Source organism: Ursus maritimus, unplaced genomic scaffold (genome assembly GCF_017311325.1).
Source record: "Ursus maritimus isolate PB19 unplaced genomic scaffold, ASM1731132v1 scaffold_10, whole genome shotgun sequence".
Taxonomy (NCBI): Eukaryota; Metazoa; Chordata; class Mammalia; order Carnivora; family Ursidae; genus Ursus; species Ursus maritimus.
In genome coordinates, this window is record NW_024423344.1 from 2,999,376 (window position 1) to 3,118,838 (window position 119,463).

At 37.7% G+C, this 119,463-nt stretch overlaps 2 protein-coding genes and 1 pseudogene across 5 annotated transcripts in view; 1 reads left to right on the plus strand and 2 right to left on the minus strand.

Moving 5' to 3' along the window:
• Positions 1-22,447: 22,447 nt before the first annotated feature.
• LOC103664289 lies at positions 22,448-23,292 on the plus strand (annotated as a pseudogene).
• A 4,458-nt stretch (positions 23,293-27,750) lies between these two features.
• ZDHHC20 (zinc finger DHHC-type palmitoyltransferase 20) lies at positions 27,751-98,056 on the minus strand. Of its 3 annotated transcripts, none has more exons than XR_005832198.1 (13): positions 97,810-98,056; positions 73,611-73,637; positions 69,197-69,300; positions 63,027-63,147; positions 53,878-53,947; positions 52,089-52,121; positions 51,357-51,477; positions 42,887-43,019; positions 39,038-39,164; positions 35,328-35,417; positions 34,252-34,296; positions 33,789-33,904; positions 27,751-31,260 (listed from the first exon to the last, which is right to left on the minus strand). XR_005832198.1 is itself a non-coding variant. In XM_040621361.1 (13 exons), the coding sequence occupies exons 1-12, from the start codon at positions 97,925-97,927 to the stop codon at positions 32,750-32,752; spliced, it is 1,098 nt and encodes a 365-aa protein (XP_040477295.1). In that variant the 5' UTR covers positions 97,928-98,056; the 3' UTR covers positions 27,751-31,260; positions 32,710-32,749. The 3 variants fall into 3 exon arrangements, 2 of the variants coding, with proteins under 2 accessions (XP_040477295.1, XP_040477302.1); XM_040621361.1 differs by lacking the exon at positions 34,252-34,296 and adding an exon at positions 32,710-32,787; XM_040621368.1 differs by lacking the exon at positions 34,252-34,296.
• An 18,388-nt stretch (positions 98,057-116,444) lies between these two features.
• The window catches only part of MICU2 (mitochondrial calcium uptake 2), a 212,795-nt gene continuing 209,776 nt past the window's right edge, over positions 116,445-119,463 (minus strand). For both annotated transcript variants that reach the window (XM_008692135.2, XM_040621386.1), the window contains exon 12: positions 116,445-117,081. In XM_008692135.2, the coding sequence (XP_008690357.2) occupies positions 116,977-117,081 (105 nt within the window). In that variant the 3' untranslated portion in view covers positions 116,445-116,976. The remainder of the gene's footprint in view (positions 117,082-119,463) is intronic.

The window sequence follows — 119,463 nt, forward strand, 5'->3', positions numbered from 1 at the left end:
CACCTGGGGCTTTTTACATGTGAGGAAATATTTAAGAAACTTTTCCAAAATCATATCTAATAATGAATGACCTGGATTTCAGTTTCTGTATAATCTAGAAATTGTAACTGCTATGTATATATTTAATAGAATATTTTCAAATCACCTAGAAGAAAAATAATTCAATCCCATTACCCAGAGATGAAACATGTATTGAGTCTATATGGGTAAACAGAATTTAGAGCTAAAAACTCTTAACACGGGGCGCGTGGGTGGCGCAGTCGTTAAGCGTCTGCCTTGGGCCCAGGGTGTGATCCCAGTGTTCTGGGATCGAGCCCCACATCAGGCTTCTCTGCTAGGAGCCTGCTCCTTCCTCTCCCACTCCCCCTGCTTGTGTTCCCTCTCTTGCTGGCTGTCTCTCTCTGTCAAAATAAATTAAAAAAACAAACAAAAAACACCTCTTAACGCTTGAAGATTGTAATGCATATTGCCAGTGGCTTTCCAGAAAGATTGTAAAACGGCAAGATCAATGTATGAGAGTGCCAGTCTCATTTGTCAACATTGACTGTTATCTTCCTTCAGAAATGATTCGTGATTTACATTTAAATATCTGCCATTGGGATGTATAGGCTTTGGTGCACATACTAATTTTTTTTTTGATTCATTGCACCTAAAAAGTACCCGCCACATGATAGTGGAATGCTTAACCAAGCTGAACTGTTATTAGTGTGTCATATTCTTGATGGTGTGTAAATACTTGAATGCTTTTTATAGTTTACAGAACTGTCTCTGATTCATATGAGCAATTTAATACCTCTGACCTTTTATTCTCATACCTGGAACGGGTGACAGCTGATGCTGTTTAGGAGAAAGGTGAAGTGGGGCTCCTGGGTGGCTCAGTCCTTAAGCATCTGCCTTTGGCTCAGGGCGTGATCCCAGGGTCCTGGGATCAAGCCCCACATCAGGCTCCCTGCTCTGCTGAGAAGCCTGCTTCTTCCTCTCCCACTCTCCCTGCTTGTGTTCCCTCTCTCGCTGGCTGTCTCTTTCTCTTTGTCAAATAAATAAATAAAATCTTTAAAAAAAAAAAAAAAGAAAGAAAGGTGAAGGAAGGGGACCTGCTTAAAACCATGACCATGTTGCTTTGACCTTCATGTAACTCAGAAACTTCCTTTGACTTTGGAGTTTGAAAAATTAATGGTTAACTTGAATCTTAGAGAAGGAAAAAGATGCTAAAATCTTGAGTCTGAATGTACAGAAGGCAGTTCATGAGAAGAGAGGTATTTATCCCCACTATGCAGGTGGAAAGAAGCTCAGAAATGACAGCAACATTCCCATGTTCACACAGCTAGCAAACAAGAAAGGTAGAATTCAGGACTAGGTTTATCTAAAGACCATTTTCATTTTAATATAGTACACTAGCTGCTATAAATCAAAGATCGTAGCTTTGTTTTAATCACTTCTTCGCCAAAGCAATACTGTTGAAACAGTTGACTTTTCTCCTTGAAACTCCACAACTGTTACAACCATAGCCATCATAAAGTTCATCTTTTTTATCAACAGAGTTCTTTGCTGATTGTAATTACATTGTAATAAAATATATCTGTGCCAATCTGTGCATTATGAACAGTCACTCCTTTCTATCTATAATACAACCCCCACAGCTCTGTGTGTCATCTAATTGTTCACTTTGCAAGTATTTGTGGAAGATCTATCATGACTCGTCCTGGTGCTATTGATCATTAAGCTCAAGGAGTTTATCTCACTGGATAAAATGTGCAGTGTAAGTAATACAGCATGATGATTGACTTCATGGCTGTAAGTATAAGGTATAATAAGAATTTAGGGAAAGGGCCATTTGTCAACCTTACCTGAAGAGTCAGGAAAAACTTCAGAAGAGGTGATCTTTGGGGGGCGCCTGGGTGGTACAGTCATTAAGTGTCTGCCTTAGGCTCAGGGCGTGATCCTGGCATTCTGGAATCGAGCCCCACATCAGGCTTCTTTGCTAGGAGCCTGCTTCTTCCTCTCTCACTCCCTCTGCTTGTGTTCCCTCTCTTGCTGGCTGTCTCTGTCAAATAAATAAAAAAAAATCTTAAAAAAAAAACAACAGGTGATCTTTGAACAAATTCTTAGTTTTCCTGGCAGAAACTAAAGGCAGAAGTAACAGTCTAATGATTAGTCATGGAAATGCCAGTAGTTTAGTTGCAATATAGGGTATTTGTGAGTAGGGAAGAGAAGTGATAGACAATGAGGCTAAAGATGTAAGCAGGGACCAGAACATGAAAGTTCTTGCATGACACTTCAAGTAGTTTGGCTTTTATTCTGTAAGTAATGGGGAGCCATCAAAAGCGTTTAGTTAAATAATGGCAAGCACTGTGGAGAGTAGCTTGAAAGAAGAAATGACTAGGAATAGAAAGACCTGGTGGCTATTAATCCAGTTACGTATTGGAATTTGGATGGTGAAGGTGGAAAGAGGTTAAGAGAATTAACAGAAGTTTGTGACCATTTGTACAACCCCTAATTTGCTGCCTTGGGTCCGTAAGTGGAGGGTACTTTATTATTTAATTAGGATAATCCATACCCCTTCAGTGTCTTTGCCTCGCCAGTGTATTCCCTGGAGAATCCCCCGGATGAACCCGACCATTTGCCTTTGTTGGGAACCCACTTAACTGCTGAATATAGCAGGAGAAAATCACTTAATTAGGATTATTAGTTTCTCTTTATAAAACTCTCTAAGTTCTGTTTGAATGACCACAAACCCCGTACTGGAACCCAACACTGCCCAGCAACCTTACCACGTGTATTAGTTTGTTAGAGCTGCCAGAACAAAATTCACAGTGGCTTGAACATTAATTTTTTCACAGTACTTGGAAGCTGGATGTCTGAGATCAAGGTGTTGGCAAGTTGGTTTTCTCTGAGGCCATCGGAAGGATCTGTTTCAGCCCTCTTTCCTTTGCTTGCAAATGGCTGCCTCGCTGTGTCTTCACATTTGTCATGCTGTGCTTACATGTGTCTGGTATCAGCCTGTGTGTCTAAATTTCCTCTTCATATAAGGACACAGCCGTATTAGATTAGGGCCCCCCTTCATAGCCTCATTTTAATCACCTGTTTAAAGACCTCATCTCCAAATATGATAACATTCTGAGGTACTTGGGGTTAGGACTCCAACATTTGTATTTGGGGGTCACAGATAAGCCTGTAACATGTTTCTCTGTTTGCTGTAATTCCTACTCAGTGTGATAACTTTTCTTCTCTTCAAAAGCCTTCTACCTACAGGCCTTCCTCCATCATCACTCTCTGCTGGGGACCTAGGCTCATATTTTACTGATAAATCTAAAGCCCATGGATGTGAATCCCTTCATCTTCACAACACTAAATCGACTATATATACTAATTTTCTCTCCTTTATTAAAATCAAGGATATATCCCTTGTTTCAAATGGAGTGCCAGGGTTCCAATTTTATGATGATTAATTAAACACATAGGTCTCTCTCTTCTCTCCCCAAACCTTGGTGAGGTGACAGTAAAGACATTTTTAAAATTATTAACCCTTGAGAAAAAAGGGAGAGAAAACAATAGACAAGCTATTTCAATGAATATTTTGGAAGAAATAAGAAGGATGTCTGGGATGTTGACATAACAAAGGGAAAAAAGTTGTAATTTAAACATCTGTAGAAGAGAGACAAAGAGCCTCCCAAGAAGCTCAAGTGGGAGGCAGCTGGATGATGAACTCCAGCAAAACTAGAGAGTAAAACAAGAATGAAAAAGGCATGGAATTGAACAGGAGAGACGGGAGGGAAAGTACCAACATAACTGCTTTGAAGTTGTCTAGAAGTCAATAGGTCCAGATTGGAGCAGGAGTTTGGAAGATTCAGGAAGGGTAGTCTCCAGGAAAGTACAAGAAATGATGTATTTGACTTTATGGAGAATATCATTGATAGACAAGTGGCAGAAATAATAGAGCTTTTAGGGAAAAAAATTCTTAGATACATGGGAAACCAGGCTAATGAAAGTGAAAGGCAATTAACAGAAGGAAAAACACTGTGTAATAAAGAAATGGTGATTATAATACACTATTTTGTAGCATTTAACAATACTTGCATGGTCATAAATAGTGTAAATGGTATTCATTTCATTTTTAAAATTGTGGTTATGTTGAGATAAAGAAGGGTAAGTAAAGGGAGTGGCTGTATGGGAGCATTCACTGTGGTGTAAGATTCATAAATAAGGTTTGAAATAGCCAAATCAGGAAATAGTATCATACATAGTAAAAGAAATGAAAAAAAATTGATATTCCATTTCTGAAATTGTGACAATTCCTACTTACTGAAAACAACTAAAAATCTATTGATTTTTTAAATCAACCTTTTTTATTGACCTATAATTTATATGTCATCAGATCCACTTATAATATTGTAGTTTAATGATATTATATGTAACCACTACCACAGTCCAAGTATAGAATATATCCACTACTTAAGAAGGTTCCTTTTTCCTTTTTCTTAGTCAATCTCTCCCCAACCTCACCATTCCACTCTTGAAAAATACACACACACACACACACACACACACACGCACACACACACACACACACACACACACACACAACCCTTGGTCTTGGTCCTAAACAACCATTGATTTGCCTTCTGGCACTATACATTACCAAGTAGTCATTTTTGGATTTTCATATAAATTGGATAATAAGATGTATGTATTTTTGTATCTGGCTTCTCTCAGTATAGTATTTTTGAGATTCACCCACCTTCTATGTAATAGTAGTTATTTTTTTTAAATTTTTCCCAAGATGTCATCCAATGTACGGGTAAGCCACAATCTCTCTAACAATGTCCTATTGATGGACATTTGGATTGCTTTCACTTTTTTGTTATTATGAATAAAGCATTCAGTTTTTTGTTTTGTTTTGTTTTGTTTCTGGTAAAAGCCCAGGAATTCAAATTCTGGGTTGTAAAGTAAATGGATATTTGACTTTTTAAGAAATTGTCAAACTGTTTTCCAAAGAAGTATGATCCTTTTTGCATTCCCACCAAAAATGTATCCAGAATATATAAAGAATTTCAATCCTCTCCAATACTTATATTTTGTCAGTCTGTTGCCTGAATATGAGCCATTCAAAAGATTGTGTTATATTATTTGATTGTGGTTTTAATTTGCATTTCCCTGATAACTATCGATGTTGAGCATGTTTTCAGATGTTTATTCTCCATTTCTGTATTTTTTCTCAAGTGTCAGAGTCTTTTACCCACTCTATATTTGATCATTTGTCTTTTTGTTGTTGAGTGATAAAAGTTCTTTATATGTTATGGCTACAAGTCTTTTGTCAAATATATGTTGAACGCTTATAAATGAAAATGGTAATGTGTGAGATGAAAAATACACTACATGAAATCAATAGAAGAAAAGATTAGTGAACTTGAAGACACAGGATCAGAAACTAACCAAAATGAAAAGTGAAACAATGAAAAAAAGACTAGAAAATTAATAAAGTGAATGAGTGATCTGTGGGACAATTTCAAGTGGCCTATTATACATTTAATTGGAGACCTCAGAGGAAGAGAGAAAAAGGAGGGTACACAAAAAATATTTGGAGAAATAATGGTAATAAAAAATAAAAATGTAATGAATTCTATAAAACTACACATACAACAAACTCAAGAAACATGAAGAAAACTAACACATCATTAATCGAATTGGTTAAAATCAATCACAAAGAGGAAATCTGAAAAGGATCCAGAAAAAAGGAAAATGTATGGAGAATTAAAGAATACAGCAGACATGGGCAGACAGCTTCTCCTCTGCTGTTCTGCCTGCTGGTCCTTTGCAAGGCATTCAATAAACTTCTATCTCCTTAAAAAAAAAAAAAAAAAAGAATACAGCAGATTTCTCATTGGAAGCAATGCAATCTAGAAAACAGGGAAATGTCACTTTTAATGTACTGAAAGTTAAAAAATAAAAAGCTGTCAGCCCTAAAGTAAGCAAAAACCAATGATATAGAAAACAAAAACAATGGAGAATATGGATCTTTTATAAAAATCAATAAAATTGACAAAACTCTGTCCGGACTGATCAGGAAAAAAGAGAGAAAACACAAATTACTATCATCAGAAATTAGTAAGATGACATCAGTAGAGTTTCTACAGATTTTAAAAAGAGAATAAGGAAATAATTATGAACAACTTTAAGCCAACAAACTGGGCTAATAGATGAATGTACAAATCTTTAAAAGATGCAAACTATCAAGCTCACTTACAAAGAAAGAGATAACATCAATGGCCTTATATCTGTTAGATAATTGAATTTGTAGGTAAAAACCTTCCCACAAAGAAATATCCAGACCCAGATAATTTCATTGGTAAATTTTACCAAACATCTCTGGAAGAAATAACAATTCTACACAAACTTGTAAAGAAATTGCAAAAGAGGGAATACTTCTTGACTCACTGTATGAAGCCAGTATTACCCTGATATCAAAACCATAAAGACTTTATAAGTTAAGAAATCAACAGAAATATCCCCTACGTACACAGATTTAAAAAAAAAAAAACCCTCCAAACAAAATTTTAATAAATCTAACCCTATGGGTGTGAAAACATTAATACATTATGATGAAGTGAAGTTAGCTCTTGAATGTGAGATTGGTTTAGCATTTGCAAATAACTCAAATTTATCATATTCATATTAACATACACACATTATCATGTTTATATATAGACAAAAGCGTTTGACAAAATCAACATCCAATCCTGATAAAAACTCTCAGAAAATTATGATTAGAAGGAAACTTCCTTAACCTAACAAAGGATTTCTAAAAATGTATAGAAAACTTATTGCTAACATCACACTTACTTGTGAATGAATTAATTGTTTCCCCCTAAGATCAGGAACAATGTTAGGATGACTCTTCTCACCAGTTCTACTCAGTATTGTACTGGATGATACACTCAGTGTAATAAAGCACTAAGAAGAAATAAAACCCATCCAGATTGAAAGTAAGAAATAAAACAGTCCTTAACAAATGACAAGTTTGTCTATATAGAAAATGACAAAAATGCTACCAGAACCAAGTGAATTTGGTAAGGTTGAAGGAGAGAGATCAATACTCAAAAATCAACTGTATTTTTATATACTATCAATGAACAAATTAAAAATTTAAATACCATTTCCAGGGGTGCCTGGATGGTGCAGTGAGTTAAGTGTCTGACTCTTAGTTTTGGCTCAGGTCGTGATTTCAGGGTCATGAGATGGAGCCTTGCATCGGGCTCCCACTCATGATCGCTCCCTCTCTCTCTAAAATAAATGTATAAATCTTTAAAATGCCATTTCCACAAAAATTGACAAGGCAGGAAACAACAAATGTTGGAGAGGATGTGGAGAAAGGGGATCCCTCTTACACTGTTGATGGGAATGCAAGTTGGTACAGCCACTTTGGAAAACAGTGTGGAGGTCCCTTAAAAATTAAAAAATCGAGCTACCCTATGATCCAGCCATTGCACTACTGGGTATTTTACCCCAAAGATATAGACGTAGTGAAGAGAAGGGCCATATGCACCCCAATGTTCATAGCAGCATTGTCCACAATAGCTAAATTGTGGAAGGAGCCAAGATGCCCTTCAACAGATGACTGGATTAAGAAGATGTGGTCCATATATACAATGGAATATTACTCAGCCATCAGAAAGAATGATTACCCAACATTTGCAGAAACATGGATGGGACTGGAGGAGATCATGCTAAGTGAAATAAGTCAAGCAGAGAAAGACAATCATCATGTGGTTTCACTCATTTATGGAACATAAGGAATAGCAGGAAGATCGGTAGGAGAAGAAAGGGAAGAATGAAGGGGGGGGTAATCAGAAGGGGGAATGAACCATGAGAGACTATAGACTCTGGGAAACAAACTGAGGGCTTCAGAGGGGAGGGGGGTGGGGGATTGGGATAGGCTGGTGATGGGTACTAAGGAGGGCACGTATTGCATGGTGCGCTGGGTGTTATACGCAAATAATGAATCATGGAACACTATGTCAAAAACTAAGGATATACTATATGGTGACTAACATGACATAATAAAACATTATTTAAAAAAAATAAAGTAAAATATGGGGCGCCTGGGTGGCTCAGTCGTTAAGTGTCTGCCTTCGGCTCAGGGCATGATCCCAGAGTCCTGGGATCGAGCCCCACATCAGGCTCCTATGCTGGGAGCCTGCTTCTTCCTCTCCCACTCCCCCTGCTTGTGTTCCCTCTCTTGCTGGCTGTGTCTCTCTCTGTCAAATAAATAAATAAAATCTTAAAAAAAAAAAGTAAAATAAAATGCCATTTCCAGTAGTACTAAAAATGTGAAATACTTGAGGGGTGCCTGGCTGGCTCAGTCGTGTGACTCTTGGTCTCAGGGTTGGCAATTCAAACCCTATGTTGGGTGTAGAGACTTCTTTAAAATATATGAAATGCTGGGCACCTGGGTGGCTCAGTTGGTGAAGCGTCTGCCATAGGGCTCCCTGCTCAGCAGGCAGCCTGCTTCTCTCTCTCCCTCTGCCCCTTCCCCTGCTCATGGTCTCTTTCTTCTCTCTCTCAAATAAATAAATAAAATCTTTTTTTAAAAGATTTTATTTATTTATTTGACAGAGATAGAGACAGCCAGTGAGAGAGGGAACACAAGCAGGGGGAGTGGGAGAGGAAGAAGCAGGCTCATAGCGGAAGAGCCTGATGTGGGGCTCGATCCCACAACGCCGGGATCATGCCCCGAGCCCAAGGCAGACGCTTAACCGCTGACCCAGGCGCCCCAATAAATAAAATCTTTAAACAATATATGAAATATTTAGAGTAAGTCTGAAAAAAATGTACAACCCATACAGTGAAAATAATAAAGTGTTTGAGGGAAATCAAAGAAATGAAGAGAGATTCTTTGCACCTTGGTCAGAAAAAAGCCAATAAGGTAACTATGCCTATTTTACCAAAACTGTAGTATCAATACAATCCCATTTCAAGTCCCAATAGGATTTTTTTCTTATTTTTAGAAGTCGACTAGCTAATTCTAAAATTCATATGGAAATTCAAAGGACCTAGAATAGCCAAAACAATTTTGAAATAGAAAAACAAAGTTGGAGGACTTACTACTGCCTGATTTCAAGTCTTAATGTAGAGCTTCAGTAATTAAGAGAGCGTGGTGTTGACATAAAGATAAACAAATAGGGGCACCTGGGTGGCTCAGTTGGTTAAGCATCTGACTCTGATCTCAGCTCAGGTCTTGATCTCAGGGTTGTGAGTTCAAGCCCCCATATTGGGTTCCATGCTGGGTGTGGAGCCTACTTAAAAAAAAAAAGTACAAATAGATAAATAAAATGGAAGGTCCATAAAGAGACCACATGTATATAGTCTATTAATTTTTAACAGATACACACAGGAAACTCAGTGAAGAAAGGGTGATCTTTTCCAAAACATGGCGCTGGAACAAATGAATATTCATATGCAAAAAATGTCTCTCCATTTGAGTTTCATGCCACATCCAAAAATTACTTCAAAATGGATCATGGACTAAATATAAAACCTAAAATTTGTATAAAATTTCCCACAGAAAACATAGGGGAAAACTCTTCGTGAACTTGGGTTAAGCAAAGATTTCTTAAAAGTGTATGAAGATCATGATTTATAAAATCCAAAACTGATAAATTAGAATTCATCAAAATTAAGAACTGTTCTTTGAAAGACTCTGTTAAAAGAATGAAAGGAAAAGCCGAAGACTGGAAGAAAAATATCTGATGAAGGACTCCGATCCAGAATATGTAAATCATTCTTAGAATTCAATAACAAGAAAACAACCTAATTTTCTGAATGGGCAAAATATTTGGACAAACACTTCATCAAAGAAAATAAATGGATTGCAGAACAAAAACAAAAACCCATGAGTAAATGCTCAATATCTCTAGTCATTAGGGAAATGGAAATTAAAACCACCACGATACACCACTACATATCGATTAGAATGTGTAAAATTAAAGGACTGACAATACCAAGTGTCATGAAGGGTATGGAGCACCTGGAATGCTTATATACCAGTAAGAATGTAAAATGTTGCAGCCAATTTGGAAACAGTTTGGAAGTTTCTTAAAATTTAAACATACAATTATCATGATTCAGCCACTCTACTCCTGGGTATTTACCTAAGACAAATGAAAGCATGTGTCCATAGAAAGGCCTGTACCTAAATGTTCGTATCAGCTCTATTGTTTTAATAAAAAACTAGAAACAAGTCAAGTAACTTTCAATTGATGAATGGATAAACAGTTTGTGGTATATCCTCGTACAATTGAATACAAATGAATGATCTGATAAACACAATACTATGAGTGAATCTTTAAATAATTAGGCTGAGTGAAAAAAGCTAGATGACCCCATAAAGTACATTCCATTTATATGAAATTCTAGAAAATGCAAGCTAGGCTATAGTGACGGATCAGTGTTTGCCTGGGTTTAGAGATGGGTAGGCAGGGAGAGGCAGGAGGAAGAGACTGCAAACTGGCATAAGGAACTTTTGTACGTGGTGGATATTTTTATCTTGATTGTGGTGATGATTTCATGGCTGTATATATGTAAAATCTTATCAAAATGCACATTCTATGTATGTGCACTTTATTCTATGTTAATTATCCCTTAAAAAGCTGTTTTAAAAATTGTCAGATATTTCCCAAAGTGGTTTTAGAGCAGGTTACATTCCTACCTGCAATGTATCAGAGTGGTTTTAATTTGTACTTGTCTGATGACTAATAATGTTTGGCATATTTTAACATACATCTTGGCTATCTGTGTAGCTTCTTTTCTGAAGACCCTATTCAAGTCTTTTGCACTTGTTTAGATTTTTATTAATGAATTGTAGTTGTTTTTTTAATATATATTCTGGATACAAGTCCTGTGTCAGAAAGGTTTTGTGAATATTTCTTCACGGTCTGAGACCTGTCTAATTCATTTTCTTAACAGTTTTTCAGTTAGAATTTGTCAGTTTTGTCAAAGTTTAATTTATCAATTTTTTGGTTACTGCTTTGGGGTTTTTTGTTTTGTTTTGTTTTCAAGTAAGCTCTACAGCCAATGTGGGGCTTGAACTCATGACCCTGAGATCAAGAGTCACGTGCTCTACCGCTCTACTGACTGAGCCAACCAGGCACCCCTTGGGTTCTAAATCTTTACCTGTGCCCCAATACTGAAAATTTTCTTCTATTTTGCCCTCTAAAAGCTTTTTGGTTTTACCTCGTATATTTAACTGGATGCTCTATCTCTCCTATTCTTTTGTGTATGTTATCAGATAGGAATCAATGTTCACTTTTGTTTTACGTTTGGATACTCTGTTGGTTCAGTATTGTTTGTTCAAAAATACTTCCCCATTAAATTCGTATTGCATCTTTACTGAAAATGCATCAACTATATGAATGTGCATATATTTCTGGACTCGACTCTGTTCCATCATTTGTTTTGTAACTATGCCCATATCACACTGTCTCAATTGTTTTTGCTTCAGGGTAAATTTTGAAGTGTAACTCCTACAATTTTGTTCTTCTTTTTCAAAGCTATTTTTGTTCTTTTAGGTCTTTGTGTTTCCATATACATTTTAGAATCAGCTTCTCAGTTTCTTAAACATAAAAAAAGCCTGCTATGATCAGAGTTAGGATTGTATTGAATCTACAAATAAATCTGGAGGAGAACTGACATCTTGAAAATATTGAGTCTTCCACTCCATGAATGTGTTCTCTCTCTCCATTTATTTAATCTTGTTTGTCTCAGCAATGTTCTGCAGTTTTCAGTGTAGAAAACTTTCATTTCCTTTAATTTATTATAACTATTATATGCCTCTGATATTCATATATAGGAATAAAATTGATTTTTGATATTGATATTGTATCCTGAGCTCTTGCTAATCTTATTTGTTATAGCAGTTTTTTTCATAGTTACTGATTCCTTGGAATTTTTAAAGGAATTTTCATCCCCAAATAGGGATAGTTTTGCTTATTTTCTGTTCCTTCTGCATTTCATTTGTTCTTCTTGCCTTACCAAATGGGACAGGACCTCCAGAGTGGGATAGGAACCACCAGTATTACAGTGAGTAGAAGTGATGAGAGTGGACATTTTGCCTTGTTCCCTTGTATTCCTGGTTTCCTGAGCATTTTTACCATTAATGATACTGAATTTTGTAAAATGCTTTTCCTGCATCCACTGGTATAATCATTTGGTTTTTCTCTATTATTCAGGTAATATGTTAGGTTATATTGATTGATTTTAAGATGTTTAACCAATCTTGTGTTTCTGAGATAAAACCCACTTGGTCGTGATATATATTATTTTTTATATATATTGCTGGATTTGCTTTGCTTTGTTTGGTTAAGGATTATTTTGCCTATGTTTATGTGGGAACTTAATTATTTTTTGTAATGTCTTTGTTAGTTTCAGTATTGGGTTATGCCATATCTAAAATAAGTTGAGAGCTTTCTCCTTTATCTTCTGAAAGATTTATGTAAAAATGGTATTATTACTTTAGATGTTTGATAGAATTCTCCAATGAAACAATCAGAATTTGGTGTTTTCTTTGTGGTGAAGGTTTTTTTTTTTCCATCTTGCTATTCATCATTATTTATTTATTCCTTCTATTAATTGCTTTCCAGAACATATTTTTTTCCCCCTGCGAACAAGTCTCTGACTTTCTTCCAGGAAATTATCCCTCCTTTTTCAGTCGTTTGCTTCAGGTGGGGCTCTTCCTGCATCTCAAGAATGGAGCCAGTGAGCACAGCACGCACCTGCACTTGTGGTTGGTTCAGGGAATGTTCTGTGATCCACTGAGAGTCCTTGGGGTGCAATGATGCTTTTTCTTGAAGGGCTGGGATAAAGATCCTTCATATTCCTATTGGATACAAACCTTCCAAGTTTAGCAGTTATGGCCGCTGCAGCCAGTTTTTCATCACATGTAGCATGGAGCCAACTCTAAATTGTTGCTCCTTCCATCTTTCTTTCTGATGTTGCAAGAATCCTTATTTCATCATTTCTTTTCTGTTTAGGCATTCTTTCAGAGTAGGTTTGCTGGCAATGAATTCACATACTGTTTTAAAATTGAAGTGTAGTTGACACACAATGTTACATTAGTTTCAGGTGTACAACACCGTGATTCAATGTCTAGTCTGTACCTTACGCTGTGCTCACAAGTGCAGCTATGATCTGTCACCACGAATTCACTTCATTTTCATTTGTCTGAGAAAGTCTTGATTTCTCTTTTATTTCTGAACAATATTTTCACCAGATAAAGAATTCTGCATTGATGGCTCTTTCTTCCAGTACTTGAAAAATGTGTCACTTCCTTCTTGCTTCTTGTTTTCAGACGAGAAATCCAAATCCACTGCCATTCAACTTGTTTCCCCCTGTGGGTAAGATGTCATTTCTCTCACTGCTTTCAAGAATTGTTTCCTTTGTCTTTAGTTTTCAGAAATTTGATTACGATGGGTGTTGGCTTGGATTTGGGGTTCACTCAACTTCTTAAATCTGTAGATTTATGTATTTTGTCAAATTGGGGGAATTTTCAATCATACTTCTACAAATACTTTTTCAGCCCCACACTCTTTCTCCTCTTCTTCTTGAACTCCAATAAAGGGAATGTTAGATTTTTTGTCATAGTCCCACAGGTCCTTGAGGCACTGTACTCACCTCCCTCCCCTGACCCTGAGTTCATTTTCTGTTGTTCAGATTGAGTAATTTCTATTATTCTATTTTCAACTTCACTAAATCTTCTGTTCCCTCCATTCTACTGTTGATCCATCCATTATGTTTTTTAGTTCGATTATTGTATTTTTCAGTTCTATAACTTCCATTTGTTTCTTCTTTATATCTTCTATTTCTTTGCTGAGACTTTCTATTTTTCATTTGTTTCAGTAGTATTTATAATTGTTCACTGGAACATTTTTATGATGACTGCTTTAAAATTCTTGTCAGATAACTCCAACATCTCAGTGTCTGTGCCTGTTGTATTTTCTCCAAGTTGAGGTTTTTCTGGTTCTTGGTGTGATTGACTTTTTATTGTATCTTGGATAATTTAGGTATTATGTGACCTTGGGTCTTACTTAAATCTTCTGTTTTAGCTGGCCTCCTCTGACACTGTCCCTCCAAGGAAATAGGTACTGTCTCATTTCTGCCAAATGGGTGTGAAAGTCCAGGTTTTCCATTTGACACTCTACTGGGGAGAAGGAGTACCTCATTATTGTTGGGTAGAGGTGGTACTTTGGGATCCCCAGTAGGCTTTCACTGACAACAAGTCCGGTTATTGAAGAGGTGCCTCATTATTGCTCCCCTCCCCATTTGTAGTCTCTAATGTTACTGTGGAAGAGATGAGGTTTCATTATTATTGGATTGTGGTGAAAGTTCCAGTTCTCCACCTGGTTTTTTCTTATACCACCCCACCAGGAAAGGGGGGGCACCTCATTACAGCTGATTGAGATAGAAATCTAGGTTCTTCACTGGGCTTTGCTGATAGGATAAGGGTAAGGCTGCATTTGTTTTCTGTGTGTAAGTGTGCTGTTTGACTCAGTAACGTAGTTACTGTCTAAATGTTTTGTGTTGGGGGTGCCTGCGTGGCTCAGTTGGTTAAGCATCTGCCTTCGGCTAGGGTCATGATCCGGGGCTGGGATTGAATCCCGCATTGGGCTGCCTGCTCAGTGGGGAGTCTGCTTCTCCCACTCCCTCTCCCCCTGCTCATGCTCTCTCTCTCAAATAAATAAATAAAATCTTTATAAATAAATAAATAAATAAATAAAGAGTTTTGTCTTGGTAGGTTGCTCCTTTCTTGGTCTTTTGGCTAGAGATCAGGCTTTTTGTGTCTGCTCCCATTGGTGTTTTCACGCTGCCAGCTTCCCCAACACCCAGTATTAGATATATGAGGCAAAAAGAAAACCTAGGGAACTGTCATGTTGTTTCTTGGGTCCCGAGGTTCCTAAATGGTCTTCCTTCTCTTCACTTTTCAGACACTACTTATGTTTGCTTTCTACTTCTACATAATACCCAGAAATTTTAGTTGAACTTAGTGGGAGTAATACCTTTATTCATTCTTGTTCTGAAACTGGAAGTTGTGGAGAAGTTTTTGATCACATATTCACTCTTTGCTACTCAGATTTTGTTTCATCTTGTCAGTTTTTTAAAAAAATTTTTTTAAAGATTTTATTTATTTATTTGAGAGAGAGAGAGAGAGAAAGCACAAGCAGGAAGAGGGTCAGAGGGAGAAGCCGGCTCCCCGCTGAGCAGGGAGCAGGAAGGACTGATGACAGCAGGACCTCGGGATCACGATTTGAGCCGAAGCAGAGGCTTAACCGAGTGAGCCAGCCAGGTGCCCCTCATCTTGTCAGTTTTGATAGTAAGTTGTGTTCCTTTAGGGATTTATCTGTTTTATCCAAGTTATCAAATTCGTTGGCATAATGTTCATAATATTCTCTTTCTATTCTCTTGACATCAGTAGGACCTGTAGTGAGTACCCTCTTCATTACTGATATTAGTAATTTGTGTATTGATCCAGACCTTACTGATCAACTTTGGTAGCTCTTCCAGAGAACTTCTGGTTCTGTTAGTTTTGTATTTTTGTCTGTATTCTACATCATTATTCTCTGCTCCTTATTTTTACCTTCTTTTCATTTGAGTTTAATTTGCTTTTCTTTTCTGGCCTCTTAATTTAGACAGATCCACTTCGAAGTCTCTCTTTTAAACATAAGCATTTAAATCTGTAAATTTCCTGTATGCACTGCCTGAGCTGCACAAGACAGATTTTGATATTTTGTATTTTCATTATCATTCAGTTCACAATATTTTCTAATTTCCTTTGTGATTTCTTTCTTCACCCATTGGTATATTTATGGGCTATGAAAAGACAAATCCTTCCTGAATTTTTTCAATATTCCTGCAAACTCTTGACCTCCTGAGCTATAAAATTGATTTTAAGATGCTTACTTTTAATTACCCCAGAAATATTTTCACATATTACTTTGCAGTCATTTTTGCCTGAAAGGTAGAACTACTTGTTGCCACCCAAAAGATAATAAATCTCTGATCTTTTTGGGAGCCAAATGGTTATATTCTAGAGTAGGGGTTGAGGCTCATGGAAAGGGTGACTGAATCACCCAGATCTCAGAAGTCTCAGGAGTGATGTCGAACTTTATCTTCCTATTAGTCTCCCCTCCAGGGAAATACATTCCAAGGGGTAAGGACCCAGGATCCTGTCTTCTCTCTTAGGAGCACAGAAATTTGATGTAAGTGGAGAAATTCCTATTTCAGGATTCCTGTCTGACAGTACAGTTTTCCCACCACATATGTAGGTTTATACCATCTGACCTGCATTGTCTGCAAGGTGTTAGGCACGGGGCGGGGGAGCTAATACTGTAATGTTATTCTGGATGTCCTTGATGTGAATTAGTCTGACCTCTGGCCAAGATGACTGGTGTTTCTGCTAGTATCTATATAAATATGTAACCATGCAAGAAGGGTAACAAGTTTTTAGATGTTTTGTTGCTATTAATTTCTAATTTTATTCTGTCACGGTAATAAGACATTGAAAAATATTTCAGTCTTTCCAAAATTTTTGAAAATTTTTTATGGCTCACCATGTGGTCTTAGTGAACATCCATGTGTTAATGAAGACTGTACTGTTCTGTAAATGTCAGTTAGGTCAGGGTGGGTAAGTGTCATTCAACTCTTTATATTCTTTATATTCTGACTTTAGGTATAGGCATTTTATTAATTATAAAGAAAGGCAAAGTATTGCAACCATGTCTCTAGGTTTGTCTTTAGTTGTTTTTACTTCATGTATTTTGAAGCTTTGTAATTAGGCACATGTAAATCTGTAAGTATTACGCCTTCTTGAAGTATTGATCTTTTATCATTATGAAAGTACATCTTAGTTGATGACTGATGTTTGCATGACTTATAGTATTTTCATCCTTTTTCTTTGAAGTTTTTCTTTGTGTTTTAAATACATTTCTTAGAGACAGCATATAATCATATAATAGGGTCTTGGTTTTTTTTTTTTTTTTTTTAAGAGAGAGAGGGAGAGAGTGTGTGTGCGAGTGCAGGGCAAGGGGCGGAGGGAGAGGGAGAGAGAATCCTAAGCAGGTTCCATGCTCAGCACGGAGCCTGTTGCAGGACTGGATCTCATGACCCTGAGATCATGACCTGAGCTGAAATCAAGAGTCAAACGCCCAACTGACTGAGCCACCCAGGTGCCCCTAGGGTCTTGCTTTTATTCTTTTAAATCCAATTTGACAATTAATATCTTTGCATTGTAGTATTTAGTATGTTTACGTTTAAGTTATGATTAAGGTCTGCTTTTTGCTATTTGTTTTCTATTAGTCTTATTTGGTTTTGTGTCTCAGTTCCTCCCTTGACTTCTTTTGGGTTAACATTTCTTATTATTCCATTTTGGCTCCTCTGTTCACTTTTAGGCTATACCACTCAGCAGTATTTTTTAGTGGTTTCTCCAGAAATTATGAAATCTGTCTTTATCAGTCTACTTACAGTTAATATTATACTACTTTCATTACGACTGTATAGTTTCATTTACCAACCCATTTTTTGTGCTTTTAATGTTACAAATCTCACAATATAGCATTATAATTTTTTTGTTTTAAACAAGCACAGCTTTTAGAGAAATTAAGATAAAATAGAATTTTACATACTTATCTACACATTTGCCATTACTGGTGATCATTTCCAGTCTATAGATCTGATGCACAGAATTTTTAATATCTCTTATAAGCTCCAGATTGGAACATCCAATTATTTGACATCTTTACCTGCATGTTATCTCAAAGTTAAGATGTTCAAAACCAAACTCTCTATTCCACCTCAAAGCATCTACTTTCTCGCTAACCTTCTCTATAATGGAAACTCACATTTTCTCATACCAGAAGCCAGAAACTTCAAAGCTTTGATTCCTCATATTATTTTTCTTACTTGCTGCCCTTTTTGCTTTTTTTTTTTTTTTTAAGATTTTGTATTTATTAACTTGAGAGAAACAACCAGTGAGAGAGGGAACACAAGCAGGGGGAGTGGGAGAGGAAGAAGCAGGCTCCCAGCATAGGAACCCGATGTGGGGCTCGATCCCAGAACGCCGGGATCACGCCCTGAGCCGAAGGCAGACGCTTAACGACTGAGCCACCCAGGCGCCCCCCTTTTTGCTTTTCTTTAAAAAGGGTGTTGTTAAAAAGAAAGACTTCCTATTCCATCCATTTTTCTTCCTTCCTTATATTTTAACTTGAACATGAATAATCTGCCCATGTGAGTAATCTGTATGAGCAGCACAATAAAGATCATATATATTATTGTTTCACATTAACTTTATTTCTAGCCACAATCCTAAATTCCTCTTATACTATGTTCAATAAATTGTCCCTACCTGAAGTCAAGAGCATTATTTGTGGTGTCAGTGCAGATCCTGAAAGCCTTAGGGCTTAGAGTCTGATTCTAGCCAGGTAGCTTTATCTCCACAGTCAAGGATGTTTCTGTTGATTGTGCTCCTTGTTTATGTTGACAACTAAGGTTTGTTGAAGTTTCTAAGAAGCAGATGTTACTTTGTATTTATTTTGATGCCACAGAAATTTTATTGAGCTGATACCTATGATGTTTAGATTTCATTATTTAAAAAGGGAGGTGACAATTTCTTGGCCATTCTTACAGCCTGTATTCCTCCTGTTTTAAAAGCACCACTCACAAAATTTCTTATCGGTTACTAAAAGTATAAAAGTCCATTGAGAAAGAAGTCTAAACAGTGTGCAAACATGTGGAGGAAGCAGTGAAAGTCTTCCTGCTGTGTCAGCCCGCTCCCACTTGCCTCCTTGTCCCCAGGGCTAAGTAGTAGGAACAATTTGCTGTCTACCCTTAGGTGTTTTCCTATGAATATAAAACTTACAGACATACAAACACATGCGCATGTGTGTGTATAATGTACTTCTAAAAAAATAGATTTATTTAGTTCGAGAGAGAGAGAGCAAGCTGGCAGGAGCAGAGGGAGAGCAGATCCTCAAGCAGACTCCCCACTGAGCCTGGAGCCTGACACAGGGCTCGATCCCACGACCCGGAGATCATGACCCGAGTTGAAGTCAAGAGTTGGCTGCTTAAACGACTGAGCCACCCATAGCATACTTAAAAAAAAAAAAAAAAAAAGGAACCATACTATACACTTTATTCTGCAACTTGCTTTTTCCAACTTTTTTCCAACTTATTTGGAATTAGGGCTTCACAGAAGGTTGAAAAAAAAAAAGTACTGAGGGTCCCTGTGTATCCTTCACCGTGTTCCCCCCCGTGGTGGTATCCTACACAACCATAGTACAACACCAAGCCAGGAAAGCGACTTCGGTACAACCTAGCGCTTACTCCAATTTCACAGTTTTACATGCATTCACTTGTTAGTGTGTATAGTTTCCCATGTAGTTTTGTCACGTGTGGAATTGTGTAACCACCACAATCAAGGTACAGAACGGTGCCATCACCACAGGGCTCTCTCAGGCTCTCCATTTATAACTCCATTCTCCACTTCCCAAGCCCTGACTCATCTATTCTTCACTTCTATACGCTTGTTATTTCAAGAGCGTTATATAAATGGAATTTTGTTGCTTGTTTCACTCAGTGTGGTTCCTTGAGATCCACTGGAGTTGTTGCCTGTCTGAACTTGCTTTTTTTCACTTGACAATGTATCATGGACCTTCCCTGTCGGTCTATATAGATACTTCTTTTTACTTAAAAAAATGCACAGTATTGCAGAGAATGGATATATCCAGTAAGTATTTAATATCTTTTATTATGGATAATTAGTTGTTTCTAATTTTTTCCAATCAAGATGATGCTGCCACATGTATCTGCGTACAGACATACCCACACAGCTGCGTTATTTCGCAGGCACAGGTACCACCAAGTGGGACTCCTGCATCTGTGCCTGGCACTGGTGCTGGAAAATAACCTTCCAGTCAGACTCCCGACTCTGCCACCACAGTCACATTCTCAGAGAAGATACTTCTGAACTTTTTTTTCCTGGTTACAAAAGTAATATCCTCCCAGATCTCTATGTCTGCACAATTATTATTTTCTATGTTGGGAATGACACTGTTCACTCAAACTACTGAGTGCCTACTCTGTGACTGACACTATTTTTAGGCACTGGCGGTATAATGGTAAATAAGATAGTGTTATAAATTTTTCTCACAAAAACCTTTTTTTCTTTTTAAGATTTTTTAAAAATTTATTTGACAGAGAGAAAGAGAGAGAGAGCACAAGCAGGGGGAGCAGCAGAGGGAGAAGCAGGCTCCCCGCTGAGCAGGGAGCCCCATGCGGGGCTTGATCCCAGGGATAACCTGAGCCAAAGGCAGACGCTCAACCAACTGAGCCACCCAGGCACACCACAAAAACCTTTTTTTTCACTTTCTCATTTGGTTTTAACATATATACATCGAAAGATTCATGGAGGGATGCCTGGGTGGCTCAGTCAGTTCAGCATCTGACTCTTGATTTTGGCTTAAGTCATCCTCTAAGGGTCATGGGATCGAGCCCCATGTTGGCCTCCATGCTCAGTGGGGAGTCTGCTTGGGATTCTCTCTCTCCCTCTCTCCCTCTGTCTCTAAAATAAATATTTAAAAAAGAAAGATTCATGTAGTATATAACATACAAAGAAAGCAAAACATGGAAGATTGCCTCACCAGTGACCTGCTGACTCCTCCCCCTTTCCCAACTGTTTTGGTGCTTACTTCCAGTCTCCCTCTATGCCTTTATATATGTTTTTCTCCACAAATTTAAAAGCAATATGAGCTCATCAAAGAAAACTGAAAAATAATTAGATAATAAAACAAATTCACTTATTTTTTTTTAAGATTTATTTATTTTTTTTAGAGAGAGAGGGAGAGTGCGTGAGCAAGGGGCAGGGCAGAGGGAGAATCTTCAAGCAGATCCCGGAGCCTGACTCTGGACTCGATCCCACCATCCATGAGATCATGACCTGAGCTGAAACCAAGAGTCGGATGCTCAACTGACTGAACCACCAAGGGGTCCCAAAACAAATTCACTTATAGCCACAATATCAGAGCAAGGTATCCAGGCATATCCATTTTTTACATGACTGAGGTCCATACACATGGCTTTGTACCTCACTTTTTCATTTGTCATGAATAATGTCCTATGTCAAAGTTTGGAAGCACTAGTATTTTTCTTTTTATGATTTTTTATTATATTATGTTAGTCACCATACAGTACATCCCCGGTTTCCGATGTAAGGCTCGATGATTCATTAGTTGTATATAACACCCAGTTGGAAGCACTAGTATTTTTATCACTATGAGTGAACATCACCAACTCGGTTAATAAAGAAAGGCAGTCTAGTCTTTGGTAGGAGAATAAAATGTTTCACCTTAGAAGCAGGAAAGAACATCAGGCCCCTGTAAATATTTCAATTAGAAGAGTCCCTTCAGTATGAAATAGGACATTAAGCAATAAAGCAGAGAATATATAATTGAATGCTTCTAAGACTAACCATTACTTGCTATATTACTGGAGTGTTAGCAAGAAAGCATGTTTTCCATTTAACTGTTTAAAAATGTATCTAAAAAGTACAGCTGTATAAAATGCTGACTGAGACAGACCAATGTGCAGTTTATTACCGGCATAGAAACACATCTGTAGAACCTCGACCTTGTACTTAGCTTTTTCTCTCACTCACAAACTGATGAACGAGTACTGAATATGTACTTCTCAAAGTGGTTTAACAATTCTACCTGTAGGGGCGCCTGGGTGGCACAGCGGTTAAGCGTCTGCCTTCGGCTCAGGGCGTGATCCCGGCGTTATGGGATCGAGCCCCACATCAGGCTCCTCCGCTATGAGCCTGCTTCTTCCTCTCCCACTCCCCCTGCTTGTGTTCCCTCTCTCGCTGGCTGTCTCTATCTCTGTCGAATAAATAAATAAAATATTAAAAAAAAAAACCAACAATTCTACCTGTAAAATAGTTCTCCAATTTTACATAAAATTAAACAAAGATATTTATAAAATGTTATTCCGCTAGCTCTTTACCATGTGTCATCACCCAAGACATCTAGGGTGTTTCAAAACAAGACATTTTTGTTTTTTAAAGATCTTATTCATTTGACAGAGAGACAGCGAGAGAGGGAACACAAGCAGGGGGAGTGGGTGAGGGAGAAGCAGGCTTCCTGCTGAGCGGGGAGCCTGATGCTGGGCTTGATCCCAGAACCCCAGGATCATGACCTGAGCAGAAGGCAGACGCTTAATGACTGAGCCACCCAGGCATCCCTGTTTCTTTTCCTTTTCTTTTCTTTTTTTTAAGATTTTATTTATTTATTTGAGAGAGAGCGAGAGAGCACAAGCAGGGGGAGGGGCAGAGGCAGAGGGAGAAGCAGCCTCTCCGCTGAGCAGGGAGCCCAATGTGGGGCTCAATCCCAGGAACCTGAGACCATGACCTGAGCCGAAGGCAGACACCTCGTCGACTGAGCCACCATGCGCCCCAAGAAACTTGATTTCATCCACTACAAACACATATGGACCTTTTGGTTTTTGGCTCCAAGGAGGCCAAGGTCCACTCCCTTCGGTCGTCCTGAATCTGAGTTCATCCAAGCTAGCCACCTCCGCCACAACCCCGAAGTTCGACCCCAGTGAGGTCAAGCTCATGTACCTGAGGTGCACTGGTGGGGAAGCTGGTGCCACAGCTGCCCTGGCTCCTGAGACCAGCCCCCTGGGTCTGTCTCCCAAAAAGCACTGGTGATGACATCATCAAGGCAACTGGTGATTGGAAGGGTCTAAGGATGACTGTGAGATTGACCATTTAGAACAGACAGGCCCAGACTGAAGGAGTACCTTCTGCTTCCGCCCTGATTATCAAAGCCCTCAAGGAACTGCCAAGAGACAGAAAGAAGCAGGAAAATATTAAGCACAGTGGAAATATCATTTTTGATGAGATTGTCAGCAATGCCGGACAGATGTGGCACCAATCTTTAGCCAGAGAACTGTCTGGAACCATTAAAGAGATCCTGGGGACTGCCCAGTCTATGGGCTGCGATGTTGATGGCCGCCACCCTCCTGACATCACAGAGGACACCAGTGGTGGTGCAACGGAATGCCTGGCTAGTTAAGAACTACAAAGAAAAACATTTCAATAAAGGATTATTTAACAACCAAAACCAAACCAAAACAAAACCCCCCAAATCCCCACATATACGGGATGAAGTATAATTTGGAGTGTTTTCTAAAAATGAGCAGATGGCATAGGACCTTTCCTTTCATACATTCTTTTGTAACTTTTTCAGCAAAGAGTTCATACATGTGATACAGCTCAAAAGACAGATTAACAACATCATCCAAAAGACAGTCTTTTTTTTTTTTTTAATAAACTCCATCACAGGACATTAGGGTTTGAATTTAATAACCAAAGGAAAAAAAAGTATAAAAAACACATTTTTTACTATTTGTAACAAACATCTTTACTTCAAAGTGTCTAGAAAGACTAGATGTTAAAATATGGACCTACGATGTTCACTCTGTGCATAGCTGTTTGGAATAACATGCACATGGGGAGGAATGGTTATAATCTGGAAGTGTCTCCAAAATATGACATTTTGGCAAAATCTTTCCTTACTTTTTTGTCTTCCCAGCCTAACTGAAAGACAAAATACGGTATGTTGTACTCCACAGGTAGATTAAGAATTTCACTTCTAAAAGTATTGTTTTAAAGTCTTTCTTGTGAATTTAACCAAGAAAGTACACAAAATATTTATCAACCCTCCATCTGTCATATGAAATCAGAGTCTCCTCCATCTACTCGGTGAAAAGTATAAATTATTTTTCAGAGTGGTTCAGTGTTTCTATTAGAAAGACAATCTAAGAAGAGCGAAATATTAACCCTTTCTATATCTACTGTTAAATATGATGAGCACATCTAAACATCTAGGAAAGCTACATACGTTAATTAAGGACTGAAGTTTAATCACTATATACACTACGTACACAAGTGCTGTTGACAACGCACATCTGGAAAATGGCTCCCACACGTTCTGGGGAAACCCTTCCCCACCTCTCATTGTCTCTCTCCTTCCCTCCAACTCTGGACACAAATGTGGACGTGAATTCAAAACGTGATGTAGAGACTGCATTTCCAAAAGTCACTTCCAGATGATGTGTCTCTTGAGTGAATTTTAACAAAAAGATGATCACAAAACAAGTCATTTCTCTAACTGTACTTCTAGCATACGTTGACAGCTTCTCTGCATCTAGAAAGGCCACGTGTTGTCAACAAGGCCTTCAACTTTAAAAGGCTGAGGGAAAGCCTTACAGCAGCTTATCCACACTATATGCACAGGCTTGTAGTTGGTAAATCTTCCAAAAGGTGGTCATTACTTCTGAGCAGCCCAACGAGGCACCTCAGAAGCTGGCATGATGTCCTGGGACCTCGCTCTGCCTGCCTGGGCCCCGGCAGATTCAGAACTGGGAGCTTCCCTTACCATCTCAGTGTGGAGGGCCCGGGTGCCCATATCCCCCAGCAGCCAGAAGGGTAGGGGCAGCTGCCACCCACCTGCCCCCAAGTCAGTCCTGGGAGGCAGGGTGGGCTGTGGCTCTGCGTTCCCTCCGGTCCCAGCACTCACCCATCCTCTGGAGCACGTGCTCAGCATAGAGGCTGGGTTTGAACACACAGGTTCACAACATGTACTTTGAAAGCTCTAGGTGGGGTCATACTATATATGCAGAGTAATGTCGTCAAGATCTTTCCCATGGAGATACTTCAATTTTTATGTATATAGCTACACAAAACCTTCTTTAAATGGCTTCATTGTAGTCTCTGGAAAAGAGTAACATAAATTTAGCTGATTCCCCTATAAATGAACATGTGTTACTTTTCCAAAAGCCTCTCAAACACCCAGCTTTCTGTGCATATCTCTATATAAGTTCCTAAGAGTACAGTGACCAGTACCAAGATTATGCACAGTGAAACTTGGACATATATTGCCAAATTACTTTTATAGTTAAGCCGTTTTACATTCCTACGAAAATGCTTCTTTGCCCATATCCTCAGCAACACTGGCTATTGCCTATCTAAGGCAAAAATGATCTTATTGGGGTTTTCACTTGTATTTCCTTAATTAATGAAGCCAAACATCTTTTTATACGTGATTATTGATCCATATTTCTTTTGTGAATTTCTTCTTGTTCTACCTCCATCTTTTCCTATTAGTGCTGGTTTTCCTCTTAAATTTCCATGTACTCAAATCTGTGTTTCTTCATGACCACCAGTATTGTGCCCACTTAGAAATACCTGTCCTAGCCCACCATAGAATTTGTTACCCATGCTTTTTCTGCGGTATTTTTCGTTTTCTAACGTTTAATTAAGTTCATGAGCCAACTGGAATTTGTTCTGATGTAAGATGTGGAGGATAGAGCAATTTCATTTTTTCCTAAATGGCTGGCACGTTGGTCCAGCATCACATCTCAAACAACCTATTTTTCCCTCACTGATCTATAGAATAACCCAGGGCACCTGGGTGGCTCAGTTGGTTAGGCAACTGCCTTTGGCTCAGGTCATGATCCTGGAGTCCTGGGATCGAGCCCTGTATTAGGCTCCCTGCTCAGCGGGGATTCTGCTGCTCCCTCTGACCCGCCCCCGTCTCATGCGCTCTCTCAAATAAATAAAATCCTTAAAAAAAAAAGCCTACCCATTTTTCTTTTTTAAAAGTAACATGTGAATACCGGGGATGTACTGTATGGTGACTAACATAATAAACAATCATTATAAAAAAAAATAAATAAAATAAAAGTAACATGTGCACACAATGTAAAAATAAAATATGAAAGGGCAAACAGTGAAATGTAACCTATTCCTGACCTGTTTCCTCTGGCGGCAACCCTACTAATACTTCATCGTGTATCTTTCAGATATTCTCTTGCGCTCTGCGCCTATAAATGGCGTTGGGACATGCTGTTTCCAGTCTTCGGTTGTTTCAAACAGCTCTGCAACTGATATCCTTATGTACAGCCCACAATGCAGAAGTAAATCTACAGAATTCCCCAAAGTAGAACTGAGAGGTCAGAGAATATGGGCATTTGAAAACTTGAATATTGCCAAACTGCTCTCCAATGATGCTGCACCATAAATTTATACTTCCACTAAAATGTGTCAAAGATTGTTTGACAAATCTTTTTTCAAGTTTGGGATAATTTTATAGGCTATGATGAACAGAGTAATGAACATGAAATTCCCTATAATTCTTTTCTGAACTTCAGTGTTCATTTTGTGTGTGGTTCGTACCAAAAAAAAGGTCATCAAGAAGTTATAATCTAGCAGAGAAAGACAATTATCATATTGTTTCACTTATATGGAACATAAGAAGTAGGAAGATCTATAGGAGAAGAAAGGGAAGAATGAAGGGGGGGTAATCAGAAGGGGGAATGAACCATGAGAGACTATGGACTCTGGGAAACAAACTGAGGGCTTCAGAGGGGAGGGGGTGGGGGAATGGGATAGGCTGGTGATGGGCATTAAGGAGGGCACGTATTTCATGGTGCACTGGGTGTTATACGCAAGTAATGCATCATGGAACTTTACATCAAAAACTAGGGATGTGCTGTATGGTGACTAACATAATAAAAAAAAAGAATTTATAATCTAGGGAATTGACTTGGAAGTATGTGTGACCAATATATAGCTAAATTAAATTAGTAGCAGTGGTGTGGTCCTTCGGACAGCACAGAGCCCTACCTTGGTTTGAAGTGGTGGGGAAGTGTGATGGAAGCATGCTACTGGACTGGAAATCCTGGATGAAAAGAATTACCTTACTGGAGAATGGGCTGAGAGATGACATTCTTGATTGAAGAACAACAGGGGGTAAATTAAGGAGTGGAAACAGCACTTAAATCCTCTATATCAGATGGAAGGCACTGATATGGAGGGGTTAAAGAAAATGAGGTTAAACATCCATAAAAACCTGTTACACAGAAGAAACTAAATGTTAGTTCTCATCCCTCTAGATTCTGGGGTGCATGAGTATAAGACAGGTAAAAGAGGCCAACATCACTCAACTTTTCCAGAATGGTTCCAAAAAGTGAGCTTATGAGAAGTGAGAAAAGTAAAGCCAAGAAAAGTAAAGCCAACGTGATGTCATTAATGCTTTGGGTGTCAAAATGTCATTTTGGCCAGTTAGTGGTCTATCTTCCTTCCCACCCCAAACACAGTGCTCTAAATTACCCTCCGCTTCCCAAAAAACAAAACATAAAGGTTGCTTCATCTCCACTGGCCTCTACTGGTTCCTATGAATGTTTTGAAATTTTGCTAGTCTAAAACTGGGAATCACAGTTCTCAGAGCCTTCCTGTTATTCAGCAGCCTCAAATATCGAAACTTTGTTGATTTGGAAGGGAATTAGAACACAAATGTTGAAAAGAATTCTACACAAGATAAAACCCATTATTCAGCATTTTGACAACCACAATTCAACTTTTAACAGCGTTTCAAAGGTACTTACAATCCTAAAGTAACTTTTGAATTGAAATTCAACTTATGTTCAGTAAAAGCAAATTTAAAACGCTTTGAATAAAGCAATTTATACCTTGCACCTATGTAAACTAAAACATTGCTGCACTCAGATAGTACCTGTCTTAGATGTGGTTCCCCCCCATTACTGGCTAATTCTCTAAACGTTATTTTACCAAATTTTCAAGATGACCAAAATAATAGTTATTCTCTCACTTGGTAAAATACCACTTTATAACAACAACACAAAAAATTGTTCTTTCAGGACTTTATTTTGTTTATTAATAAAGTAAATCATTATTATGACTTTTGAAAAAAAGTTTAAAAATGTTCAGCCTTCATGTTAATGTAGGTTAGGCCATCCAAAGACAAAGCAAAGAGTTAACATTAAGTCATGGTCCAGGATTATACTTATGAGAAACAAATACAGGACTTACAGTACTTGATAAGTAAAGACAACCAAAATAAACTGTATTTCAAATTTTGTTTCTATAAAAACATATTAAAGATCACTTAAAAATAGTGTCCATCTTGTCTTTTAAATGGGCATAGCAGACTCATCTGCAATCATGTACAAATATAATAACCTTGACTAATAGCTTTCTTTATCTTTTAATACAAATACAATTCCTTGCCTCTTTACGCAACCCAACAAAATAATATAAAGTGAAGTCATTAGAAAAATATGGACCTTTCTGAATCTATATTGCATTTTTAATTTAGGTTGGAAAATACAGTTCAGATCATATGAAACACATGGATTTCAGGCTTACATATTACCTATGTCTTACAAATTATCAGATATGGTTCTTTATTTTGGCTAAAATGCAAAAATATGATTACTTTCTTAATAACAGATTAATTACTTTAAAAATAGTTTCCATTGATAGCAGTGCTAGTCCTAGAACAAAATGCAAGCAAAACATATTTGTAAGTCACTGTCTATTCGGTGCCCCAAATACACAGATCCTAACACTCAGCCCTTAATATACATTTGCTTTAAAGATTACTGAATGGACATCTCATGTGTCTGATAATCTTTAATTTGAACAATCCTGTAAACATAGTCAAAATCTTTCTAAAAGAAATAAAATTCAAGTAAACATTGCATATTTGATTTAAACTAACCTTACAGTTAAATTCACCTATGACACATTGGATCAAAACCATTCAATATGTAAAAAGGTTTTTAAAAATCATCCACATGTAAAGTTGGAACTAAACTCTGTAAACGTGTTCATGTTTAAGAACTACTGTACTGCAGCTGCTCTTTGGTTTGGCAAAGTGATACTGGTCAGATGCCTCAGGTACTGAGTATTCAAGTAAATCTGTACTCAGGTAAAACCAAGACTCCTGTCGACTGTCTTTAAAGGCAATGGCAAGACCTGAAATTCAACTTTATTTTCCTTAAATATCACGTCACAACTATTCAAAGTGTTTGACGGACCAAAGCTAGTACTAATACATTTTGAAGGCCTTCATTTTGACCTTTCCCCTGCCAAGAGTTGATAGAACTCATCAATAACAGTTGACATACCAAAGAGGCAGCCTTGCCCTGACTCCCATGCAGCTTATAGGCCCTTGCTGAATGACCATTAATACGTATGAATAAATCAGCCAAGCATTTAGAATGTGGCAAAATGTTGACCATAAATTAAAGCAAAGGTAACTAAAGCAAAAGGCTTTAAGTGAAAATCTCTGAAAAAGTGTTTCCTATGCTATTAAAGAGGATGGTGAAATACAACTTAAAAGAGAAAAATATACCACCACAAAAGTGCCTGGACAGGTTAAAGGGGAAATTTATGTTCTTCAACTGTTAGTCAGGTGCATGCAAATCCTTTGATCTAAATGTAGAAATACAGAAAGTACGAGGAGAACAATTCTGAAAGTAGTCAAGTAGGTTTAAACATTCACAATTTCCTTATAATACACAAAATGCCAAAATGAAGTGGTATTTTGTTATCCCTTAACTCTCAGTTTTCTAGAGTCAAGATTATTAGGACTACAAAGTTGAAATAAAGATAGAAGAATCATAATAGTAGTATTCCAAACTATATTTTCAAAGCTAACTCATTCCTTTGGTTCAAAGGGGAAAAAACCCATAACTTCCTTTTAAAACCTAATATTAGTATAGCCAACAGAATTAGACAAATCCTATGAACTGAAGATCTGGAATAGCTGACTATTAAATTTATGCTACATTAGGAAATTATGGAGCTATCCCTAGCATATGTTTGGCATACAGAAAGTACTCCAAAAATACTTGTTGGATGAGTGAAACGTAAGGTTAATTTTGCAAAATTAGGAATCAAAGAACGTGAGCAGTCATTCAGTCCAACTCATGCATATCACCCCTTCCCCCCAATTCCATTTTACAGATAGGGAAACTGTAACGGTTGCTATTTCAATCATTTTGGTGTGTGTGTGTGTATTTGACTAAACAGGATAAGTGAGGAGTAACATTTCTACCTTGTTTCTCCTTTACAGGATACAGGATTTTCTCTTAGAATTAACGCAACAATTCCTGTCCCTTAGATTGCATTTCAAAAGGAAAAGGAGATCTAGGTCTACCAGGCTGAAAGGGGCTGGTGTTTAGGAAGTCAGATTTAAAATTTTGTGTGTAAGAGTGGAATCCACTGCTCACAGACTGGAAGTCTTAAATGACTACTTAGGTTAGAATTTCTTTCCAGAAAGCAGAATTACACTAGGCGGTTTTACCCTAGTTCAAACTGCCTTTCAAGTCACTGTTTAAGCTGTTAAAGGAATACAGTAAAAAGTTTCAAAGTCCTTTCTAGTAATTGCCTAAATTGACATTTAAAAGTCAACAGCATGTTGCATTTAAATACCTTGGGACAAAAAATAATTTTTAACAGCTTAAGATACCTGCCTATCTTCCTCTTTACTTTTCTTCTAGCCACTGCCACTATTCTGACTATGTCCAATATTTCTAGAGCACATGTGCCTTTCTGTTTCCCTGCCCATAAAAATACCCATGAAAATACAATAAAAAAGTAATTTAAAAGCAGAAAGAACCAAAAATATTTCCTAGACTGCCAAGTTTCCTTTAAGCCTCGGGCACAACACTACATTACGTGGTTGTATTAATGTAGAACTAAGCCATCAATGAATTATACAAATGTGCTCCATGTTTTAAATAATTATATTTAGATATCTGAATCTTTCTGAGTGTTATTTTATAGCCAACAATAAAAAACTTTATTATAAATGTTGAAAAGTATAAAACAGTAATTATAAATTAGCAAACACCCAATAAAAAAAAGTTATTTTCTTTTCCTTACCCAGTACAAGCAACAGTAAATGGATATTATTATTCACCTTCAGCCACCATACTGCCCTACATATACTTCACTTAACACAACTTTTCAGCTTGTTTCGGGGCGAAACTTTATATGGATACTAAGAAACAACTCTAATTATGTAACTCAGGTTTCAAAAAAATACATATGCCATGTTAACATGTGACTTGACAGCTACTGTAGCATCTCATAACAGGTAAGTGTTATTTCCAAAGTAAAATTAAGTCACTTTTGTAGCAGTATCAGTTGATGTAGCACAAATGGGTGTATTTAAGATTAAGGCATCTTTCTGCTCTGGAGTAGTGCTTCTGTGGATCCGGCGATCTGTTACAAAGGCTTCCTTTTTAAAAAATAGATCTTCTGTTATACTTCAATTATTTCATTCCATTGATCATTTTCTTGCAAATAAAACTGAAAATATCAGTCCATAATATGTTTTTATAAACCTACAAAACCAGAAACAATTGAGTTATTGGTTAAAACTTGATTTTATATATCTGAAAATAAAGATTTATTAAATGGTTCTCTGGACTAAGGTATAAAGCTGCTAAAATAACAAGACAGGGATTAAATTTTAATACTACTAATATTGTAATAATAACACAGATTTTTATAAACAGTAAATAAGTGATATCTCTGACTTTCTTCCTCTGAAGCAATCAAGAGAGCATTTTAAAAGAGGTAGATTCTTACAGTTCTCCCTTACTGTTAACTTGGACATAATCCGAGGAGACATCTTATCTACCTCTTCGTAAGACTGCTATAGGATGTGGGGAAATACCACGGCAACACTTATAGGTTGTTGAGATTTTCAACAACCACATTAGACATTATCCCGCCCACATTAAGAATCCAAAAACCAGGGCTATACCACAGCCATATAGTTCTGGCTGACATGATCACCACATGATACAATCACCACTCCTCTGTGGAGTCCAGCCTGACACAAGCCCCCAATAAGAGTGCTGTTCTGACTCGGTCTAGGTCTTAGGCTCTGGCTTTTACTTTGGACATGGGCTCTGGGTCCTCTGTAGGGAACTGAATGCTAATGAAAAATACTGAGCAAGGAAGCAGACACTCCCCTACTTGAGACTCCAGATGAGAACTCTTTGGAAAAAAAAAAAAAGAACTCCTGACACAGAGAAACTGAGAAAATAAATGGATGTTGCCTTAGGTTGCTAAGTTTGTGGTAATTTGTTATGGAGCAAAAGATAATCAATATAATATACATTATAAGGAAGACTTCAAAAATTCTAATAGCTGCCTAAGATGCTACTGAGTCACTGACCTAGCTCCTAACTTAGACAGCAGTCTTTGTTTTGAAGCATTAGGAGAGACAGAGAATTCACTACATCCCTCAAAGTTCAACTTAGTTATGTTATTCTCACTGCTGATACTACAGTTTATGTTTAATCTGTCTGGAACGTCCTCGATTGCTATTAAATTAATTTCCTCTGGCTACTGTCTGGGGGCTAGCCAGATCGAAAACAGCTGATCAGTGTGGCTGGCTACAGTAAACTGCTCTTTCATTGTATCTTTTCCAACTAAGTCACATCAGTGAACCTCTTCAGTCTTTTCTGCAGCCTAATTAGTCACTCTTCTTTCTTAAACTAATTAACAAGACACTGTTTACTGGAAGGATTAGCTGTCCACATATCAACCCACACTTGTTTTTAGTTTCTTCATTAATCTACCAATACGTATTTACAAAGATTGCACTAGGAGTGGTTAAGAAAAATGGGATTTAAGCAGCTGCTACCTCTCAATCTCTTCTGAACTACCTGATTTTGCTGATATAATTAAAAGAGTACAAACAATTGACTTGCAAATTGTGAGATTACAAAATATGCAAATAACTGCATTTGTTCAAGGAAATTACCTTTATACTGTCTTACCTTGTTCTTATTCAAATGGTTAGTTATGAACAAGTGGTACTCAATTTTCTATTGCCACTGTAACATGGTTATTTGTCCCTGTAAGCACATAATTATATATGACAGGACAAAAAAAAGAAGTATTAAGTTTCTAGCTAATTGGTAAAATTGATGATTACAGTAAAAGCAACTCTTACGTAAGCACTAAATAAGCTTATGGTGTCAACCATTTATCCTCTTGGAGAACCCAGAAGTAAAGCAATGCTAAGAGCTAAAAGTCGGGTTTTATGCTTATATTTGTAAAAATGTCCATTGGCTTTTAAAGATGTTCAGCAGCAGTAATTATGAAGCCCATGAAATGAATTTTTCCCTTGACCTACGTGGCGTCGAATGATCCTAATGAAGATCCTAATGATACCAATTCAAGAGAATAACTGCTGCTAAAAGCCAAAAAGAAAAAAAAAAAAGTCAGAAATTCTTACAGTAAGTTTCCAAGTTTTAGGGTATTTCCTCGAGTTGGTACCAACTGATCTGAATGTCCAAACCATTTTCTCACAGTGCAAGATGATGACAATGTTATTACTAGTGCTGTTGAAAACCGCCATGATATATTTTAGGCTATAATGTTTGTTAGGTGGCCAGGCTATGTTATAAACCCGATCTAATTTGAAAGACCATCTCTGTCTTATCAACTGTTCTATAATGCATCCACAATTCATGAAATGATTGAGTCATCAAGAAAGCGAAAGTTAAGACCCTAAAGAATAACCTTGTTTAAATGTTATTCAGAATAGTGAATGCCAAAAGAACTTTCTATATCTGAGGTAACGACATATGTGGCTGGGTAACAAAAGAAAATCCCAGCTCTGAACAGAACAAAACACAGCAGTAGCCACTATACTTCCACACTCAAACCTCTTTCTCCATAAAAGCCACCAATAATAAACACTGACACCCTATTTGTAAGATATTTTATTAAAAAGTCTCACATATCTTAGTATTTTAAAATATCATGTTGTTTTGATTTTTATACATTTGTTAAATCCGATTGATCTTCATTTTAACCAGAAAAAGCACTGTTTTCAAATGACAAGTATTACCTGATCTGACAGTGCCTTCTTCAGATCCATTCTCTATCCACTGAGATTCACTGTCCAACAATCGGTTTTTTGATTCACTAAGCGGTTTGATAGGAAAGGGTTGATTTGAGCCAATACTGAAAAGAGGAAGAAGTAATTTAGCAAATAGTTTAATGCTCAATTAAGGATACTTAATTAATAAGCAGCAAATTAGTATTCCTTCTCCTAAATATGTGAGGGCAACTCATGAGATCTCAGCACTCTAAAAAAACCTCTATATTCAAAAGAAAATTATGCCCCCGACCCCCAACTGAATGGCTCTCTAAACCCAAGAGTCTATATTCCAACAGTGCCAAAGAAAACAATTAGACAAAAGAAAAAAGCTTCAGAGGCTGGTGTGAAACTTTTAAAACATATGTTAATCAAGAGCTGTAAGGTAGCACGAGGTGAGGGTCTATGTCTTTGGCCAGGACAGAAAAATTACCTGTCATTTCCCAAGTTTTCTGCTTTCTACCTCTGCAGTTTAGATCTAAGGGGAAAAAATGATTTAGTGATTTAGCGTAGACTTACTTTTCTTGCTAAGAGATCCAGGGAGGGAGGGAATGGAGGAACAGAAGAAGGAAAAGGGAACTAGTATTTCTTGTGTACTAACTATGGGCCAGACACTGTGCTAGGTGCTTTATACACATTATGTCAACTTTCACAATAACCCTTGGAGGTAAGGTATGGTTATCCTCATTTTATAGAGCTGGAAACTGAGTCTCACACAGTTTAAGTGACTTGTTCAGATTCACAATAAATGTCAGACTTCTAAGGTCCTAAGACTGTAGGTTTGAAGGTCTATGTTCTGATATTAATAGGCTGGCTTGGAATTTATAACCCCTCCTCCTCCACAATTAGAAATAAATTGTGTCCCAAATAAATTTTGACTATTTCACTTTGACAGAAGTATCTCTATCTTCTTTAAAATTTCATTTAAAATGAACTATTTCTTTGAATTTATGAATCAGTTTGCTTGCCATGCAAATACTGAAAAAGTATCTTCTAAGATGAATGAGAAGAAATTTTACATTTGTATTTTTGAAATCCTCATTAATATTATTTTTACACTGCAGTTTAAATGTTTATCAAAATATATTGGTGGATAGTATGACTAATTTCTTTGAAAAAAAATATAGCTGATATAAACCAAGAATCAAATCTTGAAAGAATGTCTTAGTTTCTAGAAAGATGTAGCATATTTAGGATAGCCATATTTCCTAGTTTGTTCAGATACTTCCAGTTATATGTGATTGTCCTGGTTCAACTATTAAAAGCAAGCATTCTCTTTCTTATTCTCCAGGTGTTCTGGTTTGGATGATAAAAAATATGGTTATCCTAAGCATATTAGGTACATACACATATTAGCTCTCAGTTAAAAAAATTTACATAAAATTTCTCTTTCCCTATCTATGTTGACTTACAAATTATTACTGTATTTATCAGATATGTATGTATAACACACACACACACAGTTTGCTTTATAATGAATAATGAAAAACTTAATGTTAAGAAGCATACCTTCTAGCATATTCATTTTGATTTGTAACAGAAGCTTGTTCTGGATCCATCCCCACAAGGCGAGTTGGAAAACTGCAACCATCACCCAAGCTGCATAATGAAAAATATCAGTAATAATTTAAATCATATTAACTTAAATAAGGTTGTCAAATTCAACCACCATTCTTCAAAAGCACAGTATAAAGAAATTATCGTAACTTGTCGTTTCAGAAAATAATTCTTAAAATTTTCTAATTTAGAGGGTTACTAGCCTCATTGAAGAAATAAGCCGTCTTCTCTTATAATTTACATATATTTGAAAACAGTATCCTTCAGGATTATTAAGATTATAATGCCTAGGGCACCTGGGTGGCTCAGTCAGTTAATTGTCTGCCTTTGGCTCAGGTCATGATCCAGGGTCCTGGGATTGAGCCCTGCATCAGGCTCCCTACTCAGTGGGGAGCATGCTTTTCCCACTCCCTCTGCTATGCCCCCTGTGTGTGCTCTCTCACTTGTTCTCTCTCTCTCTGAATTAATGAATAAATGGCTCCCTCTGCCATGCCCTCTGTGTGTGCTCTCTCATTTGTTTTCTCTCTCTCCATGAATAAAAACCTTAAAAAAAAAAAATTTATAATGCCTATTAAGGTTATGATACCTCAAACATTAAATAGTTGGGTATTGAGATTATAATGCTTATTAAGATTATGATGCCTATGAAGATTATATCTCAAACGTAGGTAATCAAATATTTGGGTAACCGACCTGCTCATCACAATCATTTAAAACATCATAAAGGCTCAAATTGAAACTCAAGATGTAAGTTCCAAATATTTATTCATTTCACAAATACTTACTAAATGCCTATGATGCCCTGGGTGCTATTATTAGGACTAGGGATATAGCAGTGAACAAAAGAGAAAAAAACCCTCTGCCTTCAAGAAGTTTACAATCTATAAAAAAGTACAGAATTCCTTAATTTCACATTTTATTTTATTTTTTTAAAGATTTTATTTATTTATTTGACAGAGATAGAGACAGCCAGCGAGAGAGGGACACAAGCAGGGGGAGTGGGAGAGGAAGAAACAGGCTCATAGCGGAGGAGCCTGATGTGGGGCTCGATCCCGTAACGCTGGGATCACGCCCTGAGCCAAAGGCAGACGCCTTAACCGCTGTGCCACCCAGGCACCCCATAATTTCACATTTTAAAAATACCAAAATTATGTAAAACAGGGACTTTCATTTCCAGCCAAGATGGATTAATGGATAAATGTGACCTTTTGTCATGAACAACCAGAAAATCGAACAGTATATACAATAACTGTTTTCCAAACAGGCAACATAGAACTGTGGTCTCTGAAAAAAGAGAAACCAACCAAGCGAGTCCCAGGTTTCTGCCAGGACCTGAGCACCACCAGGGGAAAAAAGTAGAGCAAGGTAGTCCCACTGAGTTGAGGTGCCAGAGATGGGTGTTTCAAGAAGTTGAGGTCGCTTGAATCTACTGGGCAGAGGTGAGGAAGAGGGAGACGTACAAAGAAAGGGCTACAACAATGCGCACAGCATTTTACTGGAGTCTTTTGGTGAATGCTAAGCTACACATGTGACTCTAGGCTTACAACAGCCTCAAAAGGACCAAGCTAAAACACAAGTAACTGCAAAAGGGAGAGAGCAAAATTTAATACACAGAATTCAAAGTGTCTACCATCTAATAAAAAATTACTAGCATAAAAAGTATCAGGAAAATGTGATCCACAACTAAGAAAAAAATGGTTAACAGAAAAGAATTAGAAATGACTATGAAAATTTGAAGCAAATACTTTAAAATAGTGACATATAAATATGTCTGTGAATTAACAGGAAAAAAATGGATATGAGAAGAGAAATGTAAGATATATAAAAAAAGAACCAAACTGAACCTCTAGAGCTAAAAAATACGATATCTGAAATGAAAATTCACTGAATGAGCTTAACAGCAGAGCAGACATCATAGAAGAAAAGATCAGTGAACTTACAGACATAGCAACAGAAACTATCCAAAGGTTAGCAGATGGAGAAAAAAGATGGGCCCTGGGGAGCAAAGAAGAGCAATGACCTGAGGGTCACAATCAAGCAATTTAACATATGTATATTTAGGAGCGCCCAAAAAACCAGTGGACATGGGGAGACATGACGAAAATTATTCAAATGTGATGAAAACTATAAATTCACAGATCCAAGAAGTCTAATGAACCCCAGAGAGGATAAACACAAAGAAACCATACCAAAAAACATCATCATCAAACAGCTTAAAATCAGTGATAAAGATAAAATCTTAAAAGTAGCCAAAGAGCAAAAAAAGACCCAGTAATTTACAGACAGTGGAATAAAGATAAGAGTGAGGCTGATTTCTTCTCAAAAACAATGCAAGCCAGAAGTTAATGGAGCATCTTTAAAGAAAGAGGGGGAAAAAGCCAAAACCATACCAGTCAACACTGAAACCCCTGTTTAGAGAAAATAATCTTAAAAAATACTAGTCTAATATAAAAAAATAAATATTATTTAAAAAAATACTAGTCTGTGTTCTATCCAGTCAGAGTGGAAAAACCTTGCAATACAGGAGATAATAAAGTACAAAGAAGAGATTGATGCACTTAAAGGTACAGCAATAGGATCTATCAAATGAAACACAGAAAAAAGACTGAACAAAAAATGGACAGTGGATCTGGGAGCTGTGGTAGAACTTCGAGTGTACTAATATACATGTAACTGGAGTCTCTACAGTAATGGGGAAAGGGGGTGGGGATGACAGAATAAATATTTAAAGAAATAATGGTTAAAATACTTTCCAAATTTGATGAAAGTTATAAAATCACAGTTCCAAGGAGCTCAACAAATTCCAAACACAAGAAACATGAATTAAATTATATACCAAGGCACATCATAATCAAACTGCATGAAACTAATGCTAAAAAGCGTATCTTAAAAACACCCAGTGAAAAAAAAGACACATTACCTATACAGTAAAAAAAAAGAATGACTGCAAACTTCTTGTCAGAAGAAATGTAACCCAGAAGACAGTGAAGCAATATCTAGAATTATATGCCAAACAAAAATGTCTTTCAAAAGTGAAAGCAAATGTTATTTTCAGACAAAAATATAAGAAATACAGCTAAACAAGGGGAAAAAACCCTGTAACATTTATAAATATATTACCTGAATTTCAAATATTTTTTACTTTTCTGTAATGACTTTGGTATATAGATGGCCTAAGATGGCTGGGAATTTGGGAAAAAAGGAAACTATGAATCATCTCAAGCATATACCTTCATTTAAATTTTCATTTAAATCTGAAGTTAAAAACTGCATTATGTGTTGGGTCTTCTTTTAAGACACAACAGAATACATAATCTGTGATAAATCTTTGAAGATATAGCTAATAAGTATAAATTCTTACGATTCTCTACTTCAAACAACTTATTTTCATCTTGAAGGAAAAAGAGTGATTGCTATTTTTACGCATCATCTTTTTTTTCCCTACTTTCCATTCAAATATATGCCCAAACTCTCTTTTGGGAGAGTTTAATAAAAAACATGAAAAATAAAGTATTTTATATAATCAAGATGTTCTGAGTTTTCATTCTCAAGGCTCAGAACGATGTCATTATATACTGTATTCTCTGAGTCTTAAGATATAAGCCAAAGAGACAGACTATCACAGATTGTGTAACTTCTGAGACCTGCATTTTATACATTACCTTGAAAATATTGGAAGTAGCCAGTATTTCTTTTCATCGCCAAAGACTTGTCTCCAATTTTTACTGCATCCAAGAGAAAATCCATTTCCATCAGGTCCATATGAAAATGTGGGTGAGCGGAATGATTCTGTTATATGTACATATACGAAAAAAGAGTTAATCTATTTAAAAATTATAAATAAATGTTCAAAATTTAAAATAAATGTAATAATTAAAAGATAAATTTCTGAAACTTATTTTGGAAAAAGCAATACCACCTCTGAGTATTTCATCACCTTTATAAAATGAAAATGTGAAAATTATCTAATTTTACTAAAAATCTACTGAAGTGTGTTCACTGTATCTCACCTTTTTAAAAAGATATGCTAACTCTTGCAACTTCACTCATTTATTACTTATGAAATTCTTACTATGTGTCTAATGGCACAGTACCAGGTGTTTGAAATCCAAAGGTAAATCAGATGGAATTCTTAACAAAGAACACACAGTCTAACAAAGTCTAAAACAACTGCATTGTGATATACATGTATGAATGGGTGGTGGTATGTGAGCATGATCTTGTACAACAAATAACAGATAAAGCAGCAGATGGTGATCAGAGATCATTATTTTAAGTTTGGCTGTTAAGTGATGTAGAGTGGGGCTAGAGAAAGATACACATTATACAAGAAAAAGGTTTTTTTCTTTATTTAAAAATACAATTTATTTTAGCATGTTTTATAAGCTAAGGATAAGAAACCAGGGAGAGAGGAACTGGGAAAGGTTGATGATATAGAAAAGTAAAGTAAAAATTGATGGAAGAAAATTCTAGAAGAAATAAGACAGCCTCTAGAGGAGTTCTAAAGATTAACCTTAGATACCAGAAAAGACATCTGTCCTCAGAAGTTAGAGGCAGAGTGACAGTGATGGGTTTGAAAGGAGAAATGTCAGTTCGAGGTTATAAAGGAGAGAAGATAAGAATTTACTCATGACAACTTCTAATTTTTTCAGAAACCCATGACATGACTGCCAAAGAGAGTGGAGGACCCAAGTGAGCACTGAGACTTTAAATGTGTAGGTGCACCAATCACTGTGGGAGTGAGACTGTCTTCCCCAGCTTTCTACAGCCCCAAAGTACTTGTGGATAAAGTGGAGAGCTAGAATAATCCAGGTGTCATGGATCAGCAACTGAATTACAGGAGAAAGCCAGGACAGGTGTAGCGTAAGAGTGCTGTCAAGAGTTGTTAAAGTCATTTGTTACAGGATCTAGAATCGAAAATATGAGAAATGAGACCAGAAGGGAAAGGGATGCTTGGGAGAATGCCGGCAGTGTAAAAGAGGAAATACAGCTGGAGTAGAGAAAAGGAGAGCTGCAAGGATGAAGAGTGCCAGAGAATGGAAAGTTCAAGTTGACAATTTCAGGGGCTCTTCAGTTCTAAGGGATTAAAAGGTTCAGTGTTTTGTTTATGGGAATGATTAGCCATGAGAATCTAAGGGACCAGCTTGCCTGTTCGGGATGATTGCATTTGTTTGAATACTTTTTAAATTGGGGAAATGGTCTCAAGGTAAGGTGGATAGGTGACAGTTGTGGAGAAGGGTAGAGGTGATACCTCAAAGGACAGAAGAACAGAACTCTGGAAGGAACAGTGGAGAACCAGCCCAGGATCAGGGGTGTGGAAGGTGAGCTGTAAAGGAAGTGGTGTACCAGGGTAGTTTTTTCAAAGTAAGGGTTAAAACACCTTAGTAAGTGTTTTTTACTTTTTTTTTGTGACCAGCATTTCTTTTTAATGAACTAGAATAGAAAATATTAGAATATATCACACACAGTAGAATATTAATGATGTTTTGTAAAATTTTTGCTTATTTTATTTATATAATTTTATTTATAAAATTATGCACTAGGTCACAATACAAATGATGCCTTTCTTACTGTAGTCACTGGCAAAAAAGATTGAAGAATATTGTTTAAAGAGAACAATGGGTTTCCCATGAAGCACTCCTCTCTCATAACTATGGGGCTGGGCAGGAAACGAAGGAGGATTGGAACTGTGGCAAATTAAAGTGTCAGGCTCCCATCTAAAGCAGTTGGCTACTACTCAGTTCCAACTGAAGGATGCCAGATAGGAAAATGGGCCTACTGTTACCAGATTTATCAATTTTTGAAAAGAAATCTACTTTTCTTTTTTTTTTTTTAAAGATTTTATTTATTAATTTGACAGAGAGAGACAGCCAGCGAGAGAGGGAACACAAGCAGGGGGAGTGGGAGAGGAAGAAGCAGGCTCCCAGCGGAGGAGCCTGATGTGGGGCTCGATCCCAGAACGCTGGGATCACACCCTGAGCCAAAGGCAGACGCTTGACGACTGAGCCACCCAGGCGCCCCAGAAATCTACTTTTCTATGTGAAATCTCTACCTTTTTAATTGGGGTTGTTCATAAGGGCTAGACTTTGCATGTAAGCTACCTTTTGTCATTGATGATTAAAGGTAAGGAGATGGCAGGGTACTCTGTAAAAAGGATAACAAATTAATTACTAGATACAAGAAAGTTTATTTACACAGAAAAGGGATGAAGGCAGGATGGAATTGGAGAAGAGCTCCACAATGGAGAGTGAGCTGGGGAAGAAAGGGAATAGAAATCCTTGCCCTGGACCCATCATGCCTTTACATGACTCAGTAAGACACAAAGTTAAAATAATCCAAATATAAACATATCTAAAAGTCTCCCTAAAATATCTTCATCTTTTTGTATTATAATCTATTTGCCTCCTATTCCCCTGGCAGACACATGGCTTTAGATGGAAAGGAGTCTCTGACTTTCCTATGAAACAATGTGACAAATCCCTCTTTTGTATCTTGGTACATTAGCCAACGCCTAAATGTTTCAATTATAGCACAGTGGCTGCTTATAGGCTAATAGCTTAGTTTGAGCCAATGCCATACCACCCTTATTTAGGAAAAATTTGTCCAATTATTTTAATACCTTACTGAATTCTTCCCCTATATTTCACTTTAAAAAATGAGCAAAATAGGGAAATAAATACTGATATTAGTAATATAATTGACACAAAGATGGAAATGATTAACATGTCAAAAACACTACTTCTTAGCCTCAATCACGGAACACGCCAGTCAGTGTGTTGTCAAAGGTGGGGAAAAAAGTAAAGAACACGTTTTAGCTAAAAGATAAGCTGTAGGGACACCTGGGTGACTCAGTCGGTTGAGCTTCTAACTCTTGATTTCAGCTCAGGTCATGATCTCAGGGTCGTGAGATTCAGCCCCACAACAGGCTGCGTGCTCTGCAGGGAGTCTGCTTCTTTCCCTTTCCCTCTCCCTCTGTCCCCCCAACCCCCGCTAGCTCATTTTCTCTCTCTAAAATAAATAAATAAATTCTTATTTATTTATTTTTTTAAAAGATTTTATTTATTTATGTGACAGAGAGACAGCCAGCGAGAGGGGGAACACAGCAGGGGGAGTGGGAGGGAAAGAAGCAGGCTCCCAGCAGAGGAGCCCGATGTGGGACTCGATCCCTGAACGCCGGGGGATCACGCCCTGAGCCGAAGGCAGACACTTAACGACTGCGCCACCCAGGCGCCCCTAAAATAAATAAATAAATCTTAAAAAAAAAATAAAATTTATAGAGTTCTTTTATATACAATGCACTACTGAAAATACATATAAATGCCAATCTCACATCAACATTCAAAATATAGAAACTTTACATTTATTATATACCCATTGTTTTTATCCAGTCATAGTTAACCTTAATACACAATTGTTTTACACTTCTTTATCATCTGACTATTGTCCTCATGATTTCATAGTCATTTATGGTCATTTTCCTAAATAATTATGATTTCTTTTCACCCACTCACCTATTGTTGTTCTGTTTTTTCCAACTAGCCAGCAGTGGTAGCTGAAAAGTGATAGGACGCTGATGAAGAACATTGTAGACACAAAGAAAAGGAAAAGTACGTGGAACTTTGCACGTGTATCAGAGAGTTCATTCTGAGGAAGGAAGAAAGAAGAGTTAACCCCTAAAGAAAGAAGAAAGAAGAGTCAGCCCCTAAAATATATTATTTGATTCTTCCTAAAGACTTTTGAAACTACCAAAAATCTTGCCAGATATGAAGAGTATAAAATAAATTCAGATAATAAATCCAAAAGCAACATCTCCCAAAACAGAAAATCGGCATTATCAAAGGAGCTTGCTTATGTAAGGGTCATGTAAAAAATTACTCTTAAACAGTTAAAAATTTTAGTAATATTTTCAGTAATAAAATAAAAAGATGCACTTTTTTACTCAACATTTTTCTTTTGTACTTTATGCATATATTCATAAGCTTTCCCTGATATCCAGGATATGCAAGGATTTTTCCTTATCTCTGCTAAAATATTTGCTTATTTTAATTGTACATCCTGCTAACCAGACACTAATTGTGATAAATTTGTGTACTTCTTTAATTTCTATTTTTGGAACACCTCAGCATATATCCCCACGCCCTCAGCTGTTCAATTCCTACCTTTTTTATCTTCACTCAGTTCCTACACAGTTTTTTTTAGGTAATTAGCAGTTTTGGTAAATACATTTACCACAAGGTATTACTGAATGAAAACAGCTTTGTTGTTACCCATTCTTATGGCTATATTCATTATAACAGAAGCAAAATCTTAACCTAGAAGAAATCAGTATCTATTAATAGGAGAAAGGAAGCCTTTAACTGTTAGCTCTTAAAATAAAACCTTACATGGGCAAATCAGAGACTCCACTAGAACATGAGGTGGTCCTGGCTTGATTTAAACATTGTTTACAGGATAAAGATGAAAGCTTTTAGCATTAGATTATTCTGACATTTATTTTTTACTCTTCTTTCCCAGAGTAAACACAGTACCTTTTAAATATATCAAGCAATTCTTTTAACTTCCCATCTTGTGAAGCAAATGAGTATTATACATATTTACTATAAATGTCACAAGAATGGCATGGCAATAATGTTATTTTACCTTTGGACAACTCTCTGTAGATTTCCTGTGGCAAAGCTTGTACAAATAGAGATAATGTATTAAGAAACCAAATTTTATACAAAATTATCCTGAACGCTAGTTTTATAAATCTTTTGTTTTGAAGGAACACTAAGATGTTGTTCCCTAAAGGTCATTGACAACATCTTCTCCAAAAACACAAAAGAGAAAACAGACAAGAATATTTAGCTCCTCAAGCACATTCAAGGTACACTTCATAAACTTCCCCACTGTTTTGAAAGAGATTTATATCTAGGAAAGAATAAAATTAATTTTTTTAGCAAATAGCTTTTATTAAAAAACTTCTGATTAGTTTCTAAAAACGGTATCTGAGAATTTCTTACCACCTTCACTCACTACTACTGCAAAAGCCTTCTAAGAGGTGCTGTCACTCGACCTCCGGTCTAGTTTCAGCCCCGCAATCAGAGTGATCCATTAAAATAAGACCATGTTACTCCTCTGCTCCTGTTTCACTCGTTATGAAAGACACAGTCCTTCAACATTCTCCAAGCCCCACTGTCTGGACTTTTCATTAGTCCCATTCTCGCTCATTCTACTCCAGCCACACTAGCTTCCTTGCTGTTACACAAACATGGTGGGGATGCTCCTACTTTTGGGCCTTTGCTCTAAAGTCCAGATGTTTCTTCAAAAATGTTCTTCTCTCAAATGTCCACTAACTCCCTTCAAGTCTTTGCTCAAATCTTACCTTCTGAACTACCCTGATCACACTTTTTTAAAAAAAATTGAGATATAATTAACATATAACAGTCTATTAGTTTCAGGTGTAAAATATGACTCAGTATATGTACACATTGCAAAATGATCACCACAGTAAGTCTAGTTAACATCTGTTCCACAGTTACAAAATTTTTTTCTAGTGATGAGATCTTTTAAGATACTACCTTTACGACTTTCAAATATACTTAACTATAGTCACCATGTTGTGCATTACATACCCAGGACTTCTTAATATTATTTTGAGCACCTTCACCCACATTACCCATCCCCCACCCACTGCCTTGACAATCACCAATCTGTTCCGTATCTATGAGTCCAAAAAAAATTTTTTTAGATTCTACATATAAGTGACAAAAACAGTATTTGTCTTTCTCTGACTTGTTTTACCTAGTATAATGTCTTCCAGGCCCATCCATGTGGTCACAAATGGCAGGGTTTCCTAAGTTTTTATGGCCGAGTAATATTCCATTGTGCGCGCGTGCACACGCGCGCGCGCACACACACACACACACACACACACACACACACAGTTTTCTTCATCCATTCATCCACTGATGGGATACACAGGATGTTTAGTGTTGGCTATTATAAATAAGCTGCAATGCACACGGGGTTACACATTATCTTTTCAAGTTAGTGTTTTTGTTTCTTTTGGATAAATATCCAGAAGAATTGCTGATCATATGGTAGTTCTAATTTTTTGAGGAATCTTCATACTGTTTCCATAATGGCTAAACCAATCTACATACCCACCAAGAGTACATGGGTTCCCTTTTCTCCACATCCTCGCCAACACTAGTTACTTCTTATCTTTTGATAACACCCGTTCTAACAGGTATGAGTTGATATCTCACTGTGGTTTTGATTTGTATTTCCCTGATTAGTGACTTGAGCACTTTTTCACGTACCTGCTGGCCATCCATATGTCTTTGGAAAAATGTCTATTCAGATTCTCTGCCCATTTTTTTGAAAAAAAAAATTTTTTTTTGGCTATAGAGTTGTAGTTCTTTATATATTTTGTCTATTAAGCCCTTATCAGATATATGGTTTTTGGGTTTTTTTTTTTGACAGAGAGACAGCCAGCGAGAGAGGGAACACAGGCAGGGGGAGTGGGAGAGGAAGAAGCAGGCTCCCAGCAGAGGAGCCTGATGTGGGGCTCGATCCCAGGACTCTGGGATCCCTGAGCCGAAGGCAGACGCTTAACGACTGAGCCACCCAGGCGACCCCCCTTATCAGATATATGATTTGCAAATATCTTCTCCCATTCAGTAAACTGTCTTTTTGTTTTGTTGATGGTTTCCTTTGCTATATAGAAGCTTCTTAATCTGATGTAGTCCCACTTGTTTATTCTCGCTTTTGGTGTCAAATCTAAAAAATCATCACCAGGACCAATGTGAAGGAGCTTACTGCCAAAGTTTTCATTTAGGAGATTTATGATTTCCAGTCATACGTTCAAGTCTTTAACCCATTTGGAACTGATTTTTGAAGATAGGTATCTTCACTTTCCTCAACATTATTTATTACAGAGACTGTCCTTTACCCACTGTATACTCTCTTGGCTCCTTTGTTGTAAATTAACTGACCAAAGATTCATGGATTTATTTCCGGCCTATCTATTTTGTTCCATTGATCTAGGTGTCTGTTTTCACACCAATACTGTACTGTTCTGATTACTATAGCTTTGTAATATGGTTTGATATCAGGAAGTGTGATACTTCCAGCTTTGTTCTTCTTTTTCAAGACTGCCTTGGCTATTTGGGGTCTTTGTGGTTCCACACAAATTTTAGAACTGTTTGTTCTATTTCTGTGAAAAATGTCATTGGAACTTAGAATCAGAACACTGATTCTGTAGATCACTTTTGGTAGTATGGATATTTTAACAATATTAATTCTTCCAGTCAGTGAGTACAGATTAACTTTCCATTAATTTGTGCCTTCAGCTGCTTTCATCAGTCTCTTAAAGTTCTCAATGTACAGTTCCCTCGCCTCCTTGGTTAAAGTTATTCCCTAAGTATTTTGACCTTTTTATGCAAGTATAAATGGGGCTGTTTTCTTAATTTCTCTTTCGATAGTTTGTTACTAGAGTATAGAAATGCAACTGATTTTGAACCCTGCAACTTTTCTGAATTAGTTTCTTAGTTCTAACAGTTTTTGGTGGAGTCTTTAGAGTATTCTAAATATAACATTATGTGTTAGGCAAATAGAGACAGCTTTACTTCTTTCCTATTTGAATTCCTTTTCTTTTTCTTGCCTAATTTCTGTGGCTAGGACTTCCAATACATATTGTGCTGAATAAATAGCCAAAGTGGGAATCCTGGTCTTATTCTTCTTAATCTTAGGGGGAAAGCTTTAAACTTTTCATCACTAAATGTGATGTTAGCTGTGGGATTGTCATATATGGCCTTTATTGTATTGAGATATGTTCCCTCTACACCTACTTTAAGAATTTTTACCAAAAATGGATGTTGAGTTTTATCAAATGATTTTTCTGTATCTATTGAGATAATCATGATTTTTTTCCTTCATTTTCTTAATGTGGTACGTCATGCAGATTGATTTAAAGATGCTGAACCATACCTGCATCCCTGGAATAAATCCCACATGATCATAGTGTATGATTCTTTAAATGTGTTGCTGAATTCAGCTTGCTAATATTTTTAAAAATATTTTTACACCTTTGTTCAACAAGGATATTGGCCTGTAATCTTCTTTTCTTATGGGGCCCTTGTCCATTTTTGGTATCAGGGAAATACTGGCCCCATAAAATGAATTTGGAAAGGTTCCTCCTTCTATTTTCTTGGAAGATTTTGAGGACTGGCATTAGTTCTTTAAATGTGTGGTAGACTTCACTACCAAAGCATCCGGTCCTGGACTTTAGTTTATTGGAAAGTTATTGATTACTGATCTAATCTCCTTACTAGCAATTAATCTCTTCAGATTTTCATTTCATCATGATTCAGTCTTTGGTAGGTTGTATTTTCTAGGAAAGTATCCATTTCTGCTAAGTTGTCCAATTTGCTGGTGTATTACTGTTCACAATAGTCTCTTAGAATCCTTTGTATTTCTGTGGTGTCAGATATGTTTTCTCTTTCATTTCTTATTTTATTTGAGTCCTCTTTCTTTCTTGGTGAAGGTTTGACTATTTTGTTTATCTTAAAAAAAAAACAAACCCAGCTCTTTTACTGATCTTTTCTATTGTCTTTTTAGTCTCTATTTATTTCCACTCTGATTTGTTATTTCTCTCCTTCTACTAACTTTGGCTTGTATGTTCTTTCTCTAGTTCCTTGAGAGGTGAAGTTAGGTATTTCAGAGCATTCTTATTTGTGAGTTTTCCAGTTTTCTTTTTTGTAACTGATTTCTAGTTTTCTACCATTGTGTTTTCTGTTTCTTTTGGATGGAGTGTTCTGTATCTCTGGTAAGTCCACCTGGTCTAATGTGTCATTTTAATGCCAATCTTCCTTATTGATTTTCTGTCTGCATGACCTATCCATTGATGAAAGTGGGGTATTAAGGTCCCTACTATTATTGCATTGCTCCCTATTTCTCTCTTTAGGTCTGTTAATATCTGCTCTCTGTATCTAGGTGCTCCCATGTGTCCACTAACTTCCTTCAAGTCTTTGTTCAAATCTGATCATCTTACTGAGCAGGTCTACCCTGATCACTCTCTTTAACACTTCTATCTGCCCCTGTCATACTCACCCCCATACACTTGCCACATCCCTTACTCTGCTCTTTTACTTTTTTTCATAGTATTTACTTTCTAATGTAAAACAGGATTTACTTATTTACTATGCTTATATGCTATCCTCTTCTCAAAAGTAAGTTCTATAAAAATAGGACTTTGTTTTGTTCACTGATACATCCAAAGTGCCTAGAACACTGCCTGGCACATAGTAGATACTACAAATGAAGAAAAAGATAGATTTAAGTTTACTAGTCTTTCCTTACAATAAATCTGAAAAAAGTTTTAAAAATATTTACTCTTTTTTTTTTAGAGAGAGAGACAGAGAGAGCATGCACATGAGTGGGCGAGGGGAAGAGGGAGAGGAAAAGAGACTCCCAAGCAGATTCCAGACATGCTCAGCGTGGAGCCCAACTCAGGGCTCAATCTCATGATCCTGAGATCATGACCTGAGCCAAAATCAACAGTCAGATGCTTAACTGACTAAGCCACCCAGTCACCCCCCAAAATATTTATTCTTTAATTAATAAATCATTATATGCAAACACTACTGAAGTTTCTGATAAAGAAATGTGAAATTCTATCCTTTAGATTTCATTCATCTGGCACTGAATCCTCTTCATTAAAGAGGGCCACTGAGTAGGGTTAAGTAGGTTGTAAACTGAACAAAGATACTTAAAACTAGGGGAACAACAGAACCCAAAATTCACTGGGCTGAGACCACACAGAACTGGGGTGCTCTTTTCTAGTATGCACAAAGGCACTGTAAATACTAGCATACCCTGGGTTTTAAATACCCAAAGTTTAAAAATTCAACAATGTTTTAGTGAAGGTCCTTCTAAAATGCATTAGATATTTCTTCGAAAAGTAATTGTGCCTGATGACTTGAGGCTTTAATTATGTAATTCCCAAGTATGATTATGAATAACAATTCACAGTGAAAAGTAGTTGGATGTTGAAATAGAGATATCAATGCTCAAATTCTGGCTAGTTTCCTAACTCCTCTAACCACAGTTTTCAACTTTGAAAATTGGAATAATAATAGCTCCTTCTGCATTAACTATATTTTCTTATTTTTTGTATTCTTTTTTATTTTTATTTTTGAGAGAGAGTGAGTGAGTATGGGGCAGGGTGGCAAGAGCCACAGGGAGAGGGAGAAAGAGAATCTTAAACAGACTCTATGCCCAGTGTGGAGCCCAACATGGGGCTCGATCTCACAACCCTGAGATCATGACCTGAGCCAAAATCAAAAGTCGGATGCCTAACTGCTTGAGCCACACAGGCCCCCCCTTATTTTTTGTATCCTTGATGCTCTAGCATCTGAGGCCTTGCTGACTGAAGAGAGACCGTGTCTCCCACAGCTATCCAGTTCTTAAGTGATAGCAAGGAATAAACCTCTCATACACAAACGAACCAATCCAGAGTTCATAGTCCAAATCACCTCCTCTATCTGACTGTTACACTCCAGGAGGCAAAATTTCCCTGCCCTAACCACTCCAAGGATACACTAAAACAACCAGGGACAACTCTTATGCCCAGGGACCACAGATATTATGCAAACTGCCTAACCTAAACCTGGTTACCCTGCTTGGTGCTTCCCTGTGTAGCCCTGCATGGCATGGTGTGCCTCTTCCCTCAGAAACTATGAGTGACAAACTATCTTTTCAGTAGTAATCATCTCCTGATCTGCTGGCTTCACCATACCTGAACAGTTCAATCATAAAACCTACATTTTAAAACTTCCTAACAGGATTTTTAGGAAGAGTAAATACAAAGTACTTTTTGACCACAATAATGTCTTCTTCAAAATCAAAGATTTAAATGTGAAAACAAAAACAACTAAAATGTCAAAGGAAGAAAACCTGGGTGAATATTGTGTAAATATACAGTGAATAGACTGAAGCCAGAAATCATAAAGTAAAAGTACTGTTTTTATTTTTTTTTTTTAAAGATTTTATTTATTGAGAGAGTGCAGAGTGAGAGAGAGAGAGAGTGTGTGTGCACATCAGGGAACGAGGGGTTGAGGAAGAGGGAGAAGCAAGCTCCCCACTGAGCAGGGAGCCTGATGCAGGGCTTGATCCCAGGACCCTGGGATCATGACCTGAGCCAAAGGCAGATATTTAACCGACTGAGCCACCCAGGTACCCCTAGGTTTTCTGATTATTTATTTAAAAGCAGTACTTTAGGGGCGCCTAGGTGGCTCAGTTGGTTGAGCATCTGGCTCCTGATTTCAGCTGGGGTCATGATCTTAGGGTCCCAGGGTCATGACATTGAGCCTTCTGTAGGGCTCAAGCTCAGCACAGAGTCTGCTTGTCCCTTTCCCTCCCCGTCTGCCCACACCCCGGCTTGTATGCATGCAACGCATGTACTCTCTCTCTACAATAAATAAACAAAACCTTTAAAAAAATCATAAAAATACTGCTTTAAAAATATAAAACTTTGATCTGATAAAAATGAAAGAAAACAGGGTTATAAGATATAAATTGAAAATGTGGAAAAAAACATTTATAACTTATGACAGAAAAAGGATTAATATCTATAGAGGCAGGAACCAGATTAGTGGTTATTTGGCATGTTGGCAATTTCACTTTTATTACTGTAAAACTGCAGCAAGTCTCTTCAACTAAAGTAAAAGCAATTATTTCCAGAAAATTGATAGTTCTATTGTTAGAATATTGCTGAAAATAATTTGGCTCACTAAAAAAAAGCTCACTATATCCAATTTAATCTCCATTTATTTACAAATAAACATGAAGGTAAATTGTGATCCCATCTGCCTTCTGATCCATCATAAATTCTACCTAGTAAAACTGAAATAAAGTACATCTACTTGTATTAAAGAACGAAGGAATTCTTTATGAATACAGCACCTTAAAAAGTTTTAAGATAGAAAAAAGACTTACCGTCCAAAATTTTATAAAGTACTGTAAAACTGTTGCGGCCACGAAAAGGCAATATAACAAGGAATACAATAAAAACAGCAGGAAGAATTTGTAATTAGAAAATCCCACACAGTTATTCACCCTAGAAGAATAAAGAAAGTCACACTGTAAAAATAAGACAAATCACAAACTCTTAAAAACAAAAAACAGAATGGTGCTTGCCAGGGGCTGGGGGGGCAGTGATGGGTATAGAATTTAGTTTTGCAAGATGAAAAAGTTCTAAAGATTGGTTACACAATGTTAACATACTTAATACTACTGAACTGTACACTTAGAAATGGTTAAGATGGTAAGTTTTAATGTTATTTTTTAACTATAATAAACAAAAACAATAATACATATGACAGATAAAAAAACTTAATCATTATTACTTGGAAATGGGCCACTTGGGAAGTAGAGAGCAGTATCTTAATTGTGGATGTGTGTTTTTAATAAATTCTATGAGGAATCTGGAATTTTAATGTTAATTCTTAATATATACCTACTTGGGTTAATAACATCAGAGTATAAAGGAATACATTTAATATAAACATGTACATACATATATATGCATATAAATAGGACTAGATCAATCTTGAGTAATCAAGTAATTGAACTGACCTTCAAAATTTAGGAAATGCCGAGGTAAATTACTCTCAACTCTCCTTCCCACCTCTCCACCCCCAATATGATTTCCTCTTTTTTTATACATACCAAGGACAGTGATGATCCATCTTAAGAATACATCTAAAAAACAAATAAACATAAGAAAATCCTTGCATAAAAATTCCCCTAATACTAATTTCTGATAGTTTTCCCTTTCTTTGGCTTAAGTTTTTACCTTTACAAATAGTATCTTAGAAAAACCAACCCAGGGGTGCTGGGTCGCTCAGTGGGTTAAGCGTCTGACTCTTGATTTCAGTTCAGGTAGTGATCTCAGGGTTGTAAGACTGAGCCCCCGTATCCGGCTCCATGCTGGGTGTGGAGCCTGCTTAAGATTCTCTCTCTCCTTCTCCCTCTGCCTCTCTCTCTCTCCCCCACTCCCTCTCTAAAAAAATAAAGAAAAACTAACCCAGTAAACATTAGGTTAGAGAAAAGTTCTGGTATTTCCAAAAGGCCTTTTATAGTTAAGAGATGATTTTTAATACTGGGAATTCAGCTGAGCACAGCCAAATGCCATGAACCACACCAAATGACATTTTAATATGATATCGTACATATAGCACTAGGTAAATTAGATAGGTACAGCTTACAAATTAGCTGAGGGAGATAAAATGAAATACAGAAATTCCTATGCTATTTTAACCACATGCAACACATAAAAATAAAACTTTAAGAGCAAATACGTTAAAATACTAACAAAGATAGGCTTACAGATGGTTATTTTTTCCACACAATTTACAAAATTGTATTCCATGGATAAACACTACTGTACTTTTATAATAAGAAAACCCTCCAAATTTGCCTCTTCACCAATACACATAATCTAGATTTGTATAAAGTTAGACCACAGAACATCTCAAATACAGCAGTCCCCCTGGTCTAGTTGCTTCCCCTGGTTTCAGCTAACCACAGTCACCCATGGTCTAGAAGCAGATGACCTTCCTTCTGACGTACTTTAGAAGATCAACCACAGCCTAATGCTGCGCCACAGTTCACATCATTCTCCTCCCTTTAACTCATCACAATAAGGGTGAGTAAAGAAGGCATGTTGAGAGAGAGACCACATTCACATAACTTTTATTACAGTATATTGCTGTAATTGTTCTATTTTATTATTATTGTTGTTAATTTCTTACTGTGCCTAATTTACTGTGCCTAACCTCATATAGGTATATATGTATAGTATATGTAGGGTTTAGTATTATCCAGTTTTGGGCATCCACTGGGGGTCTTCGAACAGATCCCCAGGCGGATATGAGGCAACTGCTGCAATATAGGAAATGAATAAACTAATGCCCAGAATGTTAAATAGCCTGTCTAACTAAAGTTCAAGGACTAGTAGAGATTCCTAAACTATGGCTCTTTCCTTCAACACACTACCTTCTCGGGGGTGCGTGCGCGCACGCACACACACACACACACACAGATTAAATTTTTCTGGAAACAATGTCATAGACAGTAACTGAAAACAATACTTTTGTGGTTTGTTAGGTTTCAGTACCAGCAATGAAAATAAGAAAATTGTGACAGTCTTTTTTTCCCTGTGATAATAGTTACCTTTCTCAAGGGGGTTATTACTTACTTGCTCATCAATACTGAATTAAGCATAAGCATATGAGGTATATGCTATCAACTAGTATAGGAACCATTAACCAAGATTACTTCAAAATATATTCTAGCTTATATAAATATTTTGTTAGCCCAACATACATAGCAAATAAAGGGAGAGGACAGTGTTCTTATTAAGTATAAAGCATATAAAATATTCCTTCCCCTTCCATTCTCCTGTCACCAATTTCCAGTGCTAGGGTGAAAATAAAAACGAACAAGTAATACTTACATGTCACATGCTGAGCAGTGATGTGCCCGATCAGGTTTAATCAACTGACATCTTTCACAATATCTGATGGCTACATTTAAGAATTAAAAGGAAATTGTTGAAGGATGTACAAGCTTAGTTAATTTGACTATAAAATTTCATTTCTTTTACAAATAATTCTGCAAAATTGATAATAATTTTAAAATCATACCAAAATGCATTAGAGAACTCCTGAAATTAAAATGTCAAGTGGTAGAAGGGAACCTCAGAAATAGAACAGCGTTTTCAGATGAAGAAGGAGATCTATAGTAAGTAAGTGACTTGCACAAAGTCAAACACCTAGTTAGGTAGCATAACTCAGATTTACAAAGTCCCGATTCAAGTTTTTCCTACTATAACACAGTGTCTAATGTAAAATATCAAAATGCATGTGTCTAAATTTTTTAAGGCACCCTGTGGGATTTTAAATTATAAAATAGCTTTTTCAAGAAAAATAAAAACATAACCTTTTATCTCCCATCCCTATCCCAAGTAGCAAAACAGACCACTTTTTTTAAAACAAATAACCCCGAACTTCTTCCATTCAATTCTAACATACGTTACTGCTGCCCAATTTATATGTTTGTTCATTCAAAACATGAGCACCTATTAGTTGCCAGATACTGTTCTAGGCTTAAATCTCTGCCTTCATGGAACTTACATTTTTTTGCAGGAGATGGGGTGTAATAAATAAGTTAACAAAATAAATAGTATATTAGTGATAGGTGCTAATAAGAAAAATAAAGCAGGGAAGGGGAACTGGGATATTGTATACTGCAATTTCAGAGACATTTGAGAAAAATGAAATCAAAGTAAGGGGGTTACAATGTTCATAGCAGCATTGTCCACAATAGCTAAATTGTGGAAGGAGCGGAGATGCCCTTCAACAGACGAATGGATAAAGAAGATGTGGTCCATATATATGATGGAATATTAGCCACCAGAAAGAACGATTACCCAACATTTGCAGAAACATGGATGGGACTGGAGGAGATCATGCTAAGTGAAATAAGTCAAACAGAGAAAGACAATTATCATATGGTTTCTCTCATTTATGGAACATAAGGAATAGCAGGGAGATTGGTAGGCGAAGGAAGGGAAGAATGAAGGAGGGGTAAACAGAAGGGGGAATGAACCATGAGACACTATGGACTCTGGGAAACAAACTGAGGGTTTCAGAGGGGAGGGGGGTGGGGGATCGAGATAGGCCAGTGATGGGTATTAAGGAGGGCATGTATTGCATGGAGCATTGGGTGTTATACGCAAACAATGAATCATGGAACACTACATCAAAAACTAACTATGTACTGTATGGTGACTAACGTAACATTAAAAAAAAAAAAAAAGTAAGGGGGTTAGTAAGTCACACTGGGAAAAAGAGGATTCTAAGCAGAGGACAAGCCTTGAGGTGGAAGTGTGCTTAGTTTGTTTAAAGAATAGGGAAGGGCTTGGTGTGCCTGAAACAGGGTGAAAAGGTCAGAGATGATGACAAAGATTAACAAGAAATCATATCAAGTAAGACTTGTTTTCCCAATTCAGCTCAAGTACTCTGATAAAAAAAATTCAAGAGAAGGAAGTCCAATGGAACAGAGTTCCATCAGAGTGTGTATATCGTATAGAACCTTAAGTTTCAGTTTTTGAAATTTAAATAAGTGACAAATAGATCTTTGAGATTCACGAGGGAAATGTCCCAAGACTTCACAAATCAAAAAGTACCTTAAAAACCATTATTATGGACAAATAGAGAACAATAACATTATAGTTAGATGCTAATTGTTCTCTCTATGATGGCCTCTAAAGCAAACAAACTGTACTGACTTGGCAACAAGGTAAATTACTATTGGTGTTTCACAAACAGTTGAAACACTTATAGATTTAGAGCATTTATAAATGGCAAATACTCTACTTGTTATTGTGAATGGCTTCTTTGGGGGTATCTGCTTGATCTATAACCCACTCTCTCCTTCTCTGGGAAATGAGTTCAGACCACCCTCCCCGCTTCTAGTTCATGCTGTCTCTCCTATGGATTAAGCACTGGGACTGAGAATAAGTTACGGCTGCATGCTGCTGCAACTGTAATGGTGATATTTTGCCATGTGAATTGGATAAAAATAAAAAGTTGTTTGCTGGGAGATAGTGTTAAAAATGAAACAGATACACAGAAACAAGAAGAAACAAGCTGCACAGAGTCACAGTTTTGGCTTTTCAGTTCTGGGTTCCAGTTCTTTCTTGTAGTCCTGCCCTTAAGATATATGAAATACCTACCAATTTCCGATACCATTTCATATTTTTTGGTAGCTTTTTGGGGTGAAAGGAGTTAAAAAGCTTAAGTTGTTGCCTGTTATTTGTGATCCTAACAAACACAGTAATAGCATAGAAAATAGGATCAAATAAAAATTTAAATTAAGTATACCCTCTAAAAAGTACATGAATCATGTTACGTATTACAATCTATTTGGAGGGAAATTTGGCAGTATCAATAAAAATTTAAGATGTATATGTTCTCTGACCGAGGATTTCTACTTCTAGAAAATTCTATAGACGTGTTCACTACAGCATTGTTTTTAATAATAAAATACTATGAATAACTTGAATTACCTAAATGGCTAAGCATTTTAATATATCCATACAGTGGAATACTATATAGACTTTTACAAGAATTTTCCATACAAAATACACATGTACCCTAAGTTGGAAAAATGCAAATATATCGGATGGAAAAAAAGCAAATTGCTGAATAGCCTGAATATGTAGCATGTTTCACATCTCTAAGGGGAATAAGAATACATACTTTTTTTCTCTTTACATATCCCAATAAAAAACGTACACCTTCCAGATGTGAATTAATATATAAGAGAGACACAGTGTTATTTTGTTTATTTTTAAGATTTTATTTATTTGACAGACAGAAAGAGAGAACAAACACAAGTAGGGGGAGCAGCGGGCAGAGGCAGAGGGAGAAGCAGGCTCCCCACTGAGTGGGTAGCCCCATGCGGGGCTCAATCCCAGGACCTTGGGATCATGACCCGAGCTGAAGGCAGATGCTTAACCGACTGAGCCACCCAGGCACACCAGTTATTTTGAAGCAATGTTGTAAGTTATACCTGCTAAAAGGCACTATCCAGGTAACCAAATTTGTATTGGTTACTATCTATCCACTCTAGTTGTTAAAATATATTAATTAATTGTACATAAGTTATACAGTACTCTGCCAAGTATAAAAAATTCCTGCAAGGATACACAGGATGCCCGTGGAGAGTAGTGCTGGGGTACAGGGTAAACTCACTTTTTTCTTTCTTTTTTTCTTATAGGCTCCATGCACAGTGTGGAGCCCAAAGCAAGGCTTGAACTCATGACCCTGAGATCAAGACCTGAGCTGAGATTAAGAGTCAGACTCTGAGATCAAGAGCTGGATGCTTAACTGAGCCACCTAGGCGCCCCGCACTTTTCATTTGGTGCCCTAAAAGTTTTTTTTAAAAAATCATGGGCATGTTACTTCTACAATTCCAAAAACGTGTTTAAGATGAAGGGAATGTATATAAATATCCACTTAAATGAATAAGCTATACTTTACTGAGGGTGTGTTCTATAACGCCTCACCTGGGTGTAACACTGGGGAGATAAAACCATACAACGTAGAAAAAGTAAATCTATAAAGGACCGTAGAAATCTCCTAGTTGATCTCTCCATTCTACAGATGGAAAACACCCCAATATTAAGAGAGAGTAATTTGCCCAAGGCTATATACAGCTGAGTTAGTGGTAAGATAAGCATCCGGAGTATCTTGTTTTCTTTTTCCTCTATGCTTCCACTCAAAATTCTGAGATGAGAATTTTGCCCTGATATGAGACCAAACTGAACAGACCTTTGAGGAAGACTTCTGAAGGATCCTGATGACTGAGTAGATAGAAGAACTGAGGAAAAAGGAGCAATCAGCAAACTTCAGTTTCTAGTCTCGGGCACTGAGATGAATAAGGCAGAAATAAGCTCAGGGGCGCCTGGGTGGCTCAGTCGGTTAAGCGTCTGCCTTCAGCCTGGGTCATGATCTCAAGGTCCTGGGATCAAGCCCCGCATCAGGCTCCCTGCTCAGTGGGGACCTGCTTCTCGCTCTCTTCCTCTGCCTCTCCCCCAGCTTGTGTGCGCATGCTCGCTTTCTCTCTCTCAAATGAATAAAATAAAATCTTTATGGTGGCAATTACATAAACATTTCTCAAAAAGAGAAAAAAAAAGATCAGTCTGGGGGGAGCAGTGAGAGTGGGGCAGTATGTTTTTCATTTATTCATTCTCTCACTCATTCATTCAACAAATATTTAGAGAGTTTCTACCACGTGACAAACATTGCTTGATGGTATTAAATTTTGAATTGATGAATCCAGTTTCATTTGGGTTTGTAGGTTTGGACAATAGGTCACTCAAGGACAGCTATTCTGGTGGGAGCCAGGGAAAATGATGGAGTAGAAGGACTCCAAGCCCACCAGGTCCCATGGATACACATAGAAAACAGACATATCAGTGCAACTAACCCAGAAAATGAACCAAGCTGAAGATGCTGAATGGTAAGACACAGGCCAAGAAGACTGATGAAGCCTTGAATAATGGCTCCTAGGTGCTCTGGGGAGAGGTCTGCAGGTTCCTCTGAAACATCAGGAAGAATGCTGCAGCCCTCGTGCAGCTAGACTGTAGGCCTCTAGGTAGACAAGTGATCCTTGTGTGCAGTTGCAACTCCACCCCTTTCTCTGACATACAACTAAGGGTTTGGAATGCAAATGAGTGCTAGTGTGACAATGCCCTTCAATCTGTTTTAAGTCACATTAAGAAAAGTGAACTCGTTCCTGAAAACTATTAAAGAAAACAAACTGAGACACGATAAACTAATGATCACAATATCCTAGTGTTGGAATTCCAGAGGTGAAAACAAAAGCTGAAGGAATAGTATGAAAAGAATGAGGGCAAGGCACCCTTGTGAAGTTAAGAAATAGAAAAATCAAAAAAAATTTAGGAAGAATAATCATCCAAGCATGCAGAAACACAACTAGAACAGTAAAGCACAAAGAAGAAAGATTTTCGAGAAGCCAGAATGACAAAAGCCACTCAACTTGGGTAGGGAGAATGGAATTCAATTGCCTGGTATTAGCTGGGAAGGAAAAGAGGACTTGGGAGCAGACAACTTTAAGAGGATCTGACTCAAAGGGAAGAGAAAATATAATGGTGGTTAGAACAGCACCCGAACCAAACCGTTGTTTTTAAGAGAGATATACTTTGACATATACCTGAGAGCAGAGGGAAGAAACTGGTTATGATTTATTAAGAAGAGAAGCAAGTGTTATGGGAGCAAACTGGGAGAGAAGAGAAGAAAAAGGTCAGCAATCTTTATGCAAATATAAGAAAGGACGAGGGGTGTCAGGGTGGTGCAGTCGATTAAGCCGCTGACTCTTGGTTTCAGCTAAGGTTGTGATCTCAAGGTTGTGGAATAGAGCCCCGTGTCGGGCTCCATGCTCAGCTCAGAGTCTGTTGAAGTCTCTCTCTCCCTCTCTCCCAGGGCCCTCAAGCTTTCTCTTTCTCAAATAAAGAAATCTTTAAAAAAGAAGAAGAAGAAAGGACAAGAACACAGATACTAAGAGGAAACTGGTATGCTCTGGAAAAGCCATTTTGTAAAGGTGCACTGGCACAACACTGTCCTGGAAGCAGCAGGGACCTTGTTACCAGTTAGGTTGGATGCTAGCTCTCCCACTTACTAGCTTGTGACCTTGGGTCAGTAACTTACTTTACATGAGCCTCAATTTCCTCTTCTGGAAATGCAAATAATACCAAGTGTAAAGGACTATTGTGCAGATTAAATATAAATTTCCTGGAACATAACAGATTCTCAATAAAGCAGGTGTTACTAGGATAATAATAATTATTACTTCTGATAAAATATAAAGTCAGACTATGATGGGGAAAATCAGTGAAGAGAGAGAAAACTACGGAGATTTAAAAGTGCATAAACTGCTCACTTTGACAGCACACACACTAAAATTGGCACAATTCAGATAAGGTTAGCATGGCCTCTGCGTGAGAATAACATGCAAAAAGTGCATAAACAGCCATTACAGAGAATACCCAGGAAGACAGAATACCCATTCAACAAATACCTACAGAGGGCCTATTTAATGAGACATTTTGTTAGAGACCATGGGAAAAATTCCTGACTGCCAGAGTCTTGGAATGAGGTTGAGGAGGTGAGATAAACAGAAATAACCATGGGGCGGTGATTTGTGACCTACAAGGTAAGAATTTGAGAAGTTCAGAGCAGACTTTAAAAATCACTTCTTGGGATGCCTGGGTGGCTCAGTCAGTTAAAGTGACTGACTCTTGATTTTGGCTTAGGTCATGAGCTCAGGGTCCTGGGATGGAGCCCCATGTTGGGTTCCCCGCTCAGCAGGGAGTCTGCTTGTCTCCCTCTCCCTTTGCCCCTTCCCCCTGCCCCGCACACAAGTGCATGCTTGCACGTTCTCTCAAAAATCAATCAATCTTAAAAAAAAAAAAAATCACTTCTTGCTCAAGTGAATAGAAATGGGTGAAAAGAAGCAGACATTGAATTAAAACTTTAAACTGAATTTAGAGAGGAAAAACTAATTGTCCTAGGCAGAGAAAAAGACAATTAAAAAGATGGGGAAAGACAAGAATGCTTTAGCACAGAGCTGATGCAAAGAAACAGTGTGGGACAAAGCTAGAGAGATGTTGGCTGGATCCACACTGTGGAGGGAGAAGGTCTAGAAAGACTCATTTTGTTTCCTGAATAGATAATAATTTGTCCACATGGTTCAAAAAAGCCCAAAAAGCAACTGGATGAAAAACCCCCCATCCCTGTTGCTCAGCCCCCAATTTCTCCCTCTGCAGGCAGCTCCATCATTTTCACTCGTCTCTGGTCTATGAAAGTCTACTTTCTACAATATGTTTTTCTGTAATTTTGTTTTTTAAAGATTGAATGGATATAATTTCTATAATAAGAAAAAAGATAAAAACTCCCAAAGTTTGGAATTCTAAGCAACAGAAATGCAGTATAAAATGGTGCTCAAGAGCAGGGACTCTGCCTGTAGTCAGAAGGTAAGCTGTAAATCCCAGATCTTATCACTTGGGGACTTTGGACACCTAATTTGTGCCTCATTTCTTCATCTCTAAAATGAAGACAAGTGCAGCACCTCCCTCAGAGTTGTTCTGAGGATAAATAATCACCAGTAGAGTGTTTAGCATAATTCTGGTACAATATTGAATAGATGAAGGGTATTATTCAGATTAGAGGAAAGCCACTATAATTAATGAAAAATAATAAAGCCTTAAGTGCAAAGATATTACATCAGTGGCTATTAACTCTTCAGGATGCACATACTGCTCTTTAAAATCAGATTATCTTGGTATGAATGGGGTACTTTGAAAACTACATGTACCCACAACTTTGCATATTATCTCAGAATTCATAAATTCTCTGAAGTCTTGGACTTTGGGTTAAGTTCTTAATCTATAAAACTATAAGTAGAAATAATCATTGTGAATCAGATTTTTCATAATTGAATACAAAAAAGGATTATTTTATATTAACTGTCATTTACTGAAAATTTATTATATACCAAGATCTACACTAAATGTATATATCTCATTTATGTATCTCATTTAATATTTCCACTAACCCAAAGATGTAGATATTCTTATCTTCATATAAAAATAAGGAAACAAAGGGGTACCTGGGGGCCTCAGTCAGTTAGGTATCTGACTCTTGATTTTGGCTCAGGTCATGATCTCAGGGTTGTGAGACTGAGCCCAAATTGGGCTCTGCACCAGGCGTGGAGACTGCTTAAGATTCTCTCTCTTGGGGCGCCTGGGTGGCACAGCGGTTAAGCGTCTGCCTTCGGCTCAGGGCGTGATCCCGGCGTTATGGGATTGAGCCCCACATCAGGCTCTTACGCTATGAGCCTGCTTCTTCCTCTCCCACTCCCCCTGCTTGTGTTCCCTCTCTCACTGGCTGTCTCTATCTCTGTCGAATAAATAAATAAAATCTTTAAAAAAAAAAAGATTCTCTCTCTTGCTCTCCCTCTGCCCCCCAGCACTTGCAGTCTCTCTCTCAAAAAAACCCCCAAAAAACCAACAAAATAAAAAATAAGGAAACAAGAACTTAGAAAGTTAGTGCCTCTCACTATACTAGTAATGGAAAAGCTGGGGTCTGGTTTGAAATTCATGTTTTCGTTATGGACGGCAATATATTAGTCATGCAAAAAGAATAGTATTAAATGCATGAAAAATTTAAAAGTCAGTCAAATATCCCTTCCTAACATCTTGTACAAGTTATAAACCTCTGTGTCTCAGCTTCCTCATCTGTAAAATGAAGACAATAGTATCTACCTCACAGGGTTGTTGTGAAGTTTAAATGAGTATGTGTAAAGCACTCAGAACAGAATATTTGTTAGCTATTATATTATCCGTATTTGAACAAAACTCATGCGGTATACAGTGTATAACTTAAAACAATTGCCTATACTTAAGTGACTACATTGGCCACTCATAAATTCATTTGTGCTGTAAGACTGTCACCCTGAGAAAAGGAAGGTGCTGCAGGAGTCACCTATGTCAGTGGAGGCAGTGGGAGAGTGGAAATACCAACATCTTTGGAACCAGATAAACCTGAGTTCAAATTTGGGCTCTCTGAGTATTGGTTTTAAAACTTGACAGGATTCTTCCCCTTTGTGTCGTTTACTCCTCTCCATTCTAAGTTAGCACATTCTTGATTTTTTAAAAAATTACTAAGTGAAGACACACAATATTCAAATTCAAACCAGAATTTCTAAATGATGGTTTGCTAAGAATAACAAGTGACATTTTTAGCCATGAGGTTGAATTGGAAAAAAAAAAAAAATGCAGAGAAAAGAGGCTCATAGTGAGCCCCTTAAAAAATCTGTATCAATGTATGTATATATGTCTGTATATCTGAAATACCACAGAAGATACAGAACACAGGAAAATCATCTTCTTGCAGATGTTATCTGTAGCAATCACAATATCCATTTAACTGTCAAATCATGCAGATATATCTTGGCAGGATTAACCATATTTTAAAAATTCCTTGCAAAGGAAAGCTTAAGACTAGTTTTTCTTACTCCTTGAAGCTGATGTGGTGTAAATAGGTAAGTCCCTTGCTGCTCTTCTCAAAATTTCTTGTTGTCTTTCTTGGATGAATTCCTTTTCATAACGTTCCTTTTCAGAATTGGACAAGTAGAACTATAAAAGAAGAAATAACTATTAATTCTTTTTAATCCCATAAACGATCATGCTCAGAAAAACAGTTTCTTCCTGAACAGAAAAAAACAAAAACATTTTCTTCTATGAAGGCAAAACTTACTCTCAAATTAAAGAAGCTAAATCAAGTATATTTTAACAAAACTACATACCTTTGACAGATTAAAAAATATACGCCCTCTATACTAATGATGGGAAAAAATATGAACTAGAAAATTTTGCATCTTTGTATTTTACAGAAAAAAATTAAATACCCCTCAACAAAAAAGGGCTTAATATATTTTCTATTAGTAAGAATTTTGATGTTTGAAAATAAGTGTCAAGAAATTTTTAATTTTTGGAAGGATGTCCAAGATTCACTTGCTTTGGGTAAGAGGTTAAATCACAGGCATGGGGTCCAGCTATTTTCTGGCCAAACATCCCAATGAGGTCAACAAGTCATTCTTTTACTACTTTGTTTTAGCTTTTAAAAAGCCAACCAATAGGAGTAATTTCTGCAAAATTATTAAGGATTGTCAAGGCAAGCATAGTCTCCTTTTCTCAAAGAGTAATTCCTTTATGGAGTTATTTCTAGTTTCCAATCCTTAAGTTTTTATTCCCATAGTGTGGCCAGCCTCCAGTTCATTTCTTAAATAGCATTTTCCTTACAAAGGACTTATTTATAGTTACTCCTCTTGTCATGTCATCCCGCATCTCAAGGACCCTCAGTTTTATGCCTCTGATTTCATGTAAACAGAAGCTTTCAGTTTCTATCCGTCTTTATTTCACAGAATTTCCTTTTAAACTAAAAATAGCTTGAGATTTGCTCTTAATCATGTCTTATATTTTAACTGTACTGTTTCTCAATTTTTTCAAGCAAAAACAAGGTTTTGCTTGAAAAGGCCTGAAGAGTCATAAATGGAGTTTTTATATCCAAGTATCTTGATCTACCTGCTAACTCACTACCAAAACTTTCCATACTCTTGATGCCTCATCATTAGTAATAATAGTATTAGCTTAACAGTGCAGGCTATCCTGTTACAAACAAGGCAACAGTTTGGCATTTGAAAGAGCTCTGGGCTGTGGAAACTGTGATACCAAGAGGCTCAGGGAATTTTCTAAGATTGCACAATTATTGGCAGAGCTGATATTAAATTACAAGTCTTTTGAGTTCTACTCTAGTATGCTTCCCTCCATATTGCTACTATAAAATAATCGTTCTTGCTTTTTACAGACTGTTACTCTAACCTGACCAAACACCACAGTTTAGGAAGTAGAAGAGTCTATTTAGATTACCTTGCCTAATTCCCACAATCAAATCTTGCTGGCATAAGAAACCCCCAACTTTACTTCTAAGGCATGAGAAGTAACACAAATAGAACAGAAAGAGGTCAGAAAAGTTTCCCATAATCTTAAGTTGAGACTCTGGAGGTCACTTATCTAACTTCCCAGGAAGGTAGGAATCTTCAGACGATGTTTCTGAGATCCAATCCCTCGTGAATACTTTCGGGTACTGAAATACTTCCCTACTTTGCAAAATGGCCCATTCTCTTTTAAGAGAATTGTAACTTGTAACTTGTTTGAAGTAAAAGTTCTTCCCTGACATGTCTCTGAAGCATTCACAGTAGAGGATAAGAATCATATGGTATGATGATAAATATATATTTGGATAGGAGATGTTCCAATCAAATTTTAAAGTTTCCTTGTAAAATCTGAACAGATTTCCCTGGGCTATCTTATTTCAAGGATAGACCTAGCCTGTGGTAGTATCCCAGACCTCAACATCATTACTTTTCCTTAAGGACTAATGCTATAAATTAAGAAAAACTTAAAATAAAAATCTCAAAAGACACCAGAATTTTAGATGAGGAATGGAACAAAATTTAAAATGGATTAGACTTTGGAAATTATTACTATACATCTAGTTTTCATTAAAAACTACAAAACAGAACTCAAACTATGAAATATCATCATCTTATATTCAGTGTTCAGATGGTTCAATTTAAATATATATTAGATACCAATTAAGAACTTGGCACTGCTCGGGGTGATAGGAATCCATAGATGAATAATACAGCCCTTGCCTTCAAAAGTACATTTCTACAGTCCAGTAGGAATCCTGGCCATGTCAATAAAGAAATATAACTTACAAATCAGCATAGTACAATATGTTACCAGGTATGATAAAAGCTCCTTTAGGAGGAGGTCGGGATTGTCGATGAAAGTCTCTTGGAAGAAGTGGTACCTATGCTGGGTTTTGAGAAATAAACAGGAATCTTCCAGGAAAACAAGGAGGGAAAGAGAATGTTGGTAAAGGGAGTAGCATACAAAAAGCACAAAGATGTGAATATAGCATGGTATAGTTAGGGCAAAACATTACTTGACTATCGAATTCCAGAAAGAAGCAGTAGGGATGAAGTTTGTTAAGATTTTAGTTCATGAAGGGTCTTGTGTCCATGCAAATGAGCATGACCTTTGTCTTGTAGCTGACTGGCAATCTCTGTAGGATTACCAGAGAAGTGATGGGGCCCTATTTCCTTTTTAGAGATGACACTTAGTGAGGGAAGATGCCTGCCAGCTCTTCATATGCTGCCCTCTCCTCACCATTCATTCATTCATTCATTCATTCACATATTTAGCAATTGCCTGTTACATACGAGGTCTGAATCTAGGCAATGCGGATACAGCAATAACCAACAAAGATTTTTCCTTCAAAAAGCTAACACTTTGCTGAAAGAGATACTCACAAAAGTCTTGGTTTAAGTGCCACTTCCTCAGAGAAGATTTCTTTGACCATACCACCTAAAGTAGCTTTTTGCCCTAATATCTTTTATTGTCATGCTTTACTATATCATTACATTCTTACTCTAAAGTTATCTAAATTTATCATAATTTATAATTATTTTGTTTACTTGTCTACCATCTGTCTCTCCTTTTAAAATTTAAGGACCACGTGTTTCTTGTTCTTTTTATTCTCAGAGCCTAACACAGTCTGATAAACCATAGGTACCAAGTACTTGCTGACAAAGGATGAAAAAAATACCCATATTTATAACTTAACTTCCCTAAAAATGTAGAGTTTTTGCTATTCAGACTCAACCAACTTCCTTGGGTCTGCCTGCCCAGTGTTGCTCTAACCTCTCGGCTCACAGAGTCCATTTACAGTTACCATAGGAGCTACCTCACAGCTCTGTAATTACTATAAGGAGCTATCTCAGCACCGGGAAGCTTATTTATTTAGAAAGAGAACCAGAAACTCTGCTCTTTCTTGACTGTCAATGCAGCTTAACTTAGCTGGCCCTTGATGATTTAATAATTAACTCATTCAATAGTGAACACCCACTATGTGCTCAAGAGTGGGGAGGGTGATATAGTGCAGGACACCAAAGAATGATCCCTGCCCTCAAAAAACTGACAATAAGGTGGTGCATACAAGTCAATAGGTAATTATGCAACTAGATGGTAAGTTCTATGATGGAGAAGGCAGAGCATGCCATAGCAGGGCCACTGGACCCAGGCCTGGGGAATCAGCTGAACTTCTAGGAATAGGGGAGCATGAAGGATGGAGTGGATGTAAAGGCTTAAGCCCTCGGCTGAATGCTAAATGGATGCAATATGACAAACAACAACCAAAATAAAGAAATAACATTTAAATGGCACTTATTAAGTGCTATGTATTCTTCTGTGCACTTTACATATACTATGAAGTATATATTATTATTATAAATATTACTAACCACATAAATTATTAATTTATTCAATACTTACAACAATCGCGTAAGGTATGTACTACTATCATCCTCATTGTACAGGAGAGATCTGAGGTACAGGCAGCTAAGGAAAGTCTCCAAGGCCACACAGCTACTAAGTAGCAAAGGAAGAGCTGAACCTGGGCAGTCTGGGAGCCAAAGTCTGAGTTCTTCACGTGTATACTCTACTGCTTCTCAAAAGTATTAACAACTGTTTTTATTCTATTTTTTTAAGTTTATTTATTTAAGTAATCTCTACACCCAACATGGGGCTCGAATCCATGACCCCAAGACCAAGATCACATTCTCTTATGACTGAGCCAGCCAGGCACCCTCTTTTTCTATTTTTTATTTCCTAGAACAAGAACTATTTACTTCTATACATGCTACGTTTTCAATAGCCATCACTACTAGTAAGTGATTAAATAAAATTAGTTCCTTTTCAACTCAGAGCTTAAGATATAGATGGCAGTTTGTGGGGCACCTGGGTGGCTCAGTCGGTTAAGTGACCAACTCTTGGTTTTGGCTCAGGTCATGATCTCAGGGTCATGAGATTGAGCCCCTGTGTCAGGCTCGGTGTTTAGTGGGGAGTCTGCTTCTCTCCCTCTCCCTCTGCCCTCTCCCGCTTGCACACATGTGCTCTCTCTCTAAAAATAAATCAATCTTAAAAATAAAAATATATGGATGGCAGTTTGTAACATAACTAATTATTACCAAATGTCCGACAAATATATTTTAAGAAACACTAAGTTTGATTGATCATTTCACTACCCCTTAAAACAAAAGCACCCAATAGAAAAAAAATGGGCAAAAGACTGTTTGGCATTTTCTACTTAATGCTGAATGTACACACAACATATGATCCAGCAATTCCAATCTGAGGCACCCACCCAAAAGAACAATATATATATACATATATATATATACATATGTATATATATATATATATGTACATATATAAGTATATACATAGGTATATGCAATAGAATGTTTATAGCAGCCCTCTTTGTAAGAGCCTTACACTGGAAGCCACCCAAATGCCCCTGCCCATCAACAGAAGACCAGTTAAATAAACTATTATTTGCCACAACCAAATACTAAACAATAATGGGAATGAATGCTCCACAAGTACATGCAACAACATGGATGAATATGCAAACAGAATATTAATGAAAGAAGCCAAAGACACAAACACACAGAGTGTATGATTCTGTTTATGTAAAGTGTAAAACCAGGCAAGACAAACTGATGCTATTAGGGGGCAGGAAAGTGGGTTTGCATGGCTGGAAGGGAGCATGAGGAGGCTTATGAGATGCTGGTAATGTTCTGTTTCTTCAACTTGGTGGTGGTTGCTCAAGCGTGTTCGGTCTGTGAAAATCCATCAGGTGTACACTTGCATATACTTTTCTGTATATATGTTTTATAAAAAGTTAAATGGAAATTGATATTATTTTAAACACACGGTCTATAATTTTTAACAAATTTTGATGAATTTTATGAGTGGAAACAATTATCATCATCATCTAATATCTGATTGCCAACCATGTGGCAGGTACCGTGTTAAAAGCTTTACGTGAATGAATCCCACTTAATCCTCACAAACATCTCACAGAAAGAGGCACTACTGTTAGCTCCATTTTGCAATAAGAAAACGGAGGCTCTGAGACATTAAGTAATGTGTTAGAGCAGAAAATCAAACGCATATAATCTGAACACCAGAGGGTACATTCTTAGCCATCTAGTTATACAAGATTTCAGTCAGCTATGTCAAAGCAAGAGAAACATACTGGTCTTAAAACTTAACTCTACATAAATATTTACTCACACTATTTTCCCAATGGAACCTCAAATTAGAAAAAACACTAGCCATATTCAAGTTTAACAAACAATAGCCTATAGACAATTTGTTTCCCACAATCAAAACTTTCTTTAGTTGCATCATATTTGTTCAGGCCTGAGAAAATATGTTAAGGTGTCCAAAAATACACTCTACTTTTCTAACTCAATTCTGTCCCTTAAGATTTTTTAGTCCAGTAAAAAAAAGTATGTCTTTAAGACTATATAGCATGGCAGAAAAATACCAGTAATAAGTAAACTATGATTAATCTTTTAGTGTGCTAAGTCAGTGGGTTGTATCTGAGACCAGGCTGACGACTCACATTCACAATGTGGAGTCACCAAGCAAGTTCATGAACGGAAACAGAACAAATGCATTATGTAATAAAGTTTTAACAAAGGTAACACAGGGAAAATAATTCCATAATTAGTTACAGCATTTGGTAATTTACCAACATTAAATTTACCTCTTTGGAGGGGGAAGCGGGAGATGTGAAAATTGTCATCCAATAGGACCATACAAACATAACAAAGAACAGATGGAAAGCCACAAGGTAAACAACGGCCTTTCCTGGTAAATAAAAACAAATAACATTTCATTGAATCCAGGTGAAAACAGGAAAAAGCATTACAGTAAAACACAATATTCAGGGTCAGGAGGCTTAATCCAATAAATACCTTAATTAAAACCTACTGAAGATGTCAAATTTATAAACTCCTTTATCTGAATGACCTACCATTATAGATATGAAGAAACATTCAGTTCCTGCATTTAAGGGTTATCAGCCTGGCTTATAAGTAAAGACTATAGCCTGAGATGAGATTTGATTTTATTGAACTGCTGAACATTCAAGTTGAAACACCTCCTTCACTCACTGAACTTCAAGCTCTTCTTAAAAGTTACATTTTAAATGACTTAAAAATTATTTAAGACAGATTCCATCACTACGAACATTAAATTCAAGGAACTACAAACGAAGTTCTCATCACTGTGAATGAGTAATCTGAAAAACGCAGTTTCTGGATTAACCAGAAACATTACATTTAATTTCATTCTCCTTTCAACACAGGCTCATGAAAAATTTTTAGCCATTTAAAATTTCTGCAGTAACTGTTTCACAAGTGGATTAGTGTAAACATTCTAACATCTTTATCTCCAAATATTAACTCATCACTGATACAACTTAGAGCTTTTTGTTGTGTTCTACAGTTTTTCTTTTTGAAAGAAGGAGGACTGGTTTCCATAGGAAGCAAGAACTATCTACACCAGGTGCTTAACTTTTTCTGTTTGGAATGAGGCACCAGAAATCCACTGAAGAAAACAAAGCAGACACAAGCTTCGAAGGTTGAAATTCTACTCATTTTTAAAGTTCAGATCAAATATTACTTCTTCCACATAAGCCTTCTCCATTATTTTCAGAATGCATTACCTTTACATAAATTACACTTAATTTATTTAAGTTAGTTGCTTAATATTGAAGACCTAATACATGCGAAACATTTAAAACAGTGCCTGGCACATAATAAATCCTTAATAAATACTGGCCATTTTAAAAAAAGTAATCTCTACACCCAACCGGGGTTCAAACTTACAACCCTGAGATCAAAAGTCATACGGTCTACTGACTGAGCCAGCTAGGCGTCCCAATACTGGCTGTTATTATTATTACTATCCAAGAATCTTTCCTCTCAAAATCTGGTTCTTTTTGCACGTTCCCTATTTCTGTGTTTCCCAAGTTTAAGGAATGATAAAAGTTTTCACTGTTCTGCAGTGAAATGAGAGACATTAAGAGCAATGTAGTGAAGTTTTTATAAAGCTAAGATGTATTCAATTCAAAGTACTGTTCTTCCTTTGGTCTGAGGTTATTTCTCCTTTCACTTTTGGTTTTAAAAAATATTCTTTTTAAATAAAATAATGATAAAAAAATTAACAACTCATTGGACCCAGCCTTTTCTTTTGCAATTGTACTGGGGCACATATGGTCTAAGAACAGAACCACGAGTCCCACAGGAAGCCAGGGCCCAGTAACTCCCCATATCGCACAGCTAATCAGCACAAAGCATTTCAAATTCTAGTTCCTCTCTCTCATTATTTTCACTGCCAATGTAACAGCTCATAAACTGTTGCTCAACTCATTTGGATCACTGCAAAAGCCAATTTGGTCTCCTTCCCTCCAGTCCATCTCAATGGCCAGTGTAAATGTGTTGTTCATAGTTTCTACTCCACCTTGGCTGTGATATTCCTGGGAAATAACTCCATGTGCACGACTCATGACTGATGAATGCACTATAAAACACTGGGGCTTCCTGGTAACCATATTTGACCACAGCTACTCAAATCACTACTTCCACCTATTGAAAGCCTATTAGAAGGTATATAATGTGCACTATATTTCTAACCCTCACTGTAGTCCTGTACGGTATTCTTTCAGTTTACAAATGTGAAACAGACACAGAGAATTTAATATCCTGCCCAATGTCACTTAGTAAACGATAAAGCCAGGATTCAAACCCATATCTGCTTGGTAAAAATCCAAGATTCTTTTCGTTATGTCACACCAAGAAGTATATACTTTCCTCCACTTTACCCATCATCTTAGTAGTCACATCCTATTTCAGAGCCAACATCTGATGCCAAGACAAAATCCTTACCACAACTTTCTTCTATCTTCAAATTTTCTTTCTTTTCATGTCCACTAAAACTGATTATCATCCTCATTGAAAATTTGGCTTCTCAAAATCTGCATTCTCTACGTCCCTGTTCCCTCCAGGTTGAACTTCATGGTCTATCTAATGGATTCAATATCATTCCTTCATTTGATTTTCCTTTGGAAAAGTATATTGGAGCTCAGTCTCCTACTGTTATATGAACACTGAGGCCATTTACTGAGTTTGCAATATTATCTTCACCTACCTCACTTCACTTTTTAAAATTTTTGCCTGGCCCCCACATTCAATCAAGCCTCGTCTGTATTCTGTTGTATAGCTTTGAGATAAATGGTAACCTTGAGGTACTTTAAACTTCTTAATCATTTAGTTACTTAAAACTAAGGTCAGCATATAAAACAATATACTCCGAAAATATTTTTAAAGACATTTAAAATATTTTTAGAGTATTTTTGCTCTCCACAGGTACAAAAACAAAATGGTGTCTGCTTTAAAAAAATCTTAACTCTCAGTTAAAAAAAAACGATAAATCTCTTAACATCATGCCTGGAATGTAATAAGTACTTAACAAATGGAAAATATCAAATTATAATGTAAAGAATAACAGGAAATACTGCTTTTACATAAATTTGAAATAATGTGATTGTTAATAAGAAAACTTCTGATCACATATATATGCTATAAACCATTGGTTAGGAGCAATAGATAAAGGGGGTTCCTGGCTGGCACAGTTAGCTGGGAGGCCAGCTCTTGGTTTCAGCTTGGGTTTTTATTTCAGGGTCCTGGGTTAAAGCCCTGTGTCAGGCTCTGCGCTCAGCAAGCAGTCGGCTTGAGATTCTCTCTCCCTCTCCCTCGGCCTCTCCCACTCGTGCTTTCTCTCTCTCTCTAAAATAAGTAAATAAATCTTTAAAAAAAGAATAAAGTAAAAGCTTAGTTAACTAAGCAAATTAAATCAAAGAAAAAAACCCCAAAAATCTGAATCTATAAATCAAAAAGTCTGATTCAAAAATCACCTAAAAGTGAATTAAAAAAAAAAAACAAAAAAGCAAACAACATCGTCAAAAGATTCTTTGAAAGACATGGGGAAAATAGTGACAAGAAATAACGAGACAGGTTAGATGTTCTTTCGTAAGTACTTCAGAAATGCTCTGCTTTCTCAATCTGTGCTTTCACATATAGAAAACAGTTTTGATTTAAAGGAAGAAAATCAAGCCTACCAAGATTGAGTCTATTGCTCTGCAACGCTGGCTAGAATTGAAAAATCAGATTCAAAGGCAACTTGAGACTTACATGCTTAATGCCTAATTATTTCCAATAAGAATGGATATTTATTAATAATTTCTAACTGCTTTAGAAATTCTCTGGATTTTCTTATCTCAAATCAAATCTCATTTTTGAAATTTGATCTCAATAGACTTAATATTTTCTCTTAGCTTGGTGAAATTGGAGCACTAAATTTTCCCCACTAGGCATTATCTCATTAACTAGTCAATATAAAAAGCAGAATTCCCTTTCAAAATGAACTAGTAAATACAATTTACAAATTTACGGTCTGGTTATTTTGTTAAATGTCTGTGAGTAGTAAAGTACTATTTTTTAAAAAAGATTTTATTTATTTATTTGACAGAGAGAGGGACAGCTAGCGAGAAAGGGAACACAAGCAGGGGGAGTGGGAGAGGAAGAAGCAGGCTCCCAGCATAGGAACCCGATGTGGGGCTCGATCCCAGAATGCCGGGATCACGCCCTGAGCCGAAGGCAGACGCTTAACGATTGAGCCACCCAGGTGCCCCAGTAAAGTACTATTTTTAACAATATATAAACAAGAGAACCGTCAATAAAATTTAGGCATCATGAAACAAAATCTGCTCATCAACCCTAGCTAGAACTGGTATTAAAAATCTTTGAATCACTACTATCAAGCATTCTGAAGAATATACAAGGCACAAATATGTACATAAATATGTCAAAGTAGTTTGGGTACTAAGTGTCTTACAGAATAAGAGCTACTTCACTTTATATAAGTAACACAAATGAAAATATATTGAATAGGAATAAACACAATACTAGATCTCCTTTTAATTACTTAAAATTTAAAAACACGTATTTTCTTTCTGAAAACTAAAACACATTTAGTCATCACTAAATAAAAAGTATGTGGGACACAATTAGGATACCATAAGTATTCTACTTAAATTGAGACTTAAAATGCCTTACCATTTTCTCCATTTCCAGAGAGAGTAACTAGAATAGAAGAAAAATAGTTAATAAATAATATACTTTAAACATTTTGTACATACATTTTATTTCAGATTGACTACTCAATATCATTTTCACAAAAATAAATTCAGTTATAAAATGTAAACACTAATGCAAATTCAGAACCGTACTTAAAAAACCCTAAAAATACTAAAATGTTAAGCATAAAATTTTTTTTTATCAACACTGCAATCACATTAAAATTTTTTTCAGACCTTTGCTAATTTTAAGTCTATCAATATGGTTATAGTTAGGTTTCCTTTAGCTCTTTATTGTCACCTACAGAATGAATAGGACTCTCCTCTATGAGCTCATGTCATCAGTCTGTGATGTACCTTACCAGACTTTGTAAAAGCTACACTCAAGACGACGTGTGTTTTTCTATAGAGAAAAGTACAGAACTTATTCCTGTAATTTTTAGAGTGCTTTTTATTCTTAACCTAAGACCCTGGGAATTGCTATTTATTCTTTCTTTCCAGATAGTCCAATGGCCTCTAGGTCCTGTTAATTCTACTACCTATGCCTCTTCAAATCTGTCATCTACTCTCAATTTGTCCCATTGCCTAATGTCAGGCTCTCTTCAAACATAATAGCTTAAAGAGACTTTCAACTATCGGCTTAACACACCTCACCACAACAAATCTGATGGCTAAATACTCAACACCTCCAAGTCACTTACAGAATACAGTCCAAAATCTTCAGGGTTAATAACTATAGTCCCTCTGTAATCAACAATCTGTCTACCTCTCCAGTCTGTCATTTGCCTATACCTGTGGTCTAATTATCCTGAACGAAAGGCAGTTTCCTAAATGCATCAAGCAATTTCACAGATGTTATTCCTACCCTATTCATCCTTCAAGGCCCAGTTTAAATACTGTCACCTCTGTAAAGCTGTCCTGAGTCCCTCTTTAGGCAGAGCAGATACTCCTTTATATTGCCACAGCTCATTCTTCAATCTCTACCGTGCCACTTCATTTTTTTTTTTTTTTTTTTTTGCAATTACTTGGCAATATATCTGTCTCACCCTACTGGACTGCACAAGTGTGGAATCATGTCTCAGAATAATAACAACTCTAAAAGTTATTATTAGTTCTATTTTACAGATAAGTAAGCTACGGCTCAGAATAATTAAATGACTTGCTTAAGGTCACAGAACTAGTACGTGTAGTGTAGACAGATACCTGAGCTCACGTCTACTTGGACTTGTATTCTTTCCTATAGTGTCTCTCACTTTATTCATTGTTTTAGTTCTAAAGCCTGGCATATAGCAGCAATGCTTAAGAAATGTTTCTTAATTCGATAACCATTTTTGACTAAAATCTGTTGATAAAACAGAGTAGTACCTGGACACTTCCTTAATAAAGTAAAATATGTCTAATTCAATCCCCAAACCAGCACAATTTAATGAGAAACACTACAGAAGTAGTCCCACTAAAATTTAGAAATACAAAAAGCAAGTTCATGATTTTTTTTTTTTTTTTAAACATTGTTTGAGAGAGGCATAGGGCTTCTTCTCAACCTATCTCAGGTCAGCTGGTAGACACTGGAGTAGTTAGACCTGGGCTGGTCCTCTCTGGCCTCACAAAGCATTTCCCATTTATACTAATATACACTAAAAATGTAATTCTCAATATGTCATGCTGTGAAATGATTGGGAAGCACTATACAAGGCACACAATTTTGAGAAATAAATTAGTGGTATAAAAATGGAAAAGCAAATGTATCACTATTTGCAGATTATAAGACTATATGCCTTGATAGTCAAAGAAAACCAACTGAAAAACTGTTATAAACAAGAGGTAGTAGTGGTATACGGAAATCAGCAGCTTTCCAGTAAACATGCCATCACTATATAGAAATCGTAACTGAAGAAAAGTTTTATTTATAAAGCCACCTAAAAAGATAAAATTCCAGGGACAGACATAAGAATCGAGCAAGATCTACACAAGTGCTCCACACAAGGCCTCTACTGATACCACATGGGGAGGGGTGCATTATCACTATCCGGGAGGATGGGAGTCTACCTACTGCCTACGCCTTCACCTTCTCTGACACCACCCCAGTAGGAAAGTGGGGAGATACAAGAAGTGTACCTTGTTACAGCTGAGCAAGGGGGAAGTCTAAGCTCATACTCGGCCTCTGCTGGAGAAAGTGGAGACATAGTGCAGTTTTTCCATCTTTTCTGGCTGAAGTAGGGCAGTTACCGTCTAGTTCGGTCTTGCTATAGGTTGCCACGTTCCTGTTTGACTAAGAAAACCAGCTTTTCTTGGGGCTTTTCGTCTGTGTTCATTGGTGTTCCAGGTTGCCAGCTTCTCTAGCATGCAGGATAGGATATATGAGGCAAAAAGAAAACCTAGGGAATTCACCACCATATCATTTCTCAGGTACCAAGGTCCCCAGCTGATCTGCCTTCTCTCTCCATATTTCATAATTGTCTTAAGTTTGCTTTATGCATAATATCCAGGGGCTTTAGTTGTACTTAGCAGGGAAAATAGGAAGAGCACGTATTTACTTGTCCCATAACTGGAAATTCTAATTAACGAATTGTTCCTTTTTACTGCTGAGTAGTATCCTACTGTATGGAGGTACCACAACTTGTTTAGCCATTCACCAATTGATAAGGCATTTGCTTTTGGTTTTTGGCTATTATGAATACTCTTGTACAAGCTGTTGGGTGGACATATATTTTCATTATTGAGGTAAATATCTAGATAAAAGATTGCTGGATCTATGCTTAACTTTATCAGAAACAGCCAAACTATTTTCAAAAGTGGTTGTATTGTTTGACATTCCCCACCAAAAATGTATGAGTTACAAGTTGCTCCACATAAACACTTGGAACTGTCAATCTTTAGATTTAAGTTTTAAATCTAAAAAACGTATAGTGATATCTCATTGTGATTTTGTGTTTCCTTAATGACTAATGATGTTGAGTATCATTTCACATGCTTACTGGCCATCCCTATACCTCTTCTTTGTGAAGTTGTGTATTGAAATTGCTATTTTTTTAATCATTATCTCCCTTATTATTGAATTGTGGGCTCTTTATATACTCTGGATATAGTCCTTTAACAAATATACTCTGCAAATATTTCCTTCTTGTCCATATTTTGTTTTTTCATTTATTTAACAGTGACTTTTGAAGAAGAGAAAAATTTAATTTTAATATAGTCCAATTTATCAATTTTTTCTTTTATGGTTCATGCTTTGTGTCCTTTTTAGGAAATCTTTGCCAATGAAAAGACACAAAGATTTGCTCATATGTTTCCTTCTAGATGTTTTAGAGGTTTTACATTTAGATCTGTGATCTATTTTAGAACTATTGTTAAAAATATGGTATAAAGTAAGGGTTGAGATTAATTTTATTGTATATAGATGGCCAACAGTTCCAATATTGTTAGCTAAAACTACTTTCTCTACTGAATTGCCGTGGAACTTTTGACAAAAATTAATTAAAAATTAAACTAATAAGTGTAAGGGTTTATTTCTGAACTCTACTCTGTCCTGTTGATGTTTATGTCCATTCTTATCCCAACACCACATGACTTGATTACAGGTAGTAAATCTTGAAATAAGATAGTGTGAGTCCTCCAACTTGTTCTTTTTCAAAAGTGTTTTGGCTACTTTAGGTCCTTTGCATTTCTGTATAAATACTAAGCCTACCTTACTGATTTCTTAAAAAAAAAAAAAATGCCTGCTGGTATTTTGTTTGGCATTGTATCAACTCCCTAGATCAATCTGGAAAGAACTGACATCTTTACAATAATCAGCATTCCATTTCATGAACACAGTGTATCTCTCCATTTTAGATTTTATCTCATCAATACACAAAACCTTGTATGCACGTTTATCCCTAAAGTATGTAATGTTTTTGGGGCGCCTGGGTGGCGCAGTCGTTAAACTTCTGCCTTAGGCTCAGGGCGTGATCCCAGAGTCCTGGGATCGAGCCCCGCATTGGGCTCCTCCACTGGGAGCCTGCTTCTTCCTCTCCCACTCCCCCTGCTTGTGTTCCCTCTCTCGCTGGCTGTCTTTCTCTCTGTCAAATAAATAAATACAATCTTAAAAAAAAAAAAGTATGTAATGCTTTTGATGTGATTATAGTGTTCTAAAAATTTCAATTTCTAATTCTTGTTAGAAATATAACTGAGTTTTATTGACCTTGTATCCTGTGAACTTGCTAATAAATTCACTTATTAGTTTTTAGCAGTATTTTTGTATATTCTGTGGGATTTTCTACATAAATGACTTTTCTGTTAACAGTTTTACCCCCTTTATTATCTATGTATGTGCACACACATACTTTTTTAAAAGATAAAACACCTTATGAGTTCATACTAATAAGTCAAATTCAAGTTTGCAAAGTTTTTATCATTCATCTTTTAATTATATCTTTTTTTTTTTTTTTTTTTTACCACTGAGAATCTTGGTTCTCAAGGACAGAAAAGGATGAAGAATTAGATTATCACATTCATTTTTTTCTTTTTTTTTGTTTTTATTACTTTATTATTGGTATATAGAAATGTAACAGATTTTACTCATTTTCTTTATCCCATATTGCCCACTCAACAGCCTCGATAATGAGACCAATATGATTACTGAAAATATGATTAAATAATTTTTTACACTGTTGTTCATTTTCTAATAGCTGTACTATATCTATATCTTTGTCAGATCATATACCCATTACAAACTATAGCCTCTCTTATTTCTTTTACTCATAGGTCTTAGGTCTATAAGAACATACATATTTAATGTTCATATCAGAATTAAGTTGAAATCTCTGTAGTCATTCTGGTTGCCTACAACTCATTCCCATTCTCTAGCAAACTGATTTTGTTGTAGATATTCAAGTTGTTGAATATTTTTATGCAGTGATTTGGGGAGACTCAAAAATAATGCACCATTACTACCATCACCTTCCTAGAATCTCATAGGACAGTGACTTTTTGAAATGAACAGGCCAGATGTCTTGTGAAATGTACTATATTCAGGATTTGTCTGTTTCTTTTTGGTGTCCTTGACTTTATCCTCTGACTCCTACCCTAAATCCATCTTCCTATTATTCCACTCCATGTCTAAAGGTTTGAATGTAATTTGAGGGTGGGTGGGAGAGAATGGACAAGAATATTCAGGTATGCAGTATTCTGGACACTGTTCAGCATATCAGGAGGTACATTTTTTAGGTTTTGTCACTATCGGCGATGCTACGTTTGGGTCACTTAACAAGGTGGTGACGTGGCCAGGTCTCTCCTTTGTAAAAGTACATTTTCCACTTTAACAATCATGAAGGTTTTTGTGGGGTAAAATGTGAATATCTTCTTCCCCCAAAACTTTTCAACTAATGGTGTTAGCATCCACCGATAATCTGCCTATATCAATTATTTTGTAGAATTTGAAAATCACCATGAAAAACCCTCTATTATTTATGTCTACACTTTCAAGCTGGCATTCTTCTGTAAAGAGCTTTCAATTGGGGATGAACTAGAGCTTCCTAAAAAGGCAGCACAAAAACTTAATTATTTCCCTTTAATTACCCATGTTCAGAATAGGATGCTGGTATAACATTCAACTCCACTGTTAACAAATAAATATTAATGTTCTTTTTTTGAAGAGCAATAGGGAAACTTACAGATTTTATTTATCTAATGGGCCATTATCAACTACATTCATTCTTTCTTATGTTGAAATTGTCTCATTTTGGCCAGTGCTCTTCCAGTTGACTCTTGCATCCTCTTGAATCATCCACATTAGTCTTTGAGCACTTCCTTGCTGTCTAGCACAAGATATCCCAGGCTCACTTTATATTTTTTCCTGCCTCCAAACATGAAATTAGCCATTTCTCCAAGGGGCATTGGTTGTGGTTGTTGTTGTTGTTATTCTTCTTCTCCCCCTCCCCCTCCCCCTTCTTCTTCTTCTTTTCAAGTAGGCTGTACTCCCAGAGTGGGGCTTGAACTCATGACCCCAAGATCAAGAGTCACATGCTCTACGGGCTGAGACAACCAGCGCCCTGCATCTACGGTTCCTTTTAATGATATTTAGAAACCAACCTTTGAATACCAGGGGTGCTCATAGCTACTGGAGTTTCACTGTTTTTAAGGTCTTTTGGGATGACAGAAGTAGTATTATATACCTACTTATATTCACATTGATACTTCCAATTCAAATAGAACATTACAAAGTTTCTCCTTAATTTCTTACGCATTATATTTGTACCTTTTTGCATTTACATACAATGAAAATCTTATTTCCTAATTAATTTACTTATTCAGTTCATCCTAAAGTATATCTAAAATAGTTTAAACACTGCATACTAGTTTAAGTTTTCTTTGCAGTTTTAAAATTTTGTTTTGTTTTGGCTTTAAACTGTATCCCACTAAAAAGTATAATATTCAAAAGCCACTTAAAATAATTCTTTCCTCTGTGTATAGTACCAACTTCACGTAAAATTAAGTTCATTTGTTTCATGATTCCAAATTTTACACTTTGCTTTTCCTCCTGTTTTATTTTTTTTAATATATAAAAAATATAAATGGTTTAAAAGTCAAAACTGTATAAACAGGTACTCAGGCCTGGCTTTCCTTTCTTACCTTCTCACCCCAGGTAATCATTTTTATTAGTTTGCGTTACCCTATTTCTTTCTGCAAAGTAAACAAATGTATTTAAAAAATATTTCTAATTTCTTCCTTTATATACCTATTCCACACCTTGCTTTTCTCACTTGCCACACCCTAGAAATCACTGCATATCAGTACAAAGAGACAATCATTGTGTTTTAAAGCACTGCACAGTACTCCATTGTGTGGGTGTTACAGTTATATAATCAGGCCCCTATTGATAGACATTTGGGTCATCTCCAATCTCTACTGCTACAAACAATGTGGCAATGAATAACCTGATGCGCGTGTTGTTTATTTGTGGGAGTTTATTCTCAGTGTAGATTCCTAATAGTGAAATTACTGGACCGAAAGTTAATCTTCCTGGTTTTCCCAAATCCCTTGTTTATAGAAGTTGTACCATATTATACTCCTACCAGCAATGCATCAGACTGCCTGTTTCTCCATCATCTATCCAATAAAGTGTTTCCAAACATTTTGTATCACAGGGTAATTTTACTTTGCATTTTTTTTTAAAGATTTTATTTATTTATTTGACAGAGATAGAGACAGCCAGCGAGAGAGGGAACACAAGCAGGGGGAGTGGGAGAGGAAGAAGCAGACTCATAGCGGAGGAGCCTGATGTGGGGCTCGATCCCATAACGCCGGGATCACGCCCTGAGCCGAAGGCAGACGCTCAACCGCTGTGCCACCCAGGCACCCCTACTTTGCATTTTTTTTATACAGGAGAATAAGCATCTTTCTCATGTGTTTTATGAGCCATTCTTTTTTGTTATTGTGAACTGTTTATGACACTTATCCATTTTTTTCTGTTGGGCTTTCCTCACTGCCTGGTTATGAGATTATCCACCCATGTTTTTTCCAGTATTTGAATGCTTTTATTTTTTACATTCAAATGTGGTACATTTTGAAATGGCAGATTCCAGCTTGGGAAAAGTATCAGACAAACCTGAAAAATCTTGTGGTACTAGAAAGTAAGGAAGGAATAAATGATGAGGACATGTCAAAAGGATACAGAAACCAAATCAAAGGGGCTCCTACTGGCCAAATCTGGGACAATTTGAGCAATAAAATAAATGATAGATCATAATCCATAAAAAAAGAATCCATGACAGTGTGCAGATGTAAATGAACGACTGATTGGGGAGGAAGGAAAGCTCTTCCTCACAGCAGAATTCTAACCATAAAATGTAGATGAAATCACAGAATTAGAAAAAAATCGCCGTTTGGCAACCAGCACAATAATGGTTTCAAGCAAGAATCCTCAATAGATGCTAAAAAGAGTAAGAGCAAGTAATCAGGAACAGATTTACAGAGTTTCAAGGTATTTCCCCACAAAGACACTTGTCTCAGGTTGTGTTCTCTGGAATCAGATGCTGAGACAGAGTTTGGGGTATAAGCTATGTACTAAGGAGAAATCTAACTGCAGTGCAGGCTTACCAAAATCTTGGCCAACTAGCAGAGAGCTCTAAAGCAGCCAGTTCCCTTCTCACTCAGGCACTGAATGCAGGCTGGCACAGGAAGGGTGTGACCTTGCATGAAGTTAGTCATGTTGAAAGAGCTAACAGCTAGAAGCTGTCGGCTGACCACAATTGCCACAACTGAGCAGCAAGTCCTTCCTCGAAGGATCTGTGTGGTGCACCTGAGTCTACCAAAATACTTATTAATTACAAAGAAAAATCATACCTTTACAGAATGGAGAAACTTGGCAGACACCACCTGAAGTGGTGACTAAAGTTAATAGTCCTAGAAATGGTACATTCAATGATGGAGCATCACTTCTGTGGTATTCTTCCTAAAAATGCATACTTTGAATCGAATCATGAGGAAACATCAGACGAACCTAATTTGAGGGACATTCTGCAAGAGAAGCCTATACCCTTCAAAATTGTTATGGTCATGAAAGAGAAGGCAACACTGAGGAACTCTTCCAGATTAAAGGACACTAAAGAGGCATGATAACTAACTGCAGTGTGTGATCACAGGCTGGACTGTGGAGCAAAGGGGATTAGTGGGGCAACTGGTGAAGTCTGAATAAAGCTTACAGATTATAGTAGCGCTTTATCAGTGCTAATTTCATGATTTTGATAATTGTACTCTTGGTTTTATATAAAAAATATAAGATTTTATATAAGAAATGTAAGCATATATGAGAAAATGTTCTTTGTTATAGACTGAATGTGTGTGTCCCCCTCTTAAATTCGTGTTAAATCCTAATGCCCTATGTGATGGTATTGAAGATAGGGCCTTCGGGAAGTGATTAGATCATGAAGGTGAAGCCTTCACGAATGGGATTAGTGCCCTTTTAAGAGACCTCAGAGAGATCCCTAGTCCCTTCTTCCATGTGATGATACAGTGAAAAGATGGCCATCTAAGAACCAGGAAGTGGGCCCTCACCAGACAACAAATCTGCCGGTGCCCTGATGTGGGACTTCCCAGATTCCAGGACTATGAGAAATGAATTTCTGTTGTTTATAAGCCACCTGGTCTGTGGTATTCTGTTACAGAAGCTTGAAGAGAAAGACATTCTTGTTCTTAGGAAATATCACTGAGGTATTTATTGGTAAAGGGACATTATATCTGCAATTTATTCTCAAACTGTTTCAGAGAGAGAATGAATGACAAAGAACATGTAGCAAATAATAACATTTAAGGAATCAGGGTGAAGGATATAAGAAAATTCTTTGTACTATTTTTCACAAGTCTGAAATTATTTTAAAATTAAAAGTTTAAAATATAAGAAAAGAAGAAAAAAATAAGATATTATCAATTTGTAGTTTATTCTTGGAATATCATATGAGGTATGGGCCTGATTTTATCTATCACAAAATATCTATTCAGTTGTTCCATCTGTTCCTCTGTGATTTGAAATGCTTCTTTTATCACGTTCTAAATTTCTATAATTACTATTTCTGGACACTCTCTTCTGTTCCATTGGCTATATGTCTGTCCACACACCATAACATACAATTGTTTTTATAACAGACTTTGTTTTTTAGAGCAGTTTTAGGTTTGGAGCAAAACTGAACAGAAACTAGAGAGTTCTCATAAGTTCCCTACCCCAACAGTTTTAATTACACAGGCTTTGTGGTTTAAAACGTGGTAGTGTAGGGTTTGCCACCTTTCTAACTCTTCTTTTTCAGAGGTTTCCTGATTCTTTCCTGTTTATTTTTCCCTATGACTTTTAGGATCACCTTGTCTAGTGCCAAAAAAAAAAGAAAACTTATTGGGAATAGAATTCATTTATACATTAACTTGGGGAGAACAGAAATCTTTCTAATGTTGAGTTATTCTATCCATGAACATGAAATATGCAATGTCTTTCCACTTGTTCAAGTCTACGTTTGTATTTTTCAAGAATGTTTTCCTCTTACAGATCTCGCATATTTCTTAAGTTTATTCTTAAGTATTTTATCTTTTTGATGTTAGTGGAAACAGACTTTCTTCCACCATGTTTTCAAACAAATTATTATGTATATACAGAAAGTACTGGTTTTTGTTTGCTAATTTTACTCAATTCTTTTTTGTTTAGGTATTCTGTTGTTATTGGATCCTCTTGGCTTTTCAACATATACTATCATATCATCTATACACAGAAATAGCTTTCCCCCTTCCTTTCCTTCTTACGCTTCTAATTATTTTCTCTTGATCGAATATGGTAATTGATTTTGTTAATACAGTAAAATGTTACACAGCAATGGCCATGGTAATAAGCATCTTTTGTTTCTGGTTTTAGCAGAAACTGATCAAGTATTTTGTGTTGTGTGCAATTTTGTACAAAACCCACTTATTCCTATTTTACTAAGCCTTTTTTAAAATTAGGAATAGGGGTGCCTGGGTGGCACAGCGGTTAAGCGTCTGCCTTTGGCTCAGGGTGTGATCCCGGCGTTATGGGATCGAGCCCCACATCAGGCTCCTCCTCCTCCACTCCCCCTGCTTGTGTTCTCTCTCTCGCTGGCTGTCTCTATCTCTGTCGAATAAATGGATAAAATCTTAAAAAAATAAAATAAAATAAATAAAATAAAATTAGGAATAGATGTAGGGATTTTTTAAGTACCTTTCTGTCATTTATAGAAAAAATGATTTTTCTTCCTAAATGATGAATTTAATTACAACAGGTAAGTAGAAGAAATTAGCTATTACCTCTCATATCTACTGGTAACACCACTTTTTTTCAGAGGCACAGTCCCTTCAGTACTGATCTGCTCCCCATTCCCCCCTAACACCACTATTGGGAGCTTTGTTCCCAAAACCAACAACTATCTAAGTCTAAAAGGATTTAAATAGGTGTTTCATGAAAAAAAGAAGATCATGGCAAAAAAAGGTTTAGAGAAATACTGGGTTAAACAGATTTAGATACTTAGTTACAGCAGGGCTTCTTAAAACTTGTAATATGCATAAAATACTTAGGAATAAACTTAACCAGAATGAAGGGGGGGCATGAGAGACTATGGACTCTGGGAAACAAACTGAGAGCTTCAGAGGGGAGGGGGGTGGGGGACTGGGATAGGCCGGTGATGGGCATTAAGGAGGGGACATATTGCATGGTGCACTGGGTGTTATACGCAAATAATGAATCATGGAACAGTACATCAAAAACTAAGGATATACTGTATGGTGACTAACATAATAAAAAATTATTATTAAACAACAAAAAAAAGGAATGAACTTAACCAAAGAGGTGAAAGACATGTACTTTGAAAACTATAAAACACTGGTGAAAGAATTTGAAGACAACACAAAGAGAAATGGAAAGACATTCCATGCTCATGGGTCAAAAGAACAAATATTATTAAGATGTCTATATTACCCAAAGCAATCTACACATTTAATACAATCCCTATCAAAATACCAAGGGCATTTTTCACACAACTAGAACAAACAATCCTAAAATTTGTATGGAACCACAAAAGATCCCAAATAGCCAAAACAATCTTGAAAAAGAAAAACAAAATTGGAGGTAGCACAACTCCAGACTTCATGTTACATTACAAAGCTACTGTGATCAAAACAGTATAGTACTGACATAAAAACAGACACGGAGGGGGCGCCTGGGTGGCACAGCGGTTAGGCGCCTGCCTTCGGCTCAGGGCGTGATCCCGGCGTTATGGGATCGAGCCCCACGTCAGGCTCCTCTGCTATGAGCCTGCTTCTTCCTCTCCCACTCCCCCTGCTTGTGTTCCCTCTCTTGCTGGCTGTCTCTATCTCTGTCAAATAAATAAATAAAATCTTTAAAAGAAAAAAAAAAAAAACAGACACAGAGATCAATGGAAAAGAACAGAAAGCCCAGAAATAAATTTGTAGTTATATGACCAATTAATCTTCAACAAAGCAGTAAAGAATATCCAATGGGAAATAGACAGTCTATTCAACAAATGGTATTGGAGAAACTGGACCACTTTCTTTCACCACACACGGAATAAACTCAAACTGGATTAAAGACCTAAATACTGAGACCTGAAACCATAAAAATCCTAGAAGATAGCACAGGCATAAACCTCTTTGACATTGGCTATAGCAACTTCTTACTAGATATGTCTCCTGAGGGAAAGGGAAAGGAAACAAAAGCAAAAATAAACTATTGGGACTTCATCAAAATAAAAAGCTTCTGCACAGCAAAGGAAACAACTAACAAAACTAAAAGATAACCTATTGAATGGGAGGAGATGTTTGCAAATGACATATCTAATAACAAGTGAGTATCCAAAATACATAAAGAACTACTCAATACCAAAAAAAACAAATAATGCAATTAAAAATGGGAAGAAGACATGAATAGACATTTCTCCAAAGAAGACATACAGATGGCCAACAGACACATGAAAATATGCTAAACATCATTCATCATCAAGGAAATGCAAATCAAAACCACAATGAGATATCACCTCACACCTGTCAGAGTGGCTAAAATAAAAAACTCAAGAAATAACAAGTGTTGGTGAGGATGTGGAGAAAAAGGAACCTTTGTGCACTGTTGGTGGGAATGCAAACTGGTGCAGCCATCATGGAAGACAGTATGGAGGTTCCTCAAAAAAATAAAAACAGAACTACTCTATGACCCAGGAATCACACTGCTGGGTATTTACTCAAAGAACATGAAAACACTAATTTGAAGGGATATATGCACTCCTATGTTTATTACAGCACTATTTACAATAGCCAAAGTATAGAAGCTGCCCAAGTGTCAACAGATGAATGGATAAAGAAGATGTGATATATATTTACAACAGAATATTATTCAGCCATAAAGAAGAATGAAATCTTAACATTTGCAACAACAAGAATGGATCTAGAGAGTATAACGGTAAGTGAAATAAGCCAGTCAGAGAAAGACAAATACCATATGGTTTCACTCATGTGAAATTTAAGAAACAAAACAAATGAACAAAGGGAGGGGGAGAGACAAACCAAAAAATTGGCTCTTAACTACAGAGAACAAACTGATGGTTACCAGAGGTGAGGTGGGTGGGGGGATGGGTGAAATCTGCAAAGGGGATTAAGAGCACACTTATCTTGATGAGCACAAGTAATATATGGAACTGCTGAATCACTATATTGTACATCTGAAACTAATATAACACTTAATTACACTGGAATTTTAAAATAAAACTCATAGTATGCAAATGATCACTATAATATTAAAGATATGGACTACTATACGAAGTTTAAATGCATTTGACCATACACATTTATACATCTTTGTATTCCTAGTGTTAAATACAGCACTTAGAACACTGTAAGCACAAGCAGGGTAGGGAGAAAGTGAAAGAGGAAGTACTTATTTTACATGGCGTAATCAGAAAAGCCTTTCTGACAGTTGAGTATTTTAAAAGAAATCTAGATAGAGAGAACTAGCCATGTGGAATCTGGGAGGAAATCATCCCAAGCAGAAAGAGAAGGAAGTACAAAGGTCCTCAAGTGGGACGATGCATGGCCTGATAGATGAAAAGCAAGGAGGCCTGTCTGGCTGAAGCAGAGTTGGCAAAGGAAGAGATAAGTCAAAATTAGTGGCAGATCAGAGCATTTAGGGCCTTAGAGCCTACAGAAAAAACTTTGGATCTCATTATGGGCGAAGAGGAAAGCCACTGGAGGGTGCTGAACAGAGAGTAATAATCTTGCCTTGGATTTTAAAAGATTCATGCTGGCATTTTGGGGGGACACAATATACTGTTAGGAAGCTACTGCATATGTGTACATGGTATTTGTCATAGCAATGACCCCCCCACTTCTTTTTAAATACCTGTAAAAAGTGTACCAGTATCCACAGAAAAATAAGAACCATACAAGAAGAAAAAACCAGTATAAATTCACACTAGTGATATACGCAATCAACATATCCAATAACATTTTGCTGTTATTATTTCCATCAGGTGCTGATGATATCCTTTTCATGCAATTAGTTTTAAAAGCTTCCCTGAAGACTTTACATTTAATAAGTTCACATTTATTTTTATGTTGTTCAATTAGTATGTTAATAAATATTACTCCTCCTATGATTCCAACTGGGTGGGCCATAGTCCACATTATTAAGTATAATGAAGCACTGGAAAGAGTGAGAAAACACAGAGAACAGAAATGTTTTAAAAACAATTTTAGGGCACCTGGGTGGCTTAGTCAGTTAAACATCTGCCTTCGGCTCAGGTCATGATCCCAGGGTCCTGGGATCGAGTTCCATATCGGGCACCTTGCTTCTCCCTCTGCCTCTGCCTCCCTATCTCTCATAAATAAATAAATAAATAAAACCTTCAAAAAAATTTTTAAACAATCTTTATCATCAAGGAATATGGATCTCTTAGAGAAATCTATTCTCCATAAAACCATTATCACCATTATTTGTGACCTACTATTTCAGTTAAGTGTAGGTGCCATCTGCTTAAGATAATGTGCTGCATATTTCAGCAATACCTAAATCTGTGTAGCTTATCTGCTTATAAGAATAGTGTCAGGTATTAATCTTCTTAAAGTCCCACATGATGTGAGGGCCTCCCTCCCTTATACAACATACTCTCCCACACACATACTCTGGATACAACCAGTAGCTCATGCAAAATAGGCACATGCTTTCGCAATATGATCTTCAAATACAGCCAATTAAGAAGAGAATATTAAAAAAAAGCCTGTAGAATATGCTTTCACTCACTAAAGATGGGGAGGGGAAGTTTAAAAACAAACAAAGAATTAAAAATAAAGAAACAAAGAAAACTCCTACCAAAAAAAGGACAAAAAAAGGAAGGCAAGAAAAAATATGCTAGTGGCTGTTTAAATCTTCTCCCCATCTCCAGTAATATTTGAAAGCCTACTCTGCTAAGAACTTTACATTATTTTGTAAAACAGGTATTATTCCATTTTATAGCTTGGGAACAAGTTCAGAGAGGTTAGTTACTTTATGAAGATCATTCTTCAAGTATTAAAGTATAGCCAGGAGGCCAGTGTGTGACAGCTGTAGAAACAAAGGAAGAGTGGAGAGGAAATTATGTCAGAGAAGTAATGAGGGGAGGAGTCCATGGTAAACACTTTAGGTGTTCCACTGAACAAGACAGGAAGCTAGCCAAGGTTTTCAGAAGAGGATTGACCAATCTGGTATTGATTTTAAAGGGACTATTCTGGCTGCTCTGTGCAGAATGGACAAGGTACAGGGTGAGGATGGGGGTGGACTGAGGAGGGAGAGATAAAATATAAGAGTATAGCACTACAAGGATATAGATAATGTGATAACCACCCAGAACTTAGTGACTTTAAACCACCACCAAGTATTATTTCCTGTAACTGTGTGGGTCAATGGTTCAGGCTATAATCAGCTGGACTGTTTTTTCTACTAGCTGTAGTCAACTGGCAGTTCAACTGGGGCAGGTAAGACGGACTCATCCACACATCAGGGGCTTTGGCACTTACCTCATCTTGGCCGGGCCTCTCTCACCACATAGTCTAGCCCAGACTCCCCTACATGGCAACCAGTTTCAAAAGAGTTAAGGCAGAAGGGCCATACTATCTTGAGGCCTAAGGCTCCAGATCTCACACATCACTTTCACCACATTGTATCGATCAAAGCAAGTACAAGGCCAGCTCAGATTCACTGGTGGGCAAAAAGACTCCTCATCTTGATGGGAGGAGGTACAAATTATTGTGCTCATATTTTTCAAGCTGCTCCACAAGACAGAGATTATAGTGGCCTGAACGAATATAGTTGCCATGGTGGTGGTAAGCAGCTGGATTTAATGCCAGGATTTCTTGATTAATTGGATATGGGAAGATTTTTCAACCAAGAAACTAGAAGGATGAAACTCATTTACTGAGCTAGGGTAGGAGGAGTTGGGGGAGAGGGCGGAGAGAGAAATCACTCAGGAGTTTTTGTTTTGGACGTGGCACCTCTGAGATGCCTATTAGATATCCAAGTAGAGATATCAAGTAGATGGTTAGTCTGGAGTTTAGCATGCTATATCTTTGCCACAAACTAGAAGAGGCCAGGGGAAAAGGAAAGTTTTATTTGTATCACTAAGGTATAATGGTCTTCTTCCAAATAGTCTGCCATGGTTTTTAAGTTGTCCAGCACCTTTTCCTTCATCTATCTTATTAGAAACAGTGAAGAACCAAAGAAGATTCAGTTTATGTAGAAGAAAATATAAAAGCTCTTTTTGTTCATTTGGGTTGGGTTTTTTGGGATATATATTTATAGAGCTCTCTCAGACCAGTTTGCTTTCTGGTATCAACAAAAAATAACATAAAAGCAGATTAATTCACTAGCAGTCAAAAGAAAAAAAAATCTGTTCTTTAGAAAAAGAAAAAAAGGAAAGAAGGCTGGGATAATTTTAGAATGCAAATAAAAAGGTTTGCAGGGCACTATAGCTTTGAAAGGCAAATTATATAGAAAATTACTACACTCCAGCATCTGAAAACAGATAGGAAATAACAAAATAAGAAGGTTTTTAAAAATATCCTAATTCACATCTTAACTTTTCCTATAATTATGTCAACCACTGGGGATGAGATATAGGCAGCCAGATTTTTTTTTTCTAAATAATATCAGTATAATTTCAAAGCATCATTGATTTATTATCCAAAACAAAGACTCTATAACCAATAAGCAAGATCATCTATCTACCCTTTAACCCTGAAGACTACTGAAATATATGTTTGGTAATCAAACTTTCATTAATATTGTTACAGTGGATGTTTGTTCTAACATATTCAAACACGATTCAAGAGAGTTTATGACTGTATGCTTCTATTCAACACATATTAATTGAATGTTTATTAGTAATTAGACTCTCTAGTAGATGCAAAGATGAGCAAGACCCAAACATACTGAAATCTTGTAAGCAGGATTTTTCAAATACTTAAATGTGATATAATAAAATAGTACACACTTTTTATTTATATTCTAATTCAATGCACAAATGATTTGTGGAGGCTTACTAGAAATAATATTATTAAATAAAGATGTAAATATATTTTAAAATCAGAAAAATACAAATTAGATGTGAAGTAGAGATTAAGGGGAGAAATATCAATGCATGCTACAACACAGAGAAACCTCAAAAACATGTAAAAGACACGAAACACAAAAGACCACTTACGACTCCATTTACATGAGATGTCCAAGAAAGGCATACAGATAGGGAACACATATTAGAGGTTGCCTGGGGCTGGGAACAGGAATTAACCATTATTAGGTATGAGGGATCTGACAAAAGTGACTGATATGTTCTAAAAATGAATGGTCTTATAACAGCACAACTCGGTAAGTTTACTGAAAACCATTGCATTGTACATCTCAAATGAGTGAATTTTATGGTATGTAAATTATACGTTATAAAGTTTTTTATTTAAAAAGGTTAAATAAAAATGTTTTTAGACAAACAAAAGCTGAAAATAATTCATCAACAGTGATATGCCTTATAATAAATGTTAAAGCAAGCCCTCAAGGGCGCCTGGGTGGCTCAGATGATTAAGCATCTGCCTTCGGCTCAGGTCATGATCCCAGGGTCCTGGGATGGAGCCCCGGCATCATCATCATCATCATCATCATCATCAGGCTCTGTGCTCAGCGGGGAGCCAGCTTCTCCCTCTTCCTTTGCTGTTTCCCCTGCTTGTGCTCTCTCGCTCTGTTAGATAAATAAATAGAATCTTAAAAAAAAGAAAAGAAAAGAAAAAAAAAAGAAAAGAAAAAGAAAAAGAGAAAGAAAGCCCTCAGGTAGAGGGAAATGACATGAGAAGCAAATCTGGATCTACAAAAAAGGAAAGTACCAGAAATGGTAACAACATGGGTAAATATATAAGATTTGTTTTTATATTATTTAAATCTTTTTAGAAGATAATAAATGGTTTAAACAAAATAAGACCAATACAGTAAGTTTCATAATATAATTTAAAATATAAAAATAAAAAAAAATTATAAAAATAAAAAAACATAAAAAATTATTTTCTCATAATAATAGCATATAAGGCTGGGAGGGAAGAACTGGAAGAGTGTTTTTATAAGGTACTATATGTGAAATAGTATAAAACTTGAAGGTAGATTATGATAAATTAAAGATGTAATCTATAAACCCTAAAGCAAATCACTAAAATAACAGAGTTACAACTAATAAGCCAACAAAAATGAGAAAATAGAATCATAAAAAATAACTCAAAAGTCAAAAATCATTCAATAACTCAAAAGAAGGCAGAAGGAGAAGGAAAAGGGAACATAGGATAGGACAGATTAAAAAAACAGCAAATGGTTAAGACTTAAACTTAACTATATCAATAATTACATTAAATGTAAATGGTTGAGACACCCCAATTAAAAGAGAATATACTATAATTGATAATACTGTTGTGTATTTGAAGGTTGCTGAGAGTAAATCTTAAAAGTCCTCAACACAACGGAAAAAAAATATGTAACTATGTGTGGATGATGGATGTTAACCAGGCTTACTGCGGTGATCATCTTATTTCATTATAGCAAGTACATTTATATATTATTGTGTTGTACAGTTGAAACTAATATAATGTTATATGTCAAATGTAACTCAATAAACAAAAAAAGAAAAAAACAAAAAAAGGAAGAAAAAAAAAAGCCACAGATGTTCAGACTGAATTTAAAAACAAGACCCAACTATAGGCTGCTTTTGAGAAATGCATTTTTTTTACAAGTAGGCTCCATGCCCAGCTTGGAGTCCAATGCGGGGCTTGAACTCAAAACTCTGAGATCAAGACCTGAGCTGAGATCAAGACTTGGATGCTTAATTGACTAAGCCACCCAGGTGCCCCAAGAAATGCATTTTAAATATAAAGGTTAAAATAAAAGGACAGAAAAAGGCCTTCCATGCTAACACTAATCAAAAGGAAGATTAGTGGGCATGTTAATATCTACCAAACTAGATTTCAAAGCAAATAATATCACCAGGAGTAAGAAAGTCATTTCATAATGACAAAGGGTCAATTCACCAAGAGAATACTATAATCCTAAACATTGTATGCACCTAATTACAGAGCTGCAAAATGCATGAAGCAAAAATGGACAGAACGACAAAGAGAAAGACACAAATCCATAATTATAGTTATACCTCTCTCAATAATTAATCAATAGAACAAACAGAAAATTAGCAGGGTGCCTGGGTGGCTCAGTTGGTTAGGTGCCTGCCTTTGGCTCAGGTCATGATCCCGGGGTCCTGGGATTGAGCCCTGCATGAGGCTCCCTGCTCAGGAGGAGTCTGCTTCTCCCTCTCTCTCTCTACCCCTCCCCCACCCCCCACCCCCCCGCTCATGCTCACTCTCTCAAATAAATAAGTAAAATCTTAAAAAAAAAAAATCAGCAAGAACATAGGAAACTTGAACAACACTGTCAACCAACTTGCCTTGACATCTATGGCACATTATGACATAATAGAAAACTCTACCCAACAACAATTAGCGAAATACACTGCTGAATACAACAGAATACATTTTTCTCAGATGCACATGAAATGCTTCTACTACAGACCACATTTCAGGCCATAAAACAAGCCTGAGTATATTTTAAAGGACTCAAGTTATGCAAGGTATCTGACCACATGGAATTAAATTCAAAATCAGTAAACAAAAAGGTATCAATAACTCAAATTAGCATACTCCTAAAATAACCCATGGGTCAAAGGATGAAATCCAAAGTGAATTTAGAGAACAATTTTAATTGAATGAAAATGAAAGTACAATATATCAACATTGATGGGATGTGAATAAAGCAGTATTTAGGAGTAAATTTACAGGACTAAACAAATAAGAAATGACTCAAATCAGTGTCTTCAGTTTCCACATTAAGAAACTAGAAAAAGAGCAAATTAAATCCAGAGTAAAAGAAGGAAAGAAACAATGCATATCATACAAGAAATCAATGAAAAAGAAAATGAAATAATAGAGAAAAATCAATAAAATCAAAAGCTGGTTGTTTTGAAACCAATAAAAAACACTGGAATTAACTCTGGCAAGACACTGTGCTCAGTGTGGATACTTAAGCTTGTCTCATTCTAAATTTGAAGAAATTGGAAGGAGACATAGGAATATTAGCTATACAGTCTCAGAGGTAACATTTCTACTCTACATACATCTCTCTGAAAAGAGGTAAGAGGCATACCCATCCTTGGGCAAACCACATAGCTCTTCCACACAACAGTTTTCTCAGAAGTAAAATAAATGGATTAGATCATCTCTAAAATCTCTTTGGGCTCTGAGGTCCTCCACATGTCAAATAAGAGGTACACATCTACTACTGACAACTATAAATGACCTGAACAAGATGTCCTGATAAAACCCTGGGAACCTGAATTAGCACTTTCCTTAAAAATAACCGTCTTGACTGAAGTGTAAAATTTGGTCAATCCACCCATAAATTCATATGTTTAAATATCAACCTCGGGAGAAAATCAAAAGAGGATTTCAGGGACGCCTGGATGGCTCAGTCAGTTAAGTGTCTGCCTTTGACTCAGGTCATGATTCCAGGGTCCTAGAATAGAGTCCCACATTGGGCTCCCTGCTCAGCATGGAGCCTGCTTCTTCCTCTGCCCACTGCTCCCCCTGCTTGTGCTCCCTTCCTCTCTGACAAATAAATAAATAAAATCTTAAAAATATATAATTTTTTTTAAAAAAAGAGGATTTCAGTTTAATGTCAAGCACCAATATTATTAATTACTTAATCATTACTTCTCCCCTGTGAGATGGCCATTTTAGATTCATTACTTCTTATTCAATTTTGTCTTCAATATTACTCCTTCCAGTAACAGAAGTACACATTTTATATGTGTGTATGTGGTTACAGTTATAACATATAACTTATATATGTTATGTTACAACATATATAAGTTATATATAAGTTACAGAGGCTGAAAAGGAATAACTAAGTAGACTAGTCTTGCATAGTAGTTAATTTTAAAAGCATGGGCTCTAGAGCCAAACCACTTGACTTCTAATGATGATGTCATTTACTAGTTTTATTACCTTGGACAAATTATTTAACTCTTTGGACATTTATATGAGCACTAAATAAATTAACACAATAAAGATGTAATTATAATCATCCTCTCCTATCTAGTTTGATTTAAAAAATACCAGAAGCTAAGAAAATTCTATAAAAATTATTAAAACAGCACTTTATTTTTGTGTAGTTAGCATATAGTTTTATATTAATTTCAGGTGTATAATATAGTGATCCAACAATTCCACATATTACTCAGTGCTCATCAACTGTACACTTTTAAGAATTGAAAATATATTTATTTTTTTAATTTTTAAAATTTTTCGTATTATGTTCAGTTAGCCAACTGGGGGGGGGGGCGGTGGCAGCAGGGAGAGTGCATGCAGGGAGGGAGAAGCAGACTTCCTGCCCAATAGGGAGGCGGACCAGGGCCTCGAGCCCAGAACCCTAGGATCATGACCTGAGCCAAAGGCAGATGCTTAACCAACTGAGCCACCCAGGCGCCCTATACTACCTCTTCTTTATCCATTCATCAATCGATGGATACTTGGGCTGCTTCCATAGTTTGGCTATTGTAAATAATGCTAAAACAGCACTTTAAGCTACACTCACATTTCACTTAATTTATAGCAAAGTTATACATTGACATATTCCAGTGGGAGGGTCTGTGTTATGAAAACATAAATATATAGAAGTAGTTTAAAAGACAGTTTTACTGTGAAAGTGAATGAGCTTTTATGCTGATTCATACAGTCCAGTGATACTGCAGGACCTCCCAAATTCTACCTAGTTAACCTCAGATAACTTAGAAGTATTAAGTGAAGGCCCTATACAAGACCTTTCACTACTGAATATTTTAAAATTCTGTCAAGCATTGGGCCCTAATTGTTGCAGAACATTTTAACTTAATGAAATCCTGGGGTATGATCTCTAAAGGATTGGCCTAAAGCCTAATTGAAGTCATGATTTACAAAAAGGGGAACAACTTAACCCCACCCACTACCTGCCCCCAATCATGGAACAATTACAGTTCCAATGACTCACTAAAAGTTACATGTACAGTGTAAAGATGTGGATCACAGTGCAATAGCCACTCAATAATTATACGACCTAACCAAGGACCTATTTGCTCAGAGTCTCATTTCCTACATCTGTAGAAAATACCTATGCTCGGAGATATTGAGGATTAAAGAAAAGAATGAATAAAATGTCTCCTCCATCCGCACTAGCACATAGCACTTCCCAATTCATATTCATTTCCCTTTCCTTATGTTTAATCTCACCTTTTGATTTTTTTTGACAAAAACCATCTATAGGTTAGGCTGTGCGATTTCAACATAAATGCACATTTTTAGTGTTCCTTCAGAAGCTTTACTTCAAAACTACTATGTAATTAGGATAGGGTAGGAATAATCTTCTGACAGAATTAAGTAAGACTGGTCCAACTTTTGGAAAAAAAACCCACTTCAGAGTAATTAAGATCAAGTACCATCATAAACTGATGAGAATCCTATGATCACTGTCATTTTTTGGAAGTAGTTTCAAAAAACACCTAAATCTAGTCAATTTTCATTGATTCAAACATTATTATTCAATAACATTCAACAGATTAACTCCACTATTATGCGGAAATGTATTCCACGACTAATTTATTCTGGGCCCATTTGCAGGGATAGTTTTCCTTAAAATTAAATATTCTATAGGTACAATATTATTTTCTTGAAGGAGGTTATTTTCATTTAAAAACCTACCCTCAAACTTTCTAAGCCAAAGCTTTCTCTTTCATGTGCAGAACTCAGTTTTAACCAAGTATTTGACAGTTGTACAAATCCAGAGCCGCCCACAACTGGAGAAGTCTGGATTCCGCCACTTGCAAGTGGAGTGGGTGGTACAACTTCTTTTCATTTCATACTATTAGTATGAATCTACCTCATGTGGCTCTTTTTTTAAAAGTGTATATAATAAGGGCCCTTTAGAGAGCTGTGGTCTGAAGACTAAAACTAGATCATTCTGGGATACCAAGGGATTGTTTTTACAAACACCACTTACCATTTGGTCCTAAGTTATCACGCAGAATTGGTATAAAGAGCAGACATACACAGAAGCGGAAGGCTAAAATAACCCTAAAATAGCTGAACACTCAAAGCCTATGAACAATTAACTTAAGGCAGTGCAACCAGTCACTATTACAAACACAACAGGAGCCCTCAAACAGTGTTTTGAGGACAAGCAATTTCCTTCAATCTTAACGGCTACCTTATTCAAATCAGTATCTTTAAATCCTTGAAGGGTACCGCGGTGTTACTCCTTTCTTATCCCAGGGAACCTGGTGAGAAACTGAATTGGCAGTAACGAAAATAAAACAAAACCTTAAAATCTGAGAATGAAAAAAATATAAACCTCCATAATAAACAGATAAGAAAAAAAGAATCGGGCTAGATCTCAGCTCACTCATTCTTTCGGTCTTAACAAAACATTTTGTGTAAGTTACTGGATTCAGACTCGAAAGAAATGAACTTGAAAATGGGTCAGTGCCACCAAAAATCAGAAGCGGGCGCTCGCTCATCTGTCTCCTATGGCTAACCTGCCGACAGCAGGCGACAACGAAAAGACCACCTGCCTTCCCCCACCCACCAGCAGCTCTTCAGGTAACACGGTTTTCTACTCGCGCTGTTGAGGCAATCTAGGAGGAACAGATTTCTTTATTTTAAAACATTAACAAAAGCAAAGACTGCAGCACACACACACAAACACACACACACAAAACTTCCACGAAGCTCGGCTCTTCCATTCGAGGAAAACCCGTCTCAGAGCATTCCACCACAGGAGAACGAGACGCCCGCGGTGGACCGCAGACCCCAGGACGCTATCACCGCCTAGCTCTGCCCGGATCTCGGCCCGAGCAGCGCGGCTCGACGCCGGGTGTCGCGCACGCCGGAAGGCCGCGCCGCACCGCACCACGGTGACAAAGCCACGAGCGCGGCGGCCTGCTTCCCCCCGGGCCTGGGCCGGACCCCCGCGGCCCGGCAAAGGCAGGCGTAGTCCGGCGGGCCCGGGGCGCAGAGGCCCGGCCTTTCGCCCGGCCCGGCCCCCGCCCCCGCCTGGTACTCACACACGCACAGCTCCACCACGTACGCGTAGTAGGACCAGACGACCACGAAGGTGATGAAGAGCACCGGCACCCAGCCCACGCTGCGCTGGCAGCAGCGCCAGAACGTCCACGGCGCCATGTTCCTCTGGCGGCTGCTGCACCCAGCGCCCCACTGTAGAGGGGAGCGCCAGGCCCCCGGCGGCGGCGGCGGCGGCGGCGGCGGCGATTCCGGCGCTCCCGGCCGCTCCTCGCCGAGGTGCCCCGCCTCCGAGACAGAGCCCGCCGAAGAGAAGATGGGAGTCCCCTCCACGACTCCTCCCCTCGCCGCGCCTGGCCAGGTCCCGCCCCGGCCCTGCATCCCACCGCCCCCCGCCCTCCCCCCACCCCTGCGCCCACGCCCGCCCCGCCTCCGTCCGCCGCAGCCCGCGCCGCGCCTCCGGGGGCGGGGCCCGAGCGTGGGGGCGGGGTCCGAGCGTGGGGGCGGGGCCTCCGTTGGGGACAGCCCTTGGGGCGTGGCGGAATCGCCCAGTGGGAGGAGGTTGGGGGAAGAGAGGAGGAAGCGAGTCTGGAGTGGTCCCCGAGACGGAGGGCGTTTCCTTGGTCCCTGAACCGGAGAGGAAGCGGCTTTTGTGGATCGCGTCTCACGTCGGGAGGCTGCTGGAAATGATTCCTTGGCTAATTCGTGGGCCTTGGCCTCTCCGTACAGAACTTACTCTCCCGGGGTCCTTCGGCCTCTGAGCCAGTTGGGGCCCATTTTCAAACAGGACCAGACCGTGCCCCAACCAACGTGTGGGCAAGAAATGTATATTGTTATAAGCTCCTCCAGTGATTCCGGTGTGGTTCTCAGGTTAAGAACCCCTGTACTTTGAAGTAATTTGCTCCATGCTTCAGGCAGAACTGACAGATGAAAACCCCTTACTGAGCGTTCCTCCCCAGGAGAAGGAGGCGCCTGGAGGACCCCAGGACTCTATCATTTTTCGAAGGTGGAACTGGTAGCTGTCTGTGATTTAGGATGGAAGCCGTGTGGTGTCTGTCAGTTTGATTTGAAACCCAGAAGGGGAGCAACAACCTGTCCCCAAAACGACTACCGAAATTTCGAGAGTTTATTTACAACTGGAGAATTTCGCTAAATAATGCCTGTGGTCATAACAACCTAGAAGCATCACTGTGAAGACATCATAATACAAGGTCAGAAGCATTACAAGTAATTCCAAGCCGCATTTCCAGTTACTATCATGTCTATTCTAGTTAGACTAAGATTTTAATTAGCTACTGCTCATTAAGGTCTCAAAGCGGATTTCCCCCTTTTACAGTGTGATATAAAGGTAGTGAAAGCAAATAATATTTAACCACAGCACAACAGTGTTAGAAATAATAAAGAATGTGTGAAATATTTTGTCCTCCCAGATTGTGTATCTTCAAAGTCATGTTAGTTAGTGGCAAAATTGACAGTAGGTTAAAGGCATTAAAGTGAATCAAATTCCACTTGTTTTCCAGAGAGGCTGCTTAGGAGGGTTAGGCTTCAGGCTGGAATTTGGATTGACATGAAGACCAAAACTTAAAGCCTTTTCCCATCCTGCCATATATGTGTATAAAAATCATCCTACTATAGTTATACACTATACTATTTGTGTATACTATTATACACAAATGCCATATCTTCCAACAGCCATTCTTAATCTGGAAATGATTCATTTCTGTTGTGCCATTTTGTTTACGATACATGTATAAGTTTCCTAGGGCTGCCATAACAAAGTACCATAAACTGATGGCTTAACACAACAGAAATTTATTGTCTCACAGTTTTGAAGGTTAGAAGTCTTAAGGTGACAAAAGGGCCGCACTCCCTCTGAAAACTAGAGGGGCTAAACCTTGCCCATTTCCTGGCTTCTAGTAGTAGCCATCAGTCCTCAGCATTCCTTGGCGTCAGCTAGATCATTCCAATCTCTGCCTCTATTGTCACATGATGTTTTCCCTTCCTGTGTCTGTATCTCAATGTCTTTATTGGATTAAGTGTCCACCCTACTACTCCAGTATTACCTCATCTTAACTGACTACATCTGCAATCCTATTTGCAAATAAGGTCCCATTCTAAAGCAGGGGGGTTAGGACTTCAGCATGTTTTTCGGGAACACAATCCATCCCACAACAACACACATATTTTTTATGGTAATTGTAAATGTCACCTTGCCTACTACCTTGTGAAATCCTTGAAAGTAGAAGGTATTTTACAAATCCTGTTTTCTCTACAGTGCCTTGCAAATCGGAAATACTCAATAACTATTTCTTGAATGGACATTTGAAGGCTTCTGTTGTGATATACCTATTCTTCCTAACTTTTGAAGTCACCAACCAGATCACATTAGTTTTTGATTTCTAAATGATTGTCACGTGTTCTAAGAAGGTATTGATTCTATATGGGATCTAGAGAATATTTCTGATCTATTACTTTGTCCTGAGATCAATCCAGTGAGGATGCACATTTTTCAGGGAGGTAGTAACATTTGCATTCTTTTGAGAATGTTTCTATCTTTTCTTATGTTCTTTTTTATTTTTATTTTTAATTTATGAGAATCAGTCTATCTTAAATGACTAGACATGAATTAATGTTTCTTTGCCTATAATCAATAAGAGCCAGCAATTTAAATTCCTTCTTTCCTTGTCCATGTTGGGCTGGTGATTTTATACCATCTCTGTTACTGATTGTGACAATGGAGTATCATTTAAAGACTTTAAGCAGGTAGTGATGTGAGTGCAATTACATTTTATAACAATACCCCTGGCCTTAGTGGGAAGAATGGATTGGAGGAAAGAAAGACTAGAGGCAGAGAAACCGGTTAGGATGCTGTTGCAGTCATATAAGCAAGAGGTATGGAGGCCTGAATTTGGGTGTGGCAGTGAAGAAAATGATAAGAAAGCTATATAGGACTTCTGATCAACTTTGACATACTCAACACTGCTCCAAAAACATAGCAATAATAAATATAAGTCTAAAAATAGAAAACCAGTCAGACAAACTGAGGCTCAAACTTCCATTCCCAACTTCTATCCTCCCTAGCCCTCAATAAAGGAAGCAGAAAAAAATGCTCAACCCCTAGGATCATTGCTTTTAACAGAGACTGGAGGACATACTGCAGCTCCCCCTGGCCTTGTGACTGAATATATGGTATCTCTATTATTACCACCAGCCGGGAACCTCAAAATGCCATTTTAAGTTTTAGTTTTGAACTAAAAGCTGGAGAAGAATAAGAGAAGCTTGAAGCATCTATGAACCATCAGACAGGGTTTATGGAAACCAGGTAGATATAGATATGGAAAGAGTGAAGAAGAAAAAAACACAAACTCGCAAATTCAGAATCAAATAACAATGCCAAAACCCACAAAGAAATCTAAAACTAAGAACACAAACAAAAAACAATCAGAACTTGAATTCACTCAAAATAAAATTAATTTTATGAAGCAGTCTTAAAAAGGCTTCTCAAACAGTATATGGCAAGGAGGTAAAAGAATGAATACCTTCTATCTAAATAAAACAAAAAATTGTGAAATACAAAAAATAATAAATAAAAATGGAAAAAGAGCAGGTGGATTTGAAAAATAACCATTTAGGAATCTTCAGAATAATCAAATATTCTTCTAAAATTAAAAACTCAATAGAAAAAATAAATGTAACCTGGATACCAGAGGAAGGGGGCTTAGCAAGTTGGAAGACAGTGCTGAAAAATTCATGCAAAACACAACAGTTCTTTTTAAGCATGAAAAACACATAGAAAAACACATACTCACAGGCTTCAACATAAATTTCTATTAAAAGTTCCAGAAGAGACTAAGAAGAATATTGAAACAAGTTTTGAAGACATCAATTTCAGAATTGAAGAAAAACAAGTCGTTATGGTAAAGGGTCACTTGAATATCAACCAGGATAAATAATGATAGATCTTTCCCTAGACACAGAGTAGTGAAACTATTGAACATTTAGGATAAAGAGAAAACTCTAACAGAATTCCAGGCATAAAAGTCAAATTACCAAAGGAACACTAATTAGACAGACAGCTGACTTCTAATCAGCGATAACGAATGCCAGAAGACAATGAAGTAATATTTTCAAAGTGCTGAGGGAAAATAATTAATATCCTTAAATTTTATAGGCAGAGTAAAGACAAATTGGGGCACCTGGGTGACTCAGTCAGTTAAGCATCTGCCTTTGGCTCAGGTCATGATTCCAGGGTCCTGGGATCCAGCCCTGCATCTGGCTCCCTACTCTGTGGGAAGCTTGCTTCTCCCTCTCCCTCTGCCTGCCATTCCCCCTGCTTGTGCTCGCTCTTTCTCTCTGTCAAATACATGAAATCTTTAAAAAAGAGTAAAGACAACTCTAAAAGACAATTAATGTAATAGCAAATATTTGCAAATCTTATATCTGATAGGAGATTGATATAAAGAATGTATAAAGAACCCCTACAACTCAACAACAACAAAACAACACAATTCCATTAAAAAGTGGGCAAAGGATTTGAACAGATATTTCTCCAAACAGATATATACAAATAACTGATAAGACACTCAATGAACTAATCAGTAGGAAAATGCAAAACTAAACAAAAATGAGATACCACTTTACACCCATTAGCATGGCTATTACAAAACAAACAACAACAACAACAAAAGCAGAAAATAACATTTTGAGGTTATGAAGAAATTTGGAACCCTTGTGTGTTGCTGGTGGGAATATAAAATTGTGTAGCTGCTGTGGAAAACACATGGCAATCCCTCAGAAAATTAACCACAGAATTATCATACAATCTACTTCTGGTATATACCCCAGAGAAATGAAAGCAGGGACTCACATAGATATTTGTACACCCATGTTCATAGCAGCATTATTCACAGTTGTTGAAGGTGGAAATGAAGACACCATCCAAACATCCATCCTCTCAGTTCCTAACAGTTCCTAACACATCATCCCCAGGCATGGCTGGACAAACCAAGGAACACATTGGCCCAGGCCCAGGGGATGGGAAAGCTTGCTTATCGTTCAAAGGAACCTGTAGCCCAACTAGTTAATCAGCACTGTCCTAAAGATATAATCACCAAATGTACCTAATGAAATCACTAACATGAAGAATAAAGATTCTTTTTAGATTTTTAGGTTAGAATTTTAGATTCCAAGTCTCTTGAGATGGTAAAGACCTCCAGGGGATCTGAAGAATCGGCACCAGAATGCCTGCTAGCTGACCTCATGGGCCTCCAGTCAACTGCATCCACCTTCTCAGGAGACTCGGGCCTTCGTTAGCTAGAATGCAATAGGGAGTTATTTAGGTCAGAGGGCTGAAAGCTATCAGCAGAAGGGAGGAAGAGGAAAGGACCAAAGCAGGGAAGAAATATGTTTTGTTTTGCAGAACCAGCATTTCCCAGTAAGGAGCTGCCTAGCTAGGTGTTTTGCCTGATAGCCCTTATGTGAGTGAGTTCGAGGTGGTTTGGAGCTGAGGATCTACCCAGAAGTCCCTCTGAGTTGTCCCAAAGTTACCTTTAGCTCATTATAATACTAAGAATTCCTTGTTTGGGCAGGGTTTCCCACCATTTTATGAACATACAATGTATGTTGACATGCTAGGTATGTGCAAGTGAACTAAAGTGCCTAAATAATAGACCGTGTATAGTTTCCTTAATGTATATACAAGCTCCCTGACCCCACCACCTAAGATGCCAAATACAACTTCCTGTAGTACCTCCACGGGAAAACAGTGCTTTGAGAGCTATTTCCCTATAATAAGTAATAAAAGTCCTTTGCTTTCAACACTTCCTTGGGTTGCATTCAATTTAATGCACCCCAAGCAGTGAGCCCCTTGAGTTTGGTTACAAAAGCAACCCAAGTATCCATGGTCAGATGAATGGATGAACAAAATGTGATATATACGTACAGTAGAATATCATTCAGCCTTAAGAAGAAAAGAAATTCTGACACATGCTATAACATGAATGAATCTTGAAGTCATTATGCTTAAGTGAAATAAGCCAGTCACAAAAGGACGAATAATGTGTGACTCTGCTTATAGGAGGTACCTAGAAGAGTCAAATTCATAGAGACAGAAAGAAAAATGGAGGATACCAGGGACTGGGGGGAGGGGAAATGGGAATTATTGTTTAATGGGTATGGAGTTTCAGCTGCAGAAGACGCAAAAGTTCTGGAGATGGTTGGTGGTGACCTTAGTGAATGTACTTAATGCCCCCGACCTGCCCGCATATAAAAGGTAGATTTTTATGTTGTGTATATTCTGCCACAATAAAAAGAGTGAAGGCAAAGTAAAGACATATTCAAACATGCAAACTAAGAAAGCTTACCACCTACAGACTCTCACTGAAAGAGCTATTAGGTGCGTATTTGAGCACATAGAATAGTGATCAGAAAGAAGAAAGGTGTTCAAACAAGAAACAGTGGTGAATACAGGCATTGGTAAAGTATGTTTGTTAATTTAATTGTAACTAATGTAAAAACCTAAAACAACTTTCTTTTGTGTTTAAAAAAGAGTAAAAGGAGGGGCGCCTGGGTGGCTTAGTTGTTAAGTGTCTGCCTTTGGCTCAGGTCATGATCCCAGGGTCCTCCCTGCTCACTGGGAGCCTGCTTCTTCCTCTCCCACTCCTCCTGCTTGTGTTCCCTCTCTCGCTGTGTCTCTCTCTGTCAAATAAATAATATCTTAAAAAAAAAAAAGGAGTAAAAGGAAAGCTATAAAGTGATAACCAGATGAGGGAGTGGATGGGACATATAGGTAATTAGATGTTAAGCTTGATGAGAGGAAAAAAAAATTCTCTAAAGGCCTGAGATATGAGGAAAGCCATTTTAGATTTCTTTTTAAGTCAGCATGACTGTACATAAACTTTGTATAGTCTGATTTATGGCCCACCAAGCATATGTTGTGCACCTACTTTGTAAATGAGTAGCCGAAAGGAAAACCATCCTGTCTTTAAGATATTGATCAACGCTCCTACTCTCTGCCTTTCTTGAGGTTAAAACTTGTGATTTCTGACTCTATGCTCATCTATAATCTTTTGAGCTTTTATAAGATGCAAAAAATATATAATTCTGTAAAACTGTTCATTCTCCAGGGCACATTCTTCCCTGCGAAGAATGTGTTTTCCTGCAGCTGTCCTAACTTGGGCTCAAGTAAAACTCTCTCTCTGACTTTTAGAGATTCTAAAAAGTGTATTCATTTTTGTGGAAAAAAGCTTCTTTATTCACAAGCTGGAAATAAATAGTGAATAATTTTGTTAGAAAAAATGTAAATATGTATGCTAAAACAAGGGTATCCACTGAAAGAATAGAAATACAATTTCTAACTTGTAAACTATCAGAATAGCAGTTGAGAAAATAGAGAAAAGTTCTTCAGCCCAAGGGAAGGTAAGAAAGGAGAGGAAAAAAAAAAAGCAACAAAAAAGGATTGGAAACAAAACTTGCATGAAATGAGAAAGTTAAAATCAACTAGATCACTAACTACAATTAATATAAACAGAGTAGACACTGCATTTTTTTTTGAAAGATTTTATTTATTTATTCATTCGACAGAGATAGAGACAGCCAGCGAGAGAGGGAACACAAGCAGGGGGAGTGGGAGAGGAAGAAGCAGGCTCATAGCAGAGGAGCCTGATGCGGGGCTCGATCCTACAACGCCGGGATCACGCCCTGAGCCGAAGGCAGACGCTCAACCGCTGTGCCACCCAGGCGCCCCGACACTGCATTTTTTAACATAAAAGTGCTTGGGAAAAAATTGGAAGCAAAATGTTAACAGCAGCAATTGCTTTGGTATTTTCCACAGTTCTACAAAAACATACTTTTATATGTGATCATTTTTAAAAAGAGGAAAATCCCTGGCATACAGGAATGGGTGGTAATTAATAATTATTAAAAATATCAAGACAGGTGTTGGGGAGGAATAATTTCCTTCTACCCTCAGAGTCCTTCTAGCTAGACTAGGAATGAAATTGACACAAGATAGATGAATGGGAGAAAATAAAACTTAATAGCATACATTAGGGGACTCCACACAGACATGGAAGTTCCAAAGATAGTGAGGCAACATGAAGCTTATATGAGCTAAGGAGAGGGGTAGGGGTCTGAGGATACAAAGGGAAGGAAAACCCTTTGGGAGGTGAGAGGAGATGTTTGGAAAACAAAGGTTGCTCTGTTAGGCAGGTAAGTTTCTTAGGTAAAGAGGAATCTGTTAATAGCTTTCTTCCTGGTACAGGCAGGCAGCTGAGGGGGAGGTAAATCACTTCTGAATCTGCTGGGTTTGGATTGCTTTTAACTCAAAATAATCATCATGCCAAAGTGGCCCAGGGTGCCCTTGTGGCAGACTGCCCTCGGTCCCCACACAGGCCTTTCTCTTGGCTTTCTGTTATAGTGGGAATGAATTTTACCACAGTCTTTTGAATATGTCAGCCCATCAAAGTGTAGAGGATAGGCTGAAACACATGAAAAAACAAGCCTTGTTTCCCTATTTCTACTGATAATAAAAAAAATTCTTTGAGGACTTCAGAATGGCTGTTTCTTGCTTTAGGAACAAATGAGTTAGGGAAAGTTACAAATCCCCATTCTTTAATGATGCATTCAGAAGAGAGAGGGGGAACAGGGGCAGGGTTGGGTGCGTGGCAGTAAAAAGAGGGGCGTGGGCACCTGCTTCAGGAAGCAGAGGCATCACTTACAGCAGTGAGGAGCCTGCTTCCCTCCCTCAGTTGACCTGTCTCCCAGTAAGTCTTGTGCCTGAATTACCTCATCCACCTCCCATCTGCTCTCCCCACACCGACCCTCCTCCAATCCATTCTACATATTCATTCATTCCTTTGCTCACTCATTTAGTAAACATTTTCTGATTGCCTGCTTTGTGCCAGGCACTATTCTAAGCATGGGGAACAGAGACAAAATCTTGGCCCATATGCAGCTTTTCTTGCATTGTTCCTTCTTGTATTCTGTTCACCTCCATGCCATGGTTAGAGTGAGCCCTTAGAAAATCAAACCTTCTCAACACATCTGAATGATTTGAATGATGTCTGATGGGGCTTCAAAGGCCCTGCAGCCCTGTTGCCTTCCTACCCAACCCCACCTCATCTCAGCTCTTTCTTCCCGGCTTTCTCTGGGCCTGTCACCCTCACTCACCTACACCCCGCCCCCCCATGGCTTCCTTCCTTCCCCTTGAACCTCAGTCCAGGCTTCCTCAGGTCCTGACAATGCTGCTCGGTCTGCACACTCTGCTTACAAAGTGTCCACTCCGTCCACCTCACGCTGGTGTTTCCCACCCCTCCTTCAGACCTGGCTCATCTCTGCCTCAAGGGAGCCTTCCCTGAATCTCCTGTGTCCTGGCCCGGTTGCTACAGAGTTGGGTCCAATTCTTAGAGGACCAACCTCTCCTCTGCAGACCATGTACGTCTTAGCTGAATGTAAAAGTAACATTTCCGTTACCTGTGACTTAAACAGCAGAAATGCCATATGCATTAGTAGAGATGGATTACAGCTTCTGGTGGATTTTTCCTTTTTCTTCTTTAATCTTTTTATTTCAAAATATTTTTAAATTTGCAGGAAAGTTGTTAAGATAATAGAGAGAGTTTCTATATAATCTTCACCCAGCTTCCCTTCCTGTTAGTATGTTACATAACCATGGCATATTTATCAAAGCTAAGAAGTTAACATTGGCACAACACTCTAAACTACAGACTGGTTTTTACCAGTTTTTCCTCTAATGTAATTATCTGTTCCAGGATTTGCATTTAGTTGTCATGTCCTCTTAGTCTCCTCCTGTGCACTCAAAGTGCGGTAGGCGACTGACGTCAGCCTTCTGTGATGATCTCAAGTGACCTCAAGAAAATATCCAAAACAGGAAGAACCAGGAAACCAGTTAAGCAGAAGCATGCTGGCAATAGTTTTGAACAATCAGATATGATAGAAACATAATGTATTAAGATGACCTAAGGGTCTTTCTTGTGTCTATGTGGAAATCAGAAAACCTTAATTTTTGCAACCAAAGTATATCTTTCAAGGCACAGGTATTTGGAGAACTGCTTACAAGCACGTATACCCCTTACCTTTTTAAATATAGACTCCCCTGTAACCAACACGCTTCGGAGCAATTCTTCAGAGCAATCTGAAAACGTGTCTCCCAGGCTACGTTCCTCAGTAACACAATGAATAAAGTGCTTCCTAACCTACTTGGAGATTGGCTTTCAGTCAACACTTCTTTCTCTGACCGTTTCTCAGACATTCCTTGCTTTGCATGGAAAAGCACTTTTGAGAAGGACCGATCAGGTAGTCTGTGACTGTCCCTCAGTTTGGGTTTGTCTGATGCTTTCCCATGACTAGACTGGGGTTATGAGGTTTGGGGAAGAAAACCACAGAGATGATGTGCCCTTCTTCTCACATCATGTCAGGGTGGACATGCTTTTACTGCTGATCTTGGCTGGACTCCACCACTTGGGTAATATGCTATCTCTACTGTAAAGCCACAATTTTCCCCTTTCCCTACACTGTTCATTGGAAAACAGTCATTAAATCTGGCCACACTCAAAGAACAGTGAATTAAATTCTACCTGCTGGAGGAAGGAATATCAAAGACTGTGTTCATCTATTCAAACCAGTAGAGTAATTAGTAAGTATTTTGCAGGAGGTACTTTGGGATTATCTCAATACTCTGTTTCTCTGTGAGGTTTCTCCTACTAACATTAACATCCCTCTGGGGACCTAGGCTGCAGCAAGGCCTTTTTCTTTGCTGCATAGTTGACTAATGATCTGTTTCTTGACTAGTGAAATGTGGTCAAAAAGGGAGTCCAGAGATTTCGCTGTCGTGGTGGGATGACAAATAGATTCCTGACCCTGATCACTGCAAGAGTTTCTGGTTTGGTTACATTTATGTTTGCACATCTGGAAGTCTGTCCCCCAGAAAGCTTCCTGGCCACTTGTTCATCGATCAGTCCAGGCATGTGTTACTGATTGCGTGTACGTTACAGAGAAAAGTCTGGGCTTGGCTGCTGCCCTTGGAAACACTGATTGACTCCTTCTGAGAGAAGAGCAGGTTTTTAGGAAATGTTACACAACTCCACAGTCTCTACTGCTGTGATATCTCTCTACGATCACTTTGGATTAAGAGCTGACATGTTCTTGGAAAACAAAAGCAGAGAGGACACACCATGCTTGATAGGACATGGGTAGATGCCAAGCTCTTGTGTGTGTGAGTGTGTGTGTGAGAGTGTGAATGTGAGTGTGTGTGTGAGTGGAGTGTGTGTGTGTGCGTGCGTGTGTGTGTGTGTGTAGGGGGTTCAGCATTTGGAACTGTCCTGTAGTCATGCAGTCTGTCTATGTTAAATCCCTGTATAATACACTCAGGTACGTCTCCTATGGGTGATTATTTAATTAAAAACAGTCACTTTCCCCAGACTATAAACTTTTTGAAAGAGTGACTAGGTTCTATTTTGCTTACCACGAGAGTCCAGTGCATTGCCAGGGACATAAAAGGCACTAAATCATATTAATTGAACAAACGAATGACAAGTACCCTGGAATTATGGATATCCATGCTTTCCCAGTTTTTCTCGAACTCCCCATAACTTCAATCGCGGAGGCAATCTCGTATATGATGGTTATATTCTCTGGTGTTATTAGAATAATGTTATAGTTTGTATTATGAGGTGAAAAACATGTGTGGACTAGCCTAGGGATTGACCTTTAATATAGAGCACTATTCAGGATAAACTGACTTTGAGCAGAGTAGAAAAAAGATAGACTGTGAAGTCTGTGATATTTGGACGCAAATCCCAGCTTCATCACTTATTAGCTATGTAGTATCGTGGAATTTATCTCAGCTCCCTGAGACTCACTTTCTCCTTTTGTATAACAGGGGTAATAGCATCTATCTCATAGCATTTGTTGTGAGGAATAGAGGAATTTTAAGTACAATGTATGTAAAATAATGTATATATATATATATATGCTTGTATGTAAATATACACATATGTATATATGCACATATATTCTAATATGTATATATATGAATCCATCTATCTTCCTGTGTAACATCTATCTATATTATACGTCTATAATTCCTGCTATATAGTCATTATATCAGTCAGGGTCCGTGTGAAGTATTTCAACAGAGAAAATGTAATATTAAGGAATGGGCCAAAAAGGTGTTAGAGAACTAGAAAAGCAAAGGGCGACACAGAGAAAGTACCTGTAGCGAGAGCTACTGCTCCTAAGCCAGGGGCCCAGAGGGAAGAGGTTAGGTGTGGCAGAGTCTGGAAGCTTCAAGGAAAGGCCCTGTCCTGCTCAGGGAAGGGGCGCCTGCCAGTCAGTACTTGTCCTCCAGGACACAATGAGCTGGTTCTGGAAGCTTCAAAACAATAACAACAAAAGCCGGAGACTGGTACCAACTGCTGCCAGGACAAAGGCTGTGACTGCGGGACATGGCCAGGACAGAGGCAGACAGAGCACGTCCTCCAGTTCCTCCAGCCTTGCAGAGCCTCACAACAAAGGGGAAACAGGCTTTGCAGTACCCGCAGAGCGCGTGGAGGGGAGGCGTTGATTCATTCATCATTTTGACAGCTGCCTAGAATTCCATGGTACAACTACAGCACGGTTTATTTGTTCATTTTCATGGTGCTGTATCTTCAAGTTGGGTCAAAATTTTTCTTATTTGAGATGACGCTGCAATCAGCATTCCTTTAATACTCTTTGGATTGTAAAATTTTGTAGTTGGGGAGAGCTTTATGACATTCTGCAAATAATGATGGAGTTATTAATACGTTTTTTTCTTGCAATATTGAGCACCTAAATATTATGTAAATATAGGTGGTATAAATGTTACAAGCAAAATATTTTCTCCCACTTCCAGCCTTTTGGAAAGAAAGCTCTTATAGAAGGACTAGCACCTAGCGGAGTGCATCAAGCATAGCAGGTTTCAATAAAGGTTTGATTCTAATGCTGCTGAAGAAATAACCTGCCCAATTACAAAGTGTCACCTAGTGATTCCAAAGATTAATTTCCTTCTTCACTGAATGTAACCAATCACAAACAGCACGTTAGTGGTAAATATGGTAGCTCACTGTTTATTTCTCTAAGAGCTGGTAAATATTTAGTTTGGGCGTGCCGGTCCAAAGTCGGTCCTAAGTCAGTCCAAAGTCTCCCAGGGTGCTTCTCCTTCAATAAGGAAGTCGTCTTTGAAATGTTCTGTAATTTTCTGTACATTTGCTTGGTTTTTCTGTTAAAGATCATTGGTGCTCAAGGCAGATAAAACATTCTGGAAAAGCAAGACTGCCATCTTGTGGAACATTCATATTTAGGAGTTTTGTTTTGTTTTTTAAATGATGTTAAATGAACTGTAGAGCTAGCACAAACGATCTGCGGGATTGTCATGAGCACAGTGTGAAGGCACACACACAAGCTGTGTCTTTCTGCAATGTCAGCTTTATTCGACCGTAAAGCAAAGTTAAATCTCAATTATAAAAGCAGGTTCAGAATTCCAAACTCAATGACAATTCACCATGTGATTAAACTTGGCTTCTCACACAGCATACAGAGCAGGACAGAAGACAAACCACAGGACAAACAAGATAACAGAAGGGTGCAGGAAGTTCACGGACCAAACGCGAAGTCACTCGGTGGGCGTGCAGTTGAGATAAGGCCTGGGACTGGTCCGGGTCAGCTCTCAGCACTTACTGCTTCTGATGTTCAAGCCGCGAAGGACCTTGGTTCTGTTCGGAGATCCATTGGGCAGAGACTTCAGCGGCAGTTGCTTTTAAGTGGTTAGACGTAGAGGGCTCAGGTCTGAAGAGTCTGAGAGTTTGCTGTCCCAATCCTCGCATTTTTAAAGGGATTTAATCAGAGCGCCTGGGTGGTTCAGTCGGTTAAGTGTCTGCTTTCGGCTCGGGTCATGATCCCAGAGTCCTGGGATTGAGCCCCCATCAGGCTCCCTGCTCAGCAAGGAGCCTACTTCTCCCTCTGACCCTCCCTCTCCTGAGGCTGCTTTCCCTCTTTCTCTCACAAAAAATAAATAAAATCTTAAAAAAATAAATAAATAAAGGGATTTAATCACTTTTGGGTCTCTGCAGACCTCCTCTCTTCTGCTCATTATCAGGTCTGGGGTGTCAGCTGGCGTTGGTCCCGGGGAGATTATCTCCTTAACTGCTTATCTCCTTAACTGCTTGAGTCAGTGCTTGACATGAGAGACTCCATTTTGCTCTCTCCAAGGATTCTTTAAATTTTTCTTTTTTCTTCCTTCCTTCCTTCCTTCCTTCCTCCCTCCCTCCCTCCTTTCTTTCTTTCTTTCTTTCTTTCTTTCTCTTTTCATCTCATCCTTCTGGCATTGGGGTGGTATTGGTGTTGATTTGCACCCCAGCTTTTGAGCACAGGTAATTTCCACTAAACAAAACTTAACCCTTCACCTGTTCTGTGCTGCCTTTGTCTATTTGTCTATTTGCCTGTTTCCTTATTTTCATCAAACTCTAATTTTCTAGTTTGCCTTCCAGTCCCCCAGGTAATTTCAGGGAAATTTCTTTAAAAAGCCTTGTAACCATTACAGTTTAGAGGTAAATATCTGCCACTTGAGAGGAGAGGGGAGAGAATGTGGAGTTCAGTCTCCAAAGGTGGTGTTCAGCTCAGCTGTTCAACATGTGCATTCGTTGGTATTGGTTCTGCTTCTTTGGTACGATGTCAGTGGAGAGGCTGGAGTCTGGAGAAAGGTTCCACGTATCATTAAGAGAAGGATTCCAGGCACTAGTGCTTCTACTAGTATATGGGATACCTGAGGGCTTAAAAAGGAAGACCCAAGGACTGAAAGGGCTGGCAGTTGAAGGCCTAGCTGGCTGCTCTCTGCTTACCCAAATTTTCCTACTATTTCACCTCTTCGCCCAATATAAAAGTCTAAAACATGCCCTAGTAAGAGGAGGAAAAAAATCAAACATACAAATCAAATTAAAACTTATACATAGCTCTTAATTTATTGCATGCTTTCAAATGTATTGGTGAAAAAGGGTTAAGTATATTGAATTTTTGGAGTAACTTGCTCAGCTGTATCCTTTTTTTTGGCAGGCAGCCGATTTCTTTGAAAGTTTTCCTAAAACTTACTTGTAAGTTTCACTCTGCTCTTCTGGCGTTGAGTACTAGATTGCCCTGCATGCCTCTAGAGACTCTTCAATTGGTTTTAGCTTACAGAATTTCAACTTGAGGAAAAAGAAGCCACTGTGTGTCTGCCCAGTACCTTCACATTCTTCTGAAAGCAGCAACCCCTTCTTTTAGAAAAGACCCCTCCTCTGCCACACTCCCACCTATGCACACTCCTAGAAGCTGCCATGTTCTTAGAGACCCCACCCTTTTGACCATAGTTGATTGGTCTGGGATGGGACCTGAGTCAGATGGCCAGCCAATCAGCACCTTTCGCAGGAGTTTCTGCGTTTCAGAGAGCAGAGTTGGTCCTTCTCTGGTGCACGTGCAGTGAAAGAGAATGAAATTGGTACACAGGCGGAGCAGAGCAAAGGATTGTGAAAGTTCTAGTGGTTTTCAAGTCCTTGGCTGGAGTTTTTCTAAGTTCCAGCTGCTCCTCTGACCTCCCCAGGGTTTTACTATATGACACACCTCTACGTGCTTCCAATAAATTCTGTTGCTTAACCTATTTCAGAATAGCTTTCAACTGTTTGTGTCCAAGAGGCCTAATGAATACACATGGGAAGGACCACATCAAGGTCATAGGACGGTCAGGAAAAACTGGCCTGACCAGAGATTTTTTATTTTTTTTGGTAAGATTTTATTTATTTGAGAGACAGATCGTGAGAGAGAACATGAGCACTCGGGTAAGGGGGAGAGGGAGAAGCAGGCACCGTTCTGAGCAGCGAGCCGATGACCTGAGCCGAAGGCAGATGATTAACGAACTGAGCCACCCAGTCGTCGCCCCTGCTAGAGTTTTTCATCCCTATAAGCAGACGAGATAGAACCAGATTATCAGAAGGTTGTTTGGTGAGCATAAAATCAGAACAGGGGCTACTATGTGATTAGAGGGTTTGATAACCACCGGCTCTGGTAGCTTGATGTGCTATCTTTTAATAGGGATAAATCTGTCTCAGAAGGATGCTTCACTGATCAGCCTCCCTCTCTGGAAAGTTCCGCATTGCATTGCTTATTCTTTTTTTTAAAAGATTTTATTTATTAGACAGAGAGAGAGAGAGGGAGCGAGCACGCACAGGTGGGGGGGGTTGCAGGCAGAGGGAGAGGGAGAAACAGGCTCCCCACTGAATAGGGAAGCTGATACAAGGCTGGTTCCCAGGTACCTGGGATCATTACCTGAGCCGAAGCCAGACTCTTAACCAACTGAGCCACCCAGGTGTCCCACGTTGCTTATTTCTGTGGTGTCTTTTCTATGCTTTCACAGCTGGTCCATAGTTCTGATTTATTTATTGAATGATTCAAAAATATTTGTTGAGCATCTACGATGTGCCAGATGTTAAGTGTTAAATAAGACTAAGAAAAATGGTGAATAAGAAAAATTTCCTAAACTTACGGAACAGAAATTCTAAGATAGACTGAGAATAGTCAAATTAAAAAATATACACACAGATACTTGTAGGGGATGACAAATTTCTATGAAGAAAAGATATAAAGATGGGGAGTGATTGGAGATCACGAGGATGGGCATTGGTTGGTGAGAGTCTCTTTGATAAGAATGGTTTGAGCAGGGGCACCTGGGTGGCTCACTTTGTTAAACCTCTGCCTTGGGCTCAGGTTGTGGTCCCGGAGTCTGGGACGGAGCCCCAAGTCAGGCTCCCTGCTCAATAGGGAGTCTGCTTCTCCCTCTGCCCCTCCCCCTGCTCGTGCACTCTCACCCTCTCTCTCTCTCAAACAAATGAATAAAATCTTAAAAAAAGTTTTCTGGTTAGTTTTCAATCTCTACCTTTAGACTATATGTTCCATGACAACAGTGGCCACTTGTCTTAACTCACCATTTTGTTTGGCAACCGAGCAGTTTCTTGTTTGCATACTTATTGACTGAATTTAAAAGCCCTCCTTCCCTCCCTATTACTTTCACTCCTTTTCTCCTTCTCTGTCCCTTTCTCCTCTTCCTTCATTTAACAAATATTTGTTGGATGCCTTCTATAAGCCAGGTAGTCAACTAGATTTAAATTTTTATATATATTAATTTTAAATATGTTACATAAAATTTTATAAATTATGTATTTTGTATATAAGAATATATATAAATACATAAAATTTTATATCAGAGACTAAGGCACTGTTCCTGCTCCTGATTTAGCAGTTTAGTAGAGACATACTTGATACGTAGACAGCAAATAGATTTCTAAAACTTTGCCCCAAGGACAGGAGAGTGAAAAGCATCACCATCAGGAGAAGCTGGTGTGTGTCAAGGCTTGGAGGTAGGGAAACATGAAAATGAAAAGCATGGGTGTATGTGGGGAAAGGCCAGAGGTTTTGGAAAAATTGAGACTGAAAACACCAGAAACTATCTTAGTTTCTGACTTTTGTACCCCTAATCTTTACCCAGAAGGGCAAGTGGGCAGTCAGGTAGGAGAAAGTCAGATAGTATTTCCAAGGCTAACAGAGGAAATGATGGAGGACGCACATCCTCTATACGTGCTGCTTTTCTCTTGGTTTGGGTTTACAGTAAATAAATACAAAAATTAGTTATTTCTAAAATGAGTTAGAACAAATTTATGTTTCCTAATCAGCAGCAAAATAAACGTTTTTTAATAATAATTGGACAAAAGCTTTTACCACTTATCATTCTCTAGCATTCATCGTACAAGTCTTCCGTGTAGCAGCTGTAACGGAGAGATTTCTCTTGTCCCATTAATCAATCATCAGTTAAACTCATTGATTCTTAGTTTATTCAATAGGTTATGATTCATTACTGACACTGATACTCAAATTGTACCAGATCTGGCTAGGGAGAGCCCCTTCAAGTTGGCTCTTGCCCTTTTGATACGTCCTCATTGTTTTTTGAATACTTCTTTACTTCCAGGCTCATCTTGTACTTTTCCTGCTCTAGTCTCAGAAGCAGCCATTTAACCGGGGAATGGAATGTGTTTTAAATATTTGCAATATTCTTGTTTGAAAAGCATATTTAAAAAAAGTAATTTTCACTTACTTTGTTAAAAAAATGCCATTTGATTTATAATAGCATTTTATATTTAATGCCGATTAATTTTTAGTGCCATTTTAAACATTTACCCACAACCCAGTAGATCCCATGAGACCCTGATCTTGTGATCAAGATTCCCCCAAACACACTCGTTTTTTTGCCTTTTTTTTTTTTTTTAAGTAGGCTCCACGCTCAGTGTGTGGAGCCCAACATGGGGCTTGAACTCATGACCCCGACATAAGACCTGAGCTGAGATCAAGAGTCAGACATTCAACCAACTAAGCCACCCAGGTGGCCCACTAGTTTTTTTTTTTTTTTTTTAATTTTATTTTTAAGTAATCTCTATACCCAATGTGGGGCTCAAACCCACAACCCCAAGATCAAGAGTCTCATGCTCCACTGACTGAGCCAGCCAGGCACCCCACCAATTACACTAGTTTTTAAGAATGTAAACTAATGAGGTTGTCAATACTAATAAGAGAACTTACATTTATTAAAAAAAGCTTTAAAAAACACATGTAAAAAAAACACATGTAATTTTTTATCTGTGTAAATACTTTATTCTGTTTCTACATAGGATATTGAAATTTGTGCATTTTTAAGACAATATACAGCTAACTGAAATAAAATACACAAGAAGCTTATGAGATATGAGATACAGATGAGAAAATCTGAGAAGTTTTTAATTTAATTTGCCCTACTGGAACATCAGGACAACTGGACTTGATATTGATATTGGCCTTGTGTATCAAATATTTTTTCTGTAAGTACTAGCAGACACCCTTTCAAAGAGCACGTTGTACTACTGTGTCTAAGAAATCAGTGCATAACTAGGTTTTCCAACTTCTCAAGGTACAAAGCATTATTTTAATTCTAGGCCCTCTAACAGAATCCAGTATCTATTTTTACTAAGTTCTTTAATGAAATTTTATTAAGAAATTATTGATTCAGAAAGTAGATATAAGGCATCTTTATCTTACAAAGAAAATCAAGAAAACAAATATCTAGTATTTTAAACAAACTCCAAATTCTGACATTTGGAGCAATATGATTCCCAGATTATCTTTTTCTAAAAGAGACTTCTTCCAGCTTGTTTCCAGACTTCTTTTACTCCTTTAATGCTTTCTCTTTTCACACATTTCCAGTATTCCTGTACACTTTGTTGTTGTGGTACCTGTTAAGCAGAAGTAAAAGTAAAGAGATCAATCTCTTCAAAGTTAAACATGATTTTATGTGAGCTCTGTTATTATTTCCCACATGCCTCCAAAAAATACTTGAGGTGGATTATGTTGTAAAAGATAACTGCAACAAAATTCTAGGACAAAAGACAAAAAAGTGAATGTGATGTAAGAGTATCCTTGGGGGGGGGGCTGCCTGGGTGGCCTAGCTGTTAAGTGTCTGCCTTTGACTCAGGGCGTGATCCCAGAGTCCTGGGATCGAGCCCTGCATCGGGCTCCCTGCTCTGCTGGGAGCCTGCTTCTTCCTCTCCCACTCCCCCTGCTTGTGTTCCCTCTCTCGCTGGCTGTCTCTCTCTCTGTCAAAAAAATAAAATATTAAAAATATTTTTTTTGAGTTTTATTTGTCCCACAGACCAATAGGTGAATTTGAATGCAGTGATAATGGCTAACGTTTACTTCAAGTGTCTCAGGCACTATACTAAGTATTCTACACTTAATTCTTAAATTTTTTTTTTCTGGTAGATTCTATCAGTTCCTCATTGTACACAAATGAAGAATGTGAGGCTCTGAAGAATTAAGTGGCTTTGCAAGATTAGACAGTTAGTAAGTGACAGAGCTGGGATTTGAATTTAGGTGTATCTAACTACAGAGCCCAAAGCAATATTCTAGGCTATGATTTCTGAATAGTGGTTTCTGATTAGATTCAGATAAAAAAAAATGCAAATAGAGGAGGGAGTTAAGATGGCGGAGGAGTAGGGGACCCCTTTTCAGCCAGTCCCCTGAGTCAAGCTGGATAGGTACCAGACCATCCTGAACACCCACGGAATCAGCCTGAGACGCAGGAAGATACATCTGGGTCTCTACAAATGAACATCTCCAGCACTGAGTATTGAGGTACAAAGCAGGGAGCCGTGAATCCGCTCACAGATATTGGATGATAAACGGAAGGGGAAGGGAGCCGCCGCGTTCGGGCGCCTGGAAGCGGTAGTCACCTGCACGGGGGAGTGGGTGGACTCGCGGATGGCACCCGCGAGAGAACAGACAGACGGTGAGCCGGGAGCACGCGCCACCAGACTGAGGGCCGGAGCTCTGGTGCGCTCACTGGAACCAGACTGAGACCGGGAGCTCCGGGAGCACGTGGGGGCGGCTGGCGGGTGGCGGTGTTAGAAACACAAAGGACAGAGACACGCAGGCCCTGGAAGTGAGGGCTGGGACACCGGGTCTGGGGCGCACATCCTGGGACGCTGCAGGGTTGAGCAGCACCAACAGAAACAGAGTTAAAGTGGCCAGAACATCAGTGGAGAACGGTCCGTGATACCTCTGTTCTGAGACAGAGGCTGAGATTCGGTCACTGCTGCTCTGATTCTCAGAAAATGCACAGCAAACCGCCAGGGAAAGCCGCCAGAGAACAAAAGCCTGGAAATACTGGCTCACAGTGTGTCCATCCCCATCCCCCCTCGCAGGGGACACGGAGACTCTACCCAAACAGGGTTGCCTGAGTATCGGCACGGCAGGCCCCTCCCCCAGAAGGCAGGCTGAAAAATCAAGAGCCCACATCCCTAAGATCCCTATAAAGCAAGGGCGTACGGCCTGGGTCCCGGTCAATAATTTGGGCCCTGGACAACCCCACAACCTCACCTCATCAGAATGACGAGAAGGAGAAATCCCCCCCAGCAAAGAAAAGACAATGAGTCTGTGGCCTCTGCCACAGAACTAATGGATATGGATATAACCAAATTATCAGAAATGGAATTCAGAGTAACAATGGTCAAGATGATGTGTAGACCTGAAAAAAGTATTAACGAAAATGTTAATGAGAATATAGAATCTCTAAGGGCGGAAATGAGCGAATCTGGCAGAAATTAAAAATTCTATGAGCCTAATGCAGTCAAAACTAGAGGCTCTGACGGCCAGGGTGAATGAGGCAGAAGAACGTATCACGAATTGGAGGATGGGTTAGTTGAAGAGAAAGCTAAAATAGAATCTGGACTCAAAAAAATCCAATCTCAAGAATGTAGGTTACGGGAGATTACTGACTCGATGAAACATTCCAGTGTCAGAATCATCAGCATCCCCGGGAGGGTGGAGAAAAACAGAGGTCTAGAAGAGATATTTGAACAAATTGTAGCTGAAAACTTCCCTAATCTAGCAAAGGAAACAAGTATTCGTGTCCAAGAGGCAGAGAGGACCCCTCCCAAGCTCAACCACGACAAACCTACGCCACGTCACGTCATAGTGCAATTCGCAAATATTAGATCCAAGGATACAGTATTGAAAGTGGCCAGGGCCAAGAAATTTCTCACGTACAGAGGCCAAGATATCAGAATTACGTCAGACCTGTCTACACAGACCTGGAATGAGAGAAAGGGTTGGGGGGG

Excerpts from the sequence above, each read along its gene's own strand:
- ZDHHC20 (XM_040621361.1), bottom strand. The coding sequence starts at position 97,927 with ATGGCGCCGTGGACGTTCTGGCGCTGCTGCCAGCGCAGCGTGGGCTGG. Across the intron at positions 52,122-53,877 it reads CACTGCTCAGCATGTGACAT|ATGTATTCTTAAGATGGATC; the intron begins GTAAGTATTACT and ends TTTGTTTTTTAG. Across the intron at positions 32,788-33,788 it reads AGAAGGCACTGTCAGATCAG|GGACAAATAACCATGTTACA; the intron begins GTAATACTTGTC and ends ATGTGCTTACAG.